Consider the following 102,811-nt stretch of genomic DNA (forward strand, 5'->3'; position numbering starts at 1 on the left):
ACATAGTATCAGGAAAGGATGACATCATCAGCCATTCAGGTCTCCTACCATACTGTATGTATCTGGATGCAAGCAGGTAGCATCCACAAGGGCAACCCGCAAATACTAGCTAGGGTTGCTGTTGCCCGTTCATGACACTCTGCCAAGTACAGCTCTCCTGGTTTCTCAGTGAACTTCATTACTGGCCCCAGAACACGGAAACATGGGCGTCTGCCTTCACTCTTGCCCCTCCATGTTGGATAGCTTCCACATTCCACAAATTCTACCACTGAGACCTAGAAGCTACCATTTACTCCAGGCAACTTCCTTGCACATTTTTTCATGAAGAAAATGCTACCATACTGTCTCAGAACCTGCCAGCTTGATTTTTTAAAGAAAATCCTGAGGCTGGAGAGATCAGTGGATAAAGGATGTTCAAAACTGAACACAACCATGTGTGCTTGTGACACCTGCTTACAGGGGAGCACACAGGGGAATCTGAGACCTGGCCTAGATGAATTAGAAGCTATAGGTTTGATGAACGGCCCTGGCTCAAGGCAGAGAGCAATGGAGAACGACACTGGACATCTTTCTCTGGCCTCTGGATGTGTGTACACAGTCATATATGCCTACACATTCACGAGCATGCACCACAGACACATAACATACACCCACACACAAAATTAAAAAAAATATCGTATGGGCTGAAGCCTGCTAAGTCTTTGGTTGGGAGGTGAGCTTATCTGGAAGAGGATGATTTATTAAAAATGAAATTTCACTAGAAGATTTTGGACACTTGCATGAAGTTTAGCAGTCTGGAACTGGCTGTTGTATGCGACTTTCCTCCGATAGCAACCACCATCTTGGGAATTCAACACTGCCTTGATTGCACATGGCTTTGCTGGGGAGGGGGGAGCTGGAGTATACAGGCAGAGGAAGTCGAGAAAGGGTGCTCTCTATATGTGGCTACAGACAGCCCTCACCGCTGATGGAGAATTTTTAGGTACAGCTTTTGCTGACTGGACACCAACACCCCTGAAATAAACCCTCACCTGTGCTTTGTAAGGAAGCCTAATAAAGTCATTGGCTGCTCAAAGAGAACTTAGGGGAACTGCACCTTTGTCTGTGGTTGGAGCCTTGGGAGTAGATGTTCCCATGTCTCCCCCAGGGATGGAATTTTAGCACTGACAGCCTCGAATAAAAAGGTTGTAAGTATGAGTCAGGCAGGCTCCTGTCCTCATTGAAAGGAAAATGGGGACAGAGGGAGAGGGCAAATGGCTCCTGGAGTCAGGCTCAGTGAGGCTTTTCTCCTAGAATCCCTGGCCACCGCTTCTCTCAGGACCCAGGTGTCAACCTGGAGAAACTCTCATCTGAGCAGTGTTTCCAGCAGTAAAAGAGGCCAGCCATGGAGAGGTCAATGCATAGAGAGCCCAAAACATCTCTACACCTTCTCTTCCAATGCCAGCCAAAGCAGCTGCAGCTGGGGCTGTGGACAGCCACTATCCACCTAAGAGGCATAGAACCTTAGTTGGACACATCGAGGCGCTCCACACCGTGTATCCCATATCCACAGTTGGTCATTTTGGTATCTTCAAAGAACTCATAACCAGAAAAAAGCCAAAGTAATTATTAAGCTTCTCAAAAACTTAATAAAATCAAATTCCATGCACACTTATTAAAAGAGAAAGTATTTTATTAAACAAAACAATGGATTACACTTTAACAATAAAACGTTTGTGTAAGAACATTTCAGTGAAATATAAAACCACCATCCCTCTCTCTCTCTTTCCTTGTTTCCAGCAGTTGCTCAAACACACGTACAAGGAAAGGACAAAGCAGTTATCTGTGGGTCCAGCAAGGAAAAGTAAGTGCCATTCCACTCACAAGATTGCAAAATGCAATCAAAAGCATATCAGTTTATCCGGAATCACCAAATGGACAAGCAGAGTTGCTCCACATCTCCCTGATTATTTTAGTGTGGATGACGAATGAAGAAGGGGGCTCTCCAAATTCCAAATCTAGAGAAGATACCAACTAGAAATCAATGACAGAAGCAATCCCCAGGCTACAGCTACCCTGGGACGTCCTGGTCTTAGATGTTTACCTCCACATAGGTATTCTTTGTAGTATGTTTTTCACAACGTGAACAATTATATTTTTGGTAGAATGAATGTGGGGGGGGAGAGGGGGAGTCACTCGGCCTGCAGATTCCTGATGCATTGGGAAATCCCGACATGGATGAAGATGCCTGAGTGACAAGGCTGTCACTGCCATCAACTATCTTTCTATGTATCTTTGGAAGGTTCTAGCACATTTATCAGACAACACGATCAGCAGCTTTCAAATATCTTTTTTTGTCCCTTCTTCCTCAACTGAACAAGTGTGCCCAGCATGTGGTCTAGAACATGAGCCCCACACACGGACTGTTTACGCCCCAAACTGTTGAGAGGGAGGGAGGGAGAAGTACACAGTAATTGAGTCTACCCATCCTTACTCACAATGTCACAAATGCATTTCTGTATCATGAAAGTTAATAAAGCTAACTGGCGTCTTCAGGCAACTAAACTACATGTTTTCAAACATTAATTTTTCTTAAAAGTAACTGCTGTCTTGAGGCTGCAGAGACGACCCAGTGGGTTGCTGAGAAGCCTGGTGACCTGAGTCTGATTCTCGGAACCCACGAAAGATGGTGGATGAGGCAGTGCGAGAACTGGCTGGAAGCTCATGACCGGAAGTGCACTGCAGCAGAAACAAGAGAGAAGCAGAAACAAGGAAGAAGTAAGAAACAATTCCCAAGAGTTGTCCTCTGACTTCCACATGTGCACTGTGGTGAGCACAGACACACATGCACATGCACGCACACACACACATACTTCAAAAACTAAACCAAAATAAAAATAGCAAAAATAATTATTTTCTTATAAAAACTCTAAAACAAAAACATATAAGGTAAGTACATGCCAGCAACTAGAAATTAATGTGTTAGGTTGGTGTGTGAGCTGTAAATCCCAATATTTGGGGGGTGGTTTAAGCAGAAGGATCACTTGAAACCAAAAGTTCAAGACCAGAGCAGATAACAAGGCAGGATCTCATCTCAGTCCACTCAGTCAATCAATCAATCAATCAATCCATCAATCAGTACTATAGCATCCTCTTTCATTTGTCTTGGCCTTCCTTTTCTGACTATTCCTGGCATGAGTATTCTAAGTTTTCTCTAATTCACGTTGGCACGTCTTTCTCACAAGTACGTCTTTACACAGTCACTATTATTCCTGTTTCATAGAGGTCACATAGAGATGATGACATTTTTCTTTTTGCCCTACAAGAGTTATATTAGGTGTCATTAGACCATGGCTTTTAAGTACAAAGAATAGATGACCTAGTATGGCTTCCACAAACGACTTCACTGTATGAGGCTGGTTCACCTACCCCTAAACTCTTTTTCTCTATTTATCCCCGATTCCAGACCCCTGTGAGGTTAATCTTTGTTTCTAGGTCTTGGCTTAGACTGTAAATACTTCTCCACCAGTCAGCATTTACTCAACTATATGTCCTCTACCTTCACACTTCAACCCATATCACTGCTGCCTGCCTCTCTGCTTGTATCCCCGACACTTCATGAGTGTGAGCGCAATGTCTGTAGACACTACTTTCCCAGAAATACCAGCAAACACAGCGTCAGAGCACAGGGCTGCTCAAATGGCCGATCCATAAAAGCCGGTATCTGAGCTCTGCCTGATGGTGAATGAAGGATGGGTTTTCATCTAGTGCGGGTGCCTTCTGATGCCGAGAGACAACAGAGGCAGTTAGGGGGTCAGCTGAGAATGAAGCTCATAGAATGGGCTGTCGAATCCAAGGAATTCTGGGTAGAAGCACAGGGTAGCAGGAGAGGGAGAGGTAACTAGATCCAAAAAGCCAGTGTCCAACAGGTCACCTAATGCTAGACTAGCTAGGCCGCTTCCACATTCGTGACAGCAGGCATCCAGGTACCAGGTCTGCAGCGAGAAGAATAAGGGACTGGGTTAACTACAGCAATTATCACCACTCAGATGGTGACTTAGAAACCAACACAGCCCTTGGGGTGCAGACTCTGAGCTTTGAGACCAGGACATTATCAGCCAAGTGTGGCTCAGGGCCTTCGCTGGCTGGAGAGGATCCAGTCTTACTCAGAGAGCACAGGAGTCTCTTACTCACTTACCAGACAACTGGAGCTGGCTGGGCGTGTTGGGCAAAGCATGGCATTGCAGTGCTGAGGAGTAAAGCTGGACACACTGGGCCCAGTGGGTGGCAAATAAATGGAAATGTTCTGGTTTGTTCTGGCAGCTGCCTCATGGGGAGAGACGGGTCCAGAGCAGTATCTGACAGCATGGAAGGAGTTCAGAGAGAGGGTCGTGCTGGGGACTCGAGTCTTATAAAGATCCTCTGAAACAGAGCCCGGCTGACCTGTAACAAGAAAGAAAACAGGTGTCTGTGAGCATTGTGCACACTTGTGTGGCTCTGACTACCGCTTTGGGAATACATGGCCCTCTATCTCCCTTCCTCATATTGCACACAGCTACTGCACTTAAACACTGGTAGGAAAACCCAGCCTGCTCCTGTAACAGCTCAATATAAACACTGCACATTCGTGTCTCAAGCGGTTTCAGAGGACAGGGGTGTGTGTGTGTGTGTGTGTGTGTGTGTGTGTGCGTGTATATATTAGTATAGTCAGTTACTTTTTAAATAGGATGTGACTAAATTGAGGGTTCTGACTCACTGATCTTCCAGATCATCAATCTCCCAGACCTCTTTGAGGCTGCATGTCTTGTAAGTGTACAATCCTAGCATAACTGTTGTGTCTTTCACAGAGTGGTCTCTAGGTGACGTGATTTCACAAAACACTCAAGTATAGAAAATGCTGAACTTGTTGTCATCAACACTGTTTTTACAGAACATAAACAGTATTGTACATAAAGGTATATGTATCCTTAAGAGGCACTGAGCATGGCCCCACCTTAATTCAGCTTAATTTGGATGACTTTCGTCATCGCACGTCACACTGAGCTACAGGCACTTTGAATAGCTTAACTGGTGACTTTTTCCTATTCTCCTCCATTCTCCCCACGTGGTCAAGAGAAAGGCCTAAGTAGAGCATTGAAGGGTCCTGCATTTATTTCCTTGATTGCAGGACCAAGGAGGGCTGTGTTCTACTTTGGCCCCTTCTCTTCTGACTTTGGACACAACCGAAGGAATGCCATTTGTCCCAGAACTCCCCCTGGTCCCCTAGACATGCATGCCATGTCTACATGCAAGTCACAGCTGACACACTGAGCAGACCAGTTTGCTTTAGTGACCCTGTCTGCCACTGAGGTCCATATGAAGAAATAACTGCACTCGTCTATCCGTGCACTTCCATGTCTGAGGCAGGGATGCCAAGCTGAGAACCAGAGGGACAGTGATGGATAAGGATGTTCCCAACACGGTGGGATGCAATGACGACACAGGTCTCCTTAGGAGGAAGGAATCAGGAAGAGTCACAAAAGACAAGCTGAGGACAGGAGACTTCTTGTCACGCAACACCAGCCACTCTATTAGAAAGAAGTCTACATTCTACTGGGTCCTGCGTGGAGAGAGTAGCCTTCAGGAACACTGAAAGCCACACACCGGCCCTGGATGCTTTTCCTCTGGCTTGGTTCATTCCCACCATTATTTCCATAACTACGTGGGAACGCCAGGGATTGCTGAAAACCTAACAGCAGTGCCTCTGGAAGGAGGTTGCGTGTGTCCACATGGGTGTTTGTAGTATATGTATTTCTTGGCCTCCACTGCTCTAGTGCGGTTGCTCTACTAAAAATACAGCAATGAACAAAACAGGAGCGGAAAGTCCCTCCCTTCACGGAGCTGGCACTGCAGTGGAAGAAGACAGCAATAACAGAGCACACACAGAAAAGCACAGGAGGTAAGAACCAGGAAGACAGCCCAAGAGGAAAGTGGGCTAAGAGTGGCTAAACTGTGTGTACATGAACTGTGTGTACATGAACTGTGTGTACATGAACTGTGTGGGCATGAACTGTGTGTGCATGAACTGTGTGTACATGAACTGTGTGTGCATGAACTGTGTGTAGATGAACCGTGTGTGCATGAACTGTGTGTACATGAACTGTGTGTACATGAACTGTGTGTACATGAACTGTGTGTGCATGAACTGTGTGTACATGAACTGTGTGTACATGAACTGTGTGTACGTGAACTGTGTGTACACACTGTAACGAGTAGCTTTAACTAGGTGGTTCAGAAGGACTCAGAGTAGGGCCTCTAATTAAAGACCTGAAAGAAGTAAATAAACATTGTAAATGCTCAGCACACAGTCAGCACTGAATTAATGAGCAGTTGGTCCTCTATATCATTGGGCTGGGGATCCAACTAACCATGGATTCAAAGGTTTTCGTTTTCTGCTTTAAAATCAACTACAGTGAGGTTATACAAAACATGGACAGACTTTGTTCTTTAAACAATGTAATATAACAATCATTTGTGTAAATTTACATTGTATATCAGGTATCATCCTACCCATAATAGACTTCGAGTATAAGCAGGAGTATACGCCCAGGTTCTATGCAAATAATATTCCATTTTATGGAAGGAACTTGAGACTCTGAAGATCTGGTATCTGCAGAGGGACTTGGAACAAATCCTATACGGGTACTGAGAGATACTGTGATTCCCATTAGACCTCATCTCCATAGGAAGTAAATTTATCAATATACTTATCATCTGTTAGTAAGATATTTTTGGAAATTATGTTCAATCTGAGGCAGTTTCCAGGATACCTTTTTAAGGTGTGTGTGTGTGTGTGTGTGTGTGTGTGTGTGTGTGTGTGTGTGTGTGTGTGTGTGTTTGCATACATTCATGTGTGTTCATCATGTGTATGCAGTACTCAGAGAGGCTCTGGAACTGGAGGTACAAAGGATTGTGAACTACCATGTGGGTGCTGGGAACTAAACCCAGGACCTCTGCAAGAGCAGCCATTGCTTCTGCCCCTAAGATACTCCTGTGGTTGAATCTGAAATGCCACCCAGTCCTGTTTATAAACGTGCTCCCTGGCTAGTGGCACTGTTTTGTGGACTGTGTAACCTGTAGGTGCTAGAATATAGATGCCTGGAGCTGGGGTCTTCCACCTCTGCTTCCTTCTGCTCAGATTCCTGACCCCTGCTTTGTGATGGCCTACTATGTGAATCCTGCTCTGACTCCTGCTCCCCTGACTGTAATGTCCTACTGTGTGAATGGTGCCACACTTGCCTGTGCCATCACAGACTATGTCCTCCAGCATTAGGAGTTAAACATTTCCTTCCTGTGGGCACTCTGTCAGGAATTCCGCCAGTGACACAAAAGAAACTAAAGGACTCAATTTAAATACTTCAAGATGGTGAAGCCAGGACTTACTGGACAATGTTTCAGCTCCACGTGACCACATGGTTATGACAGGAAATGAATGGGGACTTGGGGGAGACCCAAGGGCTGCAGAGCCTTCATTCACATGCGCTGTGAGCTACAGGGCGTTAGGCATAGCTCACCTCTCACGGCTTCCTCCAAAGGTCCTCCTGCAGCAGGCATGGAATAGACATTCAAGCCCTGGTCAGCCAGGAGCTGGATCTCTTGCACAGGTGAGAAAGCACTTGTCAGCATAGCATCTCCCCTGGAAAGACAAAAAGATTCACTTTGCACCTCTCTCCAGGTAGAAATATCAACAGTGCTAAATCCAAAGGCTTTTCTAAATTGTGTCTAAAAAGATTTACTTGTTTATATTATGACTGTTTGCTTGCAGGTACGTCTGTGGACTGCCTATGCAGTCCCTACAGAGACCAGAAGAGGACACCGGGTCCTATGGAACTCGTGTTACAGTTGGTTGTAAGTTGCCATGAGATTGCTAGGAACTGAACCCAGGTCCTCTGCAAGAGCAGTCAGTGCTCTTAACTCCTGAGCCATCTCTCCAGGCCCTTTTCTATTAGTCAGGCTCTAAAAACCCTGACAAGTCTCAGTTATAAATTATTTGAATATAACATAGTGGTACTTGGGACCTTTGAGGTTCCTTCAAAGGTTCTTTTTGTTTCTCTTTGCTTGCATAGACTTACACGACTTAAGTGAGGAAGTCATCTCTTGGCATGTCACATTTTGTACCTGTGAGTTTCAGGAGTACTTACTATCTAGTTCTAGATGCTCCACGGTCCTCAACCCTGACAGAGAACAACTACAGAATCCATCCTGCCCCTGCTGGACAAGCGGAGTCACTGAGATGGAGTCTGGAGGCTCCATCTCAAGGTTCTCAGGGCTAACAGGGTGTGTGTCCTAGGACACTGGGTGTGTTCACCACAGTAATAAGATGTGCAGTATTGGCAGTGGGAGACACTCGTGAATCCCTAACAAACACCAAGGCTCTCACGGTGTGTGTTTTTGGTTCCTGCACAATCACCCAGCATGAACAAGGTGGGGAAACAACACAGAGACTCACGCGCCCTTGCCATACCTCTGTGATGTGGCTGTGCAGGGGAGGAACAGCTCGATGGGCATCTGTCTCTTAGAAAACCTCTTATTGCTCTGAAGGGATTCTGTAATCTAAACAAGTACAGAGACGCATATGTAAAAACAGACCTACAGACACACGGATGTGCAGCTACAGAAACAAAAATAAAAACTGGGCATGGAAGCATAGATAGGGCTTTAGAAACTGAGTACCTGGGCCATAATGGCTGGCGAGAGAGACTCCCGGACCTGCTTCACATAATCAACTGTGGCCTCGATGACGGAAGCCACATCACTCTTCCTCCCCTTGACATATGGCAGGAGAGTGCGCAGCTGCTCACAGCAAAACTTGATGCGCTCTCTGTTTAAACAGTCATGAAAACAACGATGCATTATTTCTCTGTTCATCAGAAGGAGCAATTCTTCCTGGATTTTTGTGAAAATGGACTGTCTCTGTCTTCATCTGATCCCTGTTTAAGAAGGCCAAGAGCCCCCCACAAATCCTGAAATCACACTGACAGGGTCCTCACTCAAGGGGGCAACTGCCAAAGCACAGAGTCTGTGCCATGCTAGTCCCAGTTCCCTCCGTCAGGCCCACTGCTGTGATGTCCAGGGTTCCCAGACAGGACAAGGCTCACCCCTTAAAGCCCACCAAGATCTGCAAATACTCTGCCTCAGGAAAGAATCACGTGCTGTGGAGACATCGTTTTTAAGATTCATAGTAGAAGCCTAGCAGGCCAGGAAGAGTCAGAATCTGGGTTTGGACCATATTTTTATAAAGGATTAATTTAGTATCTTGTACCATGTGAGTTTCACATATCATGCTGTGCCAGAGCTGGAGGAAAATGAGAAGAGAGTTTTCCTAAATGGATGAACTAAAATACAAAGTCAATGTCCAGGCTAGCATCCAAAGGACACAAAATCTTGAATGCGTCTCAGGAGAGACACGTGAGAAATGTAGGTGTAATTGATTCAAAATCGATTCAAGCCCTTGGCATTCCCCCTAAGTACTTGTTTTGTCCAGTGACAGCCTTGACATGTGTGGGTGACTGACAATTACTACCTGGAACCTTAGAAAAGTCCCTAAGTTTCTCTTCATTTCAGAATAGAAGAAAAACAGACTGAAAATATCTATCATTCAGCACATAGTCAGGGTAGAAAATAAGTGGTATTTTTATTGGGCGTCAGGATCTTTGGGGCTCTGCAGAGTTGTCTCAGGAACTATTCTGGGGGTAGAAAGCATTGAGGAGCCAACAGCTTTGGAAGCCATTGAATGTTTCCCACAGAGAAACTTCACTTACAGAAGAATCTAAGCTGAAACACACAGGAGAGTCTGGGCAAAGCAGTCTCAGTAGAATACGAGAGGTTGCCTAATAGTGCATTATGGTAAACCAGATCTTCCAAACGTCATTGGCAGTGGGAATATGTTAGAAGCAAGAATGAAAAAGGGGGGAAGGACAAAACCATTAAGCCTTTGTTATCTATAGATGACTGGACTGTTAACAATAACTACCACCTTGTCTGACAAATGCCATTACACATCGTTCCAATGTGTATTGAGGAAACATCTGAATATACAGGGAACTTAGGAGACCCATAGACAAGTATTTCTATCCCCACCACTTAGAATCGTTACATTCTCCAGTCATGCTGCGGCAATGGCACCTACTCAGCTCTTTCTCCTCACAGTGATCGAATACTGAATGAGTGGCATATATTCAGTGGTCACATTCACTAGGCCCATCTAGACCTTTAGCAGTGTTAAAGTTATGGTGGACGTGGTTTCTCTGTGTGAAGAAGTAACCCGGCGACCACAGGTTCCACGGGCACCCACCGTCTCAGCTTTTCTTTGCTTGAGTGAAGAAAAGAAGCCTTTTTGTTTCTCTCTGGACTCGACAATGGGGCCTTTAATCCAAGTCCAGTGTCATTTTTCAGCAGTTCAGAGCTACAAGCAAGTGAGAATCATGTCACCATTAAAGAGAAAGCTGCCAGGCAACTGCAACAACGAGCAGTGACTCACGATCAGCCAGAGAACATCTCCTGCTTCGCACAAGGGAGGAGAGTATATCAAATCCCCGTACCTGCCCATTTGGGGCTGAATCTCCTCCTTAAGATTTTAAAGTATCATACAGTCAATGATCAAAAATCTAAAGCACACTGATTAAATACAAATATAATCAGGACTAAGACATTATAATCTTATCAATCATGGATATTCTAAATTACAAGCAGTCACTGACAGCACATTTTTTTAACTTTATGGTGTTATAAAAGCATTGCAACACCAGTCCACTTCTCCTTCCAGCCATACTTGATAAATTACATATGACAGTTGATGCTTTGACAACCTGCTACAAAGCAGACTGACTTAGATGGCTCCTGCCCAACTGTGAACTAACATTAAGTGTCCTGAGGATGTTACAGAGCAAGCTATGGTGTTAGGCTGATTGGATGCAGTTTTTACTCACAATTGTTTCTACTGGGTCTTATAGCCCCACTGTAAATCACACCACAGCTGTGTCTACCCTTAAAACATTACCACCCATGGGGCTAGAGAATGGCTGAGTGATTAACAGCACTGGAGGGACCTAGATTCAATTTCCATCACCCTCGTGGTGGTTCATAACCAGCTGTAACTCCAGTTCCAAAGTATCTGATACTCTCTTCTGGCTTCTGAGGGCACTGTACATCTGTGGTACACAGATATACGTCCAGAAAACACACCCAAACACATGACATACATTTTTAAAAGTTAAGGTCCATTACAGAGAAAAGAACAGAGAAACTTTACGTGTTCTATTCCAACTTGATCAGCAAAGGTTTCTCTTCCTTGTAAACTCTGTCATTTAATGGATGTTGTTCTGACTCTACAGTGGTTCTCAACCCCTCTGACAACCCTCTATCTCTAAAAACATTTATATTACATTCATAACTATAGCAAACTTAATTACAAGTAGCAACAAAAATAATCTTATGGTTAGGGTAAATCGCAACATGAGGAAAAGTATTAATGGGCCATGGCATTAGGGAGGTTAAGATCTAGAACTTTATGTTCTGAACTATTTTATTAATTTTTATTTTATGGGTATATATGTAACACATGTGTCTGGAGCCCATGGATGCCAAAAGAGGGAATAGGACCCCTGGAACTGGAGTCACAGACAGGATGACTGGGTGCAGGGAACTGAACCTGGTTCCTCTAGAAGAGTGGGCAGTGCTCTTAACTGCTGAGCCATCTCTACAGGCCCTTTTTATACGTACGTGTGTGTGTGTGTGTGTGTGTGTGTGTGTGTGTGTGTGTGTGTGTGAGAGAGAGAGAGGGGGGGGGCACAGACTGAGAGACAGAGACAGAGATCAACCTTGGTGTCTTTGCTCAGGGGAGAGGGAAGGGGAAGGATAGGAGGAGTAAGAAGGGGAGGGAGAGGGAGCACAATCAACCTTGGTATCTTTGCTCAGGTGCTGTTCACCAGGGTCTCTCACTGGCCGAAAGCTCCCCAGTGGGCTAGGCTGGCTGGCCAGGTGCCTCAAGGAGCCCCTCCTGTGCTCATCTCCCAGGTACTGGGATTCTGAGCACTCATGCCTTAAAGCTTTTGTATTTGAGTTCTGGGTCTGAAGCTCAGGTCCTCACGCTTGTAAACTAGTACTTTATTGACCAAGGTATCTCCCTAGCCCTATAATTCCATTTTCTTTATCTTTTGACTGAAATTTTTACTTTAATTATGAAGGAGGATAAAGAAAATTCAAAGTAGACACTGAAAAGTGCTTTCATGTAGCATATAAAAATCACGAAACCTCGCAATACCCTTCCCTACCTCATATGCCAGATAAGGGGTCATTTTTCCATGAAGCTCTTTGCGGCTCAGCTGCTAAATAAGACTCACAAAGCTTTTGCTATCCATGTGCCTCTTTCGTTTGCCACATGAACGGCTCTAAGCCCCTCCCTTGTTCTACCCAGTAGATGGCCACATTCTACACATTCTAGAAGTGCCTCACTGAGAATTTTCACCGTCATCAGCATCCTTGGGCTTCAGCACTTGTCCATCCCTGCCCTCTAAGCTCTATTTAAAACCTCCTTGGTGTAAATAGAAGGCAGCAGTCACAAAAAGCTGATTTTTATCAAACATGCAAAGCTAACAAAGCAAGAGTCTGACCCAAGTTCAGCAGCCTGTAGGAGAACAAGCAAGATACACAGAGAGTGAAAAAGATAAAGACAAGACAAACACACAGAGAGAGAGAGAGAGAGAGAGAGAGAGAGAGAGAGAGAGAGAGAGAGAGCGAGCGAGCACTTCCTTCATGGGATATGTGAGACTCTAAATCCCAGGTAAGTAATAGTTGAAGTTTTGAGTTTATGAGTTCAAAACAGACAATGGGGGGAAGTGCTGTAGGCAGAGACTAGGTAAGGCTGGCTTGTCCAAATATCAGAGTTCAAATGTGTGTTTGAAAAGGGGGGATCTGCTGTTACTTTATTTGACTATCAGTGTGCTTTCTAATACTGGGTTGTATCACCTGTGAGATAGATGTACCCATGATCTCGACTCCAGAATCTGAAACAGAAGACTGCCATCTGTCTTCAGAGAAGAGCCCTTCTCTCTGCACCACACTCCGCACTTGGGCTGGTGTCCTATTATCAAGTTCTCCGCAGTCGTTAATAAAATGTACACGGTAAACACAGATGACATGGAAAAGTTGAAAAGAATAAATAAAACTAACCAAAGAAACAGATCTGTAGGGAAATGCCCTCCGAGTTCGCTGCAGGAAGTCTGGAAGTAGAGTCTGCATTCTGGAGGCAACTCAGTGTTCCCCATATCTATCGAAAGTTTGGAAAGAGGCTCGTTTCAATCATAAAATCACTGCCAACTATTTTTACAAAGCAGGGTTTTAAAATAGAAACAAGTGATAGGTTTCAGTCCATGAAGCATAAAAACACTCAGATTAGAAAATCCCACTGAAAGGCTGCACGCACTGCACCCAAGGACACCCTCTCACCAGTAAGAACCTGCTAAGTGACATTTTATAAAGCATTCCCAACTGAGTTTATGTAGCACCTTCCTATTTATAAGTAAATGTCAAGCAACTGCACTGTCAAGTTATGGCCTCAGGGTCATAAAAAATCTGCAGCTGTTAGTCCTGGGACCAATGATAAATCAACTGGAGAATGTTTGGGGTCCATCAAAGGTGCTGGACAGGTGATGGGCAGCTGCTGTGTGACTGAAGGCCAGAGAACAGATTGCACAGGCCTTGACCACACGCTTAGTCAGACCAGGGCAGAACTCTGAAGCCACAGGTGGTAGGGCGTGGATGTGGTGACAAGAGGTGCTACAAAGAGAACTCACTACTCGGACCATTGAAAACTGAGCACACAAAGAGGCAGACACACTGACTCTAGAATGTAAACTTAGATATATATAATAGTCCTCAGTATGTTCCAAGACAATATGGAATTTAAGTTTTAAACAGGTCTCAGCCTTATCGAAATATAATGGTGAGTGTGGTGTGTGTGCAATGTGTCTACAATGAGCATATACAATGTAAAAATAGCACAATCAAGTTAGCGTGCTCATCACCTTCCATAATCATTTTCTTGTGCATGTGTTGAAAACACTTAAGATGGTGGGTCTCAGTAAGTTACAAGTATCCACAGAGTATTGTTAATACAGCCATCAAAATGTATCTGAGGTCTTCAGATTTTACTCATATGACAGACATATCCACTCCTTGCCCAATGTTCTCTACGTGATACCAGCTTAATTCTGAAAGATTTCTCAGCTAGTATCCCAGCTATATCAAGCAAAAATAATTATTGAACCACATTAATTCCAGGAGTTTGGAGGCTGCCTCCTGCCCTTTAGGACAAGCTAATTTAATTAGTGTTTAAATGTTGCAATGCACACAATACAATATGTAAAGGGAATACAAAGAAGAGGTCTAGCTGAGGCGTTGTCATTACTGCTTTGTATCTAAAACTATGGAAGAGAAAGAATGACTCTTATGCATTAAAGAGGTAAATAACTATAAAAATGTTTTGCAACAGAGTTACTGTGTAATTCCAGGTTAATGCTCTACTTTTTGGATATCTCTGTAATGACGTAACCTGATCGTTTGTATTTTAATAGCAAAGATATGAGGATAGCTAGGTTATCAAATGGAAAGAAACATAGTAACAATCCCAAACAAAACAACAACAAAAGCCTTTCATCACCCAGCTACTGTGCAACTAACTCATTTGAAATTCTGAACATTTCAGCTTCTCTTGCAAATAAAAACAAAAGATTTTTCCTCCTTATTTAAACATATTTTCTAGCTATATTAAAAACACACTGTTTAAAAAAACACTGTTATAAAATACACAGCAATTTGTTAATTCACAATAAAAGGTACAAGTGGGAAATCAATTTAGAGATGTACTAACATGGTTTTATAGAATGTTAATGACTATTTTAAACCTTTATACATGTATTTTAACTCACCCGTATTTGTGAAATACGTTTTCCAGTAGTTTATCACAGTGTTCACTTTTTCCAAGGTCAGTGGCTCATTGAAACTAATATCAGCTCCATAATCTGAAATATAGCCTACAGAGATCACGTTAGCACCGACCTTGTAATTGCTATTTGAAAACAAAACACAAGCTATAGCAGACAGCCACATACTTACCTCTAAGTTTCTCAGGTATTACAAAAGCAAACAGCAAATGTGTGTTTTTCTTCTTGCCAGATCTGAGGGAAAAGTGTTACAATGAAGCAAAATAATCACTCAAAAAAATGAGAAGAGCTTAACTTACTAGAAACTAAATAGATGCCTTTTAACTCTGAGAATTTAAAATGATGCAAAAAATGCAAAACTCTCAAATCAGTGAGGATATGATGAACTGGTCTTTCTTAACTAAAGAAAATAACCTCAACCTTATCCACATTTTCAAACTCCTTATTAGTTTGAAAAGGTTGAGGAATAGAGGACATTTCAAGAACACTAACTACATGATAAAATCCGCAAAATCTTGATTTGGGAGATTTACATAAAACTAAAATCCCCTTAAAACAAATACCCATGTGTCTGTTTGAAAAAGATACACATGTATTATTTAAGACAAAAAAATAAACCCAAATAATACCAGGAAGAGAAAGTTGAATTTTGAATTTGTATCAAGTTTTTTTAGAATCATAAACAGGAAACACTCAATGTTGGTTAGATATGTCAACATTAAAGAATTGTTAATGCTCACTTGCTTTAATATCCACCATACCCCTTAATAAACTCTGAAAAGGGGAGCCATTGTAATGACGGTTATTTAAAAAGCAGACCTATGGGGCTAATATCAGCATTATATACCAAGTAATGATCAATTAACCCCTCTGATGTCACTCCTGCTCAGGTTCACATGCTAATTCTTACAATGGCATGTCAAACCTGCCACAGAGCTGCACTATGAAACTTCCACTCATGAAGACATATTTCAATTTAAAACTCATAGTGGACTAACTTGATGTCAAGTATGTCAATATATTGTATATCAATCAAGTATTTCAATATATTATAGCTTATCTATTTAGGATATCAAATAAATCCATATACTTTATGCATTTAAGAAATAGGTTTTAAAAGCAATTTTCAAGACACTAGGTCAAGATTTTAACAGTTTTACCTAATCAATCTGACGGCCTCCTGCTCCTCTGCAGTTAAGGTAGAAGTCACCTTCAAGAAGATTATGTCAAACGAGTTAGCAGCCAGAAGCGTGGCTACCTTCTTCACGTTGCTAATGGTCAGGGTGATCTGTGCTGTGCTGGAAAAGAATTTCTGCACAGAGCCAGCCAGGAAGTATCGTGTGGCATCTCCAACTAGCAAAAGGTCTACTCTTCCCTACAACAGAAGGAAGAAAGCAGAGGCCACATTAAATTACCAAACAAAAGTGAGAAATAACTCAAGGAGCAGGGCAGTTGGCCCTAAACTAAGCACTTGAGGGCAGGAAGCTATCTCCTGTTCAATGCCCAGGCTTGTGCTCGGGTCTAAGCATCCTGTTATTTAGTTAAGACCCTGCCACTAGGGCCATTATCGCATTATAGTGGGGCTTCCCCAAATCTCTCTTACTTCATTAACAGGCAATGTTCTTTATTATTATTATTATTATTATTATTATTATCATTATTATTATTATCATCATCATCAGAAGCATTATTATTATTATTATTATTATTCCATTAACAGGCAACGTTCTTTATTATTATTATTATTATTATTATTATTATTATTATTGTTATTATTATTCCAGCTTTTTAGAGACAGGGTTGCTCTACGTACCCATGGCTGTCCTGGAACACAATCTGTAGATCAGGCTGGCCTTGAACTTATGAGAGCTGCCTACCTCTGCCTGCTGAGTGCTGGGTCTAAAGGCATGAGCCACCACCCAGCAACAGGTAAGGGTCTTTTGATCCAGCTTTTTAATCAGACTTTTCTCCTGGAAAATGTGTTTTGTGAGAAATGCAAATTGGCAAGTCACACATTATTTATTTTGGTTTAGAAATATATTCCAAAGAACAAATTTTTTTCAAAATTCTAAATTTGGTGCTGGAGTGATGGTTCAGTGGCTAACAGCTCTGCCCAGTTGCTGCAAAGTACCCAGATTTGTTCTCTGCACCCATGTGGTAGCTTACAGCTGTTGGCTCTCTCCCAAGGGTTAGGTTGCCCTCTTCTGGCCTCACAGGCTCCAGGCACACGTGCATGCAGACAAAACACTTACACAAAAACATTTCACAGCGCTTAAAATGAGATTATGACTGTGTGTTGGGACTTGGTCAAAGCACAGGTTGACAGTGAGACCCTTATCTCTCTCCATACAAGGCTGCACTCCTGATGGGAATGTCTGGGACTTAAGGCTTTATTTAATTTTTTTGTATTTATAATTAATATTCACATGTAATGATTTTTGTTGTCATTTCTTTGATCTGGAATGTTCCTTGTAGCTTATATTTGCTTCTTCCTGGGATCCACTTTATTGAATTTCAGTATAGGCTCAGGAGATTCTTCCTGCCTGAAAATACTGTCACAGTGTTCTGACAAGTCAGGACTAGCTCTAGCTGGTCTGAGTGTGATGTTTGAAGATGATGATCAGAGTAGCAGACAAAAGCACCACACAGCTTGGCTTTCTTTGGGTGATTTTGTTTTCTTTTTTATCTTCTGTGTCTGAGTATAAGCACCTATTATCCACTCTGGAAACAGATATTTCTTCAATCACAGATCACTTTCTCCTCTCTGTTGTCGTTCTCTCTTTGGAAATTTTTCGTGAAATGCTAGATACCCAGATAGATTCTTTTTCCCCATTTCTCTGTGACAGAATAGCCTTCCCAGAATGCTTTCTCGGTCTTTAGTCCTTTAAAAAGTACTGAATTTAACGTGAATCCTGAGTTTTTAAAGTTTTATCCTCTAAATAACCCATTCATTTTGGAATGTGATCACCTCTCTGAAGATATAGATTCAAACTTTACTTGTGTCTGTGTGTGCACACATGTGTACAGGTAACAGGAAACCTGAGTATCATTTTTTCAGGCATTGTCCATCTTATGCTTTGCGCTGGTCTTTTATTGGGCTTGGAATTTTCTAAGTATGACAGGTTAGCTGGCCAGGAACCTCCATATCTCCACTTTCCCAGAGCTAGAATCACATGAGCACACCATCATGCCTGCTGTGTGTTAATGTGGGTTTGCCCGTGTGTGTGCCTTCAAGCAGTGGGTGACACTCTGCATGGGATTGCTTCCTGTTTCTCTCCATCTCATTTCTTTGAGGCAGAGTCTCTCACTGAACCTGGAGCTCCCAGATTTGACTAATCTGGCTGACCAGTGAGTTTCGGGGGGCTCCCCGCCTCTGCCTTCACAATTCAGGGAGTAGGAGGTTGCAGGAGGCCTGAGCCCCTGTGCCTGGTCTTTGTATAGAGGGGTCACAACCTCACACTTAAACATAAGCACTTTACTAACCACACTATCTCCTCAGCCTTGCAAATTAGAACTCAAACATTTGTATTCTCTTTTGTCCTAGCCTTTCCAACTTGCTATTTTAAAAGTACCAAAGCAAGGCTGCTTATGAGCAAAACAAATTTCTTTCTTGCCACTCTGAAGACTTGAAAGTCCAAGATAAAGGTGTTGGCAGGTCCAGCATCAAGTGAAGGTATGATTTCTGGTTCAGAAGAGGCAATGTCTGGTGTGCTCTCACGTGGTACAAGGGCTAATGAGTCCACCTTGGGCCTCTTTTTCAGGAACATTAATCTTATTCTTAATGGTGATGTACCTTTGTGACCTAACCACCTTGGAACAGCCCCACCTCCTCTCTTCAGCACATTGGGATGTGAATTTCATAATAAAGCAGGTTACACAATGGGTGTGACTGATGTCACTGCACAGCTGTGCAGCTGTAGCGCCTATGCCTAAAAATCTCACGAATCAAAGGACTGAGGAGCTGTGAATATGGTTTGGGTCCACTGTGAGAGAGCAGGAACCTGGGAAACAGGCTGGGGAGCGGAGTCCAGCACTGTGGCAGTGCCTGGAAATTGCCCACTCAAACCCGAGTCCCACCTGCAGCTCGTTTTCCGTGGAGAGCAATTCACAGGCACACCCTGGAGCTAAAGCATCCTTGTTCCAGGTGTTCTGCATGCAGCTACTTCCACAGCAGATGATCAGCCTCTGCACATGTGTGGACCAGTCTGCCCTCTGCTGAACCCCAGCAACTCTCCTCTCCACGTCTTTAAAGCCGTAGCCTTCCTCTGAGTGGACATGTGATCTGTCCCTACCTAGACTTTAAGTCTGACTGTGGCTTTTAGGCTGTGAGAGAAACTGCTGTGTTGCAACCAAGATTCTGTCGAGAACTATGCACTGAATTCTGTGGTTGACTCTCCGTAGGTTTTAATGTAGGATGGCCCCCTCCCCTTCCTTATTGTGGTATTTACTCGTGGGAGGCTTCATTTTTCAAAAGTGCCTTCTGCTGTGTAGTTTAGAACAGAGGAGGTGGGGGAAGCATTTATACTCAATCCACAGGCAGGAGCCCACTCTCACCCTCAAACATCAGGAAGGATAAAAATGCCCACTCATTAACTTGGGGGGCTTTGGTTTGTTTGGTTGGTTTTGCTTTTGTTTTTTGCAATCTGACATCAGCCTACTTCACCAAACTTAGCTTCTACTTTCCTCAAATGCCCTAACATTTTCAAAACATAGCATAACCTTTTCCTTTAAAAATAATTTGTTAATTGAGACAACACCCTCGGTATGTTGCCCAGGCTGGCTTTAAGGATGCTATCCTCCTGTTTCAGTTTCTGGAAACTGCAGTGACATAGGTAGAATACTGAGGCCCTTGCAACCTCTTTGACTTCCTCTGAAAACCACACCATAGGTCTAGTTGCATTTTGGGTGCAATTATTAGTGTCTGTTGCCCAACGATACTATATCGCATGATTAATTCTATTCCATCACCTTCCTGAAACCCCTAAAGCCGAGCTGCTGTAACAGTAATAAGTGGTTGTGAGAGCAGCTATACAAGGGTTATAGTTTTGTTATTTTTAAATAACGGATTTAATTGAAGCAACTACCAATGTGTCAATATAATCTACCTGATGCAGATAAGGCAATCTTAAAGTGATATAAATGTTTCTGTTGAGTGTATGTGAAATGTGGTATGTATGTTGTGTTATGGTATGTGTTTATGTAGTGTGTATATAATATCTGTATGTGGTGTGTATGTTGGGTGTAAGTGTATATGTGGGGTGTGTGGGTGGTGTGTGTAGGTGGTATGTGTGTATATAAGGTGTGTGTGTATGTGCCTATGTATGTGATGGGTGAGGGTATGTCTTCCTTAGTTACTCTCCACCTTGTATTTTGAGGCAAAGTCTCTTACTGAACTTGGGTTCCCCCATTGGGCTAGATTGGCTGGCCAGCAAGCTCTAGGCATCTCCCGGTTTAGCCCCTCTCCCCCAGCTCTGAGGTTACAAAAGGATGCTGCAGCATCAGCTTTGATGTGGGAACTAGGTGCCAAACTTGGGTTCTCATGCTTGAGCTGCAAGCACTTCACCAACTAAGCCACCCACCTCTCCAGCCCCCTAATTTTTCTTTTATTTTGATATGGTTCGTTTGTCTCTCGCTGGGCCATTTGAGAATAAAACAACGTGGTGAGAATAATGACACTAAAAATAGGTATAAACCAGGGATCTGGGGAGGGGTTAATTTGCAAAACTTTCCGTTAGGAAGCTCTGTTCTCTTAGTCTTCTTAAACATCTTTGCACTTTGTGTTCTGGCTTAATTGTGCTTGATAATTACAGTCACCACAGGCAAAGTCTACTGGGCAGTGGCAGTGAACACAGGTTCCTGTGCATAGGGCCTTCCACACCTTCTCTGTAGCCCAGAGCACAAGCTTTTAAATCCTTGAAATGCAGAACAGTGTGTGAGCCTTGGTTACCAGTCCAGACCAACAGTCTGGTGTGGGGCCAAGGGAGCAAAGGCGGGGACCAGAATCTGCTGCCTCTTGGTTCCAAATATCAATCACTACTGGCTCTATGTAAGGGACATGAAGGGCAAACTCACACACGGTGAATGGTAGACCCCTCTATATTTTCTTAAATACCAAACCTGGGCACAACACACACACACACACACACACACACACACACACACACACACACACACACACGTCTGTCTGTCTGTCTGTCTGTCTGTCTGTCTGTCTCTCTCTCTCTCTCTCTCTCTCTCTCTCTCTCTCTCTCTCTCTCTCTCAGACAGGATGAGAAAAGCAATTACAGGAAGGATGCATTCAGGCTGGGCAGCGGAGACAGCTCCAGGTAGCTCTGTTCTCCGCACTTCCTGTGTCACAGGGCTCTGAGAAGGGCAGAGAACGAAAGCAGCCACATATTCAAACCTTTTTCTAGGTGGCACCTGGTGCTCTAACTACCTGTGACCCCTCCCAGGCTCCACTCTGAGGGTCCCTGGCTTTGTGCAGAAGAGTCAAGAGCTACAACTGGGGGTGGGAGGCAGAGACATAGAGGGGAGTTGAGAAGTTGGGGAGGTAATGCAGACAGGTGGAAAACAGCAACATGGGAAGCCATGCTCTGAGCAGGAGTCTAAGGTTTGTTTCTTTCCCTGACCTACGAAATCAGAGCTACAACGTGCTGAGGGTGTCAGCAGTCACAGAGATTAGAGCACTAAGGTTACCAGTTAAGTCCACTCTCCAGTCACGTAAATTTAGCGAAGAAAGTGTAAGCAACACGAATCTGAATATTTACTTAGCATCTTGTTGATGGTGTAACATCTGAACACCGGCAATAAGAAGGTATGCTAAAAATAAAGACATGGAAAATCCTAACATATCCTCATTCGAGAAATTGCATTTTAACAGGTCTGTGATTCCTACCTCAGAACACAATTGCCTAGATTTCATTTGACAGCAATTTTTTTCTGTATGAATTGCTTAGTACACTTAAAAAAATACATATTCATTGGGAAATTAAAAAAAAAATGAAGTGAAAATGAAATCCCATGCTCTCTTGGGGAATGGCTTATTAGTGCCCTGCCAAACACTCTTTAATTGTGGGCAATTTTATAAGGTCACACCACGGCCAATGTCCTTATCTACTCTGTCTCATTTCTGACCGCCTATTCAGGGCACTGCAGTCTCTACGATTATAAGGCACTAGATTTCCATCTGCAATCGGTGGCCGTCTAAACCCTTAATTAGTAACAGCAGGTGCTGAAGTGCTTAGAGCAAATCACTCCTACATTTTACTGAGTTGTTATTTATGTCACTCTTATCACGGAGAGCAGCGCTGAAGATCAGTAGCAGCGGCTGCCTAGGCCTGAACTCTCAGAGGGCAATCACTGGCCTCCCGTTTCCCAGAAATCCAGGGAAATCTGTCTGCAGAGACTGAGCAAGCTGCTGTTTTTGCAGAGGATCGCAAAATTCAGCGGGAACTCCACGCTACGTAGTGTCAGAATTCACAATTATTTGTGTTCTAGATAATCAGAATCTAGAATTTCATTTTGTGCGGCTTTGCTTCATCCGGCGCTGCCGAAGTCCCTAAGAGCTTTCTGCGCATGCACAAACACCTCACCTAGAATTATCGAAACCCGTTAAATGACCTACGGAAATAATTTGGTTTCCAGAAGCTTGTTCTTAAGGGGTCAGAGGATTAAGTAGACAAAGCCTTCCCTGGGTGGGGGTGGCGGGGTTAACAAAACTCGTCTAGGTACAAGTGCCCCCTCGTATCTGTCCAAAAAGATCTGTGAACAAGATAACCTCCGCTGGCTTTGCTTTCCGGGGTGAGTAATGTCCTCTAAGCTTCTCTAGCCAGGCCATCAGTTTTCCCACTCTGTTTTGTTGTGTCTTACAAGCAGGGCCTCACACTATAGCCCGGAGTGGGCCTGGAATTCACAGCGACCCTTTCGGCCATGAAAGTGCGGGCGGGCGGGCGGGCGGGCGTCGTGGGTTTAAGTCACCCGGCCTGCGGTTCACTTTCCACTTTTTAATCTTGTACAGTTACCCCGTGGGTCCCCAGGGGTCTAGTCGAGGTGTGTTTCTGAGTCCTCTCTCCGCAGGGTACGGATACTGCGTACACTGGCAGGCGGGCTTTGTTTGAGCAAGGCCACTTTGGGTCGCCATCTTCGTGAGGCCAACAGCTCAGGGACAGGAAAGCCGGAAATAAACGCAGATAAAGGCGCGTTCCGTTTCTGAAGCCCAAACATTTCCCTTTCCCGTAGCAAAGCTCAACTACGGCCACCCACTTCCAAGACCCTCCCGGGACTCTGTTCCGAGCTCCAGGGTCAGGGGTTTGAAGTCTGGCCCTGTGGCCTGCTTGCCTGAAGTAACATCCCCATTCGGGAGCGAACGGCCCCAGGCCCTTGGTGAAGTCTGTCCTAGGTGCACCCTTGCACGGCTGGGACTGCTGGTCTAGGTTCGAGAGATGCTCACAACCGCCTCCCGCCAGGTCCTACCTGCCCCGGTCTCCGGCCTAGCTCCCCAGTGCTGATCCTGTCGGCCATGGCGTCTACTGCTCTGCAGCTTCTTGGCGGGCCCGCGCTGTGAGGGGCGGAGCAAGAGGCAGGAGCGCCCAGGGACTGTGGGAGCCCTGGGCAGAGTGACGTGGACACCCCAGGCACGCCACTCACGCCTCGGGCTGGCCTGCAAGGCTCGACTACGCATGGGCAGAGGGTGTGCTGAGACGCTTGGGTGGGCCAGCAGCTTTGCTTTCTACAGATGCGCGCGTTCCTCTGATAAGATATATTTGTTTGATGCCTGCGCGAAAGACGTCTGTGTCTATGTATGGACAGCGCTCTTATGGACAGTTTCTTTAATTCAGTATTTTTTGCAATTGCTTGGTTTCTTACTGAGATTTATTATCCCCCATTTTCTCATCTTAGAAACTGAGGCAATGAAGACGTTCTGGTGACTGCTGACACGAGAACCAAACGCATTATTCGGCCCTGGTTCAGCATTTTCTGGAGAGCTCTTGAAACAAGATCTTTTCTCTTGTTACTGTGTCTAGGTTTTCCTAATGCTTAGAAACCTGTTTTGTGGTGACGCAGCTCACTTGAACACAAACAACACAGAAGAGCTTTGTGTGTCCCACCACTGCAGGTGGTCTGTCTCCCACCAAGCCCCCAGGGTCTCCTGAGCTACTGTTGCATTCCTCTCTGAGGGTCTGATTTAGGTCACCAGAGTATACACAAATAGTCTTTCCTGTACTGCTATGCTATTTGGATGGGAAGAGATGAGATAGTTTGAAGGATCCTCCTTCATCCATGATTCTACCAACCGTGGGCTGAAAATACTAGAGAAAACTGTCCAGGTGGTGTGGCAACCACCTTTAATCCCAGTACTGAGGAGGCAGAGGCAGGCGGATCTTCTGAGGCCAGCCTGGTCTATCTAGCAAATTCCAGGACAACCAGAGACCCTGTCTCAAAAAGAAAAAAAAAAAAAGAAAAGGTCATCATTATTAAACAAGTATAGATCCCACCCCCTTTCTCATTCCCTAAACAATATCATACTAGCCACTATCTGCATCATATTAAATATTAAGAGGTGAGTGTCCCTTATCTAAAGGATTCAGGCCTGAGACTTTTAATGGATGTATGAATGTTATAAAAGGAGACCAGATTCACGTTAGGCAACACAGCAGAGATTTAGCCCTTACACATAATGTACATTTATGTTCATAAACACCATATATTTAGAACCTTAAGGTGATTGTGTACAGATTTAAAAAATAATTTTGCATGCCTCCCCATATGTAGAAGGGGATGGAAAGGGAGGATCATGTCAGCAAAAAAGTTTCAAGTTTTAGAAGAGTTTAGGTTTTCAGATTAGCTATGCTCCACCTGCATTAGCAACCTAGAGCTGACTTAAAGGAAACTGGATAATGTTTATATGCAAAACCAACTGCGTTTTGTATAAAGGACCCGAACACCAACAGATCTTCGTATCTACAGGGGGCCTGAAAGCAATCCTCTGATTACACAAGAGTGAAGTCTGTACATGCATGCATTTTATTAAACCTGAATCCCACCTGTCTGCTGCTTTCCACTGCATGGGGCTGAGAATAAGTAAATGTACATGAAGCAGATGGCCCGTTCATCAGTCTGAGATGCGGGACAGGGGTGGTCAGCCCAGGCATGGCGTGGTATGGACTGAGCCACTTAGAACATTTTTCTCCGGAACAGTAACCAACTTCCCTTTGTTCCAGGGGTGAGGAGCAGTAACTGTGACACTAGAATGATTAAAATGATTAGCTCAGACATATTTAGTTCAGATGAAACATGGTCCTGAGATTTTGTGAATGCCATTCCAAAGTTGGGGGGAGTAACTTACATTTTCATCTATCTATCTATCTATCTATCTATCTATCTATCCATTCATCTATTCATCTATCAATTTGTATCTAGAATGGGAAAGTCCAAACTTAAGAAGTAGCAACCTAGACAGTTTCATTTTCAGCATCTCAAAAAAAAAGCTTAATTTTTAAGCGGATATATATTTAGTGTTTTACAGTGAATCTCCCTGAAGGGGATTTTTTTTGGGGGGGCATGCCCCTCCCCTGCCTGGTGTGTGTGTGTGTGTGTGTGTGTGTGTGTGTGTGTGAATTATATATTTATAGATTATATATGATTTAGATTCCTTGCAATAAGCATGACGACCAGAACTCCACTAACCATCAGATTCCTTGGTGGAATTACACTTCTGATTCAGTTCTTGTCTCCTCCCATCTTCTCTGGCAGTTCAACAAAGAGTAGCCAGACCCAAACTTAAGACAGAAGCCAGAGGATGAACTCCTTGTCTTACGACCACCACTGGAAATGACCAGTAGAGGACTTGTCCTCTGAGACGCTCTCATCTCTCTGACTCTGTGTCTACCTCTCACTCTCTGGTCCTGATGTCTTCTTGCTGTCCCTCCTTCCTCATGCTGTTTCTCCACATTTTTCCACTTCGTAGTTCTCTGCTGGGGTGGGGTCTCCTGGGGTGCTCCTATCAGAATGGAGCCCCTTACTCTATTTTTCTGTGCTTTGTTTGCCTCGATGTAGATAGCACATTTTCCTTCTTCTCATCTCTAGAGTAAAGGCCTAGAAAAATCCTGACTCACAGCTGTCATTAAAATATTTGAATCAAAGAACATATTATGGAGCTGGAAAGGTGACCTAGCAGTTAGGAGCCCTGGCTGTTTTTGCAGAGGACCCATGTTCAGTTCCCAGAACCCACATGGCAGCTCATGATGATCTGTAACTCTAGTTCCAGAGTATCTAATGCTTTCGTCTAGCCTTGCAGGATTTCTACATGCATATGGTGCGCGCGCGCGCGCACACACACACACACACACACACACACACACATACACACACACACATACACACAATACACACACACATCTCTCACACACACAATACACACACGTCTCTCTCACACACACACACAGTCACAGGCATATAACTCTTTCACACAATATGTATAAAAATAAATATATTTTAAGAAAAAGACAAATTAAGGACACTCCGCAATTGATTGACAACACTGGGCTTTGTTGACATCTTTAGAGATATGAGTTTATTGATGCCACCCATTGTATAATAAAACAGAAAAGATACAGTTTGTTGGAAAGGGAAAACTGTGTAACCAAAACGAGTTCATCATCAAAGTGAACATGCTGTCTTCACATGGAAAGTGTCACAGAGAGGAAAAGGCCACTTTTCATCTTGTCCTTTCCATACTTAAAAGTCTGCAAGAGGGGTTGGGGATTTGGCTCAGTGGTAGAGCGCTTGCCTAGGAAGCGCAAGGTCCTGGGTTCGGTCCCCAGCCCCGGAAAAAAAGAAAAAAAAAAAAAAAAAGTCTGCAAGAGCTCTGCTTATAAACTTAAGGTCTCTTTCTCAGTGTGACAGCAGGGCCCGCTCTATTCTCCCCACAGCAGGCTGTCGAGACTCAGGGTTTACACAGGGTTGACTTTCAAGTCACCAAATTAGTCTCTCTTCCTTCACAGTGTCCCAGAATCCTCACAATGGTTTTCCAGTACAGGACCCGCACCATCAGGCTGGAGGAATTTCTTTGGAGCTGTGGTAATAACTGGGTGAGCCCTCTGAGACCCAGAGAAGACCCCGACTGCCCTTAAAGACAGCATATGCCAGCAAACCCCTGTGAGCCGGTTCTGACTTGGGGATTGTACTGGACATTCCTCTGAGCCTCCTGAGCTAACAGCTAATTTGCTAATTCTCACTTCTGCCTGAATTTTCCCTGCATCCGAGAGACCAGACACTCACTCGCTTGCAAGTCTTCTCCCTGCTTCTTGCTCAGTTCTTAACCTGGAAGTGCAATTTTAACAGCTGCACGCTCTAAGTTCACTATGCTTAGCTGGGAGCATCTTCATCTGCAACGGCTTGTTCTTTTGTAGAAAATCTGGGAAAACAAGAAAAATTGCAACGTATCCCTAATTCCCTCTGCTGCTCATAGTACATGTATCCCTTAAAATTAATCTGGTGAAACCCCAACTCTGAGATGATGGTATTAAAAGGTGAAGTCTTTAAGTGATCATTGTGTCATAAAGGAGCCTCGTTAATTACATTGGTGCCCTTAGGGAAAGGATGCCTGAGAGAGGTCCCTGACCTCTCAAGGCAGTGAATGCACAACGAGACGCTGTGTCTGTAGAGTTGGAATCAGACGATCCCCAGCCCACTGAATCTTCCAACACACTGATCTTGGACTTGGCAGCCTCCAGAACTGATAGAGATAAAATTCTGGTTTTTTTTCCTAAGCCAACCTCTAGCATTTTACTAGAACAACTATAGTAGGAACCCTCTTAGCCCTCTGCTCAACAATGACAACTATTTTCAGATCACATGGCGCAGGCTGTTTTACCAACCAGTAACCAGTCAGTTGATAGTAAGTTCATGCCCCCACCATAGCTTATGAAGTATTTCCCTTAGGTGGCAAGGAAAAAAAAACTCACATAGGAACTGATTATGCCAGAAGTAGACTGTACTAAGTCTTGACAGCTTTCCAATGAACTAATATACTAACGTTCAAAAGCAGGAATTGGTTGTGGCAAGTATACCCCATTTTAAACCTCGGTGTCTTGTAAGAGAATATAGAGCTAAGCAGAAGTGATAGTAAAACCGAGGCTAAGGCTGAGTCACACAGAGTCCAAAGTGGCCCCCACTCCTGGGCAAACCATGCCACCGAGACACTGGAATCAGCAGATTCCTCAGAGCTTCTGTGGCTGTGCTGCCTGAGAAAACCGTCACAAGGGGACTGGTTTTCCTTTAGCCGCAGTGACAGCTGGCCTAAGCTAGCAGGAATTTCTGTCACCAAAAACTCAGGCAATCTTAAAGGAGAAATGTCTTGTCTATGAATGCCGGGGATGGTGTGAAGTAGAAAAGGAGACATCTTGTGAATCGTTGAATATATACTGACAGGAGAGGGAAAAAGAAGTCTACTGAACTAACTTTCAGGTTTACTATGAAACTTCCAAATGCAAATGGTGCGCGTATGTATATAATATATAAAGATGTGGGTACGGATTGGTGCACCATCCTTTTTTTTTTCTTTATTAACTTTATTTATTTACATTTCGATTGTTATTCCCTTTCCCGGTTTTCGGGCCAACATTCCGCTAACCCCTCCCTCTCCCCTTCCATATGGGTGTTCCCCTCCCCATCTTCCCCCCATTACCGCCCTCCCCCCAACAATCACGTTCACTGGGGGTTCAGTCTTGGCAGGACCCAGGGCTTCCCCTTTCACTGGTGCTCTTACTAGGCTATTCATTGCTACCTATGAGGTCAGAGCCCAGGGTCAGTCCATGTATAGTCTTTAGGTAGTGGCTTAGTCCCTGGAAGCTCTGGTTGCTTGGCATTGTTGTTCATATGGGGTCTCGAGCCCCTTCAAGCTCTTCCAGCCCTTTCTCTGATTCCTTCAACGGAGGTCCTGTTCTCAGTTCAGTGGTTTGCTGCTGGCATTTGCCTATATACTTGCTGTATTCTGGCTGTGTCTCTCAGGAGAGATCTATATCCGGTTCCTGTCAGCCTGCACTTCTTTGCTTCATCCATCTTGTCTAATTGGGTGGCTGTATATGTATGGGCCACATGTGGGGCAGGCTCTGAATGGGTGTTCCTTCTGTGTCTGTTTTAATCTTTGCCTCCCTATTCCCTGCCAAGGGTATTCTTGTTCCCCTTTTAAAGAAGGAGTGAAGCATTCACGTTTTGATCATCCGTCTTGAGTTTCATGTGTTCTGTGTATCTAGGGCAATTCAAGCATTTGGGCTAATAGCCACTTATCAATGAGTGCATACTATGTGTGTTTTTCTGTGATTGGGTTACTTCACTCAGGATGATATTTTCCAGTTCCCTCCATTTGCCTATGAATTTCATAGTCATTGTTTTTGATAGCTGAGTAATATTCCATTGTGTAGATGTACCACATTTTCTGTATCCATTCCTCTGTTGAAGGGCATCTGGGTTCTTTCCAGCTTCTGGCTATTATAAATAAGGCTGCTATGAACATAGTGGAGCATGTGTCTTTGTTATACGTTGGGGCATCTTTTGGGTATATGCCCAAGAAAGGTATAGCTGGGTCCTCAGGTAGTTCAATGTCCAATTTTCTGAGGAACCTCCAGACTGATTTCCAGAATGGTTGTTTGGTGCTCCATTCTTAACAGACTCCATATATGTACACACACACACACACACACACACACACACACACACACACACACACACGTGTATGTTTGTGTATCATATAATTTGTTTTTACTTCTGTGGTCGATGAAGCCCACCTTGATGACTGTATAACAGAGAAAACCTTTTGTAACAGGCTCCCCAGATAAAACCTTTTGTGTGAACCTTCCAACTCTTCAAGTTAGCTGCTGCCTCAACAGAATACTGAAGCAAGCGGCCTTAACTCAGCAGCTCTGGGAGACCCTAGACAGAGCAGAGATTGGAAACCCGAAGACTCCTGTTTTCCATAGAGGACTAAGTACTCAGCACATTGGAGACCTATGACAAATCTTAGTAGTAAGTGTGGGGTGTATTCTGTTGCTTTTAAAAAGCAAAATGAGTTTGAGTGCCAGTAGCCCATGTTCAAGGAAGACCTAGAAATGTAGAAATGTAAAAAGTATAGTTTAATTACCTCCAGGGTCCCTGAAGCCAAGACTGAGAAGTGTTTTGTGAACACCACGAGGACACAGACTGTGGCAGAAATCAGCAAGACTGGCAGATTATTTGACATATGTTTGGTAGCTTTCATGAGGTAGAAAAAATGGGTCTAAGAAACAAATTATGGTTAGCCATTATAACTATTATAGAATTCACTGTTCCTTATTAGGTGGTGTGTGTGTGTGTGTGTGTGTGTGTGTGTGTGTGTACACACGTGCATGTATGGGTAAGTGTGCAGGTACACTCATGAAGGCAGAGGTGGGTATCTGTCACTTCCATCATTCTTTTTGAGACAGGGTCTCTCACTGAACCTGGAGTTTAAGATTAGCCTGCACTGGCTGACCATTGAACTTTAGAGATCCTCTCATCTCTGCTTCCCCAGTGCTGAGATTACAAGGTCCACATCATGCCCAGCTTTTTACTCATCACAGTCAGTCGAGCACTTTACCAACTGAGCCATCTCCCTAGCCCTCTGTTACTATGTAGATGGAATTGTATTATCCCAAAACCTGTAAAATTGGAAACTGTGGGGTTTTTTTTAAAGTGGCACTAAAGGTACCTCTGGACACCCATGTTTGTTCAGAGAATGAGCTCTGGAAGTTGTGCATGCTCTAAGGACAGTATAGTCCTTGGCGCCTGCTTGAAATGTGAGCAAGATGATGGGGAAGAGGGAAAACCAGAGTGAAGCAAAGGTCACTGAGAAAGGGTGGACAGGAGTGTTCCCCTCAGAAAATAGTGTCAGGACCCAAGCAGGGAGCCTGCCAGCTCCCTGGGAAGAAGGTATTCGCTGTGTCTGCCCGTTGGGGTTCCATAAATGCCACAAATCAGTGAGGCTGGACATTGCTCTCCCAAATGAAGCTGTTCTGTGCGTTTCCCACTCAGTCATGGACTGTGCATTATACAACTGTTCGGGCCCAGCTAGCATTGGGCTATCAATTTATAAAGCACCTGTAGCAAGGCTTAAGGGAACTTTCATTATAAAATTATTAATGGAGATATAAAAACAAATCGTCATTCTTGTTGCCAGAAGATCTGAAAGAGTTGGATTCAGTTTTGAGTGCTAGTTAAGAATCCCTCGGCCAACAACACTCCTGTCTGTGCACAGCCTGATATATCTGTGTGACTGCGAAGATTTTGGTAGATCATATTATCTACTAAAATACCCAATACCTCTAAGATTAGAAATTTTGTTTGGTGTGATATAAGTGAGACTAGGTTACTTACTATAGTTAGTAAAATTCAATTATTGGTGGCCAAACACAGAACCCAAAAAAGTAGGGATGCTTTATTCACAAATGAGGATTAGCGTTGTGAATGGAATAAATACGTGAAATTTAATGACTCAGGGACCCGAGTCTTCCACACTGTGAGGCCACTGCACACCAGGGCTTTGAGATTGGCTTTGTGGGAATGTTTGGTGTCAGCATTTCAGGAGACTCAGTTTAAGGCTAGCCTAGGTTTTCGTTTGCTTTTCTGTTGCTGTGATGCATAGTACTGACCAAAAGCAACTCACGGAGGGAAGGGTGCATTTATTTCTTTTTTTCACACAATCTTCTAGCTCACATTTGAAGTCGGTGCTAAGGGCTATGCCATCCTTTGAGCATTTAGAACTTTCCATGGCTCATTCTCTGGACAAATGTGGATGTCAAAAGGTACCTTTAGACCCCCTTTTAAAATCACCATAATACTTTATATTTTTTTTGGCTAATATAATTCCATCTGCATAGTAGCAGGGGGCCCGGGAGATGGCTCAGTCAGCAAAGTTCTTGCCTGCCTCAGGACCTGAGCTCTATCCCCAGCATCCACATTAAAAGACATCATTTAAATGCTTGCAAGGATGAAGCTCAATAAAATTATCAATAGCAATGCAATGCACAGCATCCATAAAATTATATAATGGACAGAAAATGAGATCAGAAACCAGGGGAGAAAATCGGCCATAAAAACAGAGGGGAGAAAGAAAATGGAAAATAAGCACATTAAACCCACGGCTGTGCTTACCATCTATCCAAAAGCCATCAGAGAAGATCAGGGTGGGGAGGAGGCACAAACCAATAATGATGATCTTGGGCACCTTGGTGGCCCAGTCCTAAAAATGGCGTACATGTCTTATGCTTGGATTATTGGTCTGGCTGTGCATGGTAATACAGGTCTTTGGTGCCAGCACTCAGAAGCTGAGGCAGGAGGATGGCAAGTTTCTGGCTAGGAGTTTTTTTTCTGCTATGGTTATAACACTGACAAAGAAATTAAGGAGAGGGGAGGGTTTGCTTAGTTGACATTTCCATGTCACAAGCTGTCATTGAGAGAAGTCAGGGCTAGAGTCTGAAGTCGAGACCATGAAAGAATGTGGCTCATTGGCTTGCTCAGCCTGCTTTCGTATACAGAATAGGGCTCCCTGCCCAGGTTTGGCAATGCAATGCCATGGTGGACTAAGTTTGGCAATGCCATGGTGGACTAGGCCCACCTCTACAAGTTGGCTATCCCCAAAGTGCCCTGCAGACACTCCCACAAGATAATCTGATGGGGATTGTTCAACTGGGGTTCCCTCTTCCTAGATGTGTCCAGTTTTAAGCTGCGTAACGTGACACTGTCTCAAAGACAAAAGACAAAACCAAACAAACCTACAAGGACCACCAGAGAGAAGGCCCAAAGGGCCTTATCTGCTTGATACAGGGTCACATACAATTCTGCACCTGTGGCGTGCTCCTGAGCAGTGTTTCTACCACAAGTGTTTCCCATCGATGAAATGTGAGCCACGGGTTCGCTCTTCAGAGAAAGGCAACTGTTCATTGAGTACAAAGCAATCTGGATCACAGTCCACTAGTTTCATCACCAAAGACTTTTTTTTCTTCAGAAACTGCACAGAGACAAAGCCTTCTGTCTCCCCTTTATCCAGGTGACTCAAAGAAATATAATGAAAAAATAAAACGGATTTTTTTGAACTGTGTATGGTGGTTATTTTCCTTTTTCTCTTTTATTTTAATAATTTTATTTTTCTTGACTATTTTATATATTTACATTTCAAATGTTATCCCTTTCCTCTCATCTCTCATACCCCTTCCCCCTCCCGCTGCTTCTATGAGGATGCCAAAATGGATTTTTACTACTTTGTCTTTTAATACATTTCCTTTGCTTTAAAAATATTTTAATAGCAAGTGAATGAGTTCTTCAGTTCTGACCTTGAAAGAGTGGCAGAGCCAAATTTACCCATGCACTGTGACTAAACAGAAGGGTAGATAAAAATACATGAAATGGTTGTTTGCAGGCATAAGAGAGGGATCCGTGAGAAGGCAACAAACCCTGCTGCCCCCTTAGTTCCTCCCCTACAGCACATCACAGACTTCAGAGAAGGAAGTCCCATGGTGACAGGTCCATTTCTCACCACAGAAGAGACAGAAGCTGGTGAAAGAGGCTGATGTTGAACACAAAGGCCTGTACAGAAACCCACCCCAAATCTGCACAGGATACCGTGAGCCCCTGCAGGACACCAAGGCACAAACTGCAAAGTGGTGAAGCAGAGTTGCCTGTAAGTCTCGAAGCTCCAAGTCTGGACCAGACAGAGCTATGAGTCTTCACTGACACTCAGGGTTTCTTTACTAGGGCCTCAAGATAGCTATATCTTAATAACCTCACTCGTGGGAAGTCTTGTCACTCCAACAGAAGCCTGAAAGGTTAAACAGAACTGTAAGTAATTTAAATGCTCATACAAACATTGCAGTCTGCAATGTAAAGTTATTAATTCCCCATCTCCAATAAAAATTGTATAGATATAAGAAGCAGAACAGGAGACACAAAGCCAGAAGAAAGTCAGTCTCTAGAAACAAACTTGGAATAGAAATAAAGAAAGAGAAAATAAGTACATTAAAGCCACTATCATGCCAATATTCCACTTAATTAATATATTTTATTCTTTGATAATTTCATATACAATGTATTTGTTTCATATACATACTGGCTTTCTCCCAATTCCCAGATCTCCCCATAACTCCCTCCCAATAGCACATCTTTCACACATGTATACATTGTATTTGTTTCATATACATACACACTTCCTCCCAACTCCCAGGTATCCTACATATACACACATATATACATGTATACATATATTCCATTGAAATCACTTAGTATTGTCCATAAATACATGGATGTGGGGCCATCTACTGGATCATTCTGAACCTACCAGAGACCACACCCTTAAAAGAAAGGACTCCCCCTCTTCTAGAAGCCCTCACTGTCATCAGCTCCTCAGCTAGGGGTGAGGCCCATGTGTCTGTCCCTCCATCACTGGAGTTGGAATTTTGGCTATCTTGATCTTGTGCAGGCAGACACAGCTACTGCAAGTTTCTGAGAACAGCATTATGGTTCTATTATCTACACATACATGTACATATTATGCATAATACATGGATACATACATACATACATACATAAACATAAACCCCTCAGATGTAAAGGACACATTACATATAAAATGGAACAAATGACATTTCTCATCAGATACAGGTCAAAACATCACTTGCTTAAACATGCACAAGAAATTTAAATTGCAATAATTTCTCTTAGTTAAATGGGCAAGTAAGTTATAAGGATCTTCTTGACCTAGATTACAATTACAAAAAAAAAAATTCAAGTCACAAAACATCCTAAACATGAATAAAACTCAATAATGTTCATGGGTCCTAAAAACAATTTCTTATTCGCCCTCTATTTCCTTCTAGTCTCCAGCATTCCAAACTCTTGCAAAGTTTGTTCCAGAGACAAGACCATTGTTCTGAGTTAGTAAATATCACAAAATGACTTTAATGCCACTCACAAAGTGGCAGGCCCCTGTGACTGAATAGGCTTTCTAGAAATCTTATAAACTTTACCATAGTCATTGTATAGATGTCGGAAATAAGCACAAGGCGATAGGATTGGTCTTAAATCCTCAAGGTTACCATCGGGGGTTAGGGGTTGGGGTTGTACAAGAACAATGTAGTACATGGTGAAGTTATCCGCAGTATTTCCCTGAAACTTTCCTATGCTTGTCATCTGGGATTATGATGAAACCTTGATTTTAAAACGCTGAACTGAGCATGATGCAATCTAAAATAACAAAAAGGTAGATATATATTATTTTATATCTATAAAATGTATAAAATAATATATAGTTTTGCTTAACTGTCATTTTAGAAGCCAAATACAACATACAAGTGCAATCAGAGTGTATCAGAAACACTCTACTGAGAATGTCAGAATGATGTCAACCTTCAGGTTCCCTCCTAAGGTATTGTAAGAACTACAAGCACATGTACTGGATTTTTAGAGTCACTGGAGACATGTGACTTTTATGCAGGCAGAGGAATCAACTTTTGAAAGAGCGATTTCCTCCCCTGAGGAATGTAACTCCCTAACTGAAGACGCTGACTGAAGAAAGAGATGGATAAAAATAGAAGTCTGCCCAGTTCTGGAATCACGGGTTGAGTTTTGGAAGATGGTTTGATCTTGAAACCTTTTTAACTGGTCCTTTCTTAGCATTTGTTGTCTTCTGATTCACGGAACTGTGTCGTCCACTGAAATAAAATAAGCATCCATCATAAGTTTTCTGTCACTGCTGTCTGCAACAAAAACAGTGTATGCTACATATGGAGAACTATGGTTGACCCATCTCTTCCAGTCTGGAGCAAGGAAGTCTTCATCTGCACATGTTCTGCGTTCAGCACAGTCTTAGGTAACTATGTCATTGTCTCACTGCAGATATAGGGCAACCACTGCAAAGGCAGGCACTCAAAAGGTGAGTCTCCAGAAACAGCCCATCAGACACCCAGTGTGGAAGGCCATGTCTAAAGAGAGGCGAGGGGCATCAGTCTGCTACTTACCTGGAATTAAAGTCAAGAACTTGGAGAGGCCAAGAAATAGAATAGGGATACTAAGATAATACTAACACTCTGATTTCCATTCTCAGATCACATAGAATCTTCTCTTACAGACTTATTCAGCCTGCTGCAGGTGACTTCTTTGTGTCCTTCTGTGAGATCACAGAGGCTGCTTCAGCTCCTGTTCTTTGCAAATATATCTTAGAGAGTGGTCTCGGCAAAAACAACCAAGTAAAGACCTGTCATTTTCCTGTCAAGGAAAAACTTTCTCTCCCCCATCAAACCAGAGAAGTTGGCCAGAAAGAATTCCAAAGCAAGTGGTTTAGAACTCTAGAAATCAAAAATGTGTTCTCTCAAGTCTCAAGAATTTATAAAACAAAGAAAGAAAGTTGGGGGCTTGGTGAGAACACTGAGTTGTGTGGAATTTAGTTTCCCCTAGCCCTACACCTGCACCTTACCTCCAAGAAAACAAATGGCCCATAGCTATGGTAAAACCAGGAGCCAACACACACTACAGGAGCCGCCAATCACTGACTGCAAAACTCTTCTTCTTTGGCCTTCTCTGGACATGGTCCAGCATGAACACTTCTCTTGGAGAATTTGCTAGAACAAATTGAAGCCATCATTTAATTTCATGGCACTATTATTTAAAACTAAGCTAACCAGGAAAGTTAAAAGGCTGGGGTAGGTATCAGTAAACTCCAGCACCAGTCTTGGGATCTGGAATGCCATACTCAGGTACAGCTAGCTATGCATGCCTAGACTCATGTGTATCTTGACTTGAGAAGGACCTAAGCTTTTGCCTCTGTCAAAAATGTTGGTATTGCAAGAGCAGAAGTGAGGGCAAAGGCAGAGTTGAGATTTTCCTTGGTTGGTAGGGGGAGCCTATCCAAACACATATGCTATGTCCCCCCAGGGATGAAGAGGTTTATCGATTCCAAGTACTTTGAATGTTTCTGACAATCCTAAGGTAACCATTTCGTTAACCCAGCACACTATGTAGTAACCACTCATGATAAAGAAAACCAACTTCACAGGATGAATTTTAAAATGTCACCACATAATAGCAAACCTCACCTGGGGAAAAGTGTATCTGTGATACAGAATAGCTATGTATGTATATTATACAAAATGCCCAGTTTTGGAAAAATAATGGGTAACCAAAAATGTGGACACAATATAACTCTAAAGAAAAAGGTGGAGCTGTCAATAAAACCTCAGTTTAAAACATGAAATGCTGAAACTGCCATACTTAAAAATCAACACTGAAATAAAAACAAATAAACAAACAACAGAAACAGCAATAAGAATTGATTTTCTGCATAGAAACTCATCAGCAAATGGGGTCACAGGAAATTATGAAGCTTCTGTGTGACAAGGAGACGGTTTGGCAGGGGGAGAACCACAGACTGGAGAAAGTCCTGGCCCACTATATCTCAGACGGGGCATTAATATCTAAAGTATACAGAGGAATGTAAATGTTCATCTCCCAAGTCCCCAAACTGCCAGTCAGTACATGGGCAGTGAACTGAACTGAAGATGGTTTCCAAGCAGGAAAATGGTGAAGCAATTGAAAATATGTCCAACATCCTTATCCATCAGAGAAACACAAATAAAATGACTTTGAGATTCCATGTCACCCGAGCAGGGAAACCGATGACAGCAAATGTTGGTGGGGACGTGGGGAAAGACGACCCCCCTCGTTGGTGGAGTTATCCAGCAGTACAGGCATGAGGGAAAATGGTGTGGTTGTTTCTCTAAACACTAAACCTCAAATTGCCATATGACTCTGTTCTGATACATAGGCAAGGGACTCTAACCCCGTGACAGAGATGTGTGTGCACCCGTGCTTGCAGTCGCCCTGTTCACAAGAGCAAGATTACGGAATCAGTCTAGGTGTGCATCATCAGATGAACGGTGGAAATGCGGTACCGACACACAATGAAAATGGAATCGGCCATGAGGAAAAATGAAAATGGAAACATACTCAAATGAGGTCACTCGGGACGAGAGACAAGCAGCATGTGCTCCTTCTCATACGTGGATCTCGGCTTCTCATTTTGTGCGCATTTACCTGAAAGTGAGAGTGGGTGCTAGGAAACTAGACAGAGGTCCTTCGGGGGGAAGAGCTCTTAGGGAGAGGAGTGGAAGGGTATCAAAGTGGAAAGGGGCATCCTGAGGTTAGAGGATACAACAGGAATGCAGAGACGGAAGAGAGGAGTGGACGGGACCAGAGAGACCACTCAGACCTAAATATATATGAAAATACCACAAGGAAGCCTGCTACTTTGTACTCAAGTAAATAAATAGCACGCATAAAACACAGTCAGGAGTATCCATAGCAACATTCTTCACATTACCAGAAATGTATAAATAATTCAAAGCCCCATCAACTGATGATTAGATAACCGATGGTCTATAAAAATCTGGGATGCTAGCTAATCAACACAGTAAATCTGGCTGTGCTCTACATGGATGACCTTGAGTGGCACACTGCATGTGACCCAACAGTAGGAAAACCCCCACGTAAACAGATTGGTGAGCACCAGGCGATAGACGGACGGTGAGGTGCATGGCACCACACTTCTATGGAAGTTGGAGGAGGAGGATGTTCTGGAATCAGTGGTGATGGTTCTAGTGGAGAATACACTAAAGACTTTAGTGTGTGTACTGCAGACGCTTCAGTTGTATACGAACGTATATGTGTGATACCAGGTAACCATATTGCTTAGTTGTGCTCAGGAAGGTTCAGAAACCACTTTATATGTGGGCATTACATGAATGATACTAGTATAAGTGTTACATATATGTGGTTTGTGTGCTCAAATTATTGTTCAAACTTATTTTTCTCTCTTTGCACAAAGGGTGTTTTCTGATTTTGCTTGCTCAGTATAGTTCCTAGCATACTACCCTTCGGAAAGGAATGAAATTTGAGAATATTTATCAAGTTAGGAGTTTTTCAAAATCTTCTATGTCTTCTACCAACCTTCTAGTTCAGGTTCACTCTCACAAGTTTACAAGAGGGTAAACTGAGTCTGGGAGTGACTGCTCATATAAAGCCACATTGGATAGTTTGATTGGAGAAAATTGATTTTTGTCTGCTCTGAATCCAGATCAAAATTTCATTTGCCATCATGCTTCTTGCATTTTTTTAAAAGGATAATACTGAATATACTGTTAACTTGGACACTTCCGCAAGCTTGTTTATGATAGATTTTTATCTTCATTATTACTCTCATCAAAATGATAAGAAACTGCACACTTCACAGACAATACTAAAGATGAATAAACACAAATCCTCATACCACCACCAGATTATTTTTACACCATACTTTCTATTTACTATTGTAACCTCTTTTGCATCAGTTATATATTCTAGCATCTGCATTCTAGAGTCTTCTAGAACTGATTAGAACTTCTTAATCCTGTCATAGCTTATTGAATTAATCTCTTAAGGCTGCATTATATCTGCTGCTTGTCTCAAAAGTAAGCTCCCCAAACAATCTGTCCCTCAAGAAGCTACAATTAATCTCCCAAGTGTGCTTTTATTCTTGAGCACGAAAGACCGCTCTATCTTCCTCAAGGGCCTTCCATCACTCCACAAAGCATCCACACTCCACCTTCCACCACTCCACTTCCATCCACAAAGCAAAGAGGAGGTCACATAGCAAAGAAAAAGAAATGTCACTGTTGGTTCTTTGATGAGCTGTTTCTGTGTATCCATCACCACTTGAGGTCCTTACTTGCAAAGCCCACAATTCATAGTTAATATATCCCATGGCCTATAGACCAAATCTACCTGTCAGCTTTGTAGAATTTAGGGGCAGGTTCTAAACCTATTTTAAAAGGCCTTTCCCCTAATTATCCTAGCAATCCTTTATAAACAGTATGTGCAAAGACCTTTAGCATAGATCTTCCATGGAGATGGAGATCTCTTATTCATTTACAGTCACAATTTCATGTAGTCAGGAGATAACTGGTGATATTTGACAAGGCAGAATCATCTTTTGATCAATGTTTTAAACATCATCTCTCTTATACAGTTTTTTCCGGTACTCTGATTTATTCAGAGTGCCCAACAATATCACAAGCCAATGTTCGAACATTAGTACTGCTAATATGGATGTGGCCTGTCACTCAGAGATCAGTGTGCTAAATATCCTTCCCCTGCCCCCAGCAGTATCAGTGCGAGGGAGGCTATGGGGTCTGCAGGAGGCTGCAGGTGGTAAACCTTGGGGTCACTGGAACCATAAATTTGAAGCCAATCACCGATCCAGCCCCTCCCATTTCCCCTTTCTGCCTGCCTCTTGTGTGGCAGTTTTGTTCTGTCTTGTACCACCAACTATCAGCGTGCAGTGCAGCTCAACCCAGTGAGGACAATCAATCATAGACAAGATCCTTTTAAACAAAGGCTAAAGTAACCCTTTCAGAAAAACTCATTATGTTAGCCTCTGTGTTACAGGTGCACACATGAGACTGTCAACAGATCAAACATCAAGGCCGTAGCACTTGAGTTTTAAAAATATCATGCAAAAACATTACATGTCCGAAAGTGTGCAAACCATAAACTCACAGTTCAGCGAAGCACCGTAAAGTTAACATCCAGGAACATCCCCAGGTTCATAGATAAGATGCTGCCATCTTATTGACGGTCTCCTGTACGTCCTAATTCTCAGCCCTGTTTGTAAGGACCATCCTGTGTTCCTACACCAGATTGCTTCAGCCTCTTTAAACTTTATGGGAATGGAAGCACTTTAACAAATTTCCTTATAGAAGACTATGAGAATTTTCTAAATGTTGTATAAGGTTATTTATTACTATTACCTATATAGTCTGTATGCATAGATACTAGGAATATCCATTCCCTACTGATGAACACTTTAGATTGTCTTTTCACCTTTCACTATCATGGAAAAGGCGTGGACATCCATGTCCAGGTCTTCTGGTATAAACGCTCCATTGTATGGAGAAGGAGAACTGTTGAAAACAGAGGAGGTGTATGGGGCAGCTGTAGAAGTGAGCATTAAGCACGGTTCCCCAGCATCCATGTAAATCCACACCCCACCAGCTCCCACTCCACTGCTGTGACTGAGCCTCACAGTGGCCACTCTGAGGCCACACTTCCTCCTGTGCTCAGCACCACCTGGATCAATGCTGCTGTGAGGTGCTTAGCCCAGTGTCCATTCCTTATGACTCAGGTTTGAACAGTCAACAAAAGAAGGCTATCAAAACTCCACGGTCAGGTCAGTAACTCAGACACGATATTTTAAGGCACTCTTAACTACTTAAATGTATCCAAATACCTAATCAGGAAGATAGAGGTGATTCTGTTGGGTGAGGTCTGAGTGTTGCTTTTAGTTTCAGAGAGTGAAAGCCGTATTAGTCCAGCTGCTTGACCACTTATCAGCTCAGTAATCTATTCAAGGATTATTAAACAGCAATCTATGGTGGACAATCTCTCCATGTTCAGATTCGTCAGAGACAGAATGGATCTGGGTGGAATGGGCAGTTCTGAAGGTCCTGAGGCAGCTAGCTAAGTGAGAGTCCCAGCCTATGGCATCCACCCCCTGTATAGCACCTCAGGCTCAGCTCAGACCTATGGCCCAGAGGCCCCAGGCAAGCAGATGGAGGCATGGTGTATGGCTATTGCTCCATAAGGAGACAGGTGGGGCTTGGCACCTTGGTGATCTCCTTGGGTATCCTTCAGTCAAACCTGAACCGAGATCTTGCAGGAAGTGGGCACCTGCTATGGTGACTGTGATTTCAGGGTTTATTCTGAGACAGCCGACCTCAAGAGTATTCAGTGAAAAGCCAGACTGTCTTCAGAATCACAGGCTGGGGTTGGGGATTTAGCTCAGCGGTAAAGCGCTTGCCTAGCAAGCACAAGGCCCTGGGTTCGGTCCCCAGCTCCAAAAAAAAGAAAAAAGAAAAAAAAAAAAAAAAAAAAAACAGAATCACAGGCTGGGAATGTTTATGGATATGTGTCATGTAATGGGAATAAGGCCTTAGTTGAATCTTCAAAGTACCGCTTCACGGTCAAAGAAAACTTCAAAGACGCAGTAGTGCATTTTTAAAAATAGGATTGGATTAGGGTAAAGATAGAGGGTAGCTGTGTAGGCTGCTGTGCAGAGAGGAGCTGAGACAGTAGCTCAGGATTACTGTCCTCGGGGAACCCTGTCCACAAGGCTCCTAGTCCAACAGTTCCCTGTCCTAGTAAAACCTTGCCCTAAATGGTGAGAATATCTACACCATCACGAAACCTGCTTATGTCCTTGGAGTGTGGGATATTAGCAAAAGTTAGGTAGATGTGCAACTCTAGCCAACAGAACCTTTGGGTGCTACAGGCAGTGAGGCTCCCCAGGAGACCAAAATCCACTGAGCGGGTGCTACCTAGGCAGTGAGATCAAAAGCTAATGTGCTGTCAGCTTGCTGCGGTAACTCACTCTTGGAGAACTAAGCATGTCAGCAGGACTCTGCCTAGACAGGACTTGATAAGTTGCCACCTAGTCCTCCTAAACTTGACTCCAGGATCTTTTCCCTTGTGGATTGCAATGGGATCTTTTCTCTGTGATACATCCTAGCACAAGTACAAATATGTCCTGAGTTCTGGAACCTACCATTGAGTCTCACCACTGAGATGATCTTGGGAATCTCAGACACAGTGGTTTGATTCTTTTTTTCTACCATGGAGGTCCTTTGTCAAATTTTAATATTTAAACCACACTACGATTCTATGATGAATACGTGTAAAGATAATTAATTGCAATTTAAATAAGTAATGACTATTAGTAAAAAAAACTGCTTTGATCCATCTAACTGAGAATTGGGCTAAACCATTTATCTTTACCAAAGAAACCTGTCATAACACGTATCCTTTGAGAATTTTCCCTTTTGACTGGAGCTAGAACTAATTTACAACTTGGTTTAATTTTTCAGTATTATATATGAATATCCTTGTCATATAGACCGGATCAGGTGATTCCATGTTCTCTATAGGACCTGGAAAGCTCATAAGTATACAAAACCTCAGAAATACCTAGAAGTTCCTTCATTCTTCAGCATAAAGTAGCTTCGTTTACATGGGATCCGTAGTTTAAACTGTACCGTATCCATAGCAACCAACATGCTTCTCTACTGAAAAGGCAGAGAGTCACCTGTGCCTGCTGTGTTGGTAGGAGTGTTGTTTTAACTCTGCCCGGGTTCTCTGCTGCTTTAGTTTAACACGCCACCCCCTCTGGAGAGGAACAGCGCTTCTTAGAGCTCCAACCCATGTACATGGCATGTGACGCACTAGATTCTTTGCAGTCTCTTCCCATGTGCTGTGTGATACATGGCTATAAAATCCAGAATCTCGGCTTCCAAAAGGTAATGGACACCTGTCATGTGAGCACCGTGGGAGGGCGAGTATAATTAACTAGCAAGGGGACCTAGACGTACGTTTTCACAGGACTCTCTTTCATTCTAGGCAGCGGGTCCATCTGTTGCCTCTTAGATACTTGAGTTAAGCCAGAAACCTGAAACACACACACACAAAAAAACAGCATGTTTACCTTTTACTTCCCAACTGATTTCTGGGTTGAAAGAGTCAATTTTCTGTCAATTTCTTTCACAAACATGTCTCTTAACCAGCATATGCAGGAGCTAAGAGTGATATGAAGTTCAGTCATTTTCTAATCAGATAAACCTTTTGAAGTTTCTGTACAAACCCTCTCGTGGCCCCATAGTCTGCATGACTTTTAAATTGAATATGGGGGTAACTATGAAAGCCAATCACCTCACTTGGTGTGCACCAACCACTAGGAATTTTTGTAGTCAACATTAAACACACATAAAACACATATCCTAACAGCAAGGCAGAAAAGGCAAAGAACAGTATATCTGGTAGGAAAGGAGAAAGGTAAGATAGTATTTCCATTGCATGTATTTTGTGATTTTCCCCCACAGGGAAGGCAAATGGACATCTCAAGCGATTCAAGAACATTAGAGGCTGAACAGCTTCAAGATGACTACTTAAGCCGGGAATGAATGAGTTCTCGATCAAGAGCAACACCAGAGAGAAGAAAGTGGTATAAACAGTAGACGACAGTATCTGAGGGACACCACGTTAACAATAGGGAACCCACCTAACGCTATCGGTGAAGATGTGTCAGTGAGTCACAGCACCAGCCTAACCCAGGTTCAGTGAGAGGGCCTGGCATGAGGGGATAAGGCAGACAGTGGGACACTCGTCATCCTCTGGCATATATACTCTCTTGGTGTATATACCACAAGTGAGCACAGATGTGACACACAACACACTCATACCCAAAAGACAGCAAAAGAATTTAGAATAGATGGACAGCCCAGCAGTCTCTTATCTGCAAACCAAAAGCATTTATATTTAACATTCTCATGCCCTTTGCTAAAATTCTGTTATTTGGAACAGAAAGCAAGACAGCGCACGCACGCTCATACACACACACACACACACACACACACACACACACACACACACACACACTGTGTAAATGAAAAGACCTGTGGAGGGAGAGTGGGTTTCAGTCAAAACACACCTATTTTGGTTGTTAAATGACAAGTTAGATATTAACAGGCTTGGAAGACACGGGGGCTGGACCCTCCCTCAAAGTCCATAACTTTAAACCAAGAACTAAAACAACTTTAACTACTGACTAGAAAAGAAACCCAAGTCACATCCTTAACCTTGGAAGGAGCAGGACACAGAGCTGCTTGGAGGACCTTCCAAACCTGGCTGAAGGAGTCAGGTTTATGGGATTACACTATAGCAGGAGGCTTTCTGATAAAGAACAGAGATACACCACTGCTTCCTTAACTAAGCAAAAATCCAAACAGGCCTGTCAATCACCCGGATAGGACAAAGCCCCTCCGGAGAAGCTGCTTGTTCTAGAGATCTTAGAAAACAATATAATGGCTGCCTAGCAAGTAGGTCAGGCCAGGGGTCTCCTTGGCCATTGTGTGCTCACACTGCTGGAGAGCGCATTTACTCTGCAGTAAGCCATGCCTGTCTTCTTCACTGCTCTGTGTCTGCTAAATTCTTCCCATAGAGATCACAGGAAGGGAGCCAAGGAAGGCAGAGACTGAGTCAGGAGACAGCCAGAACGTGTGTTACAGAAGCATCTACCACAGACTAAGCAAACACAGATCAATTCTTTATTCATTCAGTGTGGAAAGAACAAAACTCACCCATTAGCCTGCCCAGGTGCCGTAGTTTATGCATGGCAGAACCACCTTTGATGATAAACATTAACAATTCACTCTAGAGTGAAATCCTCATTAGCATTTATACTGGGGACAGGATTAATGCCTTCCTGGAAAGCTGTTGGCTTTGATTGAACATTCGATGAGTCTGCAGTTAGCAAGATTAGTCCATCCCAGTGGCATTTTTTTAGACAAATAAAGGTAAATGGATGTTTCAGGAGCAAAAGACTTTGACTTCTCACCTTAGACAAAATCTCCAAGGGCGTTTTACATGAACAAACTTTTTCCTAAAAATGGGCTTTTTATTGTCTGTTGTGTTAAGTCTTCATTTAAACACTGACTGACACTCTTCATAGTAAACAGTAAGGCGACAGGAAGGGTCAGTCACCCTGTCTGACCTCCACAGGGAATACCGTTGCGTAAAGCAAACACATGCGTTAGCTATAAGAATCCAGAGGGCACGCGGAAATCACACCGCAGAGCCAGAATATCCAAAGACCAGGAAGGAATAGGGGGATAGCATCCTCCAGTTACTGGAGTTTAGAGCCTCTGAGTCAGACATTTCATTCTACAGTTCAGACACAGGGCTCTCTGAATACTCCCAGCCCTGGAAACCGATAGTATTGTATCTCCCCCAAAGGGAGGAAAAGAAGGTGAAGTCCAGAAGGGTCACACAGCCAGTAGGGGCTGGGGGATGTCTCAGGGGCTGAGAACATATAAGAACATAGAGTTGGCAAGCATGAGGACCTCCTTCAAGTTCCCAGAATTCAAGTAAAAAGCCAGGCGCCTGTGTATGCCTGCAACTCTAGCAGGAAGAAGAGCCCTGAGGATCCCAAGAGCTAATCAGATAGTCAGCTGGCTGAAATGACGAGCTCCAGCTCAATGGCAGACTGCCTCAGGGCAGCAAGGCAAAGAACAATGGGACAGAGCAAGTAGTCTAGCTTAGTTCATGAGTGTGCACGTGCGCGCACACGCATGTACACTCACAGCCACACACACACACACATGCACACACACACACACACACACACACACACACTTTTTAAGAAGCTATCACAGCAAGTAAATGGAGAACTGGATTCAAATCTAGAGTCTGTCTGGCTTCGTGGTCTGTGGTCTTTCCATCAAGTCAAGGCCTCATAGAAAAGAATGTTCACCAGAGACCTCCAGATGGTGTGGAACAGGCTTGGATGAGAAAGAGTATGTTCCAAGCATAGTGTGGAGTTAGAGGACAGGCAGGAGGAGCAAGCCTTGTTTCCCAGACATTGCCAGGGACAAAGAAGGTGGCACTGATTGTGACTGTGAGGTGAGAGATGGCAGGGACTGGTCCATCTTGTTTCATTTCCTACGAACCTTGTCGACACTAAACTCCAAGCACCCCTTGCCACTGTAACCCTAATATTCATTCCCAAATTACTGCCCTACTTGGCCTTCTCCATATCCCCATACATAGGTCCTCCTCTGAGCTGTTCCTAGATCACTGTCAATGCTTTGTAGCAGATGCCCCAGCCTGCCCCTGGGTCCCCTCCCTCCCTGCCTAGCTGCACTTTCCTTCTGGCTCCCTCGACCTCACCATTGATGCTCTTCAGAACTATGTCCTGAGGTGCATTTTTTCATTTTACACGTGGTCTCTACTCTAACTCATTCCCTCACGTGTCTGCAATTACTCTCCGTGTGCCAATATTTTCTAAATGTCTCTCTAATCTAGAACATTTTCCTGATAATTTAAATATCTAGGTACTTCTGTCTGGATAATATTCGTTGAAACCTGAACTCATAATATTAAAACATATATCGAAATAAAGTTATATAAATTAAATGTGCGTGAAAGCATCAAATATCAAGATATACACACATGCCGAATGGTGTGGTGGATGTTATAAAGCTTTAAGATGAAGACAGTCTTTTAAACCATGAGGGGACCTAAGTCACAACGCTAGTGGTGTAAAGCACGGCCTCTGTAATGTCACCAGTGTCACAGATGAAACTGAAAACCAAATGGAAGCTGTCAAGAGCCAGGCATCAATCACTTTCCTCTCAAGGCAGTGCTTGCTGTGTAGCTCAGGCCCCCACAAACAGGAAGTGACATGCCTGGGATTTTCTGACACCTGAAGATTATCAGGTTGTCTGCCTCACAGCGATTATGAATTCAACTATGCAAATTTATCTTTTAACTGGGGATACCCTTTCATCTCTTTATAAAAATCATGTCTTTTCCTTTCTACTTTCAGATTTTAAAACCCCCGGTCTGTTTCCTTCCATAATTCCAGCATCTGTTTCTCTGCCAACCAAACAAGAATGGGAAAACAAATGACTTGTAGTCAGAGGAAACTTAGGATTTGCAACAAAAGGAGGAGTTACCTGACTCATCTCCGAGATGTAGGAACGGCGCTCACTGTTGGTCCTATGGAATGCCTATTAAAAGATACCAGGTAAAGCCGGGTGAGGGAGGGAAAGCCACACTAGCAGGTCAGACTTTACATCTGCTTTTCATATCAAATGAAAATGCTAGCACGGGGACCCCAATGGAGGAGTTAGGGGAAGGACTGAAGGAGCTGAAGGGGTTTGCAACCACATAGGAAGAACAACAGTATCAACCAACCAGATTCTCCAGAACTCCCAGGGACTAAACCACCATCCCAAGGTACACGTGGACAGACCCATGGCTCCAGCTGCATATGTAACAGAGGAAGGCCTTATCTGGCATCAGGGGAAGGGAGGCCCTTGGTCCAACGGAAGCTTAATGCCCCAGCTTAGCAGAATGCTGGGGCGGTGAGGAGAAAGTGGGTGGGGGAGTGGGTGGGGGAGCACCCTCATAGAAGCAATGGGGAGGGCAGGTGGGATAGGGGGTTTTTGAGGGGGAAACCACAAAGGGGGATAATGTTTGAAATGTAAATAAACAAAAAACCAATAAAAAATTAAAAAGAAAGAAAGAAAATGCTAGCCTTAAGAAGAGACAAGCCCTGCCTGGTGCCACGTGGGTGCAGACCCCCTGCATGATGTCACACAGGCAGGGCATGGGATTCCTAAGACCACTCCTGAGATGACCCCAGACACCAGAGGCCTCAGGCACCACTATGATGTAAGTAAGTGGGGGAGAGATGAAAGAGAAGGAAAGCAGAAGGATGTGTGCATCGTGAAGGGAGACGGAACTAGAGACTGGAGGGGAGTGAGGAACAGCCTGATGTGAGTAGCCAGTGCTGCCACCTAAGGCCATGGAAAGGTAAGGTCTTGGCCTGTGCGGCCACCAAGTACTATGTCTGGGTCCATGGCCTTGCAGCAGTGTGTGTGTGTGTGGTGTGTGTGTGTGTGTGTGTGTGTGTGTGTGTGTGTGTGTGTGTGTGTGTGTGGTGGGAGGGGGGGGGGGGGGGGGTGTGTACCACTAAAGGCAAGGCAGACTTCCCTGGTCTGGCTGCTGCCTGGGGCCATGTTGATGTCTGAGAGCTGTACAGAACTGGTCTCACCCCTCACCTCGGCATTGTGGGAAAGCTAGCCCCAGGGTCATGAAAAAGGAAGAACTAGTCCTGTCCCTCACTGGCTGCAACACTTACACGAGAGCAGACCCTGTACCTCACCTAGGCAGCACGGTAGAGCTGGCCCTGCTGGCATAGGTGGAAGTTGGGGCGTTGGGGACAGAAGTGGGGTAAGCTGGCCCTGAGGGCATGAGAGCAGGATGCTGGCTTTGCCCCTTGCAGGCTGTGGAATTGATGCACTACTGAGGCAGTACTGGAGAGCTCACCCTGGTGTGGGGGTGAGGGACAGCTGCCAGGCTGACCAGCTCAGATACCTCTCAGGCCCAGATCCAGGGCTTCGAATTGGCCCAGTCCAACAGCTACCCCATTGGTGAACTGCCGGAGCACATGAAGGGGCCGGTCCTGCAGATCCAAAGCTTCGGCATCTCCATGACAACAACAAGGTATCTGAGAGGAGTCTCAGTGAGGTTCCAGTATCAATAGAGTAGCAGAAGACAGAGGCCTCAAACCAGACCAATGGCTCATTGCAGTGAACATGTGAAAACAAAGAAGTGTGGACAAAGGATATACTGTGTGACACACTGTGACACACAACAGCTTCCACAAGGAGATTTTTTTTTTCTTTAGTGGGATAAGTTGCAAAGGCAGAGGGCGGGTATGAGGGGAGGGGGAGAAGAGTGAGATTTCGGTGCATGATGTGAAATTTACACACACACACACACTAAATAATAAATAAATAAATAAATAAATAAATAAATAAATAAATAAATAGTTTTTTAAAAGAAAATACCAGAAATAAATGGCAGCTCCAAGAACACTGCTTCATATGGAATTAAACCAACCTTTGATTCCTGCTCCAGTCTAAGTGCATAATCTTTCACTTGATTCTCAAGGCTCCTTTTTTCTTTTTCTAGTTGTTTAAGTAATAGGTTTAAAGATTCCTGAAAATGCAAAGAGAGTTTTATGTACTTGTGGTTCTAAGCAACAATTAAAAATCATTAACATCTTCCCCAGAGAATGACTGCCCAGAGCCAAGTCCAACTGTGAGTCCAAGGGCTGCACCAGGCATCCTTAAGGTAAAGCAATAATTACATAGAATAGTGGTCAGATTCTGAGGTCCGCGTGGCGACTTACACTGAGCCCCTTCTTGATTTATTTCAAAATTAGATCTGTCGTCCCAAGGTCTCCAAAATTGAACTAAGACTCAGAATTGTGTCTCTGCACGGAAGTTTCTAGGGAAAAGTAAAGATTTATAGGATCTAAAGAGAAGTCAAAATATATGTATTTTCCATAGATGACTTCATTTGGTTTGCATCACAGGTCATGGGATAGCCCGTCTTTCTGTTTAATGTAAAGAAAATTGCAGCCACGAGGGTTATTAATTATCCCAAAGGTATGGCACTGACCAATGGGAGTGCTGGAATCAGACTCTGGTCTGGTTCCCAGGGTCACACATGCTGTCATTTCTCTGGTATCTGATGTCATAGCCAAATCTAAAAGCAGAGCTCTGGGTGTCCGTCCTCGATCTTTACTTGACACTTCAAACTCAGTTTCACCAAACCAACATTATGGTTTCACTTATGAAATTTGTATCCTAATATGCTCCTTGTCAAAACCAATAAACGTGGTTTTCCAACTTTACATCAGCTGTTGGTTTGGACTAGATGAGAAAAGATTGTGAATTTTTTAATTAAAAAAAAATCAAGGGCCTACATTTGCAATGGGAGGGTATATAAGAACGAATCCAAAACTGAGAAACTACAGTCTTCCACTAAAAATTAAAAAACAAAGTGTTGTCGGAGTCCAGGCCACACACACACACACCCACACGCACACGCACACACAGCTCTGCCTCTGTCCCCCTCGCTTACTCCACAGCAGAGTGTTGGCTAAAAGAGAACATTCTATCCGAGAGGTACAGCAGAGCTGCCATTTCAGTGACAATCCACACTCAAACTAGGAATCCTTAAACAAACCAGGCTTGAGATAGACCACCCACCCTGCTGTCTGAGCTTAGGAATCCACTGCTTTCCCCTGTCTGACTGTGCATCACACTGCCTTCCCCGTCTGACTGTGCGCTCATCTCCCATGTTAACCAGCAGCTTCGGATCAGTCGTATGTTCCGTCCTGCCCTGACTTTCTCCATTACCATCTCCTGTCCCTTGCCTCCACACAGCCCACACAGAACAAGGCGTGTTCTCAGGCTCCAGCTGTGCGTGTGTGGCGGGGGGTGGGGGGTGGGTCCTGGGCTGCATCTTTACTTTCCTTCCTCTACCTGCTATGAGCTCTGCCCCCTCTCATGCACGAGTCACACACACACACACACACACACACACACACACACACACACACACACACAGATTTAAAATTACAGCACAGCTCAGACACGAAGGTTTGCTCAGCAGTCCGGTGGGCATTAGACCAGCATCAAAATTAGTTATGCATTGGAGAAACCAAGAACTTGTTCTGGATTTCTCTAGAACACCACTGTCATCAAATATCCGAGAGCCTAGACCACTACAGGATAATTACTCTATTCACCAAAAGAAACCCTTGAAAAGTACTAAATTATTCCAAAATAAAGTTAGGGTCCACTCTGGATTTTGATTTTTCCTGATGACAAACTTACTAACCTGAATATTTGGGAAGTGATTTTATCAGAGGGTGGACCTGTGCCAACATCCACAGGAGGCCCTGACCTTTCTGAAATGAACTGACGGAAATGTTTCTGGTTTTCCCAAGCTGGTGTATCTGTTTGCAGAAATCAATGGACACAAGCCAGAAAATTGTCCAGCGAAGACAAACCACAGCTAAAGATGCTCCTGGAGATGAAATTCCCAAAATAGACACCAAGCTTTCTTGCTGCTTCTATGAGGAACTGGTTTTGACAACAGTTGCTTCTTAGCATTTTAATTAACCATTTTCCACCTGCATTTTTGCTTTAATTTGCTTTGAAAAGGTTGCACTGCAGGGCTGTGTTTGCATACCTGAAGTACAATATACTCAGGATTTAAGTAAAAAGAAGAAAAAAAAAGCCTACTCCTCCATCCCAGGCAGAAAAGAAGCCCTAACAGCCACCTATTTTTTTTCTCAAAACTAATGTTAATTGTTGCACTGAAGAATTCAACAACAGCAATAACAGGCAGAGGTAGGGAGCTAGCTACAAATTAAAACACCCCACTCCAGGTTTTAAGAGAGAGAAACAACAATACGACTCAGTTAACCCAGACACCCCCAACCCCGATAGAAGGTTCTTCACACTGACCTTACAAGTGCCCCCTTGTGGACAAACCTGATTATTACACTATATAGCACATTTGTTAACTTCTCTCTGGTTTGATGCACCCGTCAGCAAGTAAACTGCTCTGATCTTTGGGGAGAATGCAAATTAGTGGGTGCATGGATTGATCATAGGTCTACCATAGCCAGGCGGACAATGGGTATTCTATATCCTGCTTTTGTAACTGAAGATTCCTTTGTTCATCCTTTCATGATACAGTTGACAAAGCCACTTAGTACACCTTATGCAAAACGTGAACTTGCTTGTCAATAGGGCTGTAGAAACAAAATTGGCACTCAGGCTAACTGGCATCAGTCTGTGAGTATGTCGGTGGGAGATGGCCTTAAGATGATTCATGACAAAGACAGACACAAACTGGGAGGGGCTGGAGAGATGTTTGGCTGGGGAAAGTCCTTCATGCTGTAGTAAAACACCGGAGTCCAGTTCCCAGCATGCACATCAGGAGGCTCAAAACCGCAGGATCTCCAGCTCCAGGGAACCCAGTGCCCTCTTACCTCTCTGGGCACTGCACATGCATGCTGCCCATGAACCCATGCAGACACACACTCATACTCAAAAATAAAAGAGTAAGATAAACCTTTTCTAAAGTCAGAAATGTTGAGATGTTGTATTCGTAGTCCGACCCAAAAAAACTAATTTTAACACACACACACACACACACACACACACACACACACACCACACACACACACACACACACACACACACCACACACACACACACACACGTGTGTGTGTGTGTGTGTGGTGTGTGTGTGTGTGTGTGGTGTGTGTGTGTGGTGTGTGTGTGTGTAATTATTATGTCTGAGCAACACCAATTCTGTCCTTTCTTCTGAAAACTAAGACATCCTGTCTTTGCTCCTTAGGGATGGGTGATCAAGAGACTGAGTCAACAGCACTCAGGTCTCAGTGCTTGCTGCTCAGTTCTTGGTGAGCAAGAACACTTCCATGAGCACGGGCCTTGTTTCTTGATCCTTGTTACCAGATTCCCAATCCCTGCCGCTCAGAAACCTTCTTCTCTATGTCACCAAGAAGAAATGCTTAAATATTAAATGTCCCCTATATGAGCTACAGAGCCGTTCTGAGGGTAAGGTCCAGGCATGGAGAAGCAGGTGACCAGCGGGTTTGCTTCCTTGAGGAGTATTTTAGGGTCACACTACATACATATTTCCTGTTAAAATTCTCCCTGTAAACTAAGGAAGGCAGCCATATCTAAAAGTGCCACAAGATGGCGACATGAGCCACCAGAGGAGAGAAAAGTCTGGTTTTTCCAATTTCAGAGAGAAGGGGGAAGGGTATTTTCCTGACCTTCAAAGATATTTGAGTATTCTAGGTCAGAGGTAACAGAGATGTAGGCAAACAGGCTAATCTTTCCTCAATTTGTCATTAACAAAAATGACAGGTTTCTCTGTACTGTTGACTAAGGGATGGCAGTTACTCAAAAAAACAAAAACAAAACCAAAAAACCCTAGGGCCCTATAAAAGTACATATCGCTCTGCCAGTAGCTGCTGAAAACTCGCGTGTTAGCTCTGTGTGGCGGGAGGGAGAGGGTGAGTGAGGCTGCGTCCACGTTAGGCTGGGTGGACCTGGGCAAGCCCTGCCTCCGTTTACACTCAGTATCACCTGCTACAGACGGTGACCTCTCACTAGCTTTATCTCACTCGATGTCTGACATAAAGGAGATTCACTCACATACCTCGTATGCTTAATTAAGGACTAATTACTATTACAATACTGAATCCTACAAATTCAGCTGAGAATTATTAATTAATATTAATATTATTAATATTCTTCCCCCTAAGTGCCTTTTTCCCTTTCAGCACATCACTTATGCTTTTGTCTCAGTTGTTTTTCAAGTAAAAAGTCAGCATGGGCTCTAAGGAAAGTCTGTCTCTCGGCAGTGAGGACTTTTGTGAGTCGTGACTTGAGAGACTTTTTTCAATCCTTCTTTCAAGGATAAATTCACAAGAATTAAAAAAAAAGGGGCCTTATTAAAGGATAAACTATGTGACTGGAATGTACCTGGGCTGTAAAGGAACATTAAAGAGGGAGAGGATGCTAGTGGGCGACATTGAGAAGACGGTGATTCTTTTCGCTTAGGTCCCCCTCTACTTACCACCGGCATCTTTTCGTAGACACGGATGGAAGACAGTCTATCTGCAGAAAAGCAAAAGGAACAGTTGACATTCCCGTGGTTCCCCCTCAGCCCCACAGCACACCGACTGTAGCTTCTGTACCTGAAGGGTTCCCACGGACCTTTTCCATTTTCTCTTTCAGAGACACGATTTGCTTTTCCAACTGGTCATTCAGCTCCAGCTGGGTCTCGTATCGGGTTTTCCACTCGCTGCCTGAATAAAAATGGGGGAGCCAGATCACCCCCAATGCCACTTATTTGTTTGCTAAAAGAATACAAATCAAGGCCGGGAGATGGTTCAGGCCATGCCATATAAGTTCAGATCTCAGCAAACACATAAAAATGAGGTTAGAGGTGGGTTTCTGCAATCCCAGAGCTGGGGGAGGGGCAGAGACAAACAGACCCTGTCAGCCACGATCGCACTATATTTGAGTATTTTTCTTTTATCCTTAAAGCAGGTTTCCCTCCCCCGCTCCACACACACACACACACACACACACACACACACACACACACACACACACACACACACTGAGTCAATGACCTCTGGTAAGAGATCTGCCTTAAGAGACCCTGTCTTTAAAAAACTTAGCAAATAAATAAAAAGAGATGGCATATGATCAAGGAAGACACATATATTGGCCTCTATCGCTCACATGTACACCCACCCCTGCACCACATGTACACACATATACAATACATGAACCAACTCAATTGTCCGTCGTTACTACCTGACTTCATGAGTAAAGTAAGTGAATGAGAAAAGAAATCATTTTAAAGTATTTATCTCTAAGATAGAATTTCCTAGACTGCTAGGATTAGACCCACCCTCACGCCATCTCTCAGTCTCTTTGCTATCTCAGGACAGCCTCATTGCCAGAACTCGGGACAGCCTCTGTGTCTCCTGTACATCTTGTTCTTCTTTGTTTCCTGCCACTGTTTATCCTTCACTCTGTTTCCTTATTGTATGTTCTACTAGGGATGGGGGAAGGTATCAGGAGCCTGACTCTTCCCTTGAAACATCCACACAGCACCCTAACAAAGAGTACCAGTATCCCATCCAATGTCTGAAGCTGGTCTTACCACTTACGTACTTGCTACAGGGAACACTTCGGTGTTAACTGATGCAGTGGTCATATTTGAAAAGTTAGTCATTCTACTAATGAGGAAATCAGGGCTGGGAAAGGTTGAAGATCATTCTCTAAGATGTTAGAGCTAATGCTGGTCTTGATGGCACACTGTAGCCCTGTGCTCTGGGGCCTGAGAGTCTAAGCCAGTCCTGGTACATTGGGAATAGGGAACCAGGTAGGGCTACTTAGCAAGACGTTGTGTCAAAAACACACTGATAGATAGGTAGCTGGATGGATGGATGGATAGATAGATAGATAGATAGATAGATAGATAGATAGATAGATAGATAGATGCAAAAGTAGAGCTAAGAATTGACGTAAATGAATACAGCCTAGAGCTAAAAGTTCCTGGTCCAACTTCATAGCTCAGCACCTTGAATTTGGGCTTTGTAAAAAGATAAACGTGGTGTCTTGTTTTCCCCTTCTCTTTAACACACTGAGCTGAAGCCCAGAATCCGACAGTGCTGGAGTATGAGGGGAATGAGTGAAACGGCAAACAAACACCACGACAGATGGGACCTTGTTACCAGGACGCAGCCCACACTCCACATCTGTGCTGCTAGGCACAGGCAGGCTTCCACCACTGGGATGCACCCCCCCAAGCTGAAGTGCAGAGTCGCTGCACCAGATTCGCCAGGGAAGAGGAGGAAAGGTGCCCCAAATTACTGAAGAGATGCCACTGACCCCAAGTAGATTGCAATTCTATCTCTGATGACATAAGTGAAGCGGTCTTTCCCAATTTGCACCATGACAACAGAAGCTTTATAGATAAGATTGCTACCAAAATAATTAAGTTTTTATTTATGTGAGCATATTTCATCCATTTAATAATATGCTACATCCTACCATAGATGTGTTTCCACATGGCTATAAGTTACAGAACTAAGAAAGCCATAAGTTAAGCTATTTACTAATGTACTGGTACGTCCATGGATAGGTAGGATATAGAAAAGTGGAGTAATTCTATGGTAGCCTTGGACACTGTCTGGTCACATTCTTGGCTTTTCGATTGGTGGAAGTTAGGCATCTGCTGGGAGTGTATTGCAAGGTTCTACTTCATAGTCAATGGACATTACATTAGACTCAGGGATAAGACATGAGGTCATCATGCCCAACATATGCAAATCATTGCATACAATACAACACGGACTGAAGAACAGCAATCACATGGTCATATCAATAGATACAGGAAAAAAACCATTGACAAAGCAAAACATCCCTTCACAACAGCACGGAAGAAACCACCAAGAGAAAGAACGTTTTTCAGCACAATAAAGCATACAGCCAACAAGGCTGAGTGCAGAAAAACTGAGAGCATTTCCTGTGCAAGCAGGAACAGACAGCTCCCTCCCTCTATTCTTGCTTAACAAAGGACTCAAAGCCAAAGCTGGAACACCAGAGAGGGGAGGCAGAGGTCAGAGGAGCGAGGCAGCTGATAGGGTGGATCCAAGACACAACAAACAGTTCACCAAAGCAGCAGGAAACAAAGGCAAACAGAAAAAGTAACGACTTTCTAATCAGTTCTAATGACTTGGCTGGAAATTCACAGTAACTTCAAGGACAAAAGAAAACAGAAATCCTAGGAATGTATTTTACTAGAAGATGAGAGACTGCTAAGGGGGAAACTTTAAGACCAAAGGAGACACCGGAAGTCCTACCGTGCTCACAGCTGGCAGAAACAATATTGTAGACTTTAATTATAAAAATGATCTGCAGACACAACACAACCCCCATCAAAATTCCAAAGGAAGTCTTTGTGTGAGTGAACGGTGAAAAATTCACATGGAAGCTAAAAGGCCCCGAGCCGTGGCGATTTTATGTGGAAAGAGTGAAGCTGGAGGTTTAATTATACTGTATAGCCCTTAAAACACTGCATGATATTGGCCAAAAACAGACATAGAACCGTGGAATGGAACAGAGCAGCAGTTCTCAACCTTCCTGATGCCGGGACCCTTTAATACAGTTCCTCATGTTGTGGGGACCCCCATAAAAATATTTCATGGCTACTTCATAAGTGTAATTTTGCTATTGTTATGAATCATAACAGCAAATCTCTGATATGCAGGATATCTGATATTGTGACCCACGTGAAAGGGTCATTTGACTCCAAAGGGCTGAGAACCACTTGAACGCAGACTGAGAAACACACACACACACACACACACACACACACACACACACACACACACACACACACGCACACAGCTAAAGCCATCAAGTCCTTGGTTCTATGGGTGATGGAGTTTTTCAGCAGTTTTAAGGGAAATGCTGATCAAACAGTTTGTTCAAAGTTCTGCACCTCTAAATTTCCCAGCTAGCTCACCCCAAGGCCTACTAACAGCATCCATTGCTGCCTTCACAGGTAGACCCTGGCAACTGGCCCTGACTAGGGCAGATCTCGGTGCCTCAGTCTGAGCGGAGCAGTGTGTGTGTGTGAGTGTGTGAGTGTGTGTGTGCGTGCGTGTGTGTGTATCTATGTAAATATTCACTGATCACATGGCAAACCCTGGATATCATATCATCAAACTGAAAACTGTAATAATTCTCTCTTCCTAACTAATAACTACACTCATTTCTTTTTGGCAATTCTTTTTGGCAAGACTACAACTTTCAAGCAGATAACATCTTAACAATGGCAGCCAGCATCCGTGGGGGTTTTTTCCCCTAACAAACAATGCAATTCCCTCTAATGCTACACCTTTAAGTATGGGCCAGGTTAAGACCAATAACATTCTTTTCTGAGTTTGAAACATGAAAAATTGAATTTTATGAAAACACTTTAGCATACACTGCTAAGGCCAGTCTAAAAGTGTCTGATCCCTTAATGACTTGGCCTGATAACCAAAGGGCTCTGAATTAAGACCAACGACAAATGAAAGTCCAGTGGAGCTCAAAGGGGAGGCCCCAGGGTGAGAGGCCTGTCATCAATACAGGGTGGCATTGACCCCACATAACCAAAGAATATTACCCAACGTGGTGTACAGAGTAAAGAAGAAAGGAGCGAAGCCTGAGGCACTCCAAGTTGGTTTTTTTTTAGAAACCTCAAGTGCTCAGTGCACAGGAGGCTGAGAGGTTCACATCCCAGAGGCCAAGAGAACAGAGTGTTTCAAAGGTAAGTTTCTAATCAATGCTGGGCCAGGCCAAGGGTGAGGAAAACCTGAGTACTGGCTTGGCACACAGAGCATCACTTGTGACCCTGAAGAAAAGCTCCAGGTGACTGGAGGCCAATTCCCTGCCTGGTGAATGCGATTGTGGACTGGGCAATCAGGACCTTACTGTGCAAACCTAGCTCGTTTCCCACCTCACACCCTGATGGTGGAAACGGTCCCCAAGCCTCAGCAAGCCAAAGTTCCTGTCTCCAGGTAAAAGTAGATCAAAACAAACAAACAAACAAACAAAACAAGGAACGAATGACTATTTTATTGTCTCCTTGCTGAGGCCTGAGGTGAAATTCAGATGCCAAAGGGCTTCAAGGAGCCTGTTTCTAAACTGGTTGTGTTTGCTCTCTCACCTGTGAATTAATCCACTTACCAAGCAGATTAGATACAGTAAGAGACAGATAGGAGCACAACTCAGAAAACTGCTGTTTTGTGAAGTGTGTTACTGCACAGGGGGAGCATGGGGGACGGCAGCTGAAGAGATGGATCCATCTCTCATTACAGGTGTTGGAGCTGCCCCGTGTGGGTGCTGGGATTTATACTCGGGTCCTCTGGAAGGGCTATCTCTCAGGCATCTCACACAGGGCACAGTGAAATGTGACCTTCCCTTTGTTACTAGTTGAGCTCCAGGCTTTGCCAATGCTCTGTGCTCAGCTCCAACCCCAGCCTGCGAAAGCAAGGGATCGCGACAGCACACCTGCCTCCATCCCTTGAGCCCATGACTGCATTCTCCAATGGCTCTCCCCACTCTCCATGCCGGAAGTATCCTTCTCCTCGCCCAGCAGTTTTACTCCTGTCATTTAGAATGCTTGCTCTGGATTATACTCTGAGAGAGTGGAAGACAAAAGAGTGGCCCTGACAGCCAACCCAGCCGGGCTTTGACATCGCACTCCAGCTATTTGCCTAAGTCATCTTGAAAGACCAGCTCATTGGAGCCTTTACCGAACCCCAGGCAGCACCAGGCTGCAACCACAGGGACCCAGCCACCCCAGCCAACTGCTGGATTACAACTGATTTTATGATAGGGTGGTTTGCTATGCAGTAGCAATAACCAGGATTGTCCTGTGTGCTGACATAAGTACAAATGTGGCAGTTTCCCATACCTAGGAAGATCCCTGAGGACACCCCAGCCAACATAACTGAGTGAATGAGGCTAAAGGCTGCTCCTACAGGGCCAGTAATTGCATACATATGGAGGTTAGCAGAAGCTATTAGAGCCTTAGCTAAAATGGTGTTCTCCAAATACTAGTCTTTCATAGGAGCTTGGTGTTTTAATCTGCTTCTTGTTGCAATGATAAAACTCCGTGACAAAAGTGACTTGGGGAAGGGTTCATTTCAACTTACAGCTCACAGCTACTGAGGGAAGACAGGCTGGCACTTAAGGCAGGAGTTTAAAGCAGAAACCACCATGGAAGAATGCTTCTTCCTGGCTCAGTCCCTCTGGATTTCTCAGGTACCTTTCTTACACATCTCCAAGCCCACCTGTGTAGGAATGGTGCTGCCCACAGAGGCTAAGCTGTCACTCATCCACCAGCGATCAGTGATCACCGACATGCCTACAGGCCAATCTGATGGAGGCAATTCCTCCACTGAGATTCCCTCTTCTGAGTGAGGTCTAGGTTTGTGTCAAGTTGACAGAGACTAACTATACCGTTGGTTACTTAACTTACAGAACTGCATTTTACCTCAGATCTGGCTATACAAGTCTATTTATGGCTCTCCAAGAGGAATAGAGATGTAAAACTGGCTTTAAAACCAAAGTCCATTCCCACAACCCTAACAAAAGCCTCGAGTCCCTAGCATTCAGTTCAAGCACTCGTTGCCTCCAAGGGTCGCTCAAACATGTCCACTTCCCATCTCTTCTCACAGAGAACTTTTCCTCACTCAAAGATTTTAGCCTGACCTTTGCTCCTGATCATCAGTCAGCTTCTTTTTAAAGGAAGAAACAAATATCCTTCGATGTATTGGCACGTGAGAGAATCTTGGCCAATATCTGTGTGCTCATAGATTGACTATGTGACAAATTGTGAAGAAGTGTGTGTGTGTGTGTGTGTGTGTGTGTGTGTGTGTGTGATACCCCTTCCCTCTCCTCATATTCTTCCTATTAAAACAGACAAGCCCCGATTTTAATTATGGTCTATGTCCAATAAGACACAAGAGGCTGCGACTTAATTAAATAGACTTGTGACATTTTGTCACTAAGAAAATTACATAGGTGTCACATAACTAAATAAATTTGTGACATTTTATTACTAGGCAAACCACACACTGATGTCATATGACTAAACTTTATGTATGGGCGAATACTCTTGAGCTTACAAGGTAGAAAAACATAGAGTCAGAGGCTTAGCGTTCTTAAGCAGTCTCTGAAAGCTTCTCTGTAGACTGCTGAGCCACCAAGAAGCAGCACTGGTATCTTCTCAGTGTGCGTCACTTCACCCACGCCAGCCAGCAGGCCTGAGTCCCGTGCGCAAACGTCCACTGCATACCTGCAAGGTCACTGTTGAGGTTGGCCTCCAGCTCTGCTATCTTATGCCTTATCTCAAGTGTGGAGAGCTGCACGACATCCCTGTTATTAGGAAGATTTTTGTTAATAATGAATCAGTTAAAGACGATGTGAGGAGATAATGTCTAGCAACCCATTCATACTTCAGGCCCAAATTACTGTGAAAGATCAATTCTAGACGTTGGTAAAATGTACCAAAGCCAGAATCTCCTGTAATGTGTGTGTGTGTGTGTGTGTGTGTGTGTGTGTGTGTGTGTGTGCGCGCGCGCGCGCGCGCGCGCGCGCGCTTCAATATGACCCCAATGACACTGTTAAATGCTTCTCTGGATCCAGCTTCATATTAGCATGACGAATAGCTATGGTAATAGGTAACAGCAGATAACCCCAAACACAGATGTGAGAGGTGCTAATAAAGCACACAGAATTAAAAATTTAAAAAGTCAAAAGCACTCAGACATGCTCACTTCGGACATGAGTGAGGCCCATGTGGCCCCGATACAGGATGATGAGAGAACTGTCCATCCAGCAAATAGTTCCAAATGCCCATTGTGTGAATATCTAATCCAGAGGCAGCGCAGGGCTGGCGAGATGGCTCAGCAGCAGAAGGCACTTGCTACAAAGCCACAAAACCCGAGTTTGATCCCTGCAAACCACATGGTGGGAGGAGGGAATCCACTAGCCTGTCCTCAGCCCTCAGCCCTCAGCCCTCAGCCCTCAGACCTGTGCCCATGCGCTGTGAATGTGCAACCACATAAACACAACAAACGTAAAACAAAACCAAACCAAAGGGAGCCACCCACAGTTCAGTGGACATGACACGGGGGTGGCAGCTATTGTCCCTGAATATTGACTGAATGGGCTGGGCTATGAAGCTACACTGGGGCCTAGAGTTCCTGGGTGACAGAGCTGAGATGTGACTTCACACACACTTGTTCTGCACCCTGACTGCGTCTGAAACACCAAGGCTGTACTAAGAATGCTCTGGGTTTGGTATAAAACTAAGAAGAGCTGAAGGGGTCACATTGGGGGCTGACATTCATGAGGCCTGTGGATAGCTACTCAAAACACTCAGAGTAACGGCAGGCATAGTGGTGCACGCCTTTAGCCCCAGCACTCGGAAAGCAGAGGCAGGCGGACTCTGTATTGGAGTCCAGCCTGGTCTACAAAGTGAGTTCCAGGATAGCCAGGGTTACACAGAGAAACCCTGTCGAAAACAAACAAACAAACAACAAAATTAAAACCCTCAGAGTTTTTCAAGATCCTATCACAAAATACTGTATTACTTTTGCCCATACGAAAAACTGAATCCAGGGCCTTGCGTATGCTGTGCTATTCAGGCATCCCCAGCCCTTGTCTCATCTTGAAACAGTGTCCTGTGTACCCTAACTGCCCTCCAGCCCCACACCCTCTTACCCTGAGCACCTGGGTTTACAAGTTTATCACCAAGCCAGGATAAACTAGTGCCCCCACCCCCCTAAATCATTTAAGACATAGGATACAGCTCAATGGAACACAGAACTCTGACCTAGTGTCACAAGCCCACACTTCCACACCTCCATCCTAGCCTCCCCCCAAAATCATAGAGAGGTCCAGAGCTCATTTTTACAAAAATGTCCGGGTTTCTGAAGTTCTTCAAAAGGAACAGAAAAACATGGATTTCACAGAACTGTTCAAATCCAATTGCATCTTTTCTTCAGGATAACAGACAATTCTTCTACGTTTGATCTACAAAAACAGGAAAACTTGTATTTCCTCGGCCTCCATTAAACATAAAAGGTAAACAGGGACGGTACAGAGGGCTCAGTAGTTAAGAGCTGAGGCCCTAGAGAGGACCTGGCTCAGTTCCCAGAACCCACAAGGAGGCTCACAAGTGCCAGGAATTCCAATTCCGGGGGAATCTGATGCCCCCTGTTGGGGACCGTGGGCACTGCACATATCTGTTGCACGCCACCCCTTACCCCAAGCTCCTCAGCATGACTCCCCAACACACACAAAGAACCCTCCATCAACACCGCTTTGAGTGAATGCCTAGTGAGACTGCATTAATTCCCATGCAAAGGGGCCTCGTCGCGCCATCAGAACGTCCTGCCCTTCAGAACCGGGGAAGCCTAGCAGAGAGACGGAGCCCACACGGCCCACTCACTTCATGTGGATCTCCTCCAGCAGCTCCAGCTTCAGGCGGTCTGTGCTCACCCCCTCGAAAGTGTCTCCGTGGCCCTCTCCCATCGCAAGACCTCCCACGCGCCCTTCCCCTGTGTACTACCTAGAGCTTAAGACCTGGGCACGCCTAGGAACCCTAAAGGAAAATGCGTTGCCAGGAGTCATGGCTTGACGTCATAGGGTATTGCTCATGTCTGCAGGCCCTCGTAGGAGCTAGGTGTAAAACAGTCTCAGGGCGGGGTGCACCTTTTCTGACGCCCCCTTTTCTGTATCGCCTTTGTGAACAGTCCCTCTGCAAGGCCAGAGTTCTGAGCCAGTGAGTTGTGCTCAGAATATCCGACTTTTCCCGACCCTCTAGGGCTGCTGGCTTAAGAGTGCCTTCATTTGATTCAGTTCAGTAGGTTAGAGTTTGAAAAGATAGTCTGAACTTTGACGATCGTGATCTTTCAGGCCTGAAATTCTGCCTTGGAGTTTGGGCAGCTCTGTGCACTGACCTGCTTATCATGTTTTGCCTTCTACTCTTGAGACATCTCAGTTTTAAAACTGTCTCCTCCCTCATCTTTTACCAGGCAGATGATAGGCTCTGCCCGTGTGTATGAGTTGTCCCCATAAAAATTCACGAATCCAGACAACTGTTAAGAACTGATCAGAGCAGTTGAAATGGCTCAGCAGAGATGAGCACTTGAGCTGTTAGAAATGGATCCGGGGTCCCAAGAAAACGACAACGCAATCCAAAGTACCTCATCAAGGTAGTGTCTCACTTCGGCAGAAGGGTGTGTAGCTGGTCATGTCAGTAGGCAAGCACACCGAGTGAGGGCTCCACTGGGTATTCATTCTGACCACAAAGACGTCCTGTGCCTCACTTTGAGTGATCAGAGCTGGACCTCTCACACTAACGCTAATGGGTAGGGCACAACTGATAAGCAAAGGACAAGCAAACGAGACAACTGTCAACACATGTTTGACTTCAAGAAGTACTGACCCAAGAGTTCAGATTTCTGCCAAGTGATTTACCAGTTTTCTAAAATGGAGATTTGTCTTATTTCTTTGATAAGACATTATTTTTTGTCTTTCTCACACAGCTTTTGATGAGGACGCTGGTTGGTTTCCAGCACTCCATGGATGTTGGACCACCCTGTTCCGGTCTCAGCGGGCATTGCACGCAGGCAAAACGAGGTTTCCCCATGAATAAACCTCGTGGTTAATGGGTTTGTGGGTTGTCTAGAAGCCTGTTTACCCTGGAATACCTCTTCCCCCTGGCTCTCCCTTTCAGGTGCCCTGCACCCACCTTGGGCATGACATCTGATACCAAGTAGAGGAAAATGGCCACCCTGGGATTCCCCAAAGATGCTGAGTGTCCTGTGCTAGGATTATGCTGGCTGAATCATGAACTTTCCCTTCCTCTATACTAATGGTTAGACATGAGAGGCACCTCCTAACACTCCATGTTTTCTTTCTCCTCACTGTCTAGTTTTCCCCACGTGTTCAGTCTCTGGGTTCCAGAAAGTGCTCTTAAGCAGACATCTTGTTTTACCCTCATTCTTGCATCCCTCCACTGAAAAGAAACAGCAAATATCCCAGCTTTCCTTTTCCCACTCTTCTCAACAAATCATAGGCTAATCAACGTGCAGCATCCACATGTTCTTTCTCCACTGAAATTCCTTTCTTACGGGGCAAGCTCACAACTGCCTGCAATTCCAGCTCCAGGGTTGGGATTGATGCCCTCTTCTGTCTCCACAGATATTACACAAACATGGTACACATGAAGACTTGCATATACAAGGAAATAAAATCAATATTAATAGATAGTCCTAGTACTCGGTTCCTGACAAAGCTCCCTAAGCCCTTGAAGATTCACAGAATATCTTTGATTATTCATAATTCCCTTTTGAGCATACCAGAGGAGTTTAATGTTAGAGGTGACGTAGAAGATGGGACTAGGTGCTGTAACTAAGCATGCAGTGAGGAAGTTGGAACTTTTGGCTCCATCCTTTGAGCCCACAACCTTAAGGAGAATAAATATAAGATGGACAAAGTTACTCTCCAATGGCCAACAATTTAACTATGCCTGTGTAATAGGGCTCCTTAAAGACCTTGAGTGGTGAAGTGCGGTGAGAATATTCACAAGTCTGAAGTGTGGTTTGCTCCAACTCTATGGAGATGGAAGTGTCACCTTCTTTAATCGAAGATGGGGTCAGTACACTTTTCTGTAAAGAGGTCAGTATTTTCAGTTTGAGGGCACTATATATGCTTACAGAAGCTGCTTTCCTATGCAAAGGTGTATTGGCCAAAAGCAGCCATAGCAAATGCCCAGTGAGTATAACTGTCCCAATAAGAATTTATTTTTGGAAACAAGTGTCTAGTGGGTTTAGTGAGTGGAACATGCTTGCAGATACCTGGTCTAGAGAAACTATTCAAACCATTCTGTTTCTTAAACCTGTAGAAAGCAGAGACTGACTGGATGGTATTTGACAATCCATTTCAACAACTAGTACATTGTCCTTAGCCTATAAGAAAAAAACCTCCCCACTAGTTCTGTATTCCTGAAATATAAGTCCAGTGAATACACCTGAGGCCCAGCAATTCAGAAACCATTTTATTCGCAAAGCACATTCACTAACCAATTCCAAATGAAATCCATATGCTAGCCAACTACAGGTTCAGAAATGACTACAACAGGCAAAAACCTTAAAAACCAGTATCAGCCTTTTAAAGTTAACAGAAATAAAATGCCATGAGTATTTAAGTATATATTTGTAACTTAAAAGAAAACTGGTAAATGTCCATCCTGTGTTCTGCAGAAGTGGGGACTACCCATCAAAGGGTACCATGTTCTTTACTTCCTGGCTTTTAGTATAAATTCTAATGATTGATAGATACATTACACTTAGTAAGTGCAATGTTTGTGTTTTACTTTCCAGAAATTAAGGAAAAATTTACAGAAGCAGATATCAAAAAGTGATTTAATGCCATTAACAATCAATTCAAATTTTAAAAGAATACTAATCATATTTCAAAATTCCCTAGTCTATACCACATTCCTCCCCTCCCATAAAGCTCAGGGAACATGGAGGAAGAGGAGTGAAAGACTGTAAGAGTCAGAAGTCCAGGAGGCATGGATAAACTGACATCTTCTGGGTACAATAGGACCCTTACACTCATAGCAGCTGAGGCCACCTCCACAGGCTCAAACCAGCCAGCACTCCAGCTTGCAGTGGGCAGGGTCTCACAAGCCCCAGCCCAGCTGAGGAGCTACTGACAGTTGGTGGCTTCTGAGGAACATGGTCCCTGGCAGATGAACCAACCTCCAGTGGATGGTCCCACACCCATGAGCATATGGGCAGCACAGACTGGATTATTTAAAACAAACACACAAAAGAGAGTGAAGCTGGGAGGGAGGGTAAGGTGTGGACCTGGGGGGAGCTGGGGGTTGTAGGGAGATACAATCAAAACACATTTATATTTGTACAAAATTCTCAAAGAATTAATAGAAATCATTCTATCGAAATATTGCCTAGCCTCAACCCTAAAGACTTAAAGATGCATTTTCTTCAGTTTAAACTACAAGGCCATTTTGGTTTCCTAGGAGGCAGGAGAGCTAGCAAGTAAGTGAAACATTACAGAGCTTCAAGGCACTTTCATGGCCAAGCTCTTCCCCATTTGAGAAAATTTTCTAGAACATCATCTGAGGACAAACTTTAAGATCACAGTTTTGTTTAGCTTATATGCTGTTGGGCATCTCAAAAGACCCACAATTAGTGCAAAAGAAAGGCATCGACATTCAGTCGTTTCCTGGTAAGACCAGAGCTCAGGGGGCTGTAGATCATGTGCAGTTTCCTACTGTGCCTTCTGAAGGCTAGCACATAGAAAAATAGATGGACATTAGGTTTAAATCACATATATTACAAGCTTTATTTAACTGCAAAAATACTTTAGCCACATTTAAGGGAAAATAAACTTACTGAGACTACAAACTGCATATGTCTAGAAGCCAGATGTAAGAATACTGATTATTTTCCTTGTAAGTGGATACATGCCCCAAACTTCCAACAGTCACTTGGTAGGAATGAACTGATAGAAGATGCTGTTCTTCTGTGGAGAATCCACATCCTCTCCACACCCCTCCATCTGGTAAGGCTTTGGTGCGGGTCACTACCAGAACACCTGTTATTTATCTTTCTTTTTTGCCCCTTTCTTCTCTTCCTCCATCTTCCTTTCCACATCTCTTGTCCCTTCTATGCTTGTTGCTCCTCCCTGACTTTCCCTCTGAGGACTCTCAATGATCTGGTAGTCCTCAAGGAGAGTGTGTCCCGTCTGCTTGGCAGTTTTCTTCACCATGGCTTTGATACCGATGTTGTCAATATTGTAGGCAGTGACCCCAACATTGATAGCCGAGTCCACCGCGTTATGTGTAGCTTCTCCTGCGTTGTGCCCATACCTTTAAAAAAGGTGAAAATGTAACAATGACATTAGAACACAGTATTTCTAAGGACCATTCTTCTGAAATCAGTAGTAGATACATTATATGATGTCAGGGCTATTTCCTGAAAACAGAACTGAAGCCTAGGTTTCAATTCAGTTAATAACTGAAGACACAGGAGAGAATAAAAACCACAGCTACAAAGCTGCATTCTCCCTTTTAGCAAAAACGGTGAATGAGGATTAAAGACTAGCTAGAATAGTAATAAAATGGTGAAAAAAACTAAATATAAATTAAAACGCATGTTGTTAGTCATTTGTTTAAATCTCCGTCTCTTGAAGTAACTGCAGGACAGACTTCCAGCATCGCAGATGCTCCTGACACAACATCTGCTTTGTCTTTAGCAGAGATACTGTGATGTTCTGGCAGCCCACGCCACTGCCAACTCACTGGCCTCTCGCTGTCTTTAAACCCAAACCCATGAAGTACACAGAAGCCCTGGCCCTCTGCTCTGTCTGGCCTCTGTCCAGACCTGCATGGCTTGTGGCCTCGCAGCCTTGAGCAGTCACTGCTCCCGTCCTGGAATCTCACCTGTCTAGATGGCTGTGGCCCATGTGCCCACTCCATTGACAGCCCTCTCCTCCTCCTGCACAGCTTGCCATCGTCTACATCATGAGCCGTGTTAATGACAGCTGCTTGCCTCCTTGCTTACCTCACTAACATATAAACCCACTGCAGAGGGAAATCTGCTTTGTTCAAATGTACCCTATGCTTCTGAGTGTCTGCCATCCAGACAGCATTTAACGAATGAATGATACAATCATGTTTGGCCTTATCCCCCTGCCTTCTCTCTTCCCTTTCCTCCTGTCCCCAGTCCTCCTTCCTGCATAGCCTGAGAGCACACTCAGTCTCTTGCCTTGCACTGCTGGATCACATACAGGTAACCTGTCTCTGATCCTTCCCTCCATGTGAACAGTCACTGCACACCCATGCTCACCACCACGTTTTGCAGTAGTCAAGTGATCATCACTGGATGAATGGAGATAGAAGATTGACTGGAAAAAGAAAGCTAATGAGCTATAAACACAGCCCAGTTTTTGTGAAATGCAGAGGTGAAACGATGGTGTTAGAAGGAGAGTGGGCAGAAGCAGAGAGGGCCACGCTCGGTGAGAGATCCAATCTTACAGAGACCACTGCTGAACCATTTCTCTGACACATCGACTCTGAGAATGAAAGAGAGTCTACCAGGGCCATGGAAGAGGAGTATATGGGTGTGTTATGTGCATGTATGGAAATGTCATAACAAAAACTGTGTGCACACTTAATATACTCTAATAAAATACATGAAAATTATAAAAGCACACAAAAGTACTTATTATTGACAATGGTAGTAAGTCTTTAACATTGAGTCTCAGAGAGTAAATCTGAACTATACAAGGACATCACAATACCCATCTGCACTGCTTACAGGCACAGGCTCTCCGGTTCTTGAAAACAGGACTGGAGCCCAATTCAGCACCATCTCCGCGTGGCCTCCACCGTGCTGGAGAGCGAGCGTTCTCTGGGATATGTCCTGGTGTCCTTGCATTCTCTCAGACTCGGCTTTAAAGATTTACTGATTATCATGGTCAAGTGATGGCCACTTTCCTTCCCCTGCTGAAGCTCCCTCCTCATTCTTTGGATCAGTCATAACTTAAGGATCTGCTAAGGGTTCCCTAGGCTGCCGTGCCCTCTCTTACAACACGGGTTGTTTCTGTGTGCAATGTACTTCTAAAAGCGACACCATCCTTGATGTTAAATAAGTGTCTGTGTCCACTGAGTGCTTGTTCTTCAGGCTAAGACAACTGCTGCAGGTGAAACCTCACACCAAGTCAGGCAATGGCTGTGCAAGCAACTGGCCGTATGCCTTTGCCCAACTCTCCCTGTCTTTGCATCCCAATTTCTTTATCTCATAATATGAGATCAAAATGCACTACTCAAAACTCCTAAAAATCAAGGATTTGTGTAAGATTATAACACTGTTTTGATTTTTTTTTTTTTTTTACTTTTTAGTAAATGAAAGCTTTAGCTACACTTCATGAACAAACTCAACAACTGAAGGACAATGCAAGTGACTGCGAAGCCATCCTGGGTGAGAGAGACCCATGTGTGCACCAGAACATATCCCAGAGAACGCTCGCTCTCCAGCACGGTGGAGGCCACGCGGAGATGGTGCTGAATTGGGCTCCAGTCCTGTTTTCAAGAACCGGAGAGCCTGTGCCTGTAAGCAGTGCAGATGGGTATTGTGATGTCCTTGTATAGTTCAGATTTACTCTCTGAGACTCAATGTTAAAGACTGATGCCTACAGAGACAGCACCAACAACGCGATGACTCAGGATCTTACAGATCAGTGCTTCAGCATGACATCTGTCACCTCAATCAAGTGGTGTGCAGCCGTCAATGCTATGCTCAGAAATAGTGACCTGAAATATCTAAAGGAAAAACATCTTTTTCGACTATTTATTGAAAGTAGTTTAGGAAGGCCTTATAAGTAAAGCTAAAATATTTAAGTTTTTCACGAAAGCAAATGGGGGAGAGATAAGCAAAGGAACGGACTGGTCACATGCATGTTGAGCAGATCCCTCTGACCCCAGAGAAGTAGGAACACAAGCGTGGGCAGGAAACAAGCTGTGCACCAGACAAGAAAGGGCAGGGTTCTGTCTAAAGGAGGGAACACACAAGAGTGTGGGGTCAAGTCTATGGCAGCAGGTGTGTAATTGGTCTGAAGCTTAGGACAATAGACTTGAAACGTGTTGCTACACAGGTCTAAATTACACCCACAGACATAGATGCCCGTGATAGTTTTACGTAACTTGATACAAGCTGGAGTCATCTGAAAGGAGGGAAAGTCAATTAAGAAAATACTTCCATAAGACCGGGCTGTAGGCAAGCCTGCCGGGCATTTTCTTAAGTAGTGATTAACATGGGAGGCCCAGCCCACCATACTAGGGTATGGCAGTCTAGGGTTCTGTAAGAAAGCAGACTGAGCAAGGCAGTAAGTAGCACACGTCCATGGCCTCTGCATCAGCTCCTGCCTCCAGGTTCTGCCTGAGTTCTTGTCCTGACTTCCTTCAGGATGAAAAGCAATGTGAAGTGTAAGCCAAATAAGCCCTTTCCTTCCCAGCTCGCCTGTGCTCATGGTGCTCATCACAGCACCAGACCTAAGACAACGACATCATCTATGAAACAAGAAAGCAGCTCTAAAGTATGACACCAGGAAGAACCGATCTGTAATGAACACAGCTAGAAGACAACCCTGGTGGAGGGTGATGTGCCGACTGCTAACCTCTGGTCTTATTGGCAGTACGGACTGCGGCAAGGCTGGTTAGGATGGATAACTGCGCATGCAGTTGGACTTCATCCACAGAAACTGGCGGAAAGACTAGAGAGCACTAACACTGGGCAGAAAGCAGCAAGGTGAAACTAAGCAGGCAAAGGAAAGGTCTCAACTGTAAACTACACAGTGAGGACCCGAAAACAGTACAGGCTCGGGGCTGGAATGCAACTTAGAGGCAGAGCAAGCACCGCCTGGCACGAACAGTCTGAGCTCACTCCCAGCATTAAACAGACAAACACAAAAGGTCCCATCTCAACGGTTTTCTTTAAAAGTGTCAAATATGATAAAAATCAGTAAAGACTGACATGTGTCAGTGTCTTTTGTTCCCTCATCAAGAGCAAAGGTGACCAACACAGGAGCAGCGATCCCACGAATCCTATCCTATCAGCATCCATCTGTGCACCCAAGTCAGCTCTGGCTACCTTTAGAGTATTTTTAGAAAACTAACAAACCTGTCACTAAAATGAACAGTGATGAGGAGATAAAGGACCCGGAAACTATATTTACAATTGTTCAAGAAACAGGAGCATTCAGATAAGAAAAAACAAGAGAGGGGTGACAGTGCTCTTTAGACGTCTGTCCAATCTGTATTTGACAGAGGAGAGCAGCTGCAACTCCTGAGCAGAGGTCATGGATGTCATGCAGACCTGGTTTCAGAGACCATGACAACTGTCACTGGAGTTAATTCATCAGCTCTGGAAACTTATGAGGTATTTAAATTAAGTTTTAATTTAATTAAACTCTAAACAAACCAATACAATCTAGTGCCATCGGAGAGAAAATTTCTTCCAGGGAAACACTATTAACTTATTTTCAACAAACAGATATTCAGAGATAGATTCTACAGACAGACCTAAGCTGCTGCAATGACATCAACATTGACAATGCAGAGTGGAGCTAAGAGGAGTGAGGGTTAGTCAGCAGGCGCTGCTGCAGCTGAGCTGGGGGGTGGTGTGTGTGTGTGTAAGTTGTTTACTGTTTTCCATTATTCCTGTAGCTCTTCACCTGCCTCAATCTAAAAATGTGAAATGTTAATGTAACTGACAAAAAGTTCTCTATATATTCACCTGAAAAGTTTCCGTGTTCCTGCTCCCTCATACCAATGCCCGCAGACATGGGTACGGAAGCTTTTCTAAGGCATTAGTTTTCTCTCAGGCATAATGCATGTGATGTCAGCAGATTTCAAACTCTGTGGGAGAGCAGTGCAGTCAGGACACGGCTTCAGTACACTGACATGAGCAGAACGCAAGCGTGCATTCTACTTCCCGCAGTGTCGAAGATTAAGGATAGAGAGAGTGTGTACATTTAAGTAATAAGAACCAAAGTAAAGGAAGGAATTTAGGAATGGCTCTCTACTCTCCCATCCTATCACTAAACTGTTATTGGCTCAACAGGTCTGTCTCTTTCTACTGCTGGGCCAGATTACCTCTGCAGGTAAAAATCTGGAAAAGTGGGGCCCAATCTTTAATCCTCCAAGATTCTACTGGCATAAATTAAATCACTTTAATAACAATCACTCTTGGGCTGGAGAGATGGCTCAGAGGTTAAGAGCACTGACTGCTCTTCCAGAGATCCAGAGTTCAAATCCCAGCAACCACATGGTGGCTCACAACCATCTGTAATGGAATCTGATCTTCTTCTGGTGTGCCTGAAGACAGCTACAGTGTACTTATGTATAATAAATAAATATTAAAAAAAAAAAAAAAACAATCACTCTTGTAGTCACAAGTCCACTGCTGGGCAACTCTGCCTTATTTATTCACACTGTGTAACTCTGGAGAACAGAATAAAGTAACACTAATAGACAGCACACAGGAGTGAGTTCACTCAGAACCTTGTGAAAATACCTGGTTCATCACACCAGGCTCCTCCATAACAATCTACACATATTCAGAGAAAATATAACAAGCACCTTCACTTTCTGTAGTAAGAACGGTAATCATAATTTTCTCTGTATTTGCTTTTAGCTCTCTGGTTAAAACTGGCAGCCAGGTTGATCTGTTGTGTTCCTTTGATTTGAAGGCACACCCACACTGAGAGAACAAAGCAATTTAGGACGGAAATCAAATGTAGTACTACCTAAGCCAAAAGCAGTCTAAATGGTGGCAGAGGTCAGCCCAGAGCACTGAAGTTGTGCAGAGAGCTCTTCAAGGACAGAGAGGGCACAGCACCCTGCTCTGACTGTGAGACATGGGACCTGGTTTACATCACAGCTCTGCCACTCAACTAGGGATGTAAGCTCTAACAAGTTTTTAACTTTTAATGTTTTTGTTTCCTTGTGTATAAAACTATAGAAATGTTAAATTTATATAATACATGAGAAACCCTGAGCACAGTACTAATATGAAATATAAACTCAAATATTAATCCACTTTTTGCATGTGCATATTCTGTGCATGTGTGCATTCACACGTGTGTGAAGGCCTAAAACCAACGTAGTCCTTGATCGCTTTCCCCTTTACTGAGGCTGAGCCTCTCACTGAACCCAGCGATCTCCAGTTCCATCTTGCTGTACGACTGCCCTGGACTCCATCTACCTCCCTTGCTCACATGCTGTGTGGCCTTTGTTAGCTGGGGGTCTGAACTCAAGTGCTCAGGCTTAGGCAAGAGCTGTGTCCACTGGACCTCACTGCAGCCCACCTGTCCCTCTTCCTAAGTAAAGCGTAAGAGTCAAACTAAGAAGAAAACAACTTGGGTCCCACTAGATCTAGTTTTTTAAGATCCAGATTTCTCTAATTCAGACAGAAGGAGAACATGACCAAAAGTATAATCCATGCACATATGAAATGTTATAAAAACAAAACACTATTTTGTACATATACACTGTTTAAAAACCGTAAGTTCAAACAAAGAAGACACACCCAAAATGGCATTTTAAATTTGTTCTTTAATAACATTGCCCAAGTATTTGGTTCTCAAAAGTAAGTGGAACCAGGAGTATGGTGCCACTTCGGCCTAGTTCAAACTTTACTCTGTGTGTAGCTTGTTGGTGACTCAGCAGACTTGTTCCTCTCGCTGACTTGATTCCACAGCTCCCCTTTACAACTGCTGACCACTAACAAAACAAATGGCTGACTCCAGAGTCCTGAGTGACTTCCCCTTCCGTGGTTTCTCTAAGGCAGCTGGCCTACCTCCCCACCCCTCACACACACACACTAAAGCCCTAATGCCATGGACCTTAATAAAGTCGCAGGCCCTCTTTGCTCTCCTCTGTGGAATGTCTGTCCCCCTGTGCCGCCTGAGGCCCCACTGACTATGGGGTCTCCTCTTCTCTATGGGCCTGCAGTGAAATGCCTTCAACTTCCTGTGCGTCATCCTGCTGGCTCTACAGTGTCTCAGCAGCACACAAGCAATCTCGCCTTCCAATCAAGAAGCTCGACACAGATCTGGGGAGCCTCCTGGGACACATAGCTATGAGATGGACATAGGCTAGGTCACCTGCCAAGGGGATGAGGTCTGGCAGCAACCAGCAAGGCACACTGAAGTTACCTCTCTCCAAAGACCTCAGAGCCAATGTAGAAAGAAATCATACACCAACTATCAGCTCACTTCTGTCCTGTCTACCTGATGTATCAAACAGAAGGTAACTGTCTTTTTAGCCCAATATAAATGTGCAATGGGAATCATAATGCACTAATGTTAAAAGGGGCCTCCAATTCAATCAAGTCTGTTTTCTCCTTCAAGAAATACTACTATCAAAATTATATAGTTAAAAATTATACATATTCTTTGTATTAATGAACATTTATAACAATTAGTAGCACAAATCAAAGCCACAAGAGTTTCATCATTATACTATAACTGTTCCCTATTTAGAAAATAGTGAATGGGGAAAAATAAGTTTATCAGAAACTTAACTAAAAGAAAGCACGTAAGCCTCAGCCGTGCAGATTGAGCTGATGACACTGGAGATTCACTCTCCAATGACACTGTACTTACTTGTATCTGACAGTCTGTACAGTTTCTGCAGACACGTTGTTAACGATGCATTTAGCTGCACATTCCAGTCCCTGCCAGACAGTTGAGAATCCTGTAAATACAGGTCCGTCAGTCTCACGTGAACAACAGCCTGCTGAGCTGCTCAGATAGCCCAGGGCCCCCCCAGAACACAGCAAACATAAGCAAGACAAACCCAGACCCCCGTTACCTTGAACACTACTTGCTGCCACAACCATGGCGCCATCCAGGGTAGACTTCCCATCTTTGTCTCTCTTCAGAGATTCTGGAACGAGTTTGCTTCCATGCTTCTTGACATGTGGAGCGAGTTCTTTGCCAACACAATTCGCTACTGTGCAGACGCCATCAACTAATACAGTCATAGAGAAAAGACTCAGAGAAACCAGTCCCTTGATTTCAGCATCTGCACTGAACAATGTTCTCAAATGGCCACCCATAACTGGTTTTCTGCACGGTGTTACTGTGTCTGATAGGTGAACCCTGGCTGGCCCTAAAGTGATTTGAAGCTCTGTTCGTGGTATCTACAGAGACACTGCCCCTCAAGCTGAGTTCAGATTGAAAGAAAATCATCCACTTTTATTTTTCTGATTCAAAGAAGACTAAGTGTGAAAAGGATAATATTAGTCAATTTAATGGAAATCCACTAAAGATCTATAAAACTATAGAAGAGCAAATGTTTGTGATTCTAAAGTGTCACCTGGGGAAACAGACACCAGACCCACTGTGTGGCTGGGCTGCAAGTTTAACTGTGGGGAGGTGGAACCCCACAGTCCTCACTCCTTCTTTGTGAGGCAGAGCTATTTATGCAAACACTGGCCTAATGTGGATTAGCAGAGTTTCTAGCTCAGCCTAGGGGAAGCACAGGCACTTACCCAGGAACTGACTGACTTTTGCGGCTCCTCCAGTTGCCTGCTTCGCTATGTAGAGGCCCCTGGTAACAGCTGGACTCACTTCCACTGGCTTTTCCTCTGGCTGAATGCGCTCTCTGAGTTTAGAAGCACCTTTCTGAATTGCTTTGCCAGTAAATTCAGCACCTTTGACCAAACCCCAGCTCACCCAGGAAGCACCTTTTAAAAAAGGGAAGTTCAAAATTACGGAGATTAGGGCTAATTGTCTCTTTAAATCCTTTAATGACATCAGCAGAAAACACAGGAGTTCAGTAGTAGATCCTAATGGGCCATGAACATGCCAAGTGCACACCTATGGCTTCCTTGAATAATTATTTTGCTAGCAGAAAACAAAGATTTTTTTTTTATTTTATGTGTGTGTGAGTTTTTGCATGAACATGTGTGCACTGCATACATGCAGTACCTGCCCCCAGAAGGGGGCAGAAGACCTCTGGGAGTGAAATTACAGGTGGTTGTGAGCCACTATGAGGAGGCTGGGAACTGAACCCAGGTCCTGTGCCAAGTGGCCAGTGGTCTTAACACTGAGTCATCTGTGGGGCCCTTTCTAACTAAATTTATCTTCACTTAGGCCACACGTCTCTCCAGAACGGTTTTCTGCAGTACTCGGAGCTGCATCACAACGCACAGCAATCTGCAACTGATCACAATTTTCTATTATCAGGTCCTGGTACTGGATTCTAAACTCGGGTCACTAAGGCAGCATCTGGCAGGAGGAATGAGCACTCACTCTTGTCCTTTCTACCTTAGGCCAGGCAACACTTTTCCTTGTGAAATCCCAAGAAAGACAATTCAAGCCAGAAACCAAAGGACCTGTGTTTTAAGAAGCAGGAGAGCTGTCGCTTGCTGTAGACTACAGCATTAACTGGACAGGGATCCTGGTCTCTCAGTCCTACTCTGTTTCCTGGAGCTTAGCACCTCTCAGTGTGCTGCACCTCATGACAACAGTGTGGGCACACTGGAAGAGACAGGAGCAGCCCGGACCACAGCTGACTCCGGCACAGGCCCACCCTTAGCTATGTTAACGCTTCCCACACCTGAACTACAAAAGCCATTGCCACAGAGACATCAAGATGTCAGGGCCTTGTGTAGGAGGAAAAAGAGGTCTTTAGCCAGTGGGAAAAAGGGAAAGGAGCTGAAGAAATATGGAGAAGCAAGAGGAGTCCCCTCTTCCTCCTCCTCTTCGGATAGTTCACAGTTACATCTCTTTCCTGAGCAGCTTCAGAACAAAGGCCCTTGAATACGTACAGGAGATCTGCAGCAGCAGACATCACAAGGTCACATGACAATCACAGCTACTCAGCCAAAGTACCAGCCATCCCGTGGCATGCAGCAACTGATTAGAAACTGTCTTTTCCTTCTTGACCCACTCAGCCCGATCTCAATCGCTAACCCAAAGACCACACAGGAAGCAGTACAGGCAGAGGACTGGCTACCGCCCAGGTGAGGAGACTCCAGTAAGAACAAAAGCTGGAGCAAAGTCATCCTAAACAGCGTGTGTGTCAGGGCTGGAGGGACTTGGCAGCTAAACGAGTGCTGCTCTGCTCAAAGACCTGAACGTAGCTTAAGACCACGCTAGCTGCAGGAAATCTGATGCCCTCTTGTGGCCTCTAAGGATACTGCACTCATATGAATACACACACACACACACACACACACACACACACACACACACAGAAGGGGGGAAGGGAGAGAGAGGTGGGGAGAGAGAGAGAGAGAGGGAGGGAGAGGGGAGGGGAGGGAAAAGAGAGAAAGCACACATAAATAAAAATAAATCTTTTAAAAAAGTGTGTGTGTAGAGTTCCTGACTTAAGAGGTTGAAAAAAAAATTTAAGCCTGATTTGAAGAACTGAGAAATCACAAAATAAAAGGTAATGGAACAGTGAGTCTACAGTTAGAATTTATAAGAAATTCTAAAAAACAAAAAACAAACAGGAAAATTCCTTTGTGTAACAGGAGAAAGTTAATACACCTCTAACAATGAAGAGCGAGCAGTTATTCCTTCTCTTGGGAGTTATCTCAGATGGTGCTGCTGTAATAAACACTACAAAACTGTAGAGATAAGCAAAGATTCACCTCCTGTGGCAAGTGTGGGTAGATGCATCCCTGAGGACCCCTTCCAGGTTCACTGAACACCTGAAGCAGCAAGCAGCCTCCTGGGCCCTTCAATGAAGTCTTGTTCACAAAAGTCTTCGAGCTGCTCAAAGACCCCACCTCCTAATTTTGTGACTTTGGGAATTGACACTTCAACATGGAGATCTTAGAGGACAAAAAGACCAGAACACAGCACTGGAGGGAGGCAGAGAAGGGATGAGAACTCAGGGGACAGAGTCAGGATTTATGCTCACAGCTCTTTGATAGCTGAGGAGCCCTAGAAGAACACACATTTACACAGCAAGTGTGACCTGCTCAGAAGCCCAGTATTTCCACCTGCCAGCATTTCTAAATCAGTTTTTTAAAACATAAACCTCTAAGCAATACTGTTCCTGGGTCAAGGCCCTGACTCTGGGTTAGCAAACCGCCCTGGGATACCTGACAGAATGTTGTGGGCCACCTTCTCGCTCCATTCAGGCAGGTCTTTCGACTTTTCTTCTGAACTTGGCTCACAAGGCACGATCTGTCTCAGATTAACTTCTTCACTTGAAGAATCTTTAGTCTAAACAGCAAATATGTTTCAAAATGTAAAGGCTAGTAAAGTCCAAAGGAAAGAAACTGAAAGCATTATATGATAAACTATTAACAAATACTAGCTGAGGTTAGTAAAAAATTCACCTTGTCAATTGAAAAATGCAAAACCAGGCTCCTCGGATGGGCTCTGAGCAGAGCTGTAACACCAACACTGTCTACTGAGCCACATTCAAGCTCACTGTACCCTCTTCTCCCAGTTTACGACCCATCAGAGTTCACCCCTCAAGGTTGCATGTATATGGTCAGATTAACAGATTGAAGGACTCAGTCAGTAAAGAAGGATGTATGTAAGCAAACTGGTTTTGACAGAAGAAAAAGTCCAACTTGAAACCTGAATATCCAGATACACAATGGCCCGCCCTTCCACTTAAATGGAAGCAGCAGGACTGCACTAGACAACTGCCAGGGTTTGGCCAACACCCAAAGTCAAAGTGTTAGAACTTGAAAAAAATCAAAGATTTTTCTGGGCCCAACAGATGACAAAGACGATGACTTAAAATACAGAGATAAACAGAGGATTGTGGATTCACATGCCAAGAAGTCAAATTCTTCTTTATGGAGAAAAGCTTCCTGTCAGTAAACCCAAAGACAATCTGGGTGTCACATCTGCATCGCCGGGGCCAATGTCTCTAACATATAACCCCCTGGAGACTGAGAAGAGAAAGACTAATGACCCAATAGTAAACGTGGGTGAACGGGAGGACTAGACAGTATAGAGTACCCAACCTCATCCAAAACAAAATGAATGTCAACAGCAATATTCCAGATGTCAAAGGGAAATCCCTGGCCACCCACTCTTGCCCAGGCCATGTGAAATGAGTACGGAGCTCCCCTAACTGCAGGAGACCCAGTGGGTGCCTGGTCATAGGCAGGGCTCAGTCCTGAAGATAGTAGGACTAGGCTTTTTCATATGTATAAGGGGTGTGTGTGTGTGTGTGTGTGTGTGTGTGTGTGTGTGAGAGAGAGAGAGAGAGAGAGAGAGAGAGAGAGAGAGAGAGAGAGAGAGAGAAGAGAGAATTTCACAGGAACAAAAGTAGAATGACTTTTTCTTCTTCCCAGTTTCAGACAATCCATTCTTCATTTATTGTTTATTGGATGAAGAAATACAGACCCAGAGCAAGCTGTCAGCCAACAATCAGAAGGAACATAAAAAAGTTATGTGGTCCTTATTGTAAAAATAAAAGTCTTTTGAAAAGTTGAAGAAGAGTCCCTTCCCAAATAAATCAAAGCAGTGTGAGCACAAATGTGTGACCTTAGTTGTAGCTGTGATCTGTTTGTGACACACTCTAGCAGTGTATGGCCATCAGACTGGGGCACACTTCCCACTGCTTCTTTAACTTGCCTTTTTCCCACGCTTTCCTTTATGGCGTGCATCCTTGCTGCCTTGGTCTATTGAAGAACCTGAAGAACTTGACTGCCTGACATCAGTGCCAGACGCTTCCTTTGGTAGTTCCTTTGCTCTCCCAGGGATTTGGAATTCATCTTCTTCTTCTTCTTCCTCTTCTTCTTCTTCTCTATTCCAGTTGGCCTAGAGCATAAAGGACTAAGCTTAGCTCAGCCGGCCTTTGCAGGACATTCCTCCAGACATACTATTCCAGGTACTCATGACACATGTTCAAATACAGTGTGTCTGATTGCATGGATAACAACTGTTGTCATGGTGTATGTGTGTGTGTGTGTGTGTGTGTGTGTGTGTGTGTGTACAAACACGCACACATGTGTTTGTACAGCTGTATGTGCTGATGCCATGGAGTACATATGACAGTCATAGGACAGTCTTGGGTATTGGTCCTCACCTTCAAACCACCATTATTTAAGAGGATCTCATGGCTTCTGCTTGGCTAGGTGTCCTTTGGGTTCATGGAGATTTTTCAACCTCTGCCTCCCAGGCCCAACAGGGCTGTGCTGGGGTTACAGATGCTGCTGCTAGTGCATGCGTCTTTTAGCGTGTTCTGGGACCTGCTCTCCAGTCACCAGCCCTGCAGAGCAGGTGCTTGCTCTTGGAGCCCAAGAGCCTGCTTTCTTATATCTAAACTACTGTTCACTTCCGTACCAAACCTTAAAACTCTTGAGAGTTCTTCGGGTTACACATATGGCTGACAGTGAGCTCAAAAGGAAAGGCATAAAAGACAATCAGCAGCAGTCCCACATGCAAGTTAGCTTTAAATCAATAATGCAATAATAAATCTGAGAAGATACAGCAAGACGAGAATGTGTTCAAAGGCAAGGAATGAAAGAAAGCCACGTAAAACTGCACTGTTAGAAGGCAGGAACCAAGTGTTTGCATTTAATGCCACAGGCACCATAGCATCTCATACTCTGCTAAGTGAACAAATGCTTCAGTGTAAAACTCAAGGCCAACACTTCTAGTTCACAACTGACATTTTGGAACAGCACAAAGCCAAAAATAAAATAGAGCCAAAGCATGAGATGAAGTAGAGCAGCATCCTGCAGCCCTGGAGTCTACCGAGCTTCTGTCCTGAGACCTGACAGTGAAGGCCCAGAGCTGGGCCAAAGCTGTTCTGTACCACGTCAGTGAGCACGCAAGTTTCTACAGTGAGCATGTGCTTTCTCTTGTCAGCCTCACAGGATTTAAACCCTCCAAGGAGACAAATCTCTGGGCACAGGGATGAGAACTACATTAACTGAGACTGGAGAGGGAACTGAGTGGCAGCACCCTTCTCTCTGCTTCCTGACTGGGGATGTAACAGGACCAGCTGCCTCACTCGCCAACCCCGGCCCCATGATGGACTACACTCACCACCTGAGTGAGCCAAAATAAACCTTTCCTTCCAGAAGATGCTTTTGTCAGGTGTTTGCTGCAGCAACAAGAAACTAATACAGCAAGTAAGCATGGAGCTGGGATGTGCTGGGATCCACTCAACCACGTCCCAACCTTCATTCCTTCCTAAGGATACACAAGGCAGAGCCATACTTCATGGAGGTTATGGTAATAGTGATTATGTATTAACTCACACAAAGAAACACCTACATATGACTACATAGCCGTGATAATCTTTATATTCACCTGTTTTTGCTCTTGGCACCCTGCCATTTAAGAGTTTAATTGGTTGTTAAAAGAGTCCATGCTTGGTGACTGAAGGAGAACAAAAGATTACCCTGCCATGTTATCAACTGAATTTGGCTACAAATAACTATCAATACTCACAATGTCTTTTTAAAAACTAAAGGAAACTATTACACTCACTGAGCCCAACTTTTTGGCAGACAAAAACGCAGACAGAGAAAACAGGCTAAGTAAGGAAGGTTTGCAGGTTGACTTCCATGGTGTGCTTATGAAGTGTCCCCCAAAGGCTCCAGTGTGGAAGGCTTGGTCAGTCTCCAGTGGATGGGTCTGTCACTCACAGGGATTTGCTTGTGAGGGGTCTGACATAAGTCACCGAGTCATGTGCTGACAGACATGTAATCAAATGGACTATCGGGACCTGGGTAAAAACTGGAAGACAGGCCTGACTGAAGGAAAGGGCCTCCAGGGAGTGTGCATTTGAAGGGAGAATCTAGTTTCTGGCTTTTCTCAATCCCCCTCTGCTTCACAGCAGACATGAAGTGAATAGTATTCCTCTGTCATGACCTCCTGTCATGTCTCTGCCTTGCCACAGGTCTAAAGTATGTACCAGCAGTGTGGACTAAAACTCCTTGGAAACATGAACCTAATTAATGCTTCCTCCTCTGGTAACAAAAAGCTACCATTCACAATGAACATATATCACTTTTTATGCAACTTCTATTCTCCAAGATATTAAAGATCATTCTGTCCACCAAAATCTCCTAAATACCATTCAAATATGTAAAATGTCCAAACCTACTAAAGCAGAATTATCTTCAAAATGTTATACTTTAGGCCAACCTCACTGTAAGAGGGGTCAAACAAACAGGCATCCTTTACTGGGTATGACCACCTGATAGCTGTCAAATGAGACCTCAGTTCATACACTGTCCTGTGGGGTGGGCATTATCACTGACCCCATGTTTTCGTGAGAAAGCTACAGGTAGAGCAGGTCAGTAACAGCTACGGTTAACAACTACTACACAGAAAATTTACCTCCAGCACCTACAGTCTGAACAACCAGTGGCAGCCATGAAGAAAGTCTCCTCAAAGCTTACTGTGGGTCTCTGAGAGCAGCGGCACTCACACTGAAGCTGGTTTTACCTAGGAATTCACATTACCTGGAGCCGAAGGTCAGACATCTGTCTCAACAGATCTTCAAACAGCTCTCTGTCATCTTCTGGGAGCTCAGATGAGAGAACAACCCCCACAAAGCACCCAGCAGCTTGTAACATGGTGTCTGGAAACATGTATGCTCCCACGGTGCACTTGAGAACTGGTGACCTATCAGGAACTAGAGGGTATAACCAGTCACACACCTGGAAAAGTCAGATGAACAGAAATCAGTAAATAGATCTCCATGAAATTGTTATGTAAAAGCAAATATGTCTGCTTGATGCATGTTAAAGATTTTGCTCCAATTTATATAAACCATCTTCTGTCCTGATCTTCCTGCATTAAAGTCTTACAGCTTTAAGTGGTCCTGAGTTTGACATACAATGATGCTAGCTTTAAATAAAAGATGGTTAGTATAAAATGGGAGCTGATTATTCTACTTAGATCCCTTTGTAGCACTAAATTATTTTCTAGTACATTATTGGACAATATTCATTTAAACCTCACAACATTCTATCAAATTGACTAGCAGTTTTTACTTTTAAATAATAAAACTGTGAACTTGTATATATTAACAGGACAACCAGTGATATTTTGATGAATGTTCGGATGTTTAAGGCAAGTTAAACATATTGTCTCTTCAGAAACCCATTATTGCTTCAAAGTGAAAACCCAAAAGCACAGTTGGTCATTCCTAACTAACTTAGTATCCACAGATTAACCCTTTATCTCCCCCATCAACTTGGCCCTCACGTCTCGGCCTCAGTAGCCATCACTGCACTCTCAGCCTTTAGATCGTCTGCTTCTTGACTGTGTCAAGTGATTTCCCTTCACAGAATGACCCCAGGTGCATCTGTGGTACATAGTGTCCCACCATATACATATGCCACACATTCTTCATCCACTCATCCCCACGAACAGCTAGGTCATTTCCACTGTGCAAAGGTTGAATCATAGTCATTTTGTCACAACAACTGAGCCATAGCCAGACCACGTAAGTTTCTCAGTCCTGGCAACTACAAAGCGCAGCTTGCACCTAAGTATACACTTGGTCAGAAGTGCATGATTATTAGGTCTTGCTTTTGCTCCAGAAAACCAGATGTGTGAACACAGAGCAGAATGTTGTGTGTCACTAACTAGGACATTAAAGCCAAATGATACTGTGGTACCACCTGGAGGTCAGTTTGTCCCAACACTCAGACTTACGCTCATATTCTGGCTATCTAAATCAGAATTCCTAAATGTATTCATTCCTCACATATTATACCCCTATAGAAACTGAAACATAACCATCCCAACCTCAGAATGCTGTCTACCATAAATAAACCTGAGGGATCGCTCTATTGAAACAAGCAAAACTCAGACACATTCCCCTTTGCTGACCAGCAGAAAATAAAAGTGCATACTACAGCAGTCAGAACTGACTCCCAGTAAGTGCCTGACAAGCACTGTCAAATTCTTTTTTTTTTTTTTTTTTAATTAATGGGTTTTCTTCTCTATCTCAAAAGCCATTCAGGTAGATTAGAATAAAGCTAACTACAATGTTTTACAGAGTATAAGTGGTGCCAGGGACAAAACAAAACAAACGCCCAGTGGTTAATTATTTAATATGTATTAGAAAATCTACCTATTGAAAATAACCTTACTCTCATGTCCTAAATATATTAATAATTTTTATGTTGTTACTATTTTGTTGTTGTTTGTTTTGTTTTTTAGGATAAATAGATTTGGTAGACATGTGTTAACTCCTTATCAGAACAGTGCTGCCAATCGCTAATATTTGAGTGATGACTGATTAAACTTGGGGTACAATTCTACTTTTTATTTAGAATCCTAAACAAGGTCAAAAGCCAAATTAAATAAATTAGACAAGACAAACTGCTGGTGGAGCCAAAACAAAATCCGTAGCTGAGATCTGGCAGACAAGGGCGGTCTTTTTGGTGCCCAATTCCTGCTCCTGCAGTTTCAAGGGCCCAGTGTTCTTGGAGCCCATGACTATGCCACACTGTTACCAGACTGGCAGAAACTCTGCAGCCCCTCCCCGCACCTCAGCCATGAGCCCTGTAAGACTTCGTCCTTAAGATAACCGAGTCAGTCAGTTCTTGTTCACTAACGAATCTTTCAGCTGTGCCCAAGAATCTGTTTTCCACGCCTCTGATAAGCTTCCAATTCTTGTTAATGACTTTCAAGTTGGCTTCCATAACAATCAGGGCAAAGTGGCATTAGGAGGACAACAGAAGGCCAATGTTTAGCTAAATTATCATATCTGAGTCTGGGTACAGGTAACTGCTTTGTTGAAACACAAATCCATTAAATGTACCCTATGACCCAGTTTCAAAAGCCCATCTCTCTGCACCTATGCCCAACCTTATCCCACCAGACTGTTGCTGCATCCTAAGACACCCCCACTGAACCCAACACACATCTTACTTTAGTCTTCACTCTTGGACCAACTGCATCTGCAATTCAGCCCTCTAGGCCAGGGCTTCTGAACATTGGCCTGACTGAGTTTAGGGACTGATGATCTTCCTCTCAATGGGGCTGTACCCTGTGGTCATTTAGCAGTTTCTCTGACCACTGTCAGTTGTTGTAGTGGCCGGGTTTGTGTGTCAACTTGACAAGGGCTAGAGTTATCAGAGAGGAAGGAGTCTCAGCTGAAAAAATGCCTCCAGGAGACCCAGCTGTAAGGCATTTTTAATGATCAATGGGCAAGGGCCTGGCTCATGGAGGGTGGTGGCATCCACAAGTTGGTGGTTCTGGGTTCTTTAAGAAAGGAGGCTGAATATGGGAAGCCAGTAGCAGCACCCCTCCATGGCCTCTGCATCAGCTCCTGCCTCCAGGTTGCTGCCCTGTTTGAGTTCTTGTCCTGACTTCTTCCAATGATGTGATCTGGAAGTGTAAGCCAAATAAACTCATTCTTCCCCATCCTCCGTTTTGGCCATGGTGTTTGGTCACAGCTATAGAAACCTTGATTAGACAGCTGTGATGACACCGTCACGTGATCTCTCAAGGGGCCGAACTGCCCTTGGCTGGGTGTTCCAGGCCAGTTCAGAACTCCAGGTCGGTCTTGACGACATTTATGGCCATTCAGTTACACAGACAAATCTTTCTCATAAATTCCCTTTGAAATTTAAGTAACTACATCAATCACAAAGCCAAACCAGATTTTCTGTAGTGAGAACTCTGGAACGTTAGTTTCTTTAAAAAGCACAAGAATATTCTAGGAGTGTGATTTGTTTTAATCCCAGGTGTGAGGATATGGGTTGCTTCCCAGCAGCTGATGACTCGCCTCTTGCTCCAGCTGCAGACGGTCGGTGTGATGTCTGCACTTCTGGGAACCTTTCAGAGGATACAAATGCTGGGGCTCCAGGAGGTGGGGTTGGTGGTTAGTGGTCTTTCAGGGGTATTGGCTAAGGTGTGTTAATAGCTAGTGCTCAAAGAAGAAACGAGAAGAAAGGAATGAGATTCAAGAATCCCACCCCCCCTCTCTCCCATCTCCTTTCTCTCCTACCTAGTAAGGGAGTGAACCAAGAGATAGAGATATAAAGAGTGGGGAAAGAACCCACAAAGTAGCAAAATCCAGCTATAATTCTCTATCCTTAAAAACAGAATAAATCCCAGCAAACAAACACAGATGTGTTCAGAACTCAATGAAATCGTTTTTCTTCTGCACTTATCCTGGACATGGTACATATCAAAAAACGAAAATGAAATATTCCACTCATTTTTCAACCTATGCGCGTGTTGTTTTGAAGGGCTTACCTGGAGAAATCCAGGAGGGCGGTTCAGAACTGTATCCAGAGAATTATCCAAGAACCTCACGATCCGCAGGTAGCCAGGGTATGAGGGAGCACTGACCTCTCCCGCAGGGTTTACAAAAAAGATCTGCACTCCATTTGGGATCAAGATCAGCTCATCTGCATCGAGCCCCAAGGTCTCAAGAGGGGGCGGCTGGGAACGGTTCCTATAGAAGTCTTCTCCCACCGATGAAAACTCCCCAGAGTCTGTCCCGTAGGAAACAGTGTAGTGGCCTTCAGCAGCCTGTGGGGTGTAGGCTGGTGGCGCTTCGGCAGGGCAGCCGGGCGATGGTAACGGCAGAGCAGAAGGCGCGGCACTTGGCCCAGCACCCGCAGCTGAGGCTCTTCCATCCACTTCAGCATGCTGGGGAGCTGACTCGGGCCCTGGGGACTTCTTGCACGTGTCTTTAGGAGGGAACTCTGGGTATAACTTGGGCACTTCCTGAAGGTCATTCCGTAGAGAAGTGGCGAGGCCCTTCTCCAGGATCTCTAGCCTGGTGCGGACGTTCTGAAGCGTTTCCTTCATTTTCTGTTGCATCTGTCTGGCGGCCTCCCACGCAGGGCCTGTGTGCCCTGGCTCTGCCGCCGCGATGCTGATGCCCCTAAGCAGGTGCCCTATTCCCTGCTTGTAATAGGTCTTTGCCTCTTCCTTCTGCCCTAATTCGTCTGTGTTCAGTCCTTTATTGACAAACATAAAGGCCTTCTCGTACGCCTCCTTGATGATCTTCATTTCAGGAGGCTCTCCATTTTCTGCTTCTCTCTCCATCTCTGCAAGACAAGAAACATCACCTGCAATGAGCCAGTCGGCTCTCTGTGTGCTTAGCCCACTTTCCAATGAGAATACATTTCAAGCCAGGAGCCTCTCTTGTCTTTTCCTTTTCACTACTGCATTCCCAATTCTTCAAAGAAAGCACCCAGTAAGTACTTGGTGAGTTGAGCAATGTTACTGGTAATAGTAGAGGGCTGGAGTGGTGGTTCAGCGTTCAGCTCCAAACTCCAGGGGACCTCTTCCTGAACGCTAACCCCAGTGCTGAGGACGTGCATGTCTGGAACTCACTGGCAGGCTGCCAGTCTGTCGCCTCAGCTCCGGGACAGTTATAGATCCATCTCAAACAAAACCAACAGAATATCCAAAAAATAAAGATATGCATGTGCCCAGAAGGATCCACACACCACCAGAAAAAAGGTAACAAACTCAGCTTCTGGAATTACACATAAAATAGCTGGGAAGGTGAACTCGACAGAGGGATTAAGAGTTTAAAAAGTTAGAGAAAATGCCCAGAATTGAGAGCAATGAAATAAAGGGATGAACGACAGGGAATATGAATAAAATTAGGGCTGTTTCTAGAAGGCCCAATGTGAATTCTAAAATGCTCTGAGATGCAGAATAGAGAAAAATGACGGACAGAAGAGTAATGGGACTAACTCACAGAAAGCAGATAAATCCAAAAACAGAAGCACAGATTCCCAGGTTTGAACAGGTCTGACAGAGGCTGGAGAGTCAGCTGTGGTGCCAGGCAGACCTCAGGACAGTTCCTTGCTCACTTCGGACTTCCTGTCCTCTCACTTGGTGACTGGAATCCTAAGCCAAAGGTGGAATTCCCAATGTTGTTATTAATGTCAGATATCATGCCACACCCGTGCAGAAAGAGCACAGCAAACCAACACCAACATGGTTCCAAGTGGTGAGATTTAATGGGGGAACAAGACAAGGGGAAGGAGCAAGAGAAAGAAGAGAAAAGAGCGAAGAGAAGAGAGAGAAGTGAGGGCAGAGGAAGTCTGCCTTTTATTTGGAATGTGACATAAAGATTCCCAAGTAGAGGTATGAATTGAGCCAAAAGGTCTTCTGGGAATGTATGCCCGTTGCCATGGCAATAGTGGCCAAATGGTGTTGCTGTTAAAGGCAATTCCTGATACCCACACCCAGGGTGTTACAAACAACCAGCTAGACTGGAAGATAACTCAGAAAGCCCTCAGGAAGCAAGCACTGACAGTGTCTGGTATGTTCCTAAGTTTTAGGAAAGACATACAATCCTGGCAGAATTCAGGGTTTAACTGGCAAAAATGAAAAATTACAGAGATAAAAATCAAGACAATTAGTAACTCCAGGGAAAACCGATGCCAAACAAAACGAAGAAACTAATCAGGGAACATCCTGCTCCTGTTTTATTTTAGTGCCATGATTTTAAAAATAATGGATTTTGATGTTAGTGCAATGATACACTAAACCATCCTGAGAGAACAGGAACACGGATGGAAAGTTTGTGTGGGAGGATGAAGGAGCCAAAAAACTCATCTTTACGAGTCAACTGCAGTGCCCAAGGCTGAACAGCAAAAAGTAGCAATGTTAGTATACTGCTGAGAGATGGTTAACACCAAGAATTGGGTCAGAAAATTGATCCAAGCTGCCTTCGGTGAGAAGGGAGACAGCTTGGCTTACAAAGATATTTAATTCTTTATGTATATGGTGAAGCTAAACTACTTACTTTACAAAATAAATGAGAGCTTTGCAGCAGTCTTCTCCAGAAAGATTACACTATTGGCCACAAAATTAATTTTTATTTTCTAGGAACCACTAACTAGGCAAAATGAAACAGGTGAAACTTCAATGATAGCTTTTATTTATCTAATACAGCCACACTATTATTCTGACTTGTAACCAGTATGCTTTGTAGAATATTTTGCCTTTTTGTGTACTATGTACTACAAAGACAGCCTACACTGTATTTAAAAGTTTATGTCACACTCAATTGCCACATGTGCCCCAGTTGGTCACTGTGGACTCCTTATAAGTTCTCAGGACAGGCAAAAAGAAAGAAAAAAAATCAAGAGACAGAAGAGTGTTTCTATAAGTCTCTACACAATGAAGGCACCAGACTTTAGTAGTCAGACTTCCTAGAACTGAAAAACAGGCCAATAGATGGCCCTATCACACAGCAACTTTACGACAGTGACAAAACAAGCCAGCCCCCAATTCAGGAACTACGGTATACAAGTGGCAATATAGAAACCCTTATTTGCCCTACCCTGGGGTCACTAGTGACACACTCTCCCTGGAACTCTATTCTGCTGTGTCATCATAATGTCTCATGTGCCCACGGATCCCAACCCCCTTTCTCCTCTCAGAGGCCACAGGGCAAACATTCCATACTTCAGTTCCCTTGGGGTACAAGGAGGCATGAACTCAGGAGCGTGCAGCCTTCTGACAGTGTCATTTATATAGTGCTGGGCTGCATGCAGTTTCTCAGCAGCAGGCTGAACTCGTGTGCTTAGAATAAACAGTGTACCAAGCAGTGCCCAAGCATATCTCTAAGAAAAACTGCTTACTGTATGTATTGAAATGATTGAAATGTTAATGGTTTCATATGCTTTAATTCTCAGTGTTAGGAACAAGAAACGTCCTTGGAGTGCCAATAGTCTAAGCATCAAATAATGAATCAATACCTGTTCTAGATAACAATGGTGGACTTTAAACACTATCTGTCTCTCTCTCATACTTGTGTGCACTGATCTCTGTATGTGAAATGTTGGCAGATACATGCCCCGGGACCTGGGGAGGTTAGAGGACAACCAGGTCTGAGTCCTGGTCTTTCGCCTTCTCTGAAACACGGTCTTTTGTTGGGTTTTTTGTTTGTTTTTGTCTTCCTGTTGGGTAGACAAGGCTAGTTTCTGGGGAGTCTCTTGTCTTTGCCTCCCATCTCCCAATAAGAGGGCAGAAATTATAGCTTTATACTGATAAAGGGGGATTTGAACTCAGGTCCTCAGGGTTAGTCTCCTCACTCCTGTTTAAATTTTCTAATAAAAGATTTAGGAAACATTTACTTTAAACACAGCTATGTATGTGGTTCACTCTGCACCAGAAATAAAGCTCTGATTAAAAATACTTGGAAGCTCAGTTCCATTCCACGACAGAGAAAGTAGCAAATAATTGTGCTTAAGGGAAACAGCCAGTAATAGGAGTTCTGATGCCAGCATGCGTGGTCTGTTATTTTCAAAAAGGGGGGATGGGAAGGGTTTGTTATTCAGATTATATACTGACAAGTTAACATTTATAGGGTACAAAGTGATAGTGAAGTCTGAATTTTGGACTATTCTAATTTTTAATATTTGTTTTTATTATTTTTAATGATGCATATGCATGTGGGGGGGAGGGTGCAGCTGAATGTAGGGGACCCAGTGAAGCTGGAATTAGAGGCAGTCATGGTACAGAAATGGGCACTGGGAACTGACTTGGGTGCTCTACAAGTGTGGTACCTGTTAACTGTGGAGTCGTATTTCCAGCTCCATTATTCTTATTTTTTAAAACATGAAATATAAAATGATGAAATAAAGCTAGTTAACTTACTCCTCACCTGCTCATCTCTCGCTAACGTGTACAATAGCCCATGATTAGCTATACCGAGCAGACTGTACTAAGCTCCAAAAGCTACATCCGTCACTGGGTAGGGATCATGGGGGACTGATTATCAGAGAGGGTTTTTTTAAGGTCTCTGTTCAACTTCGATACCATCCCACCAATTCTCACTTGCTAGGGAACTGTGTGTTTCAGATAGCACCGCGTGTGGGCAGTTAACCACATTCCACATTCCACAGAATACAGAGGTCTCCTGTTTCAAACAAGTCCTCCACTAATACAATTAAGACCATCAGGAAGGCGCAGGAACCAAGACCAGTTCCCTCAGAACTAAGAGCACTCTTCTACTGCCACATTATTCACTTAATTGCTTCTGTAAAATTCAAAACAGTTGCTAAATTCTTAGGTATCCGAGGTTCATTTCATCGATTTAAAAAAAAAAACCGTTACGTTTATAATGCAACAAAGCAAACCTCCAGGATCCTTAAGCAATAGCATAACTCTGTGGAATTGCGAAACTAGCCGTACACTAGAGCAGTAAAGTAGCGTCACAAGACCACCTATATTCCCAAAGAAAACTTTTCTAGACTGAAGTTAGGCCCCAGGGGTCCTCTGAGACGCTTGAAGCCAGTAAATACGTACTCCAATTACCAAATGCCCGTGCTCCATTCATTGTCAGTGTTGTGGCTCCTGGCGCTTTCAGCGGCCCAACGTTGGAGAAGCTGTAGGGTTTGGAGAGGGAACCGTGGAGGACGTTCACTAGGGATCACCAGAGATCAGGGATAGGAGGATCCGAACCAGGGATTCTGGGGGCCAGGAATAGGAGGACCCAAACCGGAGACAAGCGAGGATCAGGATAGGTACACGCACACCAAGGTTGCCAGGGGCCTCAAGATTAAAGGACCAGCGCCGGGGGATGAGGAGGGGCCACGGATGTGAGGACCCGCACCAGGGATGCACGGGTCCTTGGGGCAAGAGGATCTAGGACCTGAGCGCCGCTCTCCCGGCCAGAGCTGTAGGAGGCGAAGGCTCCTTCAGTACTAACTGGAATACTCTCAGCAGGACTTCTGGAAACTTTTCTGGCAGAAGGGCTCCCAGCAAGATGCCGCGGGGGCCCAGGCCCGGGCCGCAGCCCCCACCCGCGTTGTGCGTCCCGGGGTGGGCCCGGCTCACAAAGCCCCGCGTGACGCCCTCTGGGTCCGGCCCCGCCCTCGCGTCACCACACCGGCGCGGAGCTGAACTTCGGCCCACTCTGACCTTCCAAAGGCGCACGGAGGTCCGCTCCGAGCCTGAGAACCCACGGAAGGCGCACAGCTGCAGGTCCGAAACACCCTCCGGCCTCAGCCCGGCCCAGGCCACGTAGGACCGCGCCTGCGCACTCCGTACGGGCCGCCCTGGGGCCGCCGAAGGGACCCGCAATGCCAAGGCAATGACAGCTTCCGGCCGCCAGGGGGAGACCTGGGTCGGGCACTGAGGATTGGGAGAACAGAGGTTGACTGGAACCTGGGACCTTATCTGACAAGTGTACAGTGTTAAATCTGTGACGTAATACCAAAACAATTAACAAAACCTCCACAAGGCTGGGAGCTGGAGAGATGGCTCAGCAGTGAAGAAGAGGTCATTAGTTTTTATTTGTCTCTATAATACATAAAGAACATACCACAATAATTTATAAAAGCAACAATTAAAAGTGAATAAAAGGTTTGAGGAGATCCCTCCAGACAAGATATACAGACCACCAGAAAGCATATCAAAAGATGGTTAATGTCATGAGTCTTCAGGCTAACTCAAATCAAAATGAGGCGTGACTTCTGTCTCATTAAAATGGCTATAATCAAAGCATCCACAGTAAAAGGTTTGACAAGATGCATTCCCGTCCTTCTGCATAACTGGTGGGAATGTTAAGTAAACAAAAGCAGCCCAGCAAGTGTACCCCTAGCTAGAATTGTTCGTAAAAGTATCCGTTTATCTTGATTCAAATAACTCAGTCGTTATAAAAATTCCCCGAACTCTCTTAACACCACCTGTAATCACCTGGGTAGAGTCCTGATGGGGCATGGTCTATGTTAGGTTGGATGTGTGGGGTATCTTAAATAAATTGATTGGGACGACCCAGCCCACTGTGGGCAGCACCATTTCCTAGGTAGGAGGCCCTGAAAGACTGGAGAAATTGCACTGGGCACTAATTAGTCAGGCAAGCAAGCACGAGTGGATTCCTTTCTCTGCTCTTGACTGTAGGTGTGATTTATCTAGATGTTTGATTTCCTGCTTGACTTTCTCACATGCTCCTCTAAATCACAGCAACAAATGAAACTAGGACACACTCCTGTTTATTTTATTTAAGTGAATCAGATAGGATTTTCTAATGGCATCCTGCCTTAATTCTTTGAACTGCTTCCAAATCATATGCTCCAAATCACTTTACAATGTCATATCCACAGTGAGTGTGTGTGGGGGGGGTATGGGTGTGGTGTGCTTGCTAGGCAATAAATCCATCCATTTCTTTAGGCAATAAAATTAAGCCACTTGACTACAAAACTACTTGCTACCAACTAATTCTAGTTATTCACACACTCAATTTCTAGGAAATACTTCAAAATGGCTTTACAAAGATTGACAATTTGGAGTGGTTGAGACCTGGTATTTCCAGCATGCAATGTTCAAATTAATGTCTTCATCCTTTAGTGGTATCTAGATGGGGACAGACACACACACACACACACACACACACACACACACACACACACACACACACACACACTTGCAGCCATCCTCATCCCTAATCTAGCCTCAGCAACAGATAGGAGAGGTAGGGGGAAAGATGCTGGGACCCTTCCTCTCTGGGAAGGAAATCCCTTTCAATTTGGCCATGGAGCCTGCTCTTGGCTGTAACAGTCTGGGCTAGTTTCCATCTCAAAAAAATGGAATTAGAGGGGGTCGGGTCGGGAGAGAAAGAAAGACAAGATTCAAATGCAAAAAGCTTCACTGCTCTTATTGGGTTTTAGATTTTTTTTTTAAAAGGAGTGTTTCTTCACTTGCTGCATAGTACTAGGAAATTTGTAGAAACTTAAATTTAAGACAATATCTGTTTTTCCCCCCTGGGGCTTTACAGAGCCACAAAGTAGAAGACCCCACTATCCTATTTTTAACAGCTTCAATGAACAGTATGGAGCATATGTAAATAAAATTGGGGTAAAAGTTTCGTCTAGGCTTTCTATCATCTACGACTTTGATCAATTTGATAGCTCTGCTAAGTATTCCCTTGCCATTGTAAAAGCTCGGCCTGTGGTGTGTCACTTGACTACCTGTGAGGGCTCTGACTTTGCACAGGCCACTTCTAAGCCAGCTCCTGAGAGGTGCTCTGTGGTCATATGTATTTTGGTAAAACCCAGGGGCTCTTACCAGTTAAAACCACTGACTCTTCATTTTCTCGTCCTCACTGTTGAAACGGATGAAGAGGTCATTAGAAGACGAGACAAGTTAAGTGGGATGAGTGTTTAGTCTTTGTTCTATGAGATATATTTATGTTTGTGATGGCTTCTGTATACGACTAAGCTATTGCTAGCCATAGTGGTGAAACACTGATTTGCAGGACCATTCTCAGTGCCAACTGTAGGCCCAGTTGACCCTCCATAACCATGATATAAATAAGGACATTGTCCAAGGGCCACATTGCTCTTTCATTATATTGCATCTTATAGGTCAAATGTCCCTCAGCCAAAATGCAGGGGAGCAGAAATATCTCAGACCTCATATATTTTAAAATTCAGAATGTTCATACAGATATGATGAGGTATTATGGCGATGATGAGACCTAAATTCCAACAGGCTTCATTTATGTTTCATATATAATGCACACACACAGGCTTAAGGTGATTTTGTGCGATTTTAGCGACTTTACATCTTGACTGTCACCTATGAAATCAAATGAGGGATTTGGCACCATGGCATCACAAACTTTCCAGTCTTGGAACATTCCAGCCTCCCAGATTAGGAATGACCAACCTGCCCAACATTCAGCACCGTGTGTGCGGAGCAGAGACAGGAGCTGAACTTCATACAAAATATAATCTACAGAGTTAGTCCAACCTCTAGGCTCAGACAAACATATAAGCAAAGGCCTTGGGTTTTTTGTTTGTTCATTTGTTTTGTTTTGTTTTGTTTTGTTTTATTTTCCATCAACAGCTTGTCAAGTCCCCTGTCAGCAGGCCTGAGTTTTGATAAGTGAGGAGAGATGGCTAAGTGGGTAAGAGGGTTTGCTGAACAAACATGAAGGTATGAGTTTGAATCCCCAGCATTTGATGTAAAAGGCCAGTTGTGGCCGCACCTCAGCACTGTAACTCCAGAGGTGACAGGAGGATTGCATGGGCTTGCTGGCACTGTCACTCTGAGTGAGAGAGTCTGTCTCAAGGCTAAGGTGAGAAATGGTTGGGCAGGACACTGAGTGTCTACCTCCGGCCTCTGCAGTTCACAACCCACGGGCTCTCACACACCAATGAATGATAATCAACTAGAATTGTCCATATTAAATGGTGAAGCTGGAACAAATTCTCCTAGATTTCATAACATTGGTCTTGACAAACAATGCTAAAGGAGATGAATTTTACTTACTTACTTATTCTCTTGGAAACCTTACAATGTTTCCTAAGAGAAAGATTGTTTAGACCAATTAAATTCAGTAGTTTTCATTTGAGCAAAACAAGATGACTGTGAATCAGAGGTACAGCACTTTCTGAGAAATACAGCAGGATCTGACAGCACTCATAGACACATGGCAGGCAGCCTAGAGTAATCTAATGAGCTGGGCTCAGTCCACCAGCCCATTGGTTACAGTGTAAGCAGTACTTACAGCTTAGTTAGCTAGCTAAAAGGCCTTTTGCAATCCAGCAAAATCATCTTTCTGAAAAGTTTGTACCAATATCATTTTCTCAAACCGAGCAAAGGCTGTTTTATTTCATTTCCCTTGGGCTGGAGAGACAGCTGTGTTCGAGAGCACACAGAGGACCCAGGTTCAGTTCCCAGCACCCACACAGTGGCTCACAACCATCTCTGTCTCCAGCTCCAGGGCATCTGACACCTTCTTCCACGGTTACTGTATGCATGAGGTGTATGTATGTGTGTATGTATGTATAATATATATATATATATATATATGCAGGCAAAACAACCATAAAATAAAAATAAATATATCCTTTCATTTTTTATTTTTTATTTCAGGATTTCTCATGCACAAATAAGGCAGCTCCCTCTGACAAGAAGATGAAAGCCCCAGAAGTTTGCATTGTGGATTCCTGGTCCACAGCAAGTCCCTGCCAGAACCAAGATTTACTCCTTTCAGACCTGTTATTTTCCCTGCCCTGAAGACTGTGTGTTCCATGTGAATGGTTTTCATACATCTTCCTTGAATTCAATCCAAACCGTGTGGAATGAGGTTTGTTGACAGAAAACATGGCCAAGGTTTGTAGTTAGCATGACTCATGGCTGAAACTAGCCTCTTTGATTTGAAACCTTGATATGTCTGGGTGTTCTTTATGCCAAGAGATAATGCATTTCATGAAAATCAGAAAGATCTTACTAAGTATTTTTGCCAAGGTTGAGGAGGTTAGCTTTAAAAATGGATATATTTAATACCATGGACTATCTATCACAGGGACCGGTATTTGAATCTTAGCAACTTTGCCTACTTCCTGTTTGGAATTAGGCGACCACTTGCTAACCTCAAAGCCCCAGTTCCCAGTTTATAATGTTGGGATAGCAGTGATTTCTACAAAGGATTATGCTCAGGATTAAATAAGATAATCTATGCAAAGCTCTGGCTCTCGGTGGAAGGGCCAGGCTGCTGAGCTGTCTGTGCAAGAGCACAGACCCTGGAGCCGGTGCCCACACTGAAACTCAGAGTCTGACACTAACCTTTGTGACTGACTGGGCCAGTTTGCTTTGCCCAGCTGCACCTCCACTTTCCCACTGTTAAAACCCAGCAATGACAGTGGCGACCTGCTTCCCATCGGTGTGAATTGCTTAACAGAGCGCCTAGCAGAGTAGATGTACAAAGCTGTTGTCTAAAACAAATCTCTCTGAGGAGCTTGAGAGATGGTTTGGCAGTTTAGTGCATGGACTGCTCTAGAAGAGGATCTGGGTTCTATTCGAAGCCACCCACCCACCCACTTGGCTGCTCATAACCTTCTATAATTCCTGTTCCCGGAGATCTGACACCCTCTTCTGGCCTCTTCAAGGAGTGCACACATATGGTGCCTGAATATATATATATATATATCCCTGCAGACAAAACACCTATACACAAAAGTTAAAATTAACCTACTGATATATAAAATGGAGGTTACTCGACACTGTGATAACAGGTTAAAATTGATTTCACCCAACGTTATAATTTTGGACTTTCTGTTTTGTCTTTCTTTAGGAAAATAGATAACACACCATACCCAGAGTGCTAGGCCTTATGGCTACTAGAATAAGGGGGTAGAGTCAAGAGCAGGAAGATGGGAGGAAGGAAAGGTATTAGGAAGGCCTTTTAGGTCTATGTGACAAAGCGATCATGTGACACCCAGTATTTCCTGAGAAGGAGCAGGAGGGTTGTACATAGGAGAAAATGACAGAAGTGCTCTTGTGAGGCTTCCTACTCACATGGCTCTAATGTTTGGCAAAGTGGCATTAAACCATCATGCTGACAGGAACTAAAACTCACTGTGTAACCATATTACACACAACAGGAATACTGATGTGACCCATCTCAGTTTCAACATTCATGCCGTGGGAACGCAAACCAGAGTCAGGGTTTCTATCCCTGTCTTCTGAGGAGTGCATGCGGGACGCTCAACTTGGGAGCTTGGGGAGCATCATCCAGTAAGCTCGGCAGAACCAAAACTAGCAGAAAGGGTGCACTTGCTACAGGACACAATTCTGAATCATGGAACCTAGATAGTCTCTAAAAAGCAGAGCAGAAGAAACTGCTATTCTGTGTGGGGCAATGGACCATGCCACCAGACAGAAAACCTGTAAGGTTGAGTGGATTCAGGAATCCCAGCAATTCTCATGGTAGGCGCTTAAATCTGCTCCCCACAGGTTTCAGTCCTGGAACATGTGACCACAACACCCAATCGAGAGGACAGTGACAATCAGATGTGGCAGCCCTCAGACTAAGTCAAAAGAAAGCATCTGCCTTTAGATCCCAACCCCAAAATGTTTTTAAGGTCCTGTCCACAAAGAATAAGGTGCACAAGTTATTTCACCAAAGATCCTCTGACAGTGCCTGTCTTTCTTATCGATCTGAAACACTCCAGGGAAGAGTATGTGACCTTGACCTCAACCTCGGCAGCCGAGTGCTCAAGCCGATAGCAGCCACTTCAGGCTCAGTGGTGGCCCCAACCATGACCCCTAGCCATCCACTGTGTCACCTGAAGAGGCCCCACAGCCTGGAAGTCTTGCTCCAGCGGCTTCCTGTTTGAGAGCTGCAACTCTTTGGCCACCCCAGCTGGGCCAGAGCCCCGTGGATAGCGCTCGATATGCCGACCAGCAGTTCTGTGCAAATTCCACCGGGTTATAAATAAGAAGGAACTCTGAGAATTTGCACACTGGGTACTTCTGTGTGGTTCTGCCTCGTGGATCCACCTCCCAGGAGCATTGGTGTGATTATATTTAAAATAACTTTTCACCCTTCAAAACCCCTCTTCATTCTGATAGAAAATGGAGAATGTTCCAAACGTTACTAGGTATCTCTACTGTTTCTTTTAAAATCATTTTATCAACTAGTCCTGCCTCATTCCACCACACAGACACCTCTCTGTTCCGCCATCTTCCCGGCAGCTCTGGGTGGATGTAACGTAGGGCCTCAGTCTTCCGTGAGTGCGTGGGTGAAGAGCACACACAAGCCCAGGAACGGCTTTGGAGAACTGGTTCAGTTTGGGGGTGGGGGTTATTTATGCCCCCTGGGGAAGTGGGTAGGGTCTCTGGAGCAAAGTTTGGGGTTATTTATGCCCCAGGGGTGGTGGATGGTTAGGGTCTCTGGGGCAAGGTTTGTGTGGCCATGTTCAATTGGCCAGGATAGGGGCGTAGGAGGATCCTTCATCTGCATACTCAGGGGCTGGGGAGTCCAAGGAAGCAAACCTTATAAGGTCAAACAGAAAGTGAGGTCTGATAACCAACCGGCAGGGTAGTAAATTCTTACTGGGGTTGATAGCGCGGCAGCTGACTTTCAGGTGCCGGGCTGGGAGAACGAGAGAGCCAATGCCGACCATCCTCATATAAGGTGTATTTAGGGTTGAAGCTTTCCTTGAGACCCTTCATCCTAGGTAATTGCAGTCCCTCACTTTCCCACTTCTCCACGCATATTTATTTGTTCATTGGAAAATGCTGGCCTCACCACCGAGGGCCATGTGGATGTCTGTGCTGCAGCCTGAAGCCATGTTGAACCCTGTGCAGCGGAGGCCATGTCTCTTTCCACAGCAGCCAGGGATTGACAGTGTTGATGTTGGTGACGTGTGTTGCCACTGAGAGCGTTGAGCATGTCTGCCCTGATCTGTGATCTGTGTAGGCTGTCACCTAAGGCTATGCTAATGTCCTTGGTCTGGGCTATTGTCTTAAGCTACCTTGGTGTCTGTGGGCCCTGATGCTTGAAATACCCACACATGACCCGGAAGGCCATGTTGGTGTCCTCGATCTGTGTTGCCAATGAGGGTTATGACGGTGTCTGTGGCCCACTTCAGCAGAGAGCCATGTTGATGTCTGTGACCGAGACCATGCTGATGTCCACTGCAAATGCTGCGGCAGAGGAGGACCACGAGGAAGTCCTTCTGACTGTAAAGGGTAAGGAAGCCACTTCTGCAGTGGCACCAGGGACTGCAGACTCATAGTTGACAAAGAGGGGCAGAGGAGGCCTCAGTGACAACCCCACCCTCATGCCCCCAAAATAACAGAAAACCATCAAGGAGAACTCTTGAAGTGTGTGACAAGGCTGCTGAAGTGTAGCTCTCCACAAGAGATGGCTTCTAGGGGGGGTGTGGGGAAAGAGTCAGTTTTCTTTAAGGGGCTGGCCACTGAGGGTTTGACCATACTCCAGTGAATATATTGGCAACACAAGTTGAACTTGGTTGTTGTTGTTTTTATTTGCTTTTTTGTTCTCCTCCTCCTTCTCCTCCTCCTCTTCCTCCTTCTCCTCCTTTTTCCTCTTCCCTCTTCTGGGGAGAGGTTATAAGAGTGGGCAGACCCTGAAAGGACGAAGAATTGAGTGTAATTGAGTGTAATGATAATGATATGAAATTCTCAAATAATCAATAAAAATGTCATGAATAAATGAATAAATAAATAAATCTTCTCGTTTTTGTTTGATTTGGTTTGTTTTTTGTGAGTCAAGGTTTTGTGATGTAGCCCAGGCTGGCCTCAAACACACCATGTAGCCCAGGCTGGTCTCAAACTCACTACCTTCCTTACATCTGACGTGCTGGAATTATAGCTGGCTGCTAAAAAGTATTCTTAAAAAAGAAAAGATTTTATGTATATGAGTGTTTGCTTGCATGTATGTCTGTGCACTACGTGAGTGCATTGCCCATGGAGACCAGAAGAGGGTGTCAGATCCCCTGAAACTGGATTTAGAGATGGTTCTGAGCTGCCACATGGTTGCTGAAAACTGAACCCAAAGTCCTCTGTAAGAATCATCAGCACTTTTAACTGCTGAGGCATCTCTCTAGCTCCTCTTAGAGGATCCAGATAATAACCAATATGTACTGATTAAAAGTCTTTGGTTTAAAATAAAATTATTGGTTATAAATAGAAATAATGAAATATTTCTGCCTGTGTGACACTAGGAGCATCTCTGAAGGCCCTGTGAACACTGGCCTTTGCAATTTATTTTAAGAAGGTGATACCCTGACTCCAGCCTCACTGGGCAGAAATGGCCAACATTAGCCATGGGGAGCCTCAGGGGGCAGAGCATCTGTGAATCCAGATCTCAGGGGTCAAAACTGACAGCAAAGTTTTCCCTAGACCTGCTAGACAAGTGAGTCATCTATTGAAGAAATGTGTCTGACATCATTTTCTGAAGGAGACATTCCTATCGGATAGAACCAGGTCTCAGAATGCAGACCATGCTTCCCCTCTCCCCTCTGAGCTCTACTGTACTCAGCTCTTCTCAGGAGGCCTCTACCCAGTGTGGTTCAGCACAGAGCCCCAAAAGTGGGTTGACATCCCAGAAATCCTGCAATCCCCCAGCCTCTCAGTCTCAAGTCAACAGGGAGAAGGAAACCCCCATCTTTATTAACTTGAGTATTTCTATTTACATTTCGACATCCCAGAACATCCCCCTAACAATCCCCCCCTTCTCTATGGGTGTTCCTCCCATGTCCCCATTACCACCCTCCCCCAACAATCACATTCACTGGGGTTTCAGTCTTAGCAGGATGAAGGGCTCAACAGGATATTCATTGGAGGTTAGGAGTCCAGGGTCAACCATTTTTTGGGTAGTGGCTTTGGAAGCTTTATTTTTTTGGGGTCTTTTCTTTTCTTTTCCTTCAACGGGGTCCTGCTCTCAGTTCAGGGGTTTAATGATGGCATCCGCCTATGTATTTGCCTTGGCTATGTCTCTCAGGAGAGATCTACATCCAGTTCCCTGTTGGCCTGCAAGGTTTGCTTCATCTATCTTATCTAATGGGTGGCTGTATATGTATGGGCCATAAAGGCTCTGAATGGGTGTTCCTGCCTCTGTTCTAAACCCCTCCCTATTCCCTCCCAAGGGTATTCTTGTTTATTTTTTGATCATCCATCTTGAGTTTCATTTGTTTTGGGTTTCCATTTGGGCTCATTTAATGAGTGCATACCATGTGTTTTTTTTTGCTACACCAGGATGATTTTCCAGTTCCTCCATTTACCTATGAATTTCATAAAGTCATTGTTTTTGATAGGAGTAATATTCCATTGTGTAGATGTACCATCTGTATCCATTCTCTGTGAAGGGCATCTGGGTTCTTTCCAGTGTGGTGGAACATAGAAGAGCATGTGTCAGAAACAAGCCAAGACAAGAAATTGGAAACGATGTCCCAAATGTAATATAAAATACCTTGATGTTTAACCAAGCAAGGAAAGACTTGTCTGTTTATTTTAAAGACATTTTGTTCCTGGGTCATTTTAAATCGCAGCGTTGCTTTTGGCATGGGGTATCTAGAAGACAAGTGTGGGAAAGACAAGACCAACTGGATTGAGATCCTTATGTGACACTTGACATCTTTTTAAAAACCCCAGCTCAGTCCTTTGAGTACTTGACAGTTTTGATTTCAAGCACCCAACCTCTCATAATTCTGCTTCCAGGGGATTCAATGCCTTCTGGTTGCTGAACGTATCAGGCACCGATGTGGTGCATGACAAACACTCATGCACACAAAATAAGGATAAGTCTTCAAAAAAATAATAAAAATACAGTCAGATTTACTAAGGCTGTGGAAGGGCCTGACTGTACATTTTGAGGGGGTGGGGGTGGGGTGCTGGTGCACAGCCTGTATTCTAAGTGACATAGAACCCAGGTGTGTTCTATGAAAAAGAAAAAGAAGCCAGGGATTTGTTTGGTAAAAGCGAGGTATGGTGCGGGGATAGGAGATGCCTCTGTGAGACAAGGCTGAAGCATCCCTTCCTCCTGAGGTACCAGACACACCGGGTATAGTATAGAGTAGAGTTTATTTAGGGCATAGGGAGAAGAGTTGAGGGAGTAGAGACACAGAAAGAGAAAAGCAGTGGGGGGGAGGCCATGAACACATGGAGAGAGGGGGGGGATGAGGAGAGAAGGGTAACTGGGGCAGGCCTAGAAGGAATGCTAACCCCAGGGAACTTCTTACAGGTGCTGGTCTATAAGAATGTTACAGGACTTTCTTCTGAAACCTACAAGAATTTTAAAGATCTCCAGTTGATTTCGTTTCTTCTCTTATTACCTTTTCTGCGGAAGTGTGTGAATGGAATTGCAATCTTTCCCTAGAGTCCAGGGATCCGGAGTTAACTAGACCCCCACCCCCACCACGCTACCTTTATCCCCGAAATCATCAACAGCGAGATGCTGCCTGTTCTAGCCTCCTTTCT

General features: G+C 44.2%; 3 protein-coding genes across 5 annotated transcripts; all 3 read right to left on the reverse strand.

The window, feature by feature from the left end:
• Positions 1-1,654: 1,654 nt before the first annotated feature.
• Sohlh2 (spermatogenesis and oogenesis specific basic helix-loop-helix 2) lies at positions 1,655-23,506 on the reverse strand. Its single transcript, XM_032896746.1, has 11 exons — positions 23,433-23,506; positions 16,121-16,335; positions 15,133-15,194; positions 14,946-15,050; positions 13,189-13,285; positions 10,313-10,423; positions 8,692-8,839; positions 8,483-8,571; positions 7,533-7,654; positions 4,178-4,422; positions 1,655-2,718 (listed from the first exon to the last, which is right to left on the reverse strand). Exons 1-11 carry the CDS (start codon positions 23,478-23,480, stop codon positions 2,572-2,574), a joined length of 1,389 nt encoding a protein of 462 aa, XP_032752637.1. The 5' UTR covers positions 23,481-23,506; the 3' UTR covers positions 1,655-2,571.
• A 10,493-nt stretch (positions 23,507-33,999) lies between these two features.
• Ccdc169 (coiled-coil domain containing 169) lies at positions 34,000-63,172 on the reverse strand. The gene is made up of 8 exons (XM_032896747.1): positions 63,042-63,172; positions 60,882-60,961; positions 54,208-54,318; positions 54,087-54,127; positions 49,512-49,610; positions 47,558-47,611; positions 43,418-43,494; positions 34,000-35,677 (listed from the first exon to the last, which is right to left on the reverse strand). Exons 1-8 carry the CDS (start codon positions 63,122-63,124, stop codon positions 35,578-35,580), a joined length of 645 nt encoding a protein of 214 aa, XP_032752638.1. The 5' UTR covers positions 63,125-63,172; the 3' UTR covers positions 34,000-35,577.
• Positions 63,173-66,940: 3,768 nt separating this feature from the next.
• On the reverse strand, positions 66,941-92,101 carry Spart (spartin). 3 transcript variants are annotated; one of them, XM_032898385.1, is made up of 9 exons: positions 91,997-92,101; positions 86,351-87,153; positions 82,594-82,791; positions 79,748-79,933; positions 78,250-78,373; positions 75,685-75,879; positions 75,003-75,161; positions 74,795-74,885; positions 66,941-67,496 (listed from the first exon to the last, which is right to left on the reverse strand). In XM_032898385.1, exons 2-9 carry the CDS (start codon positions 87,149-87,151, stop codon positions 67,226-67,228), a joined length of 2,025 nt encoding a protein of 674 aa, XP_032754276.1. In that variant the 5' UTR covers positions 87,152-87,153; positions 91,997-92,101; the 3' UTR covers positions 66,941-67,225. The 3 variants fall into 3 exon arrangements, with proteins under 3 accessions (XP_032754276.1, XP_032754275.1, XP_032754277.1); XM_032898384.1 differs by lacking the exon at positions 91,997-92,101 and adding an exon at positions 91,391-91,456; XM_032898386.1 differs by lacking the exons at positions 79,748-79,933; positions 91,997-92,101 and adding an exon at positions 91,391-91,457.
• Between the last annotated feature and the right edge of the window lie 10,710 nt (positions 92,102-102,811).

Source organism: Rattus rattus, chromosome 3 (assembly GCF_011064425.1).
Source record: "Rattus rattus isolate New Zealand chromosome 3, Rrattus_CSIRO_v1, whole genome shotgun sequence".
NCBI lineage: Eukaryota > Metazoa > Chordata > Mammalia > Rodentia > Muridae > Rattus > Rattus rattus.

What these genes read in the sequence shown, in the direction of transcription:
- Sohlh2 (XM_032896746.1), bottom strand. Translation starts at nt 23,480, where the DNA reads ATGGCCGACAGGATCAGCACTGGGGAGCTAGGCCGGAGACCGGGGCAG. An exon ending in TAGGCCGGAGACCGGGGCAG is followed by an intron (nt 16,336 to 23,432) that starts GTAGGACCTGGC and finishes CTTCTGTTGTAG; the next exon opens with GGAAGAGTAGACCTTTTGCT. An exon ending in CCTACAGATCTGTTTCTTTG is followed by an intron (nt 10,424 to 13,188) that starts GTTAGTTTTATT and finishes ACTTGCTTGTAG; the next exon opens with CTCTGAACTGCTGAAAAATG.
- Ccdc169 (XM_032896747.1), bottom strand. Translation starts at nt 63,124, where the DNA reads ATGGGAGAGGGCCACGGAGACACTTTCGAGGGGGTGAGCACAGACCGC. An exon ending in CTGGAGGAGATCCACATGAA is followed by an intron (nt 60,962 to 63,041) that starts GTGAGTGGGCCG and finishes TCCTAATAACAG; the next exon opens with GGATGTCGTGCAGCTCTCCA. An exon ending in GGTCCGTGGGAACCCTTCAG is followed by an intron (nt 54,128 to 54,207) that starts GTACAGAAGCTA and finishes GCTTTTCTGCAG; the next exon opens with ATAGACTGTCTTCCATCCGT.
- Spart (XM_032898384.1), bottom strand. Translation starts at nt 91,412, where the DNA reads ATGAATGGAGCACGGGCATTTG. An exon ending in GGCAGCAAGTAGTGTTCAAG is followed by an intron (nt 74,886 to 75,002) that starts GTAACGGGGGTC and finishes CTGTATTTACAG; the next exon opens with GATTCTCAACTGTCTGGCAG. An exon ending in GTACAGACTGTCAGATACAA is followed by an intron (nt 67,497 to 74,794) that starts GTAAGTACAGTG and finishes CCTTTTTTAAAG; the next exon opens with GTATGGGCACAACGCAGGAG.